At 42.9% G+C, this 144,179-nt stretch overlaps 6 protein-coding genes and 1 long non-coding RNA gene across 14 annotated transcripts; 5 read left to right on the forward strand and 2 right to left on the reverse strand.

Annotated features, from left to right (window-relative positions):
* Positions 1–54,937: 54,937 nt before the first annotated feature.
* On the forward strand, positions 54,938–56,893 carry LOC139570209 (gamma-crystallin M2-like). The gene is made up of 3 exons (XM_071391880.1): positions 54,938–55,040; positions 55,893–56,135; positions 56,567–56,893. Exons 1-3 carry the CDS (start codon positions 55,032–55,034, stop codon positions 56,840–56,842), a joined length of 528 nt encoding a protein of 175 aa, XP_071247981.1. The 5' UTR covers positions 54,938–55,031; the 3' UTR covers positions 56,843–56,893.
* A 1,053-nt stretch (positions 56,894–57,946) lies between these two features.
* Positions 57,947–63,235, forward strand: LOC139570207 (gamma-crystallin M2-like). Of its 2 annotated transcripts, none has more exons than XM_071391879.1 (3): positions 57,947–58,030; positions 62,041–62,283; positions 62,613–63,235. In XM_071391879.1, exons 1-3 carry the CDS (start codon positions 58,022–58,024, stop codon positions 62,886–62,888), a joined length of 528 nt encoding a protein of 175 aa, XP_071247980.1. In that variant the 5' UTR covers positions 57,947–58,021; the 3' UTR covers positions 62,889–63,235. The 2 variants fall into 2 exon arrangements, with proteins under 2 accessions (XP_071247980.1, XP_071247979.1); XM_071391878.1 differs by lacking the exon at positions 57,947–58,030 and adding an exon at positions 58,087–58,313.
* A 1,588-nt stretch (positions 63,236–64,823) lies between these two features.
* LOC139570206 (delta-1-pyrroline-5-carboxylate synthase-like) lies at positions 64,824–78,119 on the reverse strand. 3 transcript variants are annotated; one of them, XM_071391876.1, is made up of 18 exons: positions 77,978–78,119; positions 77,661–77,785; positions 76,191–76,342; positions 75,871–76,020; positions 75,608–75,712; positions 75,344–75,502; positions 74,667–74,757; positions 73,982–74,106; positions 72,923–73,067; positions 72,053–72,126; positions 71,577–71,676; positions 71,111–71,331; positions 69,283–69,420; positions 68,749–68,944; positions 68,182–68,303; positions 66,988–67,174; positions 66,284–66,379; positions 64,824–66,197 (listed from the first exon to the last, which is right to left on the reverse strand). In XM_071391876.1, exons 2-18 carry the CDS (start codon positions 77,758–77,760, stop codon positions 65,992–65,994), a joined length of 2,367 nt encoding a protein of 788 aa, XP_071247977.1. In that variant the 5' UTR covers positions 77,761–77,785; positions 77,978–78,119; the 3' UTR covers positions 64,824–65,991. The 3 variants fall into 3 exon arrangements, with proteins under 3 accessions (XP_071247977.1, XP_071247978.1, XP_071247976.1); XM_071391877.1 differs by having other exon boundaries at positions 75,350–75,502; positions 77,970–78,118; XM_071391875.1 differs by having other exon boundaries at positions 77,970–78,118.
* Positions 78,120–78,570: 451 nt separating this feature from the next.
* Positions 78,571–86,356, reverse strand: LOC139570210 (uncharacterized). 3 transcript variants are annotated; one of them, XR_011674029.1, is made up of 5 exons: positions 81,221–86,356; positions 80,692–80,777; positions 79,446–79,586; positions 79,279–79,359; positions 78,571–79,143 (listed from the first exon to the last, which is right to left on the reverse strand). It is a non-coding gene; the product is annotated as an uncharacterized lncRNA (long non-coding RNA). The 3 variants fall into 3 exon arrangements; XR_011674030.1 differs by lacking the exon at positions 79,446–79,586 and having other exon boundaries at positions 85,770–86,356; XR_011674028.1 differs by lacking the exon at positions 79,446–79,586.
* A 1,738-nt stretch (positions 86,357–88,094) lies between these two features.
* Positions 88,095–100,261, forward strand: LOC139570211 (progranulin-like). 3 transcript variants are annotated; one of them, XM_071391884.1, is made up of 17 exons: positions 88,095–88,249; positions 88,446–88,505; positions 89,356–89,496; positions 89,645–89,782; positions 89,982–90,095; positions 91,942–92,077; positions 92,477–92,589; positions 93,121–93,250; positions 94,626–94,717; positions 94,854–95,013; positions 95,208–95,305; positions 95,569–95,820; positions 96,129–96,365; positions 96,678–96,947; positions 97,700–97,933; positions 98,046–98,303; positions 98,682–100,261. In XM_071391884.1, the coding sequence occupies exons 2-17, from the start codon at positions 88,503–88,505 to the stop codon at positions 98,829–98,831; spliced, it is 2,526 nt and encodes an 841-aa protein (XP_071247985.1). In that variant the 5' UTR covers positions 88,095–88,249; positions 88,446–88,502; the 3' UTR covers positions 98,832–100,261. The 3 variants fall into 3 exon arrangements, with proteins under 3 accessions (XP_071247985.1, XP_071247982.1, XP_071247984.1); XM_071391881.1 differs by having other exon boundaries at positions 88,100–88,249; positions 88,480–88,505; XM_071391883.1 differs by having other exon boundaries at positions 88,100–88,249; positions 88,480–88,505; positions 92,480–92,589.
* Positions 100,262–102,240: 1,979 nt separating this feature from the next.
* Positions 102,241–109,058, forward strand: LOC139570212 (mitogen-activated protein kinase kinase kinase 14). The gene is made up of 13 exons (XM_071391885.1): positions 102,241–102,356; positions 103,493–103,765; positions 104,409–104,484; positions 104,737–105,691; positions 105,799–105,933; positions 106,097–106,355; positions 106,643–106,747; positions 106,851–107,017; positions 107,145–107,295; positions 107,472–107,993; positions 108,107–108,343; positions 108,437–108,537; positions 108,634–109,058. Exons 2-13 carry the CDS (start codon positions 103,522–103,524, stop codon positions 108,796–108,798), a joined length of 3,117 nt encoding a protein of 1,038 aa, XP_071247986.1. The 5' UTR covers positions 102,241–102,356; positions 103,493–103,521; the 3' UTR covers positions 108,799–109,058.
* Positions 109,059–109,403: 345 nt separating this feature from the next.
* On the forward strand, positions 109,404–114,346 carry LOC139570213 (ADP-ribosylation factor 1-like). Its single transcript, XM_071391886.1, has 5 exons — positions 109,404–109,517; positions 111,806–111,963; positions 112,069–112,179; positions 112,306–112,430; positions 112,646–114,346. Exons 2-5 carry the CDS (start codon positions 111,816–111,818, stop codon positions 112,805–112,807), a joined length of 546 nt encoding a protein of 181 aa, XP_071247987.1. The 5' UTR covers positions 109,404–109,517; positions 111,806–111,815; the 3' UTR covers positions 112,808–114,346.
* The last annotated feature ends 29,833 nt before the right edge of the window (positions 114,347–144,179 follow it).

Genomic DNA, 144,179 nt, shown 5'->3' on the forward strand with positions numbered 1-144,179 from the left:
CCGGGATAACCACCGAACGTTAGAATGGTACAGAAGTACCTCGAATTCAGAGCCCATTTCTTTACACAGCTCACTGAAGATGCGGTGCCTCAGAGCACTAGTTCGCACATAGTTCACGCATTCCACTACAATTTTTAATACTTCTGCCAGTTTTGGAGGCAAGGTTTTTGTTGCCAACGCATGCCTGTGCAGAATACAATGCGTAACAATGATGTGTGGCGCATCGGTTTTCACTAGCGCACCAAAACCAGACTTTCTTCCCAGCATGACTGGAGCTCCGTCCGAACAAACTGCAGAAACCATATCCCACGAAAGATTGTTGTCTTTGAAGAAGTCATCCACAAGTTTCTTCACATCGGCTGCCTTAGTTGTTGTTGTAAGAGGCTTACAAAATAAAAAATCTTCCTTTATCACGTCGTCTTTCACATAGCGCACGAATACAGCAAGCTGGCTTAGATTGGAAACGTCTGTGGTCTCGTCGAGTTGAAGGCTGAATTTTGCCGGGCTTGAAATCAGATCTGCAACTACTTGAGCCAAGATGTCTTTGCTCATGTCCTCTATTCTGTCGCTGATGGTGTCATTTGAAAGAGGAATTTGGGATAACTTAACTTCAGCCTCTTTTCCCAGCATGATATTCGCTATCTTCAACACAGCTGGTTTTATGAGTGTTTCACCAATGGTGTGTGGTTTGCCCTGCTTTGCGATCAGGTAAGCAACTTCGTACGATGCTGTGAGGATCGGTTTGTTAATGGGTACAAAGCCGAGAACAGGCAGAGTAGCCTTTTCATCGAATCTGGCTCTCTTCACCTTGAATTCAGCGAGCGTTGTGTTCTTGTATTTTCCATCTCTATGCAGCTTAAGGAAGTGTTCTCTTAGTTTTGCCGGTGCTAGACTAGAATTGCTCAACTTGGCATTGCAAATCATGCAGTTAGGGCATTGACTCCCATCACGTTCCGTTATACATGTGAATCCATATTGTACATATTCGTCCGACCACTTTCTTTTTTTGCTCGACATAGCAAGTATGAAGGGATTAAAATATTAAGAAAGAAATCACAAGACGTACCATCACGACAGTCACAAGTCGACTACTGAGCGCACCAAATTCCCTGCAGCACAGATAGGCCAAGCGATGTAGCGTGATCACCTGCAGCCAATAATGGCCAAGCGGGGAGTGTCATTACGAATCATATGAGTCGGATGTGTGTCTTGACCTCCGCCGAACCCCTGAGACTGACTCACCGAACCCCTGGGGTTCGATCGAACCCAGGTTAAGAACCACTGGTTTAGTTGTTCAGCACTCTTATGGCTTGGGGGTAGAAGCTGTTAAGGAGCATTTTGGTCCTAGACTTGATGCTCCGGTACCGCTTGCCGTGCGGTAGCAGAGAGAACAGTCTATGACTTGGGTGACTGGAGTCTTTGACAATTGTTTGGGCCTTCCTCTGACACCACCTAGTATATAGGTCCTGAATGTCAGGAACCTTGGCCCCAGTGATGTACTGGGCCGTACGCACTACCCTCTGTAGCACCTTCCGGTCAGATGCCAAGCAGTTGCCATAGTAGGCGGTAATGAAACCAGTCAGGATGCTCTCGATGGTGCAGCTGTATAGCTTTTTGAGGATCTGGGGACCCATGCCAAATCTTTTTTGTCTCCTGAGGGGGAAAAAGTGTTGTCGTGCCCTCTTCACAACTGTCTTGGTGTGTTTGGACCATGATAGTTTGTTGGTAAATGTGGACACCAAAGAACTTGAAACTCTCGACCCGCTCTACTTCAATTTTTATTTTGTTTGACCTTTATTTAACTAGGCGATGTTAATGGGGGCTTGCACAGCCCTCCTTTTCCTATAGTCCACAATCAGCTCCTTTGTCTTGCTCACATTGAGAGAGAGGTTGTTGTCCTGGCACCACACTGCCAGGTCTATGACCTTCTCCCTATAGACTGTCTCATCGTTGTCGGTGATCAGGCCTACCACTGTTGTGTCATCAGCAAACTTAATGATGGAGTCGTGCATGACCAAGTAGTCGTGGGTGAACAGGGAGTACAAGAGGGAACTAAGCACGCACCCCTGAGGGACCCCAGTGTTGAGGATCAGTGTGGCAGTATTGTTGCCTACACTTACCACCTGGGGGCGGCCCTTAAGGAAGTCCAGGATCCAGTTGCAGAGGGATGTGTTTAGTCCCTAGCTTAGTGATGAGCTTTGAGGGCACTAAGGTGTTGAACGCTGGGCTGTAGTTAATGAACAGCATTCTCACATCGGTGTTCCTTTTGTCCAGGGGGGAAAGGGCAGTGGGGAGTGAGATTGAGATTGCATCATCTGTGGATCTGTTGGGGCGGTATGCAAATTGGAGTGGGTCTAGGGTTTCTGGCATGATGGTGTTGATGTGAGTCATGACCAGCCTTCTAAGCACTTCTTGGCTAGCGATGTGAGTGCCACGGGGCCGGTAATCATTTATGCAGGTTACCTTCACTATCTTGGGCACAGTGACTATGGTGGTCTGTTTGAAACATGTAGGTATTACAGACTCGGCCAGGGAGAGGTTGAAAATGTCACTGAAGACACTTGCCAGTTGGTCCGTGCATGCTTCAAGTACATGTCCTGGTAATCCATCTGGCCCCGCAGCTTTGTGAATGTTGACCTGATTAAAGGTCTTTCTCACATCGGCTACGGTGAGCGTGATCACACAGTCGTCCGGAACAGCTGGTGCTCTCATGCATGCTTCAGTGTTGCTTGCCTCAAAGCGAGCAAAAATGGCATTTCGCTCGGTAGGCTCGTGTCACTGGGCAGCTCGTGGCTGGGTTTCCCTTTGTAGTCCATAATTGTTTGCAAGCCCTGCCACATCCGACGAGCGTCAGAGCCGGTGTAGTAGGATTCAATCTTAGTCCTGTATTGACGCTTTGCCTGTTTGATGGTTTGTCTGAGGGCGTAGCGGGATTTTTTTAGAAGCGTCTGGATTAGTGTCCCGCTCCATGAAAGCGGAAAATCTAGCGTTTAGCTCGGTGCGAATATTGCCTGTAATCCATGGCTTCTGGTTGGTAAATTTACGTACGGTCTCTGTTGGGACGATGTTGTCGATGCACTTATTGATGAAGCCGGTGAATATGACTTATAAATGCCTCATGAGATTAGTTAAACTGTCACACTCCATGAGAACCCAAAATATAAGCTTGTTTTTCTTCAATTTTTGTAAACATTTATTTTACTAAGCAAGTCATAAGAGCAAATTCTTATATACAATGACGGCCTACACCAGCCAAATCCGGATGCCGCTGGGCCAATTGTGCACCGCCCTATGGGACTCTCAATCACGGCCGGTTGTGATACAGCCTGGATTTGAACCAGGGTGTCTGTAGTGACGCCTCTAGTACTCCTGAGGTGCTGACTTGCTGCAACCTCGACAACTACTGTGATTATTATTATTTGACCATGCTGGTCATTTATGAACATTTGAACATCTTGGCCATGTTCTGTTATAATCTCCACCCGGCACAGCCAGAAGAGGACTGGCCACCCCTCATAGCCTGGTTCCTCTCTAGGTTTCTTCCTAGGTTTTGGCCTTTATAGGGAGTTTTTCCTAGCCACCGTGCTTCTACACCTGCATTGCTTGCTGTTTGGGGTTTTAGGCTGGGTTTCTGTACAGCACTTTGAGATATCAGCTGATGTAAGAAGGGCTATATAAATACATTTGATTTGATTTGATTTAGTACTGAGATGCAGTGCCTTAGACCGCTGTGCCACTTGGGAGGCAATATATGCTGTATACAATAAATGCACTGATCTACCAGGCACTGTTGTACAGTAACCACTGCCATTATCATTCATTACAAATCAGTCTCAGCAAAGTCAACTCCGTGCTATTGGAATTCCACTTGAAAAAGACATTCCATATCTCCCTAGGGTCCCCAACAAACACAGTGAGGCAACAGCCAGCAATAGCCTCGAAATTCCCTTGAACAAACTTGGCTAAACTGCTCTGTTTTACCCCCCCGCAGTTATTTTCTAAAGTAAAAACAAAACTGCTCCCCGATGGCGCTCTCCTAACAGCATTGTTAACTCTAATAACAGATTACAGAGTTAATTGCCTGGATCATTATAGAATTAGAGTCAGATTTATATGGATAAAGTGTTTGGCGCGTAAATTAACATTTGTTTGTGTTGGGCAGCCTTGGAAACGAAACATGCATACATTGTGTGGTACAATTGTATTCTCATGGAGGAGAGACCACATACACTCATGCATTTTACCACTTTCACATAAACAAGGCTACTGGTATTTCACTGGTGATTGTAGTCCATGTCAATGGATAAAGGTTGTTCACTGACAGTGCAGAGAGATTCTCTCATTTGTCTCCATGCCATTTGAAACAGGCCACTGTACTGTATATCTAAAGTACCCGTCAAAAGTTTGGACACACCTACTCATTCAAGGGTTTTTCTTTATTTTTACTATTTTCTACATTGTATAATAATAGTGAAGACATAAAAACTATGAAATAACACATATGGAACCACGCAGTAAGAAAAAGTGTTAAACAAACAAAAAATGTATATTTGAGATTCTTCGAAGTAGCCACCCTTTGCCTTGATGACAGCTTTGCACACTCTTGGCATTCTCTCAACCAGTTTCATGAGGTAGTCAAGTGCAGCTGCAAAAACCATCAAGCACTATGATGAAACTGGCTCTCGTGAGGACCGCCACAGGAAAGGAAGACTCAAAGTTACCTTTGCTGCAGAGGATAAGTTCATTAGAGTTAAAGTAACAGGCACATCTCAACATCAACTGTTCAGAGGAGACTGTGTGAATCAGGCCTTCATGGTCTAATTGCTGCAAAGAAACCACTACTAAAGGACACCAGTAATAAGAAGAGACTTGCTTGGGCCAAGAAACATGGACATTAGACCGGTGTCCTTTTTTAGATTTTTGGTTCCAACCGTCGTGTCTTTGTGAGACGCAGAGTAGGTGATCTCCGCATGTGTGGTTCCCACCGTGAAGCATGGAGGAAGAGGTGTGATGGTGTGGGGTGCTTTGCTGGTTACACTGTCTGTGATTTATTTAGAATTCAAGGCACACTTAACCAGCATGGCTACCACAGCATTCTGCAGCGATACACCATCCCATCTGGTTTGAGCTTAGTGGAAGTATCATTTGTTTTTCAACAGGACAATGACCCAACACACCTCCAGGCTGTGTAAGGGCTATTCGACCAAAAAGGAGGGTGATGGAGCGTTGCATCAGATGACCTGGCCTCCACAATCACCTGACCAATTGAGATGGTTTGGGATGAGTTTTACTGCAGAGTGAAGGAAAAGCAGCCAACGAGTGCTCATCATATGTGGGAACTCCTTCAAGACTGTTGGAAAAGCCTTCAAGGTGAAGCTGGTTGAGAGAATGCCAAAGGTGTGCAAAGCCGTCATCAAGGCAAAGGGTGGCTACTTTGAAGAATCTAAAATATACATTTGTTTAACACTTTTTTGGTTGCTACATGATTCCATATGTGTAATTACATAGTTTTGATGTCTTCACTATTATTCTACAATGTAGAAAATAGCAAAAATAATGAAAAACCCTTGAATGAGTAGGTGTGTCCAAACTTTTGACTGGTACTGTATGTTGATAGGCATGGTTTTGTTGGTAGCAGCCAGGGGAATAAATTCAGTGACTGTTTGTTGTTTGTTTCTAGACTTCAATACACTCCCCAACCTGTTTACCTGACCTTGGGGGGGGGGGGGGGGACCAGGACCAGAGATGGAGAAAGACAGAAGTCAAACCATTTCAAGCTGCTGAAGGTAAAGATGTGTAGCTACTACATTTTAAATGTAAGTCATTTAGCAGACACTGTTATTCAGAGCCACTTACTATTAGTGCATTCATCTTAAAGATAGCTGGGGTTGGTCGTCGGAGGCGCCGTAACAGTTCTTTCTTACGCAATTTAGACGCTTACAAATGAGCCTTCTTGTTTTTCTTCAATGTATGATCTCAAATAAGAATAAGAAGAAAATAGGTATTTTCTGTCACATGGCTTTACTAACAGCTTTACTAACAGCCAACCTTAGTGTTGCTATGACTCTTACCACCACCGGGCCCACCTTAAAAGTGAAAACATTCGTTTTCAAAGTCTCCTCCATGGAGAACAATACTCTGGAAAGGTAATGGCGCCACTGGAACAGGTTGCGGTACACAGTATTTCCCATATTTTGTCCGTGCGAGTGGTGGAGATTTATGGTGAGTTAAGACACTGAAGGAGAGAGAGGTTCTTGCACAGAGAGAGTAGGGCTTCAAAGCTTTGCCCACTGGCTGTGTCTTGTGATATTTATTTATTGAGATGATTTTGCCAGAAACCCACTGGCCTCCCCATGCCCTTCCACTCTTTGATATGCTGCTTCATTCTTAGCTCAGTGTCCTCCGAGAAAGAGGGGTCAGGGGTCGCCAAAGAGATCTCCTGAGTAAAACATGGCTCACACACTTACACACAGGGATACACACACACACAGCCCAGACGATGCACCGGGAGAGAGCAGGACGAGGGGAAATCAGGAATTGATTGATGTTTAAGGGCCAATGATATGTTTCCTCTACCATGTTGAGGCCTGCACCTCACACCTAAATAACAGATTAGCGCCTTGAAACCATTACCATACATACTCAATTAGATCAGGACTGTGTGTGTCATACTGGAACTAACTCAGTGCTAAAACCCCTAGTCTCTGGGTGGGGTCTATTCCATAGTGAAGCTCAGTTGAACTTTGTGTGGCGAGGGGGACTCTCTGGATGGGGTCTATCCCATAGTGAAGCTCAGTTTAACTTTGTGTGGCGAGGGGGACTCTCTGGATGGGGTCTATCCCATAGTGAAGCTCAGTTTAACTTTGTGTGGCGAGGGGGACTCTCTGGACGGGGCCTATCCCATAGTGAAGCTCAGTTGAACTTTGTGTGGCGAGGGGGACTCTCTGGATGGGGTCTATCCCATAGTGAAGCTCAGTTTAACTTTGTGTGGCGAGGGGGACTCTCTGGACGGGGCCTATCCCATAGTGAAGCTCAGTTGAACTTTGTGTGGCGAGGGGGACTCTCTGGATGGGGCCTATCCCATAGTGAAGCTCAGTTTAACTTTGTGTGGAGAGGGGGGCTCTCTGGATGGGGCCTATCCCATAGTGAAGCTCAGTTTAACTTTGTGTGGCGAGGGGGACTCTCTGGATGGGGCCTATCCCATAGTGAAGCTCAGTTTAACTTTGTGTGGTGAGGGGGACAAAAACACCCACAGGCCTGATTCGTCACATTAAAACCTCCAAACATAAAAACATTTGACACCTAAATATCGAGGTGTCATGACACACACGCACACGCACACTCACACGCAAACACACACACAAGTCCTAATCAAAAACAATGGCCAGTGAGTTGATGATATCACCCAGCTCGGGCCCACCCGGCACCTGGCTGATCGTCACAAAGTGCTTAACATGACACAATCAAATCAAAGTTCATTGGTCGCGGACACTGTTTGCAGATGTTATAGGGGGTTTAGCCTCAATTCGTTGGGGCATGGACTCTACAAGATGTCGAAAGCATTCCACAGGGATCCTGGCCCATGTTGACTCCAAAGCTTCCCACAGTTGTGTCAAGTTGGCTAGATGTCCTTTAGGTGGTGGACCATTCCTGATACACACGGGAAACTGTTGAGAGTGAAAAACCCAGCAGCGTTGCAGTTCTTGACACACAAACTGGTGCGCCTGGCACCAACTACCATACCCCGTTCAAATACACTTAAATATTTTGTCTTGCCCATTCACTCTCTGAATGGCACACCTACACAATCCATGTCTCAGTTGTTTCAAGGCTTAAAAATCCTTCTTTAACCTGTCTCCTCCCCTCCATCTACACTGACATCCATAAGGGATTATAGCTTTTACCTGCATTCACCTGGTCAGTTTATTTCATGGAAAGAGCGGGTGTTCCTAATGTTTTGTAGACTCAGTGTACATATGAAGTGGGTAAAACAGTATGTAAACATTATTCAAGTGACCAGTGTTCAATGACTATATACATAGGGCAGCAGTCTCTAAGGTGCACGGTAGAGTACCTGATGGTAACATGCTAATGACAGTGGCTGAGGTTCTGGCTTGGAGATAGAAGCTGATGAGTTCACTATAAATATATTCCCACATCCCATCCCAAATCGACCCCAAATCAACCCCAGGGGCTGGGGCCTTCTGGTTCCCATTAGGTAACATCATGACTTTATTAGGGGGTTCAGTGTAACACAGCCAGTCTAGGGCCAGGGATGGACCAGGTGTGTTGTGTTTATAGGCACTATAACTTCCCAGTGTACTGACCTTTTCATAGAAACCACAATATGTAGAGTGGGGTATTTTAAACCATGTCTTCCCTTGGCAACTATTTAAGTAGCCTATACTACACTAAACAAAAATATAAACACAACATGTAAAGTGTTGGTCCCATGTTTCATGAGCTGAAGTAAAAGATCCCAGAAATGTTCCATATGAACAAAAAGCGTATTTCTCAGAAATGTTTGTTAGTGAGCATTTCTCGTTTGCCAAGATAATCTTTGGAATTGTTACATGTTGCGTTTATATTTTTGTTAAGTATATATTATGCACGTGGTATATTGTACGGGATCAGGTAAGATCGAACCCTGTCACATATTTTATTCAGACAAAGCATCCCCTTCTAGTTATAAAGTCAATTTTTATGCATCATTTTCATTATTTACCTCACATCCCTATGGGCACAGATGTCAATTTAACGTTTATTCCACATTGGTTCAACGCAATTTAATTGAAATGATGTGGAAACAACGTTGATTCAACCAGTGGGATATTTGATGTTTTCTTCTCATAAAAAGTAATTTTACAATAAAATGTCAAGGCTGAATGGAGACTTTCATAACTACATTTGACATTTCCAGGCAATTTGAGTTGTTCTGTATTGGAGCTCTGTGCAAATTGGGGACCACTTCAGTTCATGCTCATTAATGAGAGCTAATATAAGTGGCCTCATATCCTCAAACAAACCTCTACAGTCTAGACTCTGTGGTAAAAAAAATAAAAAATACATCGAAGTCCATGCATGCTGATAAAATGTCCTTTTTGGCAGTTGCTAACTCTGAGAAAGTGGTCTCCACCAATGGGACCCATGTCGGAATAGTCCACAGAGGATTGGATGGGGGGAGGGTCGGGTCGGGAAAGGGGTGTTACTCACTGCACCACAAACCATCATTTGAACCACACGGGACCCCTCGCTCATCATTTTTTTGCGTGACAGATCTCCAACATAATGCATTGTCAAATCCTTCTTTATATGGCGAGTGTGACACAACGGACACACACTCTCCATATTCAGATTTTCTCTGCCTCATAAACCAACACGGCGCTACATTCCGCTCGCCCATCAATCAACTCGTCGCCCCCTCCTCACCTGTCAAACCATTTGAATATAAGGTGGCGCTCGGGTGGCTTCTGCAAATAAGCCGGGGGGAGAATGAGGTCTCACCAACCATTTACATGTGTTAGGGGCTTTAATTTTGATTGAGGAATATGCATACCTCCTGCACCAAAGTATGGGACAGCTTTTTTTCTCCCCTCACCCGGAACTCGTTCAGAGTGACCACAGAAAATAGGAAGTGAGATGAATTTGAGACATTTCCTTGAAAATTGTTTTTTTCCTAAGCTTCGAAGCCATCTGTTCCATTTGCAGTGTGTGTCCTTGTAAAAATGTCTGTGAAGAAAAGTTTGAGAACCTTCAGAGAAATTTCCAAAGAAATGTCTAATGACACCACCATACACACCCCATAAGCAATTCATTTATCTGTGCTTCTGTATTAAATTAGCTCTCTTAGTAAAATCTATAATCTATACCGCAAACTCAAGACATAGAACCAATTTAACAGACACCTAACGGCCTGCCACTTTGTCTGTCATGGCCAGCGCCCCCCAGATAATGATGAATAGTGAGGACGGGGGGAGGATGGCCAGAAGAGAGCCGTGCCGTGTGGTCTACCATATGCATTAAATTCAAAAGGAGACTGGTGCACCAAAAACAAACTCCCACTGATCAATTGTAAGCAAAAAGGAGGGAGGGAGGGAAGAACGTCAGGGTCTGTTTGGCATATGTGATCAGCACATTGGCCAAATGATGTCATCCATCAGAACGGACATCGCAATTTGCCCGCTATTTCCTCATCAATCAAACTTGAGGGTTTGTACGGAGGGTAGGGAGGTGTGTGTGTGTGAGAGAGAGGGAACGGGAGAGAGACAAATGGACGGAGAGACACCAATAAGCTCCAAACTTCGGGAACATCAGCGTGGCCTAAGAAGCATAGCGCAGCAATGCGCTCAGTTAAAGGAGGCCTGTATACCTTGGGCTTTGGAGTCAGTTTGGTACCTAGTATCCTCACTTACCAGGTCTATAGTTTTCAGCGTTGGTACTGTCGATTGGTGTGTGTTTGGTACATATTTTGATTTTTTTGTTGAATTCTGTTTTACTATGTTTGACATGGAATTTTGGAAAAAATCTGTTGCAAAGTATACATAATCTTTGACATTAGCATGTGGTTTTGACTTTTGCCAGGTCATACTGTCAAATAGAATGGGTTCTTAATAACTTAACTAATGTGAAATTCATTGGAGTTGGTTAAAAGGGTTTATTAGTGTATAGAGCAACTATAGAGCAACTAAGTACAGGCTATACTCATTTTATAGTCCGAGTGTGACGTGCATTTGTCTGTTTGCAGAGTGGTTGATGTAAAACCCATTTAGACTCATCTAGGCTGAGTGAGTGGCTGGGTGGTCATATCCATAAGAACGATTTATCTGTATATTGGATAAGGATTTTAGGGGGCTGTGGGTTAACAAACAACTCTCTTGTTTTGTGCAAAGATGTCCCACTGAGCATTTACACACCTTAAATGCACGGTCAATCATCTCTATAGAAAAAAAGACGTACAAATGTAATGCATTGATAAAGGACAGTCATAAAGAAATGCTTTTCATTTAGTGTACTACAGTACTTTACTCATGATGCTTGTTTTGGCAGTATTTAAAGGGATACATTTGGACATACTACAGTTAGATTTACTTCAAGGTTTTTTTTTTGGCCTGATTTTCATATAGGAAGGTGTTTGACATTTATGAAGAATAAAAGGAGAGATAGCTGAAGTGAGGAGAGTCAAACAGGATGGGAGGATGAGAGCGAGGATAAGGGAAGCAAGTGAAATGTAAAAGGAATTGTGAAATGAAAGGTTAAGGGAGTAACAAGCAGACACACACACACACATTGTCATTCAACCTCAGCTATAGTGAGTCCTGGCATCCACTCGGGCTGGGAGCGGTTCTAAGAAGGGTTCTGTGTGCCAGTTCTACCACAACACCCCAGTGGGTCTGCGTTCCATCTCCCATCTGCTTCCCTGCTCATAATCTAGCTCCGAGGCAGCCACCTTCCCCAACATGACTCACACACAGAAACACAGTTTCATCTATGTGCTGATGACGCAGTTCTAGACGTGTGTGAAGCCCACACACACAGTGGGGTTTATAGCTTTACCTTCCTTTTTTTGACTGATAGAGAGGAGGTAAGGGAAGCGCTGTCCTCTGGAGAGAGAGGCGCCTTAAATCAGTGGTACAACTTTGCACTTTTGTGTATGTGCTTCTGTTTTTCAACGCCAAACCCACTACTGGTGTGCGTGGCCAAAGAGCTCTATTTTCATGTCATCTGACCGTAGCATCGGTTCCAATCCAAGTGCCAACGGCGTTTATCAAACTCCAGGGAGTGCTATGGTCAGATGACATGAAAATAGAGCTCTTTGGCCACGCACACCAGTGCTGGGTTTGGCGTTGAAAAACAGAAAAGTACCTCAATACCTACGGTAAATTATAGTGGTGGATCTTTGATGTTATGGAGCTATTTTGCTTCCACTGGTGCTGGGGCTCTTACTAAGGTCAACAGCATCATGAACTTTACCCAGAACCAGGACATTTTAGCCCAAAACCGGGTTGCCTCTGCCAGGAGGCTGACACTTGGCCGCAAGTGGATCTTCCAGCAAGACAATAACCCCAAGCACACATCAAAATCCACAATCCATCTCAGTCTCCGGACATGAACCCCATTGAAAACCTGTGGTTTGAATTGAAGAGGGCAGTTCATAAGAGCAGACGAAGGATATCAAGGATCTGGAAGGATTCTGTATGGAGGAATGGTCTCAGATCCCTCCCAACGTGTTCTCCAATCTCATAAAACATGTTAGAAAAATGCTCAGTGTCGTTATCCTTGCAAGGGGAGGGTCCTAGAGTACTGAAAACAGGGGCGCCAATAATTCACCCCTATCTTTGAGAGCTTTTTTTATTACTTGTTAAATGAAATCTCTTTCTCTGACCAATTGTGTTATTATTTTGAGCATACAACATAGCTCAGTATTTTTATTGTTAATTTTATACAGTCTTTTTTGCTCATCTTTATCAAAGGTGCCAATACTTATGGACCAGTCTGTAGATCCTTCTCAAGGAACATCAGAGGAACGTCAACACTTAAAAGGCATACAAACAGGGGGGAGTGAAGAGTGAAGAAAAAGAAGAGGCAGATAGATATACGTCTCTCCTGTCAAAGAGCAGACGTGGTGATGAAAATGCTGCTATGCTTGCTGCCACAGCCTCCCGGTGACACAAAAAGAGACAATTGAGTTGTCTGCTCCATGAGGTCAGAGGTCAAACTCATCCTGTCAGGATGACATAGGCGGCGAGCGGCGGGGTGGAGTCAGGGGGTGAGACCTGTTGTTTCGCCGAGCTATGATGGAGTGTGACGCTCGCCGTTGAGCTATGAGGGAAATCAGTGGTGACACGAGGAGACTCGGGGTGGCCGCGTAATTCTGTCACCAGCTGACAACCCGACAGACGCACAGCCCTGAGCGAAAGAGGGAAAGAGAGTGAAGACGGGGAAGGGATAGTGAGAGTTTAAGATGGTGGAAGTAGGTACAAGACAATAGAGCAAGCTGGTGGGAGGATGAGTGTGTGAATAGCTGAGAGGCGTGTGGTCAAAAAGAGTCTCGCTGTATCCAAGGATTCAAGACGCTGAGAATGTTTGTAAATTCAAATCAAATCAAATGTTATTAGTCACATGTGTCCCAATACAACAGGTGTAAACCTTACAGTAAAATGCTTACTTACAAACCCCTGACCAACAATGCAATACAAATGAGAATAAGAAACAAAAGTAACAAGTAATTAAAGAGCAGCAGTAAAATAACAATAGCGAGACTATATACAGGGGGGTACCGGTACAGAGTCAATGTGCGGGGACACCGGTTAGTTGAGGTAATATGTACATGAGTTATTAAAGTGACTATGCATAGTTGATAGCAATAGAGAGTACCAGCGGTGTAAAAAAGGTTGGGAATGCAAATAGTCTGGGTAGCCATTTGATTAGAAGTTCAGTCTAATGGCTTGGGGGTAGAAGCTGTTTAGAAGCTTCTTGGACCTAGACTTGGTGCTGCGGTACCGCTTGCCGTGCGGTAGCAGAGAGAACAGTCTATTACTAGGGTGGCTGGAGTCTTTGACAATTTATAGGGCCTTCCTCTGGCACCGCCTAGATTAGAGGTCCTGGATGGCAGGAAGCTTTGGCCCAGTGATGTACTGGGCCGTACGCACTCCCATCGTTTTGTGTTTATACGAGTGTATCGGAGGACTTCTTGGCCTTGAGAATTACATCTGGAAACCTTCATGGAAGCTTTCATGATGAATCAATACAATATTGTTGACATGTAGGCAGTATGACTATGATATTGCATCAATTTTTTCTGGCAAGTCAGTTAAGAACAAATTCTTATTTTCAATGACAGCCTAGGAACAGTGGGTTAACTGCCTTGTTCAGGGGCAGAACGACAGACTTTTACCTTGTCAGCTCAGGGATTTGATCTTGACAACCTTTCGATTACTAGTCCAACACTCTAACCACTAGGCTACCTGCCGCCCCAATGGCTGTGGATCAGCCATTTGCAATTCTGCTTGTACATATTTTTCCATTCCTACAAATCTTAAATACTAGTAGTAGTAAATATATATTTTTCATATCAGGTACACTGTTACTGTCCCTGAGACTTTCATTTATACTACAACACAGTTACAGATAATTGCTTTATTCATCCACGCCCAAGCACCGAACCATCACAGCTAAGCAATACAGTCAAACAATTATTTTGATTTATGAAGAGAAATGACCTTACACTGTTTTCATGTGTTTTCTTTCTATAGTTTATCCGTACAAACCTCACCCAAGCCCATTTTCATGGCCAACAAACATGGTGTGTGTGTGTGTCTGTCTGCCTCCTCTCCCTAGTCACTTTATGTTTGCTTATTCATATCTTTGTTTTGGGCGCTCTTTTTGCCTTTTGATATTTGTCAATATGGGCTTGACCTCAACAGACAAACCCTCCTCTCTGATGTTCAACCGGCAATAGCCTTGAAAACAGACCTTTAAATTAAACGAGGGAGAACACAGATTGTTGTATAATTCATCCGGCCCCCCGCAGAGAATCCTCTGTGCCGTCGTGTTACTGTCTAGATTAGAATTTCCTTTTGTTGCCAGTGCTTGTATGATACACAATGTGGATCCTGCCAGGGCCCAGTAAATTACCTCTTTAAACATTAATTTGCCTTAACCAAGAAGAGAGGAGGGAGAGAGGAAAAAACTTGATTTTATATACACTGAATAAGTTAATAAAAAGGGGTTTTCCCCATGCACATGTTTTCCCCCTTCTTCTCTACATACTTTCATCATTCAGATGAAAATCCCCCCACAAAATAGAGAGGGGGAAAAAAACTACAGAAAGAGACTGAGAATGTGTGCGTGTGCAGAAGTACAACAACAACAAAAAAGAGAGGGAGAGGAGTGGAACGAATTGGAGGTAGGGGGATGAGAGAGGGAGAGCGAGAGAAAGAGAGAGAAACAGCGAGATGAGCTCTTGGAATGATGCGCCTCATAGGCCTCGCTCGTGCCTCCCAAAATATCCAGCCCTGAAAATGTAAAAGCCAGGCAGCGACGGACGCCATTCCCCAGAGAGGCTCCACTGGTATCATTAGCGAGGGAAACGGCGGGCTCAAGTGGCGTACAAACTTCAGCAAAACGTCAAGAGAGAGAAACGCACATGCAGAGCAGCTCTTTTTCTCCCCTTCTCCCTTTTTTTTCGCTCTCCATCTCTCTTTTTCGACTTCTTTTTGGTGTGTTCAGACTCACACTCTCAACCAAATTAATATTTCTGAAAATAAAAGCCAGGACAACTTTAAACCAGTGAAAAGAGAGGAGAGAAGAAAGGAAAAGAGAGAGGGAAGGAAAGAGCGATTGGGTTGGGTTTGTGTCTTTGCTGTGAAGTCGAATCCCTCTCTTCCTGCTCCTTTTGAGATCTGCGGTTTCCGTCGTCTATACCTCTCTGACTCATCTCCACACGATGGATAGGCCTAATAATGAAAGCAAAGCAGATTGGCCAACTCATTAGGGTGTCAGGACAGCTCATGAAAATTAGGAAATTAGGAAACGTATACCGCAGCAGTTGTATCCGAGATTTACATACAGTTTGTCTCTTAAGCAACATTCTGAGCCGACCTTCATCTATGTGGTATGGATTGATTGTATGATGAGTTACAAAACATTACACACGCACGCACGCACGCACGCAAACACGCACGCACACACACACACGCACACGCACACGCACACGCACACACACACACATCAAGTTTAAACACTATACAATTATAATATCTCATAAAACTGAAAGTTTAGACATTCTACAATCCATCAATAAAGTCTCACAAAAACCAGCTGTGTCAGAACGTGACCCTGTTACAAGGCAGGGATGGGTTAAACGCACAACGTGACCCTGTTACAAGGCAGGGATGGGTTAAACGCACAACGTGACCCTGTTACAAGGCAGGGATGGGTTAAACGCACAACGTGACCCTGTTACAAGGCAGGGATGGGTTAAACGCACAACGTGACCCTGTTACAAGGCAGGGATGGGTTAAACGCACAACGTGACCCTGTTACAAGGCAGGGATGGGTTAAACGCACAACGTGACCCTGTTACAAGGCAGGGATGGGTTAAACGCACAACGTGACCCTGTTACAAGGCAGGAATGGGTTAAGCGCACAACGTGACCCTGTTACAAGGCAGAGATTGTCACGGATCCCTCCGGAACTTTCATTACGCACACCTGGACCCTATTCCCAGTAATTAGTGATTGTATAAGTGTGCCCTTGGTTTACCAGTGTTCTGTCGATTATTGTTCCCATGTCCGTTGGTGGTGTGAGTACCTATGCGTTGGTGCAGCTGTTATGCTGCGTGCTATTTATTTTGTGTATTACGGGTATCGTCCCATGTCGTTCAGCGAGGTTTACCCTCGCTCTTTTGTTTGGGTACAGCCCAGTGTTTTTGTATACGTGTTTGTTTTGGGTGTATTAAAAAACCCTATTTTGTATTCCTGCGCCTGTCTCCAAAATCCTTTATACCAGCGTGACAGCGATGGGTTAAACAATGCAGTGCAATCAAGAGCAATCCAGCACAGCCTCAGATGATTGGTTTCAAACTGGAGCCAAATATGGTCTTTCTCCATGGTACAGTCTGTCAGAGCCATAATTACAAGTTAGAGTTAAATAAACAAACAGCTGTAGTCCGGCCGCCCCTTCAGAAGCTATTTGGTTTGTGTTGTCTGAAGATTCTGCTGCCCGCTGGCACAGTTCTGGAAGGCATAGGAGAACAAACACACTGTAAACACACTGACTCAGCTCACATCCATTCATTCATACATGTATAGTATAGCTACTACTATGCAAGCAGTCATCATATGTACTAATGATATATCTCATAAATAGATCAACATAGATATACAAACACAGACTCAGACATATTACGACTGTACATATCATTTCAGTTGTATATAGACACATTCTATAGACCTGAAAGACATGGCTATAATTGGTTGGGCCCGGTTTCTAAAAAAGGGCGGAAATGCTGAAATAAATACACAATCTCTCGACCAAACTAACAATTTACCCTTCTTTTTTTATAGGGCACTTCAAAAGATTCGGTGAGCCTCTGGGCTAACCAATGGTACTGAGTGGTGCTAAACTTGGATTGTGTCAGTTTTTTTTTCCCCACTCCCATTTTAGAACAGAGGGAACAAGAGAAGGAAGGAAGAGAAAAAAGAGAGGGAGAAAGGAGTGCTCTGTGATCAGGGAATTCAGTCCAATAGAATAGAGCATTGTTGCCACCTCAACAAAAAAACATGTTTGTGGCCTTCCACTACAAGCCCAGACAAGATATTGAACACTGTCTTCCTCTCTGAAAAGAATGCAGTTCATATGTTTAAATGAAATCAAAGTTTATTGGTCGGTTATATTTACACTGTTTGGGGTCCAATCTCAGCCCTACAACCATAGGAAATACTGTTAGACCCAATGGGCATCACTCAAAAGGTCACAACTCACTATTTGATTGGTGTCATTCAACCGGCTTTATTAGCTATAGTTAATAATGCACTGATCACGTTAACTTTGTCATGTTATTGGTTTGTGCTAGAATATAGTGTGGGAAGCCAATCCATTAGATAAGCCCAACAGTAATAGGTATCGGTATCAAAGGGAAGAGTTAAACTGTGGCTGCTTGGATATGCTCTCCGCTGTTTATTGTTTAAAGTGGAGCTTTATGCACAGGAGGTGATACCAACACACTAACACTCCCTTTCAACACAAGTGGGGCCGCATGACATCAAATGTGTATATTAACTAACCTCTCCACAAACCAAGGTGATTCATCTTCAGTGCTGTGTGTTTGGGTGTGTGCGCATGTGGGTTTCAGAAAGTGATTTTATGTAGCCTAAGAACAAAACCGAAGTGAATAAGTCCACACTATTTTTAACTCAGTGCTCCTTAGATGTGATATTTTCCTAGTGACTTTTCTCCCTTACCTGAATTTGCATTCAAATGTCATTTTCTCACCCATTTTTGTAGTCTAGAACTACAGACTTACAGAAGATAAAGACAATGATATTCTTAAATAAAATACCACACACATCAAAGAGTCATGTTCGAAAAACAAAGAATTCCGTGCCTCCTCAAGAACTGAACAGATAAGTAGGCTAGGCCTCCACGACTCAAAGTGATTTCCTGATGTGGCTAAAAACTTTCCAATTACACGATGACAGCTAACCATAGATTCGTGAAGACTAGCAGCCGAACCTTTTGGCTTCTAAAAACAGAAAGACCCAAATCAAAGTCCCCCTTCAACTCAATCACTCTCGCTGCGCCTCAAAAACACTAATATTCACTTTCCTCCCTCCTTTCCTCCCTCCTTTTTTTTTTATCCTTGTGTGAAACATTCTATTTCCTTTGAATGTGCTGTTTAAATGATTAGCACGCCACCTCCGCGGAGACGGCGGGCGATGGTGCGAGGAGGGAGGAGGGAGGAGAGAAGGGAGAGCGCGTCTCCCGCTGCGCGCGCCGGAATGCATGAGCTCAGGCCGGTCACTGAGATGGAGCGCGATTACCACACATCAATGCATCCTCCCTCCCCGCTCTCAACTTTATTGTACACCTGTCTTTACCTCTGTCCCCTTCCCTTAATTACGGCAACTTTGGGTCATTTTTTCGTTAACCTGGGTAGGCCTAGAAGCAGTACAGTCTCCATGGAGACTATTTCCCATGCAGCGTACATGGGGACATTAGGGGTTGCAGATACTGAAGAATTAGGTTTTTCTTAGTGGTTTCTTCGTGGTTACTAAGAAACCGGACACAGTAAGGGACTATGACAACATTTGAACAATTCTGAATAAACAGGCTACTTGAAGGACAGCATTGGATGTTGATCAAATCCTACCAGATCCTAGCAAAGGATGAAATAGCCACACTTCCCCAATCGAAATAAGTAAACTTCAGAATGCTTCAATGTTAATACCTGGAATGGTTCACTTTCGATATTTACCTTAAACTGCATAGCCCGACTTCCGTGTGACCTTCATTCCATTCAGCAACATCCAATGCATCCAAGGAATGGAAGTTATTATGGAAAAAAGGTTTTATGTCCTTTGAGATATTGCATGATCACAAAACAAGATGTGTATAATGATGTAGTGCTATATATTGTGCGTTGCTCTGTCTTGGGCACAGTCCCATACCAACTCATTGCATTGCATTAAACGAGCTTAAATTCTCTCTCCATCATTCAATGAATTAGGCTCTGATGCAGTCATCTCCCCCCAATTGATCAGACCGTATGCTTGCCTTTGCTGCAAACATCGGCCTACACTCCCATAGTCTATTGAATTCTATAAGAGCTAAGTTATTTCACATAGCCTATAGCGAGCATCAATAATAGCTCAAAATGATATTCTATAGGGAGAAAGACCCTGAAGAGGCGCAGAAGGCGCACAACAAAGTACATTATCTAAATAACGTTAGGAATTGCAACAGAAAATACTATATAACACATATAGGCTAGCGCTAAAACAATATAATAAGTATTCATTGAGGAAATAGCCTACAGAAAGCAGTTTGAGGTGTTTCGGGATTGGGCAAATTCCGTGAAAAATAACACACAGTCAATCTGGCTATCCTATTTCCTATGCTCTCAAAATGCACAAAATAAATTACCATTTTGATAATAAAACCAATATATGGGCTACTGAAAACCACAATAGCCTAATAACAATTGCCTAATAACAATAGGCTAGCCTATTAACGATAATAATATTAACATGCCATTAGAGAGCATTAAACATTGTATTATGTTAGTATGAGTATGGAAACCTTCTTGATGAGAAGCTATTTAAAAAGCTATTTTTAGGCCATGAAGTCATAAAATCCATGCAGGCCCCACTAAAGGCAAACCTAAATCCATCCTCTCTAAACTCTACCATGTGCTGCAATGATTTGCGAATGCATCATTAATAAATCATCTTAATAAACATATTTACTGCACGGAAAGTATTGGTCAAATGTCTAGGCCTACACTATCATATTTCTTACTGTTAGCCAGGATATTCGATTTCACAAACATGTAGTCCCTAATAATAAACCTTTAAAAAGTGCTTTAAGATTAAAAACATATTTTTTTAAATGCGCCTGTCCTTAGCGTCAATAGTCTAATAACGTGCAGGCCTAAATTGTATAGCCTACGTTCAAAAGTTAACAATGAATCACCATGCCTATTGGCATAGTTTTTGTAGATGTCTTGAGACACAGGCAAACAAAGTAATCAATCGTCTCTTGTGATAGAGCTCTGGTGCTGATGCGGGTTCAACGTGTGCATGTCCCTTGTACTCTACCGCCACCCGGTGGTCATAAGGGAGAAACCACTTCTTCTCCAAGGAAGCTCCGTTGTCTGTTGTTACACATTACACATGAGAGGATGCCTCAGTTCTTATCCTATATCAAATGTGATGATTGTATTTTATAGATTCATCCCATCGGCCCAGAAGGCAAAAATGTGTCTCTTCACATCATTCTCTGTCTCCTCTTCTCCCTTTGTCCAACCTTGACTCAGGGGTAGACGTAACATAGTAGATGTAAATCCAGGACACTCCAATTAGTATGATAAGTTACTTTACGTATGGTATGTATTAATTTGTGGATGTCCACCATCCATTTTGCATGATGTTACGAATTACAATTTGTATGATACATTACAAATTGCAATTAGTACCATATGTTGCGAATTTGAAACACGTAGGATATGTCACTACTGTGATTATTATTATTTGACCATGCTGGTCATTTATGAACATTTGAACATCTTGGCCATGTTCTGTTATAATCTCCACCCGGCACAGCCATAAGAGGACTGGCCACCCCTCATAGCCTGGTTCCTCTCTAGGTTTCTTCCTAGGTTTTGGCCTTTCTAGGGAGTTTTTCCTAGCCACCGTGCTTCTACACCTGCATTGCTTGCTGTTTGGGGTTTTAGGCTGGGTTTCTGTACAGCACTTTGAGATATCAGCTGATGTAAGAAGGGCTATATAAATACATTTGATTTGATTTTGATTTGATGTTATGGATCCCAATTTGTTGTGGCTAAGTGGCTAACGCTAATGTTAGCTAGGCTAGGGGTTAAGGATTAAGGTTAGGGTTAAGGTAAGGAGTTAGGCTAAAGGGTTAAGGTTAGGGTTAGAGTTAGGGGAAAGGTTAGCTAACATGCTAAGTAGTTGCAAAGTAGCTACAAAGTAGTAAGTAGTGCAAAGTTTCTAATTAGCTAAAATGCTAGTTGTCCGTGATGAGATTCTAACACCCCAAACCTTTGGGTTGCTAGACATTCGTGTTATACGCCCACGCATCCACCCTCCTACTTCAGTTTTTGCCTTAAATTACCTTCTGTATTTTGAACCATACCAAACGTAAGATATCATATTACAGTAATTTGAGTGTCTCCGATTTACATTTACTATGTTACATCTAGTCTATGAGACCAGGCTGCTTTGTCAGTTGCCTGACAGTGAAACCTCTTAATAATGACTCAAATAATTAACTTTCTTACAAGTAGGACATAATACAATGGAGAAAAAGAAAAATGAACTCCATGTCTGTTTATGCACCACTTCATCATTAAAGTAAAGGCAATGGGAGCCCAATGGGATAATCTACATAATTGAATAGAGCAACTGAGTTATGCTGAGGTAAAGCTGCGGTTTTTCTGTCTGGCGACTCCTGAGAGTCCATTCTTCTCTCTGTACTAACGTCATCATTAGACCCCATTTCACCTGCACTATACATAGAGTAAGCTCATTACTGACAGAAATCTCTTTATTAATGTCCCCCCATTTTCCCGGTTCCCTTCTAATCTTGGTTGGCACAAATTATTCCATTTCAATTTCACAGAAAAAAAATCTGGAGGTAAAATGAAGAACACAGCTAAGGGACATGGCCACAGTATGTACGGCGATAGGCATGCCAAAAGAAAGAATGAAATAAATAAAAGGGCTTTCTTCCTGGTGATATTTATGCCAACAGCTGTCACAGGCAATGCTCTGTGTGAGCATGCATCGTCTGTGTGCGTTACGACATGTGTGTGTGTGAATATATATTCATGTTGTACGTGTGTGCGTTTTCATCATGTGTACTGCCCAGCCTCCTCATTTCCTGCTATTTATTCCACGCCATTGTGATTAGTGATGACAGGTGTAGCCTCTTCACCCCACATCGCTCATATCAGTGTATAAACCTGTATCCTGTCTGTCAGAGTGCTTTTTGGTCCCTCACCACCACCATGAATCACGCCGTGCAGTGCATGTTGGAGACATAGGCAGAAACATATATATCTGTGCAGTTGGATGGTCTTTTCTGTTGTTCAGTTGACTCTCCCTGGGTATACCCTGAGGACTAAGCGCATTGTTTCATGAGGAGAGAGAGAGAGAGAGAGAACATCTCACCTCCCTCATCTCTGACAAAGTACAGGTAGAGCACAGTGGAAATAAGCAAACCTGGAGAGAGAGAAAGTAGAATGAGGAATAACACAATAGAAACCCCGAGAGGAGGAGGAGATTGGAAAATGTGTTTTTATCACCCTCCGTACAGTGTTCATTTGATTTATCACACTTCGTCAAGCCCAGGTGCCGATTTGCAGTGTGGACCTTGAAAAGGACAAGGTCAGTTGAAAAAAATTGGGACTACTCAAACATCCGAAAAAGTAATTACCCGGAAATGAAAAAGAAAATAGTAAAGATTCCTTCATCCAAAGGAAATGTGGAAATTACAATTACAGAGAAAGAGAGGACAGAGGGATAACATCATACATTTGACGTCTGTAAATTTTTAGCCTTATACGTAATCCAAATTCTATCAAAAACCGAGAAGCAAAATGTCCTCCTTGAAAGTAATATCAGAATACCAGAACGCTGAGACTCTTATGGTGCAAGCTCCCTAAAGGCATAGACTGGATAAGACATAGACTGGATAAGACATAGACTGGATAAGACATAGACTGGATAAGGCAGAGACTGGATAAGACATAGACTGGATAAGACATAGACTGGATAAGGCAGAGACTGGATAAGGCAGAGACTGGATAAGGCAGAGACTGGATAAGACATACACTGGATAAGACATACACTGGATTGGGTGTATTAGTGCTTATAAATTGAAAGTCACATCTTGCTGAACAGCCTATTCTCATTTCAATATGCTTATCATTTTGATCCACGGTGCCCCCTCACCAAACAGCTACAACCTAGGCTATAGCCCGTGGGCCTCTACCTGCTCTTATCAACTTCTAGTTACTATGTACTGTATACCTCCCACCTGCTAACACTCTTCAGTCCACATTAGATCTCAATGCTCTCTGAAGCCATGTAAAACCTAGCTGGGGAACGCCTCCATACAAGAGTACGGAGTTGAGCGTTCTTCAGCCATCTAAAACCGGACTAGGGTCTACAGTACTATCCCCAGTCTAGACCCTCTCAAAACAAGGTTCGGTCTATGTGCTGTCCAAATCGTCTAAAACCCAGACCTGGTCTAGCCCCTCAGTCTCCAAAAAGCCAGAGAAGGTCCACTTTCCCTCCAAAACCATCCCAAAGACAGATTTGGTTTGCTGGCTCTGTCTCCCTCTCTATACATCTCCCTGGTAGAAAGTCTCTGTGTTGCTGGTCTGATTGGCTGACTGGCTCAGCTCAGTGCACAGAGATATGATCTTTCTATTTGGCCAGCGGCAGGGCTGCTCTCTATCCCCGGTTACCTCTGGAGGGGTTTTATCTGGCCTGCTGATAGGAATGTTTTCCTTGCCCGACTCCCTCAGTTACTATTAATAATGGGAGTCAAGGCTGCGTGCCCCTTCACCGGCAGTCTGGCGAGACCAACGCTACTCTCGTAAACAAGATTGGGTCGTTTACTTTTACGTTTCCTCTGTGTGTGTGTGTGTGTGTGTGTGTGTGTGTGTGTGTGTGTGTGTGTGTGTGTGTGTGTGTGTGTGTGTGTGTGTGTGTGTGTGTGTGTGTGTGTGTGTGTGTGTGTGTGTGTGTGTGTGTGTGTGTGTGTGTGTGTGTGTGTGTGTGTGTGTGTGTGTGTGTGTGTGTGTGTGGCTGTTACTTACACAGTACCTTCTATCTCCAATATCACGGACAAAAAAGCTAAATATTCTCAAGCTATTCTATATTCCTTGTTGTGTAAACACAAGAAAAGTCAAAGTGTTTTATGATAAGTGTCTCCATAACTCCACTTGGCCCTCAAGAGTTTAGCAGCCATGTTGCTAGTGACTGACGTCTTCAGATCCATCTAAGCCTGCAGGACAGCGGGTGCATACCTAGCATTTCCCAAAGCATACAATGGCCAAGACGTCATTGTCATCTGCGTCTAGCATGATTCTGTGACTGGGCCGTGTGGTGTAAGCTTTCTCCCCCCCCCCCCCCCCCCTGTTGCATCGCTGCCGACACATCTGCTGTTGGATAGCTGCCAGGTAAACTTAATACTTGAAAACTTTGTGGCATAAAAATATGCGCTGGGGTCTATAAAAGCGGCACTAAATACTGTATCTGACAGACAAAACTCTTTGCCGATGCTGGGGGTAGTACGGCAAAGAGTACGCAGCTATAAGTCATAGATCCCTGTCAGAATTTGGCCAGGCGAGAACATTCTACATGGTTCTTCATTCATAGCGTGGTGGGAAAGGCTTGAGCTCTCTGCATGGCTGAAACATCTGTAAGCAGTTGCAGAGAGGGGAGCCCAGAGGAAAACATTTGCCTAACAGAATACTAATTCTTTCAGGCACTCGTGTCAGCACTTTGTAAATAAACAGGCACATATGTTATGTTTTTTTTCAAGGCAGGTCTGGGAGAGCCATTTTGCTATGGCAATCTGCTGTATCGACACATGGTCTTTTTGAGTGACATTACAACACTCTATCTCCCTTTTTCTGCCTCCCTCTCTAACCTCGCCAACTCCCCTTAATCACTCACTCTCTCTCCCTCTAGTGCCCCCGTCTCCTCTCTTCTCCCTCATGTCTTTGTATCAGGTCTTCGGTCTTCCCCATTCCAGCCCTCTGCCCTTCAAGCATCTGTTCCTGTGTCTTTCCCTCAGTATCGTACCCCTTTTCCATTTCGTTTTTTGGCACTGTTTCCAGACACGGTGTTTAACCTGTGCTAAATGGGCACACTTGTTACAAAACTGCTAGCATTATCAAAAAAACAAGCCTGATTTGAACATGTTAACCATTTACCACAGTGGGCTAAATCAGGGTCACACAGAGTGATTCTTGGTAGTCTTCCACAAATCTAATTTGAAACAAAAGTATACACCTCACACACACATGGATATGAGCTTTAAAAAAAGAAGACACCTGTTCCATGTCAGATATAGAGTTGAAATGTATTTCATTTTGAGTTTGCATCCCGATATTACACTTCATATACATCACAGAAGACTGAAATATAAATTTAAAAAAACTTTGACATAAAAACACCAGAATTTTGGCATTTAAAAAATGAACAATGTTAATTAATGATGAAATTATGAATAATATTAACATACCACCCATGAGTCCAGTAGAGGGCGATATGGTCATTTGACTGCAGGAAAGGGGTCTACACAATAATATGATCAGCCTAGATGCTGGTACAGTTTGACATATATACTGCCAGACATTTTATCTGAATTCAACCAGATGTGAAATACAGCCCCATCCCTCCCAACGCTTTCCTGTCACCTAACAACAACTTTTTTTTTTTACAATGAATAAACATGTATGTTCACTTGCCTATAAAGTCAACAACCTCCCTCTGAGCTACACTTTACAAGCGTAAAGGAGCACAAGAAGTCTTCAGTGGCTAAGAACCTCAGCCCTCTAGCACCTCCCTCTTTAACTCACGACAAAGGGCTTTTTTCTGCAATGAGTATCTGTGCACCCGTCTTCAGGATAGCTGTACTAGATTTATAAGCTTGTACGACACCACTACCCCTCTATTTTTCCAAAAACCCATGCTTCTTATTTTGCATCTTGCTTTGGGGAATTATTCTCGCTGGAATGCTGCAGTGTATAATACAATAATGGGAGTTGGTACAGGAATGTGCCTTCATCCCACCCTTGTTGTAGCACATTTTATGGTGCCTGATGGAGTCCAAAGGGCATTACAATAAACTGAAATGAACCAAAGAGGATTTCCCTTAAATCACAGGTAACTAGAGCAATTGTCTTAATTCATCTACATGTAATTCATGCCAAAAGAAAAATGACATACAGTAGACCCTGGTTGATATTCCTTGAAATAAAGTGATAATACTGAACATATGTAACACTGGACATACACAGTGGCATCTACTGTGAGGCACAAACCCAACACCCAAGCTGTTTACTTATAGTATGCCACGACAGGGGCCCAGTGAGGTCATACGTTTATTAAGACTGAAAATTGACATATGCAGTGATATTTGTACTTTGACAGACAAAGGATGCATAATTCAGTGGGTTTTAACTGGACCCGTCTTTCAGAAGGGAGAGTAACTCTGTCTCCACGTCACTTCTGGAGGCTGACATCTCTTTCACAGTGGTGTGATGGGGAGGAAGAGAAAGCAGTGCCATGCATACAGGTGAACCCACCAATAGGAAGGCAGCCCTCTCATGAATAAACGATTGCGACATGCGGCAATAATTTGCATCTGTGTAAAAAGTGACACATCAGCGCTTTTGTCTACAGTCTATTTAGGGGTGTTTTTTTTTTACATTGTTATTTTATTATTTAATAAAATAAAATGGCTTTCATTAACAGTGGCATTATAAAAGGTGTCGACTGCGCTGCTCTGACTTGTCAAGCCGATCACAGTCTGTTATCTGCTCATTTTTTTATTACTGTAAATCTCTGCAGCGTACATCATAACAAATGCTGAAACAGGTTTGTCCTTGCCTTATCTGGGGTACTAATTTTTGAGGTTATTATGCAAATCAATACTGTTTTCAAACATGAAAGCTGACACGCTGTTTTTGATCTGCATCGGTTATCAATAGCTAAAGCCTGGCTCGGCAGGTGTCATGTCAATAACGACCCGATCGATATGCGCTAGTCTGAGGGGGATTGAAACAGCAGGACTTGTGTAGGGGACTTTTTTGTATGAAGATTCTGAGGTGCCCTGCATTCAAAGCCAAATCTCATCATTAACTGGGCTTTGCAAATGCACTACGCCACTGAAATGCCACTCACACTACACAGGCTGATGTCATGTCTCAGCAAGGCAAATTCTTTTAGCTTTTTTATTGTTTTATTGTCATTATGTTCCTAGGAAAGTTCTAGTTAGGGCCTTTCCCAAGAGTGATGAACAGAAACAGACACAGAAGAAATGAAGCGCAGGCTTTCTCTCTGCTTTCTCACTTCAACAATTGCATGTCATCAACTTGAAAACAGTATGTTTCTAATGCCTGGGGCATGTTAATGAGAGAATCAAAGTATCTAAACATTTCATGAAAACACCGGAAAAGGCATTTTACATATCCCATTTAAATGTGTAATTTATTCCTTTTTCCTTTACTACGACGCAATCTCTGGTTTTCTCTGATGATTTATTTATTCATCCATTTATTTGAAAATTCTTTCTCCGGCTCTCTGGCACCTGACCCTTGCTCCATCAGCCTTCTCTTCTTGCAGAGATAGAGGATGAACGCTCCCTTATTAAGAGTGAAGGATTGTGGGTCAGAGACAGAGTTTGCAGAGGGCACTGTGAAAACGCTGCGGGGCGATTTGAACAATGCAGAAGTGTTCACCAGGCAATCACACTGCGATAGTGCTCATTTCTTGGGGTGATGAATGCTTATGAATGTTAAGGAGGGTTGTTACAAAGGGCTCCAAAATTACCCTGGAATCAAACATTGACCTTGTTGTGGTACTGGACCTTATTCAGAAGATGAGCATTATCTGCTTGACTTTTTCCTTTTGCTCTCCTTTGAGAGGCCTTAATACCAATGCTGTTACTAGGGGCATAGGCACGGGTGGGGATGGGTGGGCCCAGGCCCACTCAATCATATTGAGCAATTATTATCATTTTATATATTTATTTAATGCTCTACTTGTCAGTGTTCCAAACTGAACATTTTGGCTCGTGGGGTGGAGGAGATATTAGTGGGCTATACTCAGCCCTGTCTCAGGGTAGTAAGTTGGTGGTTTGTTGATTTCCCTCTAGTGGTGTGGGGGCCGTGCTTTGGCAAATTGGGTGGGGTTATATACTGCCTGGTTGGCCCTGTCCGGGGGTATCGTTGGACAGGGCCACAGTGTCCCCCGACCCCCCCTGTCTCAGCCTCCAGTATCTATGCTGCAATAGTCTATGTGTCCCGGGGGGCTAGGGTCAGTCTGTTATATCTGGAGTATTTCTCCTGTCTTATCTGGTGTCCTGTGTGAATTTAAGTATGCTCCATCTAATTCTCTCTTTCTCCTTCTCTCCCTCCCCTCCCGGAGGACCTGAGCCCTAGGACCGTGCTTCAGGATTACCTGGCCCGATGACCCCTACTGCTCCAGTTTCAACTGTTCTGCCTGCGGCTATGGAACCCTGACCTGTTCACCGGACATACTACCTTGTCCCGGACCTGCTGTTTCCGACTCTCTCTCTCTCTCTCTCTCTCTCTCTCTCTCTCTCTCTCTCTCTCTCTCTCTCTCTCTCTCTCTCTCTCTCTCTCTCTCTCTCTCTCTCTCTCTCTCTCTCTCTCTCTCACACCTGCTGTCTCAACCTCTGAATGCTCAGCTATGAAAATCCAACTGACATTTACTCCTGAGGTACTGACCTGTTGCACCCTCTACAACCACCGTGATTATTATTTGACCCTGCTGGTCGTCTATGAACGTTTGGACATCTTGAATAACATCTGGCCTTAATGGCCATGTACTCTTATAATCTACACCAGGCACAGCCAGAAGAGGACTGTTCGCCCCTCAGAGCCTGGTAACTCTCTAGGTTTCTTCCTAGGCTCCTGCCTTTCTAAGGAGTTTTTCCTAGCCATCGTGGTTCTACATCTGCATTGCTTGCTGTTTGCGGTTTTAGGCTGGGTTTCTGTATAAGCACTTTGTGACATCTGCTGATGTAAAAAGGGCTTTATGAATAAATTAGATTTGAACATTATTTGTCTTTTTACCTAAACACAGTACTTGACTTGAGTACCGGTGCTGAAATGTTATTCTGCTTGAGTTCCTGCACCTCCTATAGAATATTATCTCAAAAGTATTGAGGAGTTCCTGCACATAAATATTTTACCTTAATTTAACTATGCAAGTCAGTTAAGAACAAATTCTTATTTTCAATGACAGCCTAGGAACAGTGGGTTAACTGTCTGTTCAGGAGCAGAATGACAGATTTGTATCTTGTCAGCTCAGGGATTTGAACTTGCAACCTTTTGGTTACTAGTCCAACGCTCTAACCACTAGGCTACCCTTCCACCCCAAATATAAACAGTACCGGCACCCAAAATGAGTACTGGCACAAATTTCAGTCCAAGTCAAGCACTGGCCTAAACATGCATACACCATCAGATAGAAGTCATAGCGAGCAGTAGGGAGGGGGTGGGAAAGGCATATATATATATATATATATATATATATTGATAATAATAATAGTAATAATAGTAATACATTATTCTCAAGGACAACTTACATTAAAATTATGCCTAAAATCTAGTGCTGAACCTATGTAATGAAGTTGAATTATGCTTGATTATTTACCAGGAAAAACAATAAAACAAATTGTAAAAAAAGAACAATCAGCTTCTCAATTTAATGGGCTTATCAAAATAATGGGCGGGTTCTGGCACGTGTCACTCCGCACTTATACCATGTGCAGTAAACAGTAGCTATTGTTGTGTAGGCTAGGCTACACTGTGTAGGCTATTCACCATTAGCTAGCTAGCTAGCTATGACTCACTAGCCAACTTGGCTAACAAAAACAAGTAAAAGGGCCAAACAAAGCTCACTGTTAAAAAAAATTATTCGTTATTTGATATCACTGATTCCACGATGAAGGGCCTCCAGTCCCCACTATATCAATCACTGATTGCATAGATCTAATCAAGGGCCTTAAAGGGATACTTCAGGATTTTGGCAACAAAGCCCTTTATCTACTTCCCCAGAGTCAAATTAACTTGTGTATACCATTTTTATGTCTCTGCGTGCAGTTTGAAGGAAGACCGTTTTTTTTACATTCAAAGACAATTCTAAAGATGATTCCGATAAAATCATTAAGCTTACAGATGATTTGCTGGTCCAAAATAAAGGACGCAGAACTAACTATTTTTGTACAGCAGCTTAAACAAAAGGTACAAGAGGGTTGGTCGCTCAGTCAATCAAGGTGGCAACTTTTATTATTAGCCTATTCGCTAATAATGCGATAGGTGAACTAGATTCAACTGCCCTGCATGTCGGGTAGGCGAAGTGTTTTAAACCTTTTTATTTGTCCGAAGATACAAACTCCGCCCAGAGAGCTAGATCAAGTGTACCTGTAGGCATAGCGCTGGCCAATCGGATAGCTTAGATCACCATGTCTACAGCAGCTTCTGCTACACAGCAAAGTTCATAGTGACAGTAGAGCAGGCTACTGTAAGATTTCAAAACCATGCTTAGAGAGAGATTGTCAAAGAATACAGCCTAAGGGGACAATGTTTTTATTTGACACCTTTAGAAATCCTGAAACACGCTTCTCCACTTCGAGTCGCACTCTCTCCCTCCCTCCTTCCGCTGACACTGACCATCAGTAAAAAAAAAAAAAGAAGATATATTTACATTTATGCTCTGATGTGCCTCACAAGTAGTCGGCTACAATGACTGACCTATTACCAGTGTTATCATACAGCCTAGCTTCTTATTATATATGAAAATAGGCAAATGCATGAAACAATATTTCCAGTCAATGTAAATAGCCTATCATTTTTAGGAAGTACATTTTATTGGAAATAGAACTTTGCCCGGTGCTTCTCCACCCATGTACTACAGTTAGGCCCTATAGGGTATTGGTCATTTAACTGAAATCACATAAAACATTGCAGGCACACTTGATCTCCTGCGCCCAGCAGAGAATAGCACTCGGCTTGCAATTTGACTCAGACAGTGATCTGGACTAAGAAAAGGTCGGTGACCACTGTTCTAGTCTATGTAGACTATGACCTATTACCATATGTATTAGCATACCATTAGGTCTCCTTTGATGATGTTTAATATGCAGCGTGTATCCTAATGCAAACCTGATCTACTTTGATTGGCCTCCATGCCAGTGATCAACACTAGAAAAGCCTTATTGGACCCCCCCTTCAGGCCAATGATGTTTCTTTTGAAAGTCAACATTCTACATTAATTCTGCCAAAAAGTTATACTTTGAAAAAACACTCAAGGGGTACTTTTTGAGAGTTTGGCAAGGATAGGTGTTTTGGAAACTGCAGAATCTGCTCTTTCTGATACTACACAGACATCAAAAGTCTAACCTGCTTGTGACTGTAGGAGGATTTGCAAAAGTCTCTTTTTGGCACTCTGATTAGTTTCCCTGCTTCTGTGTCAATTCCAAACTGCGCTGTTCATCAAATTCTTCACACACTTTTACCATTGATAATATTGTTACCCATCAGACTATTTTCAATTTTGTCTTTAGGCTAAATCTATTATTATATGTGTGAAATGTCTTTTTAAATGTAGTTTAGTTGTAGTTTTGATGGGCCATCATCAGCTGCACAGGCCTACGCTCTTAAAATAGCTTATAACACACATTCTGTTCCTGACATTAAGATTCTAACAACCACAGTGTGGTTGATAGACATATTTACGAAAAGTCAAGGAGAAGCGGGGAGGGGGACATGACTTTAAAATTGCAGAGTAAATAAACAAATTAATTTGTTTTGAGTCAATATGAGCCTCTCTTGTGATTATTACTGTCATTTCAGGGCATTATGTTCTAATCCCATAGTCTATTAACTAAGCTATAGACCTATAGTTTATTATGTGTAGGTCTATGTGAGTCGCATGTTAAATGCAAGAGTCATGTATTTATGTAGGCCTACACGACTGTTTGGTCTGTAATGTGAATTTTTTGTTAAACAAATACTGTAAAATCACCAGGAATTCAGCTAAACATTTATTTCATTTTGCAAATCTGTTCCCATTCCCACAAATAAAAAAAGAGATGTGATCATGTCTCAATGTAATCAAGGTATGAAATTATTTTTATTTTCAAATACAATCTCTGCTTGTAAACTATATCCCCATACGCCATACAGTGAACATATAATTTATAATCATCTTATGGTTTTATATGGCAGAAGACTATCACACTAAGTCTACAGTGCATTCAGAAAGTATTCAGACCCTTACCCTTTTTCCATATTTTGTTACGTTACAGCCTTATTAAAAAATGGATAAAATAAAACAATTCTCCATCTATCTACGCACAACACCCCATAATGACAAAGCAAAAACAGGTTTTTATTTGCACGTTTATTAAAAATAAAAAACAGAAATACCTTATTTACATAATTATTCAGACCCTTGAGACCATGCGACTCGAAATTGAGCTCAGGTGCATCCTGTTTCCATTGATCATCCTTGAGATGGTTCTACAACTTGATTGGAGTCCACCTGTGGTAAATTCAATTGATTGGACATCAAAACAAATCAAATCAAATGTATTTATATAGCCCTTCTTACATCAGCTGATATCTCAAAGAAACCCAGCCTAAAACCCCAAACAGCAAGCAATGCAGGTGTAGAAGCACAGTGGCTAGGAAAAACTCCCTAGAAAGGCCAAAACCTAGGAAGAAACCTAGAGAGGAACCAGGCTATGAGGGGTGGCCAGTCCTCTTCTGGCTGTGCCGGGTGGAGATTATAACAGAACATGGCCAAGATGTTCAAATGTTCATAAATTACCAGCATGGTCAAATAATAATAATCACAGTAGTTGTCGAGGGTGCAACAAGTCAGCACCTCAGGAGTAAATGTCAGTTGGCTTTTCATAGCCGATCATTAAGAGTATCTCTACCGCTCCTGCTGTCTCTAGAGAGTTGAAAACAGCAGGTCTGGGACAGGTAGCATGTCCGGTGAACAGGTCAGGGTTCCATAGCCGCAGGCAGAACAGTTGAAACTGGAGCAGCAGCACGGCCAGGTGGACTGGGGACAGCAAGGAGTCATCATGCCAGGTAGTCCTGAGGCATGGTCCTAGGGCTCAGGTCCTCCGAGAGAGAGAAAGAAAGAGAGAAAGAGAGAATTAGAGAGAGCATACTTAAATTCACACAGGACACCGGATAAGACAGGAGAAGTACTCCAGATATAACAGACTGACCCTAGCCCCCGACACATAAACTACTGCAGCATAAATACTGGAGGCTGAGACAGGAGGGGTCAGGAGACACTGTGGTCCCATCTGATGATACCCCCGGACAGGGCCAAACAGGCAGGATATAACCCCACCCACTTTGCCAAAGCACAGCCCCCACACCACTAGAGGGATATCTTCAACCACCAACTTACCATCCTGAGACAAGGCCGAGTATAGCCCACAAAGATCTCCGCCACGGCACAACCCAAGGGGGGGCGCCAACCCAGACAGGAAGATCACGTCAGTAACTCAACCCACTCAAGTGACGCACCCCTCCTAGGGACGGCATGGACATGATTTGGAAAGGCACACACCTGTCTTTATAAGGTCCCACAGTTGACAGTGCATGTCAAATCAAATCAAAGTTTATTTGTCACATGCGCAGAATACAACAGGTGTAGTAGACCTTACAGTGAAATGCTTACTTACAGGCCCTAACCAACAGTGCAATTTTTAAGTAAAAAAATAGGTATTAGGTGAACAATAGATAAGTAAAGAAATAAAAACCACAGTAAAAAGACTGTGAAAATAACAGTAGCGAGGTTATATACAGTCGCGAGGCTATATACAGGCACCGGTTAGTTGCGCTAATTGACACAATATGTACATGAATGTATAGTTAAAGTGACTATGCATAGATGATTATCAGAGAGTAGCAGCAGCGTAAAAGAGGGGTTGGGGGGACACACAATGCCAATAGTCCGGGTAGCCATTTGATTCAGGAGTCCTATGGCTTGGGGGCAAAAGCTGTTGAGAATCCTTTTGGTCCTAGACTTGGCGCTCCGGTACCGCTTGCCATGCGATAGCAGAGAGAACAGTCTATGACTGGGGTGGCTGGGGTCTTTGACAATTTTTAGGGCCTTCCTCTGACACCGCCTGGTGTAGAGGTCCTGGATGGCAGGCAGCATAGCCCCGGTGATGTACTGGGCCGTACGGACTACCCTCTGTAGTGCCTTGCAGTCGGAGGCCGAGCAGTTGCCGTAACAGCCAGTGTTGCAACCAATCAGGATGCTCTCGATGTTACAGCTGTAGAACCTTTTGAGGATCTGAGGACCCGTGCCAAATCTTTTTAGTTTCCTGAGGGGGAATAGGCTTTGTCGTGCCCTCTTCACGACTGTCTTGGTGTGTTTGGACCATTCTAGTTTGTTGGTGATGTGGACACCAAGGAACTTCAAGCTCTCAACTTGCTTCACTACAGCCCCGTCGATGAGAATGGGGGTGTGCTCGGTCCTCCTTTTCCTGTAGTCCACAATCATCTCCTTTGTCTTGATTACGTTGAGGGACAGGTTGTTATTCTGGCACCACCCGGCCAGGTCTCTGACCTCCTCCCTATAGGCTGTCTCGTCGTTGTCAGTTATCAGACCTACCACTGTTGTGTCATCTGCCAACTTAATGATGGTGTGGAGTTGTGCCTGGCCACGCAGTCGTGGGTGAACAGGGAGTACAGGAGGGGACTGAGCACTCACCCCTGAGGGGCTCCAGTTTGAGGATCAGCGTGGCGGATGTTTTGCTACCTATGCTCACCACCTGTGGGCGGCCCTTAAGGAAGTCCTGGATCCAGTTGCAGAGGGAGGTGTTTATTCCTAGGATCCTTAGCTTAGTGATGAGCTTTGAGGGCACTATGGTGTTGAACGCTGAGCTGTAGTCAATGAATAGCATTCTCACGTAGGTGTTCCTTTTGTCCAGGTGGGAAAGGGCAGTGTGGGGTGCAATAGAGATTGCATCATCTGTGCATCTGTTTGGGCGGTATGCAAACTGGAGTGGGGCCAGGGTTTTTGGGATAATGGTGTTAATGTGAGCCATTACCAGACTTTCAAAGCACTTCATGGGTACGGACGTGAGTGCTACGGGTCTGTAGTCATTTAGGCAGGTTACCTTAGTGTTCTTGGGCACAGGGACTATGGTGGTCTGCTTGAAACATGTTGGTATTACAGACTCAATCAGGGACAGGTTGAAAATATCAGTGAAGATACTTGCCAGTTGGTCAGCACATGCCCGGAGCACACGTCCTGGTAATCTGTCTGTGAATGTTGACCTGTTTAAAGGTCTTACTCACGTCGGAACAACTGACGCTCTCATGCGTGCCTCAGTGTTGCTTGCCTCGAAGCGAGCATAGATGTGATTTAGCTCGTCTGGTAGGCTCGTGTCACTGGGCAGCTTGTGGCTGTGCTTCCCTTTGTAGTCTGTAATAGTTTGCAGGCCCTGCCACATAAGTCGGAGCTCGTCTTATGTGCAAAAACCAAGCCATGGGGTCAAAGGAATTGTCCATAGAGCTCCGAGACAGGATTGTGTCGAGGCACAGAACAGGGGAAGGGTACCAAAACATTTCTGCAGCATTGAAGGTCCCCAAGAACACAATGACCTCCATCATTCTTAAATGGAAGAAGTTTGGAACCACCAAGACTCTTTCTAGAGCTGGCCACCTGGCCAAAATGAGCAATCGGGGGAGAAGGGCCTTGGTCAGGGAGGTAATCAAGAACCCAATGGTCACTCTGACAAAGCTCCAGAGTTCCTCTGTGGAGATGGGAGAACCTCCAAAATGACAACCGTCTCTGCAGCACTCCACCAATCAGGCCTTTATGGGTGGAGTGGCCAGACGGAAGCCATTCCTTAGTAAAATGCACAACATCCCGCTTGGAGTTTGCCAAAAGGCATCTAAAGGACTCTCAGACCATGAGAAACAAGATTCTCTGGTCTGATGAAACCAAGATTGAACTCTTTGGCCTGACGACAAAGCGCCACGTCTGGAGGAAGCCTGGCACCATCCCTACGGTGAAGCTTGGTGGTGGCAGCATCATGCTGTGGAGATGTTTTTCTGCGGCAGGCCCTGGGAGACTAGTCAGGATCAAGGGAAAGATGAACGAAGCAAGTACAGAGGGATCCATGATGAAAACCTGCTCCAGAGTGCTCAGGAACTCAGACTGGGTCAAAGGTTTCCCTTCTAACAGGACAACAACCCTAAGCACACAGCCAAAACAACGTAGGAGTGTCTTTGGGACAAGTCTCTGAATGTCTTTGAGTTGCTCAGCCAGGGCCCGGACAGCAAACAAAGATTGAAATGCAGGAATGCACCAAAGACCTTGGTGCTGGTCATCATTAGAAAGGGATTTAGTGACATAGAACTGTAACAGCAGACCGCCGGGTGAGTTCACACTCATCTAGTCCACATGCCCTGTCTACTATAAGTCCAATGTGCTTAATAACACTATGTGTGCCTTCACCAAGTGGCTGAAATAATCAAAATAACGGAGTTGGCCCATCTTTAAAATCTACTTGAGCAGGTCAGCTTCTTTTCCAACAATATCAGCATCCCTTCAGATACTGTTCTACTACTGAGGTTTGAAAGTTGGGAAAACACAAGACTACGGCAAGAAGAAGACAAAAACTTTTCTGTGAACTCAACCAAACACAGATCCAAGGAGTTCAGCTCTTTCTCAAAGTGTGGAATAACTGTTGAAACAGGTATAACTGTGGAAGTGTTGGCGTGCTTCCTCCGTGTTCTGGTCCCTAAAATCAACCTCCGCCTCTGTCTCCATCTCACAAGTCTTTCCATGTGCGCAACTTTGGTTTTAGAAGTGGGGAGGATATAATTATATATATTTTTAATCCAGTCGGATAAACACTCCAAACAGCCTACCCGACCGCTCAGAAGCATCCGCATGGTTCTATGGCACACCGTTGCCTCATTTTGTATCACATTACAATCATAAAACTGGGGGCGACAAAAAATGCAATTTCAGTATGTGGGATGGACATGTCCCGTCCCCCGTCCCCCCGTCCCCCATTCCCCCCGTCCCCCCATCCCCAGTAAAAGTTACGCCCCTGAGTCTTTCAGACAACCTTGGTGGGATTTTTTGACAAAGCACGCCGCCCGCCTCTCAAGGTGCACTCGAGAGCCAGTGAGAAGATGGGAGAAGAAAAACAGCTCTAATTATGCAAGAACAAGCGACTTTGTGGAAGATAAAGTTGGGTGACACATGGGTAACATCGAGGGACACCGTCACTTTGGGGGGGTTTTCAACGTGGGAAGCACAAATGGATGTTTGTGCTAAGTTATCGCCGCTAATTGGTACAAACTTAATAAATGCAGGGTGTTGTGTGGCGACAGATGCTTTGTGCAATGTGGCAGATTTCAGTGGCTGTGCGTCTCTCTCCTTCCTCGGCACATCAAGAAGGAGAGAACATTTGGCAGGTCACGGAATTATGTGAGGAGAAGGGGAAGGCCGAGAAGAGTAAAAAATGAAAACAGTTGTGTGTTTATTAGTGTGTTAATTTATGTGTGAGTGAGTGAGTGTGCATAAATGTGTATATGTGTGTGTGTGTGTTAGCTCTTGAGCGCTTGTCTGTTTGTTTGGGCCATTCTCTTTTGTTTGGGGTTTCTTGCCTCGCCAGCTCTCTGGCTCGCAATTAGCGTGCAGCCCTCAGGGACCTAATTAACCAGTTCAATGAATCAAGGATTTTCATAAAAATCCCATACAAGTCACCCTGACATTTGTCAGCCAGTCAGGAGGTGTGTGTGTGTGTGTGTGTGTGTGTGTGTGTGTGTGTGTGTGTGTGTGTGTGTGTGTGTGTGTGTGTGTGTGTGTGTGTGTGTGTGTGTGTGTGTGTGTGTGTGGGTGTGGGTGTGGGTGTGGGTGTGGGTGTGGGTGTGGGTGTGGGTGTGGGTGTGTGTGTGTGTGAGTGTGTGTGTGTGCAGAGAAAGATGATTAGCTTGTTTGCTTATCCCCCAGGTGGCTGAGGCAATGGCAGGGACTGGGGCGGGGGGGACAACGGTGTGTGTGTGTGTGTGTGTGTGTGTGTGTGTGTGTGTGTGTGTGTGTGTGTGTGTGTGTGTGTGTGTGTGTGTGTGTGTGTGTGTGTGTGTGTGTGTGTGTTTGTGTGTGTGTGTGTGTGTGTGTGTGTAAGAGCGTCTAGAGAGAGGAAGAGAGGGCTTACTCCCAGAGCTGGACCCCACAGCAGAGGAGGGCTACCGTGACCTTTTATTGAGCGGCCGATCGATAACGTGTGAGCGGTCATCCCTTTGAGTTGCAGCCTATACCCGGGCCAGAAGTAACAGGGGGGCTGGAGGGGGCAAGGAGTCCTTGGGGGGCAGGGAGGGTCATTAACTGTCTCAGGTCATTGACTCATTATGATGTCTTCCTTTAGGTTTAAGAGGGAGCGGCTGTGGGGAAGCATTTGTGCCCCCCCCCCCCCCCCCCCCATTGGCTACCACAGAACGAGACCTTTCTTTTGTCTGTCTGTGCAAGCATCTTTGGTTTGTCATCACACTCGATGACGAAGGAGCTAAACACCCTGGCTATTTTCACATTAGAATCTCAGACATATTGAATCTTTCTGGTCCTACGCTGAATGGGGGATGTATTTTTTTCTATGGCTGGCTGTAACATATATTCCCTTGTGGGCATGATGGGACAGAAGCACTTGTTTAATTTGTAGCATAATCTCCAAATGGTGACATTACAGGATCTTCTTGTCACCGCAAAGTGCCACATTGATGGATCTGACTGTGTACCAGTGTTCATTAAACACACACCAAACAGCCTCCATTACAGCCTGCTCTCTGTTCTACAGTAGAGAAGGCTCGCCATTCCCTACTATCAAATGCTCTTTAAGCATATGTGTGGGGCTTGAAAAGTGTTTTCTTTCTGAAATGCCAGTTAGAAGTCAATCACTGGATATCAAAGCGCCCGGGTAGAGTACAAGAAAAGCTAACAATACAACATCATGGCTGTGAATTCAGACTGCTTTTCATATTGGCCACCGTGGGCTGATTCTACACTGTGCTTTAAGCGGGTCACTATCTGTCTGTACATATTACATTAAGGAATATGATTATAGTTGGGGTCAAATTAGGATGAATTTGCTGTCCTAAATGTGTAGCAAAAGCCCAGAGATGAAGATTTGAAAGACTTGGCTGACCCCAGCAGCCCACAGTGCTTGTATGTCTGGCTTGGTCATACTTGACTGGGAGATAAGAAGTGATCATATTTACCCGTTTCATTTCGACACACTGATCTTCTGAGAAAAGCCCACGCGGGTCGATTCTTTCTCTAATGCAGCATAATGCATGTTGATGGACAAAATGTTTAAATTGTGTTTGCAAATAGCCCAACGTACAATTTCAAGATTGCGTGAGTTAAAATATGTAACGCTAGGTTCGATCTATTTCTCAATAGACATGGTCCAAAGATACCCCAGTGGAACGATGATATGAGGTATGGAGAGAGGGAACAACTCAAAGACTGATTCAAAGACGGACAGATGGATGGAGAAGGAGAGAAATAAGAAGGACCATGTTTGTTGTTCCCAGTCAGGTTTGACTGAGGCCTGGCCTTTTCTAGGGTGACTCTGCACTACACACACTACACGCACTACAAGCCCCCCTGAGAAAACTCAGAAAAACCCAACTGCCTCCGCTTTGAAGCAAAAGGGGTTATTGTGTAAATATTCTGCGCAAGTGTTTGTGCGTCTTAATCTTCCGTTGGGTGATCTTTGGAAAGGAGGAACGCCCGGGTGCCAATGTTCAGAAGAGCCCCCGGTTGGAGAAAGACAGAGAGAGAGAAAGAGGGAGAGAGAGAGAGAGGGTCTCTGTACTTGCGAGAGCGCTGGGAGCTAAAGTTCACTACGGGGGCGTAAGTGTGTCAAGAAGAACGCTTTTCCCCACCATCCGCAAGCCCGGGGCCCTCTCGAAAACATTAAAAAGCATAAACAGTCAATACTGAATGTAACTCGGAGTGAGAGAGAGTGTGAAAAAGAGCGAGAAGTACGAGGAACGCAAAGGTTTTTCAAGTGTTACACAACAGAGTGAGATCAGACAGAGAGGTAGAAGCTTGGCTGTAGTGTATGGTTGGTTGTGATCCTTTCTGATGGGGGGGGGGGGGGGGGCTTCCAAGTGAATCATTCATTTCGGGTGGCGGGGGTGGGTACCAGGGGAGGAGGGAAAGGGATCAAGGAAATCCACACCTGGTGCAAGACAGGGGTCAGAGTAGTCCCAGACAAAAAGGACAGGAAGAGTTGTTCAGAATCCTTCTGTTTAGAAAGAGGCAATATCTCTATCACCCAGTGCACTCATCCAAACAAGAGCACATGAAATATGGAAGCACATATAGTGATAGAGGAGCGCACTGAAAGCCGCCTTTCATGCCGATAAGAGCAAAAACACTGCCGATGATAAAATATCAAAACGTACACATTTGAGACTTCTCGTTTGAGATGTGAAGGTTTGTTGATCTGTAGCGCATTGTTCTTACTCATAACCGGTCTGTCTGGGAGGGATAAGAGTCTTTCACTCACTCAGTCTCCCTTTTCCACTCCCTCTCACTCTCTCTCACAAGATTTTCAAATGATTTCTCCCAAACACTCGACACCTGGCTGACTTTAGAGTCTGTGATAAGTGGAAGTTGGCATGTCTCTCTCTTGCTGTCTTTTTTAATCAAATCTTCAGTCGCACCTCACATGATGTACAAGCCCGCATTCAGACGAACTCTCTCTATTGACAGGGTAGATAGAAAGAGTTACAGGCAGAGTGATAGTAGGAAATTGGCTGTGTGTGTGTGTGTGTGTGTGTGTGTGTGTGTGTGTGTGTGTGTGTGTGTGTGTGTGTGTGTGTGTGTGTGTGTGTGTGTGTGTGTGTGTGTGTGTGTGTGTGTGTGTGTGTGTGTGTGTGTGTGTGTGTGTGTGTGTGTGTGTGTGTGTGTGTGTGTGTGTGTGTGCGTGCGTCAGACCTGGGTTCAAATACATGTATAATTGAGAATTTGTTATTTAAATACTTTTTTTCTGTGTATTTGAGCACAAAACAAGTACTTATATTTGAGTATTTATTTGTATAAAACAAATAGTTCACCAAATTCTATTTGAGTATTTATTTGTATAAAACAAATAGTTCACCAAATTCTATTTGAAAGTATTTTAAAATACCTACTTCAAATAATATTCTTGAATACCTGGGTTAAATGCATGGGAGTTTCAAATACTTTCCAAGTGTATTTCGAAATACATTACAATATTCAACTACTTGTTTTTTCAAATAAAGGTTATCTGAATAATTGTTTTGAAATGTATTGAAATGTAATTGAAATACAGTACCTGAAATAATATTTCAACCCAGGTCTGGTGTGTGTGTTTGTACAAAAAACTGCATACCAAAAAACTGTTGATTCAGTTCGCTTCTATTAGGTTACATACAAATGTGGCTTAAAAAACAACAGTCAGTCTATATTGCTACAGCCTAATATTGCTCATATTGAGGGTGCACTTGAGTATCTTTTTCTCAAAGTTCTCTCCACAATCCTTGAAACATATCGAATCAGAGCAACCTTTTCTCAAATAATTGCGCCGGTTGTATACAATACTAGGCAACAACATATCATATTTATACAGCACATTTTAGACATGGAATGTAATGCAATGTGCTTCACAGGAGAAAAAACAAACACAAAAAAAACTATGAAAATAAAACTGAAATATTTACTAAACCCTGCATTTATAAATAAGCACATCCTGTAACCTCCCGATTCAAGGTTCCCAATCCTTTATAGAGTTTTAAAAGCAATCGGTATCTCATGTTTTCTTCAACAAATAATGCCTTCTAAGACCAAGGACGCTGAGAGAATATCTTCCTCTCTTTCTGGGCAAACAAAAGTTGCTTCCATACAGTGTATTTGCACAATTTTTCTGCCAGCACAGGTCCCAGACTCCATCGTTTGGAGGAGGGAACTATATCAGTGAGAATTTGACTTCCACTCCCTGGAATAGGCCGTTTCCTTTTGTTGTCAAACAGAATGACTAAACATGCTCATTCACATGATCCCATGGTAGAGCGTTATTAATTTATTATTTTGGAGTTATCTGTGCTTTCACACACACGCCTGCCTAGATGAATGACAATTGTTACATTTTGTTTGAATATGGCAGATATGAATAATGTAAGAGAGACTGGCGGCTTTGTTGCGTCCCCGTAGCTCTCGCTCTCCTCCAAGATAATATACAGTAAATAATGTCCAGTAGGTCTAATTGTACGACTATATAGAAAGGATATGGGGGAAATGACCCTCTGAGAATATAAGCATTAAGCTCCAATACGGAATAGTTGAGTTGAATCGTCAGGCCTCTGGTGAAAACTACGTCACTTCAATGTTCTTGCAACACTGGGACACGGTTAGGACGGAGAGAGTCACCTGCCACCCTTTGACACTGGAAAGTGGGTCACTTCATTCCGTCAGGATTCAGCTCTGATGTTAGCGATGAGGTCTCAGAAGACTGGTTTAAGAGAAAAAATATGAAATAAATAAAAATAAAAGAAGTAAATAAAACAGGGATGGCAGCGCAGTATCTGATGTTGATCGGTGTGGTGAAGAGCTGCCTTTGATAGGCTTGAGGAGAGTGACAGGATGTTTTTCCCCAAGTGCTACTCCTCGAGACGGGTAGCATTAAAAAAAAAACAGTCAACGCTGACTGATTGGTCTGAAAAGACTGTCAAATGTCAAGGAGTTATCAAACGGCAGACATGTTTTCTTTAGGAAAGATGCCGGGAGAAGGAAAAGCATTACCTTTCAGTGGGGGAGTGGAAGTCACTCTTCCTCCATCAAGTGCAGTCCTCTAGAATAGATTAGTAAAAACATTCCTTTTTTACCAGGCTTACACTTTCACCTCAAAAATTGAAATCTACGGCTGTTGACGTAAGCTGTTGAGATGATTCAGTTGAGATGATTAAAGCCATGTGGACAAAAATTCCCCACAAGGCATGCTTCTAAATTATAAAAGAAACTTGACTGCTTGGACTTGCTGCCTGGCAAAAACAATTATTTGTTTGGGGAGTAAATCATGAATTTCACCACAAAAAAAAAAGAAATGTTTTTTTGGAAGGAATACCAAAAACAGACATTTTACTTAAATTGCCAAGTAAGAGTAAGTTCTCAGGAAGTTGTCAGACTATTCAAAAACAGCCGTTTACATATTGTACGTTGTACCACTGGCAATGAGGGGTCTTACTGTAGTTATGCTGTCCCTGGATTGAGCCCAGACAGCCCCTCCTCTCCTCACAGAGTCCTCCTCAGCACTGATGGGGCTCAAGGCCCCCCCTGTCATCTCTGACACCTCAAAGTAGCTCCCACATTATGTTTACATGTACATCCATTCCCCATGATGTCTGTAAAGAGGCTCTGTGTCTTCATCTGCCTGGACCGGCTGACAGGGACAACTTGTTCACCACTAAATCCCCAGCAAACGCCTGATTTAATTCTCAGGGCTGATGTTGGTTGGACTCCCCTCACAGTACAGAACACGTGTAAAGCGTGGGGAGATGGGATGACGTGGCTCAGCTTGACAAGATCAGCAGCACTGGCAAGACTTGATGCAGAAGCAATCATCCAGTCCTTAGCTAGCATTATTCATGCCATACAACCTACCCACTCCACTATTTAATTCAAACATCTCCCCAACCAATAAACATTTATGTGTCTACGCCCACTCGTCACAAACGCATACACTATCTAATCTGCCACAATAGCGCGTTCTATTTATGGCTAATGTCCAATTCGCTATGAAATGTTCATTAGAAAAGGTATTTTAAAGTGTACATGGAAGTGATCACGTCTGGTTTAAATTGAATATTATGTCATGTTTTTATTATGAGAATGCCAGTTACATTTGTATAATTTGCCAGTTTTGGTTGCTACACGTGGCCACCCTTGTTGGTATGTTCCAGGGAGTGTCCTCTGGTATGAGCCTGATTTAGGTGAGCAATGTAAATAGATATGGACACTTCTGCACCTGAACCTTCTGCCTCCTGCTGAATCTCTGCCCTTACAAAATTACAACGCATGGCTGTCTTTGGTTGACTTTCTCTATCTTTTTGAAGACAAGTATATATTGAGCAATCAAGTTATGCTTGTTGTTGTGGCTCTCAATTCAATTGTCCAATAATACGAAAATAAAGACCATTGATTGATTATTTCTTGGCATGGGTAAAGTGTCCATCATCATGTTCCTTGAAACTAGCCTTTTATTTCTGTTTCCTAGTAACAGCTTTACATCCACAGCCCTTATCAAAGTATTCAGCAGTCGCTCATTCAGAACAAGGCCATCGAGGCTTTAGCTCATATCTACAAAACGAGGTGACTCACTGGGCACGGATGTCATTTCAACGTCTAGTTCTGATTTACATTTTGTTGAGTTGTCAACTAACATGAAATTAACTGAAATCCAAAATAATTTCACCATGTCATTGGATTTAGGTAAACATTTGGGTGAAAAAAATATGAAACTCCCTTAACATTGAATATTTTTTTGCAAATCCAATCCGTTTTCCACTTAAATATCTCCCATTCCTATAAGCAACTCTTGCTGAGATCCGTTTGTGTCCTGGTGAGAGAGCTTCTGAGCAGTATACCATCAAACCAATACTAGATGAACAAAGGGGGAAAATATCAAATGTATTCCTTAGTCTGCCTGCCTGCCTGCCTTAAGTTTAATCTAATTTGGTCTTTATTGAGCAATGTGTAAGAGCTGTTTTGTTTTATTCAGGCCTATGTGTGTTTTTTCCACCTCTGCTTTTTCCTTTGTTGCTTTTCCCTCAGCTGCCTCTGACAAAGACAGCTAGCCTGCCAAGCCTGGTGCTGCTCTGGGACAAACCTGTCAATCACTCCTGACAACATGTATGTTAAAAATTCAAATGTGACTCAAAGCCGGTGCGTGACAGCCGAGCCTTTGAAAGTGGCTGCAGCGCTCGGCGACAGCCAGAGGAGTAGGAGTAGAAAACAAACTAAGAAAACAACACTGCGGTGAGTTAAAGAGAGAGAGAGAGAGAGAGAGAGAGTTATAAGCATAAGAGGAGGAATGTGGGTCTTGATGGGAATTGGCATTGGATTCTCTCTCGTTGTCGCGTTGCTTTTCTAATTTAGTTGAATGTCCCTAGTGAGTGAGTGGAGTGGTGGGTCTTCCAGGGATTGTGTTGAGGACCTCTATCCGCTGTCGGGATGGGAAGCGCTACTCTAAACTCCTCTGAGACCTCTCTCTCGCATGATATAGTCAGGCTTCTCACGCATCTCACTACCATATCCACCGACACAAAACAACTGCACACACAAATGTTAATAGCAAACTGCTTGATTCCATCTAGCCGTCTTAAGGCACAACAATTGATTCCCACCTGAAAACACATGCAAATATCAATTGAATGTGCCTCCTTTTTAGGGGGATGTACAGAAAACGCTATACAAGAGAACAGAGATGTGCATTTTCAATACATCATAAGGGAACATGGAAGACTTCATTCAGATTCATCATGCGGTCCTAAATGTCTATCGCCCTGTAGCACTCACTTCTGTTGTCACGTTCTGACCTTAGTTCCTTTTTTATGTCTTTATTTTAGTTTGGTCAGAGCGTGAGTTGGGGTGGGCATTCTATGTTGTTTTTCTATGTTTTGTTCTATGGTTATATTTCTATGTGTTTGGCTTAGTATGGTTCCCAATCAGAGGCAGGTGTCAGTCGTTGTCTCTGATTGGGAGCCATATTTAGGTAGCCTGTTTTCCTTTGTGTTTTGTGGGTGGTTGTTTTCCTGTGTCTGTGGTTTCACCATACGGGACTGTTTCGTTTTCGTTTTGTATATTTCACGTTGTTATTTTTGTATTCTTAGTGTCCAGTTATTAAATTGAATATGGACACTTACCACGCTGCGCATTGGTCCTCTTCTTCCACCCACGACAAGCGTTACATCAGTCATCACGGAGTGCTTTGAGAGGCTAGTTAATGATCATATCATCTCCACCTTACCCAACACCCTAGACCCACTACAATTTGCATACTGCCCCAACAGATCCACGGATTACGCAATCGCCATATCCCATCTGGACAAGAGGAATAGCTTTGATCTGATCTTCATCTAAGTCACAACAAGAGACAAACATAGTGTGCTTAAACTAATAACACACACATTATTGTATTTTTCTTGTCTATATTGAATACATAATTTAAACATTCACAGTGTAGGTTGGAAAAAGTATGTGAACCCCTAGGCTAATGACTTCTCCAAAAGCTTATTGGAGTCAGGAGTCAGCTAACCTGGAGTCCAATCAATGAGACAAGATTGGAGATGTTGGTTAGAGCTGCCTTGCCCTTTAAAAAACACTCACAAAATTTGAGTTTGCTATTCACAAGAAGCATTGCCTGATGTGAACCTTGCCTCGAACAAAAGAGATCTCAGATTAAGAATGGTTGACTAGCATAAAGCTGGAAAGGTTTACAAAAGTATCTCTAAAAGCCTTGATGTTCATCAGTCAACAGTAAGACAAATTGTCTATAAATGGAGAAAGTTCAGCACTGTTGCTACTCTCCCTAGGAGTGGCCGTCCTGCAAAGATGACTGCAAGAGCACAGCGCAGAATGCTCAGTGAGGTTAAGAAGAATCCTAGAGTGTCAGCTAAAGACTTACAGAAATCTCTGGAACATGCTAACATCTCTGATGACGAGTCTACGATCCGTAAAACACTAAACAAGAATGGTGTTCATGGGAGGACACCACGGAAGAAGCCACTGCTGTCCATAAAAAACATTGCTGCACGTCTGAAGTTTGCAAAAGTGCACCTGGATGTTCCACAGCGCTACTGGCAAAATATTCTGTGGACAGATGAAACTACAGTTGAGTTGTTTGGAAGGAACACACACAGCACACCAACATCAAAACCTCATCCTAACTGTAAAGTATGGTGGAGGGAGCATCATTTTTTGGGACTGCTTTGCTGCCTCAGGGCCTGGACAGCTTGCTATCATCAACGGAAAAATTAATTTGCAATTTTATCAAGACATTTTTCAGGAGAGTGTTAGGCTATCTGTCCGCCAATTGAAGCTCAACAGAAGTTGGGTGATGCAACAGGACAACGACCCAAAACACAAAAGTAAATCAACAACAGAATGGCTTCAACAGAATATAATACACCTTCTGGAGTGGCCCAGTCAGAGTCCTGACCTCAACTCGATTGAGATGCTGTGGCATGACCTCAAGAGAGCAGTTCACACCAGACATCCCAAGAATATTGCTGAACTTAAACAGTTTTGTGAAGAGGAATGGTCAAAAATTCCTCCTGACAACTGTGCAGGTCTGATCCGCAACTACAGAAAACATTTGATTGAGGTTATTGCTGCCAAAGGAGGGTCAACCAGTTATTAAATCCAAGGGTTCACATACTTTCCCCACACTGCACTGTGAATGTTTACACGTTGTGTTTAATAAAGACATGAAGACGTATAATTGTTTGTGTGTTATTAGTTTAAGCAGACTGTGATTGTCTATTGTTGTGACCTAGATGAAGATCAAATCAAATTTTATGACCAATTTATGCAGAAATCCAGGTATTTCCAAAGGGTTCACATACTTTTTCTTGCCACTGTATGTGTACGCAACCAATAACATTTTATTTCATTTGAGTGAGGTAGTAGAGTATACTAGCTACCCAGCTATTCCACATTTTAAAAAATGACTGAAAGCATATGGCACACAGTTTATATGGCATGCTATGAGGACAGATAGACTGGTTTGAGGACATACTTTTGAATGATCAATTGGTCACACTTGTGCTTTTGAGAGAACAAAGCTAAATGAATGGAGTGAATGGTCAACAGAACAAAAGGCCTGGACAGAGCCCCTCCCAATGGGAGAACTGGCATCTCTGCAGTCCTGCAGGTATTCCACTCATCTCTCAGTCAGCATCCACATCCACTGAGCTACAAACTGGTACAAAGCCAACTGCCCATTGTTGTGTGTGTGTGTGTGTGTGTGTGTGTGTGTGTGTGTGTGTGTGTGTGTGTGTGTGTGTGTGTGTGTGTGTGTGTGTGTGTGTGTGTGTGTGTGTGTGTGTGTGTGTGTGTGTGTGTGTGTGTGTGTGTGTGTGTGTGTGTGTGTGTGTGTGTGTGTCACAATGGTATGTCAATGTATGTCATATGCCATAGATAAACTCACTCTCGTGGCAGCCTGTTTGACATCAGCAGTACATGTATGTTTGTTATATTCTGGGTGACCGGTCACCTCTCTCTCAGTGGCTGCTTAAAACGACTTGGTGCCACCTCCACTGAGCAAAACCCTGTGTCTGCACACACTGATAGGATTCAGTGCAGAGAGAGGGACCACAGATCCAATAAACACAGATCTGTGCTGTGTGCCCCTGCATCTCCCCCTCAGCAAATATACATCTGTGACTGTGTACCAAAGTCTCACTCTCTCTCAATAAACCGCCTCAGAGATACAGCATAAAGGCAGGAGACAGATTATCTGAGAAAGGCCTATGTTTTGGGTTCTAGTGCCCTCTTGTGGTAAAGAGTCACCGTTCTAACACGTTGGATCCACAGACATACAACAAAGCATTAGTCTTGATAACACATAGATCCCAAATGGATAATGTCATTGAATTCTATCTACAAGGAGCAATAAAAAGTTGACCAAAGGACTTCATTGTTTTCAACTCATAAAAGAGCAGGTTGCATACAGATGCAGTCGGTAGTGTTTTTACTTAGTGCTGAGTACTGATTGAAACACGTGGTCTGGCTCATCCTTCATGTTCACAAAAAAAGATAAATCCCTAAAATCAATGTTATTACAGTATTCACTCGTCCATATAAACGGTTTCTGCTCGACAAATGATAGGAAAAAAAGCAATGAGAGAAAGTGATGCCACATCACATGGACTTTGAATTAATTAATTGGAGTCTATTCAAATTCAAGAGATTGAATAAATCTCATTAGTGGGAGGGCAGTAGGGTCATGGCAAGAAGCGATCCAGCTTGTCAAATTAACGTCAAAAGTTTTTTTTATACATTTTAGGTAACCCTAACCTTTTTCCTAATCTTAATCTAATTATCCTAACCTGCTACGTTAATTATCCTAATCTGCTACGTTACTTCTCCTAACCTGCTACGAAAAGTCCCATCTGACAAAAACTGTATCCGTCTAGTAAAAAAAAACGGTCATCAGCAATGTAAGAGAACCATCATTATGAAATCCACCTCTATTAAAATTTATTGTAGCCTATCCTACATATTCAATTTTCCTCTTAATATAAGACAACAAAAACATTCGAAATGTTTATGGTGCTTTAAGAGAAAAAGTCTTCATCCAAAAGTGCCATAACCTGTGCAATCAGACAACATTAGGCTACATTATCGAAACATAAATATCATATTTTGACAGGGCCTATGAAACATATTACTAAATAAATGATAGTAAATTAGCCTATTTGTCTAAAATAATAGAGTTAATTAAAAAGAAACAGGTTTATAATAATAAAACCAAAAATTAAGTCTGTTTGCAACGTTTTTAAGTTGACCTCTTATCAAAGCATGACACCTATAGGCCTATAATTATGCTACTATTAGGCTATGCCTATAACGTAGCCAGACTACATTTACTATACTAATATTAGATATAATACAATACAACACAATTCAGTACAATAGTTTATCTGTTCAGATCACTATGCTACCTGAACTCAAACCTGTGTTCGCAAAAGTAAAAAAAAAAGGTCTCTCTCTTGGGTTCTGACTATTAAAAACGCTTCTGAAATGATAGCCTCGCTGTAATTAGAACATTTTGAGATAAAAGATTCGTCAGACGAGTAAATCTGGTGTAGTATTTCAGGCTTTTGTTTTTGACGGTTTCTATGAGGAAGAGATCTGAGACTGTTGTTTATAGCACATCCTCGTAAGCACCCGAGTGAGTCTGGACGCAGAATATGCGCACTGTTAATATGCTCTCTATCGTGTATTATTAATGCGGTACACGGGACGGGATTTCAAACACACTTTCTAAAATAATGTATCAAGGTGGCATGCAGATGTAGCCTACTAAAAAGACAACCCTATGCTCTTGCGAAAATTTAACTTGTTTTCCACTCCCGGATGCACCAATATTATTTATTTCTCGCACATGTTAAAATGTGTTTACCTCCATTCAATTCTAGTAACCTATTACTAGAATTCCGTTGTGAGTAACTTTTATATAATGGAAAGCATTTTCCTTTAATTTCTAATATCCTAGAATCGTTTTCTTGTGACATTGCACGTTATTTCCCTCCTCTCTTTGTCTAGCTGCTGGTTATGCTACTCAACTTCTTTGTAACGGATAGCCTAATTTATTAGGCCTGGGCTACTGTATTCAAAGTAAACAATTAATAATAATTCAAATGAAAATTTAAACTAAATTGAAAGAAGAATTGTCACGTGGTATTTTCCGCACATATGGGTCTGTTGGAAATCAGAACATGGGTCCGAAATTAACTATAAATAAAGTCCAAGCTATAGGCCTAAATGACAAACACTAACGCTTGGTTGGCTTATGGATTTTTATCAAGGTAATGTGGATATTCCTTTGAGGCTTTTCAGAATTTGAGCCCAAAATACACCCTTGCGTATTACCAATGTGATCAAAATCAGTCTAATATGGATGTTTCCTCTTAACCGTGCGTGTGTGTGTGCATGTGTGGCCTATGGGGGAGGGGGAGACACCTCAAAGCTATGATTATCTTGAGTGGCTTGGCCCAGTATTGTTACCTGCTGGGACAGCGGCACAGCCCCTCTAAATAAATTGCAAGTGGCCTTGGGCAATAAGGGCCCTCCTTTGATCAGCCACACTAGCAAACGACAAAAATGTGCAGTCAGTCAATCAAACTCACAAGCCTTCACACAACAATGGGGCCGACCTTGGTTTCTTTTTTTTATTTTAAATTCATGTATTTCATTAGCCTATCACAATACGTCTGCTGGTTGGTCGGGCGCGACGCGATCAATAATTGATAGCAAGCGCAACGGCTGATTTCCCGCCTCTCCTTTGGCGCGCTTGTCACTTACTGTTGTCAGAACACATTTGCTTTGATGACACATTTGAGGAAGTAAGAAATGGCATCACATGTGATTATAAATTTACGGATTGGTGAAAGTTAGAGCTCCTTCAAACTGAATTTCCCGTTTGTTCAGGGGCCTCAATTGAAGTCATTTACCGGGCTCTAAATGCACAAGCACGGCTGAGGTGAGGTGTAGCCTATCCTTGTAAGAGGAGATATGAAGAGGATTTGAACTTTTTTTTGTCATGTGTCAGTAAACAGAATACATTGTTTAAAAGGTGCGTGGATCACAGGGTGAAAAGTTGCTCTTTATACTGAAAGCTTTGGGGCATGGGAGACATAGAGTTTAAAGATGGTGAAACACTTTGAGACCAAGATCCATTTCGGATCTAGGCTACTCCCACATGTGAAATTGATGTGAATGTTTGGATAAGAAGAAGTGGGTTTACTATTTAGTAAGTTTAGTTTATGGTGCAAGGTTCAGGCTATGTGTTTAGATTGTGGACTATGGTCTTTTCAAGTAGGCTAAATAGCAGGGTTATTTAATGAAAAATGAAAAATGCCTATAGGCTGAATGAAGCATAGGCCTAAACTTAACCCCTGAAAAAGCATATTGGCTAAAATGTCCACCTGTGTGTTGTCTGCTGCATTCCTTGTGGGAGGGTGAGGGATTTGTACAAAATTCTCAGGTGAGAAAAGTTTTAAGCAAAGTCACAAATGAGGGATAAACAACATGTATGAACGGCTTAAAATAAATGACAGCTGCATCCATTTCCCCCCCCCCCCCCCTCCATCTCCTCCTCCGTTCTGTTCTTCCAGTACCATTTCCTCTTTTAATTATCCCCAAGCAAAAAGATGGAGCACATCAGACGCTTCGCGGTAAATCCCAGCCCTGGCACGAGCTCATAGCAGTTCCCGCGTCTGCGTCTGGCAAACCCGATATAGAGCGCGCGCTGGCAGCGACAGAGAGAGAGGCCGCCTGGAGATTTTTAATGGAAGAATGGGGAGGATGATCTCTGTGCAAAACAGGTATTCACTCTATTCACGTGAGAGGCTTTGGCGAGCACAGAGCGATCACGTCGCGTTTTCAACACCAGATTAGCCAATTCTGAAGAGAAGCCTCCATCGAATGAATATATATATATATAAACCCCTTGTTTACACCCCAGAAGAGTCAGCAAGATAGTGTTCTTTAAATGACTGCTTATAATGGGCGACATTGGAGGCCTACTTGGTCCTATCTCTGCCTGCAATATTTTGGGGATATATTGTGATGGTTTTTGACAGTGAGTTTAAAGACATGGTTTGGAATTTGAAGCCATTTTCAGTTTTAGTGCAATTCAATGTCTCTTTGTTTTGACTGAAATCTGTTTTCAGGATGTTATAGGCTCAGTTTAATTAGGTAGCCTATCAAATATGTGGTATGGCTCTTTCTTTCCCAAGTGTGTAAAATAACAAAAAGGTTGAGAGTTTCATCATTTCCTATGTGATTAGCCTACACATATTGCAGGATTGGGTAGGTTACTTTCTAAATGTAATAAGTTACCTATTCGAAATTGTAATCAGTACTGTAACTTTTGGATTACAGAAACGTAATCTGATTACTCTCAGTTACTATGACACAGAAAGGTTGAAGAGTATCCAAGAAGCATTTTTTTTCTGGCAAACATCCTTTCTAAATTTAAAAGTGATCCAAGAAGTAATCATCTAGTTTTTCCAAAGTATATGTAATCTGATTACAATATTTTGTCTGGTAACTGTACGTAACTGATTATAGTTATTTTTTTGTAAACAGATTACATGTAACTCCCCTGCACTATGTGTTCCTTGGACGACACAGAGATGGCTGCAATGTACCCCCCCTTTACATTCTCTCTCCCTCGCTCCATCTTTCTCATTCTAAGATGAAGAGTGGAATGCTCCACAGTGGCTGCTTTATTTCTCCTCTGGGGGGGACCAGAGATAACAGGCAGGGGCGTCTGTGATGTTGCTTTCCCTACAGGATGGGAAGGAGATGTCTTGTAACACTGCTAAAGATGATCATTTGAGAGTTCTGAAATAAGGTTCTCCTTTGCAAAACACAGGGGCACACAGATGCTGCGGTCAGATTTAATGAGTGGAAAGGTTGGAAACCATCCCAGAGGGTTAAAATGATGACAACAAAGATGGAGGTTGACTATGCTGTTATGATGAGTTTGATAATAAAGATTCAGAACTAGGGTTTCAGCAAAGAACCTGAGATAATGATGAGAATTATGATGATGATGAGGATGATGATGAGAATTATGATGAGGAGGATGATGATGATGAGGAGGATGATTATGGTGATGATGAGGAGGAGGAGGATTATGGTGATGATGATGATGATGAAGATGATGATAATATTGGTGTTAATGACAACGATGAATATGCAGTCCAAAAGCTTTAGCAAAAAAAATAAGATGAGTGCAACTAGAATGATGAAGAGTCTAACGAAGAGTCTGATGAAGACTGAGTCCTATTATACACTCAAGACCTCAATTTGGTCACATTTTCTACCCCCAAAAAATTCTCACAAGAACCTTTACAGAAGCAGACATCTGATAAATCAGATACAATTACACTGCACAATGTGATAAAAGGATATCAATTATCTACTTATGTCACAGAAAAAGAGAGCTGCTTAAAACATGAAACCTAAAGAAGCCTAGGGGAATTTCAAGGCAACCATTATCAAAAAATGAAAGCTTATCAACTGTTCTTTAACTCTGATAATGAGTCACATTTGGTTAAAAATGTTGCCAGAGTAGCAGGTTTTTGCCCAGGAACAGAATGGCTATTGTGTTTCAGAAAATATAGTCTTTCTACAGACTTGAAGCAGCAAAATGCAGAAGTAGAGAGAGGGCATGGGCTCTTATCCTCATGAAAGGCTAAAGGATGAGACTGAACTTTCTGGCATCAGCTGGGCTTTGGGAACAGAACACACAAGGGCAACTCTTTCTGGCCTTTTCCCTTCCGCTCTGGGGTATGTTTTACAAGCCAAAGCACTATTACTTTTCACATAGACTCAGACACAACTATGCCCTCCCTTTGACACACACACACACACACACACACACACACACACACACACACACACACACACACACACACACACACACACACACACACACACACACACACACACACACACACACACACACACACACACACACACACACACACACAGTTGTCTGTACATGACATCAGAGTAGGTCTGCAGGCTATGGAAGCAAGAAGAGACCAGATCACTCTAGATTACATCAACACAAGGGCTTGATTCAATCAATAACATCAGAATCACTTACACACACACACACAGGTCTACGAACGGAACACAACCACGATTCTGTGACCTGAGATCAGAGAGAGGGAAAATATGAACCCACACTGAAATAAACTATGATAATCCGTTTAACATTTTCATAACTTTTTCATATCAACGTTCAATCATTTTCTTTCACATCAACCCCAAGTATTTGTAGAATATATGGCTTTGTTTCGTTTACTAGAGAGTGCACAAACAGTCTAACCTCCTGCAAACGTAAAAAGCTTGGTTGTTCACACTACATACAGTACCTAAAGGCCTTTTGTGTGATGTTTCAATGGGCGCATCACCGTGTCATGGCTGAACAAGGGTCGGTGTAAAGAAAACAGAACGAGGTAGGCATATCGGGTGGAGGGGGAGGTTTTGTATTTGTATAGGTAAACTCCAGCACTTGCGCGTAAAGAGTAGCCTATGGTTTAAGAGACAATTGGAATGGTCACTGATGTCTGAAAAGGTAACTTCTAGTCACTACAATGTAGACACAGGTCTATTTTACTGTCAGTAGAAGAGTATAAAAAAGGGCCTGAGAGTCTGCTGAGGGCTACGGTGCAGACATCAAGCCCTCCAACCATGGGAAAGGTATGAGCTAACAGGTTTAGCTTACTTGTTCGACGATTGCTGATGTAATTAGGGAGATCACCAAATGCTGTTAGGCTTAAGGTATAGGGAAGGTATTTGGCAAAGTAAGCTAGGCATACAATTTATGAAGCTATGTCAAAGACTTAAGTTGTAAATCTACACTGAGCAAAAATATGAACGCAACATGCAACAATTTCTAAAATTGTAATGAGTTACAGCTCATATAAGGAAAATCTGTCAATTGAAATAAATAAATTAGGCCCTAATCTATGGATTTCACATGACTGGGAATACAGATATGCATCTGTGTTGGTCACAGATACCAAAAAAATAAAAAGTAGGGGCGTGGATCAGAAAATCAGTCAGTATCTGGGGTGACCACCATTTGTCCCATGCAGCGTTACACATCTCATTAGAGTTGATCAGGCTGTTGATTGTGGGAGATATCTGTGGTGTGCAACGACCCTTTACAGACCAAATCAAGCATACATAGGCTTAGGCACAATGCTTCTTAAGCTTGCCATAGTTTCAAATCAAATAGCATTTGTCGAGGGAGCTAGCTTGTCGAGGGACCTAGCTTGAGGGAGCTAGCTTGTCGAGGGAGCTAGCTTGTCGAGGGAACTAGCTTGCTGAGGGAGCTAGCTTGTCGAGGGACCTAGCTTGAGGGAGCTAGCTTGTCGAGGGAGCTAGCTTGCTGAGGGAGCTAGCTTCGCAAGGGAGCTAGCTTGTTGAGGATCAACACTACGTCCATGAGTACGGCTTTCAGTCAAAAGTCATTTTACTATCATCATCGCCGACTCAGTATAAATAACTTTCCACATAACCTATTTTATACATTTCTGTTCTTTGTAGATAATCTTTTACGAAGGCCACAACTTCCAGGGTCGACACTATGAGTGCAACAGTGACTGTGCTGACACGTTCAGACACTTTAACTGCTGTAACTCTATCAGGGTGACCGGCGGTCACTGGGTGGCCTACGAGAAGTCCAACTTCAACGGCTACCAGTACATCCTGAACAAGGGAGAGTACCCTGACTGCCACCACTGGATGGGCTTCAACAACTGCATCCGTTCCTGCCAGATGTTTCCACCCGTAAGTCAGTCAAACTGATGGATAGGGTTACTCCTGCCACACATCAAACGGCACTTTAGAAATCAGCGTCAATCACCAGCCTTTTGATGTCATTTATAGATACAGAGAGGAGTCAAAGCATCAAAGTCCACAAGGAGATCCAGTCATTTTTTAAAGGAATAGGAACGCACCCCAAAGACTTACCTTCTTCATTTTCATTCTATTCATCATCACTCAGTGTTTTTGGCAGTATTATACTTCTGCTTTGAGAGGTTTCTCCTCATTTGACTGAATATCTATTTCTAAAGGAAGCAAGTCTCTGGTATTAATCGACGTGTAGAAATTCTTAGATCGCCCAGTGTATAAAACTCTACTGTGACCTCTGTGATCATTTCGCCCCTAATCACTTCTTGTCCTCCCTATTCCCTCCTTTCTGTCTCTTCTACCAACAGTACAGAGGAGCCTACAGAATGAGAATCTACAACAGGCCTGAGATGTCTGGTCACATGATGGAGTTCATGGACGACTGCCCCAACGTGTATGAGCGTTTCCGCCACCGTGACATCTTTTCCTCCAACGTCATGGAAGGCTACTGGGTGTTCTACGAGCACCCCAACTACAGGGGTCGTCAGTACTTCCTCCGCCCCGGGGAGTACAGGGCCTGCAGCGACTGGGCCTGCAACAACCCCATGGTAGGCTCCTTCAGGAGAATGAGGAGTGGCCTGTAAGCTTCTCACATCTGGACTGTAACAAAGTGATTAAATGTGCTGGTTTTTAAATGTGGCTTCTCTGTGTGATTTTCTTTCCATCTGAAATCAATGGCAAAACAATAGTAAAGCTTTTGTGTAAATAATTAAGTTCCAGCAATTAAGGGAAAGGGAAAGGGGGATACCTAGTCAGTCGTACAACTGAATGCCTTCAACTGAAATGTGTCTTCCGCATTTAAGCCAACCCCTCTGAATTAGAGAGGTGCGGGGGGCTGTCTTAATCGACATCCATGTCTTCGGAGCCCGGGGGCATTAGTGTATGGTTGTTAGACAGGAGAATTGCTGTGTACAGTATGTATACTATACCATAATCAACCCTAAAAGTTGTCTGCACCCTCATTAACGATTTATCCAGCTGTATTTCTGTATTTTGAAAGTTATATATCTTGAAAACTTAATTGCTGACATGCACATTTTTTGGGAGTATATCAACAATGGACTAATGAAAAAATGCAAAAAGATAGTTTTTGGGTGGAGTTTTCCTTTAAGTTGGGCAGGGATGATACCAGTATCGCCATACTCGTTAGTTTCGTGGCAAGGAAAACAGTAAAACAGCCCTAATGTTGGAAACACAAACACACATTTATCTATTTTCCAAGCTATAGCACACAATATTTTACATACAGCAGGTTTTTAAAGGACCAAAGAGTTTGGTCTGCTTCCTGTTTTCATTTTTGCCAAGGAAAAAATATTGCTATACTGGTATGTCACAGCCTTAACATTAAGTATATTATTGATTAACTAACTGATTGAATGAATGAACTGCAAATCAGAAACTCATTGCAACAAGTTCAATTCATTATAAAGCTGTTAAGGATGGCTTAGTATTTTTCTCTCTCTCTGGCAGTCTGTCTATACATTGTTAGCCTCAATGCCAATAAAGGCAGAGGTTGCAACTCTTATTGTGTGACTTTGGAAAGTGCCGTTGTACAGTATTTTCCATAGAGATAGAGAGCTTTTGACAGAGACAAAGAGCTGCTGCTGTGGGCCAGCCCTATAGTTTTCTGTAGCCTGTAGAGCACATTGTGCTGACACGACAAAGCTTTGTGTCACATTTACAAAGGCCTGATCCCTGCAGGGTCTATAAAGAGGTCCAGTACCGCTCACTACCCGGTCCGGTCCGAACTAAACACAGTCACAATGAGCAAGGTAAGCATGAACACACTATGCGTTTCATGGGGAAATACAGGAAAGAGGCTCATTTAACAATTGTCTATGATAAACCGTGATACATCTTTCATATTTGGATTCACTGGATAGTATTATAAATAACTAAATAGCTTGCAATTTACCTAGACATGATTGGCCATTAATGATATTGGAGGGGGATTTTAGGAGATGGTGAATAGAATGTGTTAAAGGCTCAAAGCTAATGTGCAAGTATGAATGGACTGGACGGAGAGGAGGGCAGCACAAATGCATCGTCTCAAAGGTAGGTTCTTTTAGCAACACGGGTGTATTTGTTATCTAAAGCAGGGGCATTGGAGCCTGCTGTTTTTCTATTCTGCCTGATAATTAATTGGACACACCTGGTGTCCCAGGTCTAAATCAGTCCCTGATTAGAGGAGAACAATTACAAAATGCAGTGGAACTGGCTTCGAGCTCGAGTTGAGTTTGAGGGATCTAAAGGATTGTATTATTAAACAGACTAAATAAAAGTCCCCCACAAGTTTTTCCTTTTTTGTCCACATATGGCGCATGTGCAGGACTTTTATTTTAACATGAGGTAAGCAGAGAGGAAGTAGGTCTACAACAGACTCATGTTTGAAAAGTCTGTTTAATAATACGATCCTTTAGATATTTTGTCTCAAATTCACTCTGTATTGGCCTAGGCCTACTACTCATCCATGACCCATCATCCTCTTCACTGCCTCAGCATACGACACCTTCTGTTCTACTCTCACCCTGGCAACCTCAACCTGTCTCTCTCGTACCGGGCACTTCTGATCCCCAGCAACATGGGCACACTCACAATTGACACAACACAGTTTTTCCCAACGATACAACACATTCCTTTGTCCCATGCCCTAAAGCAGGTATTCCCAAACTGGGGTATGCGCAATGCCGTCGGGGGTACGCCAAATATAAATGTGATTCACATTCTTCACATTTTCAAACAGTACGTTTATATTTTCCAACGGGGCTATACTTTGGGTGAGTTTTTTTTCTCGCCTGAGTATCCTCGTTTCACTGCCAAAAATAAAATTAAACCATCTAGTGTTCAGCAAAATAACAACACAATGTCAAATACAGGTAGCCTAGTCAAATAATTAACATCCAATCACATTAACCGTTACTCTCTCACGGGAATTCCATTAACGGTTCTGTATGTAGCCAAATGTAGCTGCTGCTCATTCCGTTTGCTCGAAAATTGATAAATGGTTTTAAAATGTAAGGCCCGTGTCCATGGAGACAATACTACCAGCAGTACTACACTTGCACCTGTCGACGACACAAGTTGTTCTGCTTCCACGAGTACATCCAATGTTAGCATCAGTAATTCTACATTTGTTTTTAGCCCAGCTAGCATGGACACTGACAGATGTGAATCTGATGCATCCAAAGAGCTACTGCCCCGTTACCCGGGAAAGCACCGAACAACAGACAGGGACGTTGGACCATCGAAGAGGCGCAAATATGATGAGAACTACATTGATTTGGGGTTCACTTATATTGGGAGCAGTGCCTTTCCTCAGCCACAGTGTGTTATATGTGCAAAAGTACTATCTCACAACTCGATGAAACCTTTACTCTTGCGCAGACATTTAGAAACAAAACATGCCAATTTGAAAAATAAGCCACAGGAGTTTTTTGAGCGAGAATTAAGACGACTTTCGAGTAGTGAGCAACAGATACCATTAATAAGAAGGGGCTAGATCGTCTTATATGGTGAGCTACCGAGTGGCTAGGACAGACAAGCCCCATACTATTGTGGAGGACTTAATTCTTCCTGTTGCCGCGGATATGGCTGGGACAATGCTGGGGGAAAAGGCCCAAAAAACTTTACAGAAAATGCCTTCATCAAACAACACTTGACGCATCAGTGACATGGCAGGAGATGTTTTGAAACAATTACTGATTCGCATGCAAGCCAGTGAATTATATGCGTTACAGCTGGATGAGTCAACAGACGTGGCGGGCCTGGCACAGCTACTGGTATATGTCCATTACGTTTGTGGGGGGTCTGTGAAGGAAGACATCCTCTTCTGCAAACCACTGGAAACCAGGACAGCAGGAGAGGATATTTTTAAAGTACTGGACAATTTTTGTGACATCAAATGGACTTTGGTGGTCAAGATGTGTTGGTATCTGTACTGATGGCGCAAAAGCCATGACAGGGAGACATAGTGGAGTGGTAACACGCGTGCAAGCAGTTGCTCCAGACGCCACTTGGGTACACTGCAGCATCCACTGAGAGGCTCTTGCTGCCAAGGGAATGCCTGACAGCTAGAAAGACGTTTTGGACACTACAGTCAAAATGGTTAACTTTGTTAAAGCAAGGCCCCTGAACTCTCGTGTATTTTCTGCACTATGCAATGATATGGGCAGCGACCATGTAACTCTTTTACAACGTACAGAAGTGTGCTGGTTATCATGGGGCAAAGTATTGACACATTTTTTTAAATTGAGAGACAAGCTTAAAGTTTTCTTTACTGACCATCATTTTCACTTGTCTGACCTCTTGCACGATGATGAGTTTCTCACACGACTGGCCTATCTGGGTGATGTTTTTTCTCGCCTGAGTGATCTGAATCTAGGATTACAGGGACTCTCTGCAACTATATTCAATGTGCGGGACACAATTGAGGCTATGATTAAGAAGTTGGAGCTCTTCTCTGTATGCATTAACAAGGACAACACACAGGTCTTTCCATTATTGTATGATTTTTTGTGTGCAAATGAACTCAAGCTTACGGACAATGTAAAATGTGATATAGCGAAGCACTTGAGTGAGTTGGGTGCGCAATTATGCAGGTACTTTCCCGAATCAGATGACACAAATAACTGGATTCGTTATTCCTTTCATGCCCTGCCTCCAGTCCACTTACCGATATCTGAACAAGAGAGCCTCATCAAAATTGCAACAAGCGGTTATGTGAAAATGTAATTTAATCAGAAGCCACTGCCAGGTTTCTGGATTAGGCTGCGCTCAGAGTATCCTGCCTTGGCAAATCGCGTTGTTAAGACACTGATGCCCTTTGCAACCACGTACCTATGTGAGAGTGGATTCTCGGCCCTCACTAGCATGAAAACTAAATACAGGCACACACTGTGTGTGGGAAATGATTTAAGACTGAGACTCTCTCCAATACAACCCAACATTGCAGAGTTATGTGCATCCTTTCAAGCACACCCTTCTCATTAACCTGTGGTGAGTTATTCACAATTTTCCATCAACAAATAAAGTGTTATATGTAAGATGGCTAAATAAAGAGCAAAAGGATTGATTATTATTAATATTTGTGCCCTGGTCCTACAAGAGCTCTTTGTCACTTCCCATGAGCTGGGTTGTGACAAAAACTCACACTCATTCTTATGTTTAATAATTGTATCGTATAGTGTGTGTGTGGCCGGCTTACAATGATGGCAAAAAACAACATTTGAGAGTGCGCTGACCCTGGTGCTAGAAGGGGTATGCAGCTGGAGGTTGAATATTTGAAGGGGTACGGAACTATAAAAGGTTTAAGAACCACTGCCCTAACGGATGTGCATGTACCTCAGTGTGGTTTTTGGGATGTGAAAATGAGCAGTGGATCATTTCTTATTGGTCTGATAACACTCTCTTCTTCGACACATGTACTAAAAGTATATACTATAGGTAGGCTTGGCCTATTTCAATTCCACATCATACATGGTGTACGTTGGATTGCAGTTCCTGATAATGAAAATGTAATTCTGTTTTTTCTGGTTATTTACATTTTTCAGAAGACAGCCAAAACATTTCCCCAATATCTGTGTTATCATGTGTGCACCCACCCTTAGCGGTGTTGCCAACAACAGGATGCATCTGGCTTTCAGGGATACAGTTAATTCAACCTAGCTTCCTTTTCCGCTGGAAACCGGGTGTGGAAACTCTGCTCGGGTGTTTCTTTTACGTCTGCTACGTTAGCTTATCGTGTGTATCATTTTGATTGGAACTTTCCATCTCTCTTTTCTAGATTATATTCTACGAGGACAAGAACTTCCAGGGCCGCCACTATGAGTGCAGCAGCGACTGTGCTGAGATGCACAACCACTTCAGCCGCTGTAACTCCATAAAGGTGGACAGTGGCTGTTGGGTGGCCTATGAGAAACCCAACTACACTGGCTACCAGTACATGCTGAACAAGGGCGAGTACCCCGACTACCAGCGCTGGGCTGGCTTCAACGACTGCATCCGCTCCTGCCGTATGGTGCCCCCTGTGAGTGTACCACATCGTGTGCCCTCAGTCCCACATTGTTTTCAGTCCCTTGAGCTGAGGGCCTCAGTGTCTACTGTTTTTTTCTTTCTTGGCATTTATTGTAATTACTTGGCTAGACTCTTACTGACATTTGGCTGAGGCTATAACAAATAGATTCACAAATGCCACCCAACACCTTTTTTTTAACACTGCCAATTTCTTCTTCACAAATGTCATGGTTCAAGTTATATTTCATTCTCATTATAGTACACTTACATTAACGTCTATATACTGTCTGTGTATCATTTAATATATCCATTGTCCATTTTGTCTGTCTTCTTCTTTCCCAGTATCGAGGAAACTACAGGATGAAGATCTACGAGCGCTCTGACTTCAGGGGTCAGAACATGGAGATGATGGAGGACTGCCCCGACCTGCACGAGAGCTTCCACAGCCGCGACATCTCCTCCGCCAACGTCATGGAGGGTTACTGGATTCTCCACGAGCACCCCCACTACAGGGGTCGTCAGTACTTCCTTCGCCCCGGCGAGTACAGGAGGCACAGCGAGTGGGGAAGCTCCAGCCCCACCATCGGCTCCCTGAGACGTGTCACCGAGACCCCCTGAAGGTCAACCGAGACCCCCCCCTTCCTCCCCTAATGCAGCCCAATTCTAAATTCTGTATTGAAGCCCTACCCTCTATTGCTAGCACTGTTTGACTGTTGTGTATCTACTGTGGTCATCTGACCCTGAAATCACATGAATGTGATTGGGGGTTTTGTTCCATTTGGTGTTGGGTCTTCGCTGCTTTGCTTAGACTGGGAAAGTAGACCTCGGTGCTCAGGCGATGCTCGTATGGTAACGGTGATGGTCTCTCTAGCTTTGGTTGTTACAGAGCAAAATGATGTGCTTTGCCAGTCCCCAACCCCCTGTCCTATAGGAACCAAAATAAATAAAAAGTTGATAAAAGTCAACCAAGGAGCCTTTTGTTTTTATTAACTACTGTCATTATCAAAATAGGTTACATAGTCTTGTTTTGCCTACTTTTATTAAAGTTCATTATTTGGCATTTTAAACATAAGCCATGGAGTTGGATAGCCATAGAGGCATACACATCAAGGTCCAACTCTGCAGACTGTTGTGACATCATCATCATCATCCCCCGATACACAAAGCAAAATGAACACGGAAACATTATTATTTGAAGCCGGTAATTAAAGAACAAAAAAAGGGTATCTGAGGATGGGCATGTAGGAGTCTTTATGAGATCACATGGTGCAGAGCAGGGGCTTTGGGTCCATGAAAGAAGCCCGTATTAGACCCACATCACAGGGCTAGCGCCAACTCAAAGGGGAAGAGTCAAAGTGTCCTGGTACTAGCCCCGAGCATCAAGCTCTCTCAGAACAAAAAAACTAAACCAAGTCTGCTTCCCTGCTCATGCATTTTTCAGCAGCCAGTGTGATAAGGAACCCTTTCAGAAATAAACATCAATTATTGAAATTGTTAATTAGACGCCCATAATTGGTGAAGATACACATGAATAAATAACTTTGACAATTAATTATTGATAAAAAAAATTGAAGCCCAGCTGGGAACACTTTTGAGTCTCTTTAGATCAAACAAAACAAGAAATATAAGTTTTGGCCTTGAGTAATGTTCAATTAAAGAACTGTCGACTTTGCTGTAAAGGTCCAGTGACATGCCCTGCGTCCTCTGATATATGTGGACTCCAATCCCCACGGTCGTCAGTGCGTCAACAGGGTGAAACATGGGATCTGGCTATGCCTAAACGGGGAAACGTTCGACAAAAGATTCACAGGGTGCTTGGCGTCTGTCGTAAATGGAAGGTAATGCAGGGAGTCCTGACATGATTCAAATCTAGATTCAAATCTAGTATCAACCATGTACGTTATGTTTGTGTGTCTCGGTATGTTTACCTCTACTACTAGGCCGGCCAAAGCTGCATGATCCCTCATCAATAGACTATTCTAGAACTGCAAAATATCCATGTATCAGACTCTCTACCTCTGCAAGTCATTAATACAATACTTTCCATTACAAATATCAAGCTCCTTCCATAGAAGTACCAAAGCAGTGAGATCTGACAAGATCCTGTCTTTTCTTCATTTATTCTTCATCAACGAACCCTTTGGACTTGTGATGGAGGGCTGATTGAAGGGTAAGTAGTGCGTTTTGGACCATGAATTCTTTAGCTGAGAGTAGTAGAACCACAGGAGAGCATACTCTGTGATTCCATTATTAGTCTCAGTTCTCTCCCTCTTTCTTTTCATTTCTGATAGCTGGATAATTAAACCTCTGTAGTATTGTTTTCCATCTTCCATGCCCCACTTACGGAAAAGTCTTATTCCCAGATGAGAACCATTAAAAAGTCCCTTTTTTGACGTCTGTTTTCAGATCAGTATTCCTTCTTTGGTGCTAATTTGTTATTTGTGTTAGTAGAAAGAGTGGTGGTAGGACAGAGACGAACATACATGTAAAGTCATTGGCATTCTTGAGTTATTTATCTCCTAATCAAAAGGACCAAAGAAAATGAAAATCCCATTGTTATTCAACAAAAACTTTTATTCTACAATATGGTCTAAAAATTACCAAAAAAAACAGAACTGATCTGTAGTGTTGACATCAGATATAAAGCTCATAAGCTGGAATGTAACAGCAGCACTGTATCTTAAGGCAGTAGTCCCCTGAAGGAGACGGAAAGCAGCTCTTGTATCTGACAGAGGCTCTGGGCACTGTAAAGTCGACATAAATAGACAGTGTAAAAAAAAGCAAAAGCAGGAGAATAAAGCATTTGCATTCAAAAGGACATAAAAAGTTGAGGAAAAGAGGGAAATACAAAAAAATGATGTGCTTTCTTATATAATCAAATCTAACTTGAATGCTTATGAATAAGATTGGGTCAATAAATGTTTTATTCATCCATATCTATGATAAAACACATTTAAGGTTATTAAATATTGTTTATCCAATGGTTCATCACTGCTCATTTAACTGCATATAAATAAGGATTGTGTTGGTAGAACTGCAAACGATGCAGTATAAATGTTAATAGCAATTCATACAATTTGTGGCCTTGAGGCCCTACAATTCAAGCCCAATTTAAATGACACATCAGTAACTTTCCTAACTTAGGTTGAGCTTTAAACCTAGCATCAACACTGTTTGGTTGTGCATTCATATCACTTCTGATATCCCTAAATGTAACGTGAGTATCCTGTACAAGACCAAACCAATACTTTGAAGGTAAGAGTCTCATCTGATAGAGCACAGCACAACAGACCAATCAACAGGAACTAAAACCAAGAGGGGAGCCTCTTGATAGAGATAATAACACGGATGTAAACTAGCTTAAGCAAAAATTCCCTTTAAGTGTGGGTCCTGGAGAGCATATTTACCAAACTCATCACTACTGCGCATAAGATCTAGACCAATTAATGTCTAAACCAATGGTGTGAGACCTTCTACAGTCTAACAGGGTCAATGTAACCAATCATGAGTTGATTCACTGAATACTGAGTGAGGTAATCACTGCAATAAAACTTTTGAGAGCTGATGTAGAATTAATGTAAACTCTGATCCAATGAACGTAAACTCTGATCCAGACCGAATGAATAAGACAATGGGATTGTTTCTTTGGTACCAGGGGAAATCTTTTCTCTCGTGAAGTGGTTAAGTGTGTTTAGGTGTGTCTCTAGTTGGAGGTCCTCTGTCATTCCTCACTCTGGGCAGCTATCTGTCTGGGCTGTGGCTGTGTGACTGGCATATTCTCGTGGAGGTACTTCATGGTGCCCTGTTCAGAGAAGTCTGCAGCCGTGTGGCCGTCTCCTCTCAGGACCCACTTAGTGGTGAGGAGACCCTCCAGGCCCACGGGGCCCCGGGCATGGATACGAGCTGTACTGATGCCCACCTCAGCACCTAGAGGAAGGAGGGAGACAGAATAAGTGAGTGAGTAGGGTAGTTGAACAGTAAGTGAGGTGATAAAGTAAATAATGAATGCATACCCAGTCCGAAGCGGTATCCATCTGCGAATCGCGAACTGGCGTTCCAGAACACACAAGCACTGTCCAGCTGCTGCAGGAACCGCTCCGCTGTGTCCTCTGTAAGAATCATCATCATCATCACAACAACTACCATCATTGTCACCATCATTAAACATCAACATCTCTCTTCAGCTATATACAGTATATTTCTTCTATTACACAAAAAGGATAATTCAATGTAGTTCTACGTGTTGTACAATCTGTGGCCACTAGATGGTAGAACTGAGGCAGAAATGCTCTGTCTGCAGGGAACCTACTAAAAAAAAAACATCTATAACCCAACCTTTATTGGATATTGTCAGTAAAGTACTCAATCAAAATGAATTATCAAACTTGAGGGGACATTAACATTTAAGATGACGATAAATCATATCACTAAAAATAAATTAATAACACTCTTCCCTTAGCAAAACCTGTTCTACATTCAAATCAGTTCTGTCCCCTTCAAAGTAGTCTCATAGGGAGGTTGTACACTGAGCCAAAAAGTGCTGTCATCACTTTGAGAAAGAAGTGGCAGGGAGATTGAAGGACAGGTCTCTCTTGAAAGAGAGATTTGGTCTCTCTCACCCAGACTAATCTGGGTGAATCAACGGGATAAAACATTTTTAAAAAGAAGAGGAAAAACAGAAACTTCTCACAACAATTACATAGACAGACAGCCCTACCGTTTTCAGTAACAATGACGTCGGTGTGTGAGCTGCCATATCTGTGGATATGGTGTATAGCTTCCTGCATACTGTCCACCACCTCGATGCAGCACTCCAGATCCCCGTACTCTGTTCTCAGAGACTTGACCTCTGATGGGCTGAAGGTCAGGTAGGAGGCAAACCTGGGGCCAGCGTGAATCTTCACCTAGAGGGGTCACACATGGGAGGGGGGTCATCATTACATAAAACGAACGGTCAATTAATCAATCAAATCGGGGAGTTAAGATTGACTGAATGCTAAACTGGCTGAGTCAGACAACTTGCTTGGATCTAGGGTTACAAAGGGAGGGTATATTACCGGTAACTTTCAAAGTTTACCAGTAAACTACTGGAATTTTTGAAACATTAAAGGATTTGATGGAATTTTCCTAACATGTAAAATATATCAACTAATAAAATAAGATGATTAAATTTTTTTTTATTTTTTAAATAGAATAACATAGCTGTTAAACATTATCCTAAATATAACCCATCAACTTAGTGAATACCGTTTGTGTTTAATATGAGGGTTTCAGCATGGAAAGTTCTTTATATTTTAACACACATGTATTTATTTTACTATGTCAATATGTCTTTGTTGGTAATGTTTTTACGCCAAACTGGTGGCAGTTGTGAAAAAAAGACAGTAGTTGGAAGAGTTGCAGAAATAATTCCAAATGATGTCATTGTTGATTAGATATACATTTTTTTACAGGAACATTTTTTTTATTTGAAAGTTGAAGTATAAATGACCAAAGTTTCCATAGAGTGCCATAGATTGATCTGCTATTGTGAAACACAACCTAACTTTTAGTGATACTTGGTAGTCTGTCTTCTTATTATGATTATCATCAACTGCATAGTAAGCTGTTAATGTTCATTTTTGTGAATTTGGTTTTAGGAGCATAAATCAACAATAATGAGACATGATTCATGTGGTTAATCAACACGTGTAAACCCATCCACCCCAACCCCAGGGAAAGAAAAGGAATATTTGATAATAAGTTGTAGTAAAATGTAACAAACCAAACAACCAGTCAGTTAGTCATTATCTTATTTAACCAAGCCTTTGAGTGTTTTCAACCTGTATTTTAGTTGTAGAAAAGGAGGATAATATCACTTTATGTCAGTGTGTCTATACCTGTGTATTTGTTTGTGTGTGTGTGGTCTTACCTGTTCGGTGCGGAGCATGTCTATGATCTGGTCAAACAGAGGAGTCCTGAGTATGTCCCTGTGAACCAACAGTGTTTCCATAGCATTGCAGGCCGCAGGATAGTCACATTTAGAGTCTCTGACTGGAGAGAGAAAATGTCAATCAATCACTTCCTTCTCCTTCATTGGTAGTAAACCAACCATTCAATTATGTGGGCGTGTCTGTGTCAGACCTGGATTCAAATACCAGTTAAAAGGTATTTCAATTACATTACATTAAGTATTTAGATATTTTTTCTTAGAAAATACATCAGGTAGTTGAATATTTGGAAAAGTATTGGCATTTATTTGAAAATACAGACAAGTATATTTTCAAATACAAATATTTAAATACTCCCATACATTTGAACCAGGTCTGTTTAGTCATAGGGATATTTGAAATACTTCAAAGAGGTAGCTGATTTGGCTACTTTATTTGAAAATACTGAAATACACAGAAAATACGTTTTTAAAATACAAATAATTAAATAAGCACTTATTCGAACCCAGGTCTGGCCTATGTGCGCCGGTGTGTGTTGTCCAACTGACCGATCTTGATGACCTTGTCGATGGCGGCCTCCGAGTCGATGTAGACGTGGCAGATGCCTTCACTGTGGCCCAGAACTGGGATGCCCTTGGCTGCGTTCTGAATGTTCCTGACCAGCTGGGATGAGCCTCGCGGGATGATCAGGTCTATCATCTCATCTAGTCTACACAGGTCCTCCACCTCCTCACGGGTACTCACCTGGAACACACATAGAATATGTACACACAGTTACACACACAAAATGTGTATACATTCCAATTACTATCAACAGATTGTCATATCCGGACTCAAAATAAACCCCTACAGTATTCTAGGATTTATTTTGTATTTTTCTATGAGGGAAATTCCCTGTGCTACATTGTAATCACTCACCTTAGTAAATGAGGAATGAAAGGATGCTTTTGCATGGTGTCTGACTGCATTTACTACCGGCAGAGTAACACAGAATTACTCCGATTTCAGCATTAAAATTATGTTATTTAAATAACTTCCATGCTGTTTTTCTTAAATGGGATGTTTTTCCAGCTGAGACTTACCAGCTGTACAGCCTCTCTGACCCAGTGGATATCCAGTGCTTCCTGGGTCAACTCATGTAAGATGCGGTTGGTGTTGGCTGCTTCCTTGCCCCCCTTCGCCAGCAGAGCATTGCCGCTGGCTATGGCTAGAGCTGATACCTACACGCAAATGAGAGCAATAGCCTTTTAGCCACAGAATTACAGTCACAGTCAAAAGTTTGGACATACCTACTCATTCAAGGGTTTTTCTTTATTTGTACTATTTTCTACATTGTAGAATAACAGCGAAGACATCAAAACTATGAAATAACACATATGGAATCATGTAGTAACCCAAAAAGTGTTAAATATATCAAAATGTATTTTATATTTGAGATTCTTCAAAGTAGCCACCCGTTGCCTTGTTGACAGCTTTGCACACACTTGGCATTCTCTCAACCAGCTTCATGAGGTAGTCACCTGGAATACAATTCAATTATCAGGTGTGCATTGTTAAAAGTTCATTTGTGGAATTTCTTTCCTTCTTAATGCGTTTGAGCCAATCAGTTGTTTTGTGACAAGGTAGGGGTGGTATACAGAAGATAGCCCTATTTGGTAAAAGACCAAGTCCATATTATGGCAAGAACAGCTCAAATAAGCAAAGTGAAACAACAGTCCAACATTACTTTAAGACATGAAGGTCAGTCAATCTGAAAAATGTAAAGAACTATAAACGTTTCTTCAAGTGCAGTCGCAAAAACCATCAAGCGCTATGATGAAACTGTCTCTCATGAGGACCGCCACAGGACAGGAAGACTCAGAGTTACCTCTGCTGCAGACGATAAATTCATTAGAGTTACCAGCCTCATACCTTGCAGGCCAAATAAATGCTTCAAGGAGTTCAAGTAACAGACATCTCAACATCAACTGTTCAGAGGAGACTGTGTGAATCAGGCCTTCGTGGTCAAATTGCTGCAAAGAAACCATTACTAAAGGACACCATTAAGAAGAAGAGACTTACTTGGGCCAAGAAACACAAGCAATGGACATTAGACCGGTGGAAATCTGTCCTTTGGTCTGATGAGTCCAAATTTGAGATTTTTGGATCCAACCGCCATGTCTTTATGAGACGCAGAGTAGGTGAACGGATGATCTCTGCATGTGTGGTTCCCACCGTGAAACATGGAGAAGGTGTGATGGTGACCAGCATGACTACCACAGCATTCTGCAGCGATATGCCACCCCATCTGGTTTGCGCTTAATGGGACTATCATTTGTTTTTCAACAGGACAATGACCCAACACACCTCCAGGCTGTGTAAGAACTATTTGACCAAAAAGGAGAGTGATGGAGTGGTGCATCAGATGACCTGGCCTCCACAATCACATGACCTCAACCCAATTGAGATGGTTTGGGATGAGTTGGACCGCAGAGTGAAGAAAAAGCAGCCAACACGTGCTCAGCATATTTAGGAACTCCTTCAAGACTGTTGGAAAAGCATTTCAGGTGAACCTGGTTGAGAGAATGCCAAGAGTGTGCAAAGCTGTCAATAAGGCAAAGGGTGGCTACTTTGAAGAATTTAAAATCTATTTTGATTTGTTTAACACTTTTTTTGCTCACTACATGATTCCATGTGTTATTTCATAGTTTTGATATCTTCACTATTATTCTACAATGTAGAAAATAGCAAAAATAAAGAAAAACCCTTGAATGAGTAGGTGTGTCCAAACTTTGACTGGTACTGTACATATAGCATGACCCCCAGGACAAACACCCATCTTACCAAAAAAATATCAGCAGTGCACAAATAGAACCCCAAACTCTCACACACACAGACGAGCCCAAACACACAGAAACACACACAAATTACCTGTGGCAAGCAGTCGGGGCGGGCCTCGAAGATGACTAGCAGTACTCCTATGGGCACAGTGATCTGCTCCAGCTCTAAGTTGTGAGCTACTCTGGTCCTACGCAGCACTCTGCCCACGCTGTCCTGAGAGGCCAGGGCTATCTGTCTCAGGCCTATAGCTAGGCTATTCAGCTTGGCCGGGGACAGGCTCAGACGGTTCAACAAGGCTGACGACAACTGACCTGATAGGGGACGGAGAACACAAAAGAATCCAATACAGTAGAAAACACCGGACGATCACTTTGACTACTCAGTTAGCGCAGCTCGTATATACAGAACGTTTAAATGCAACCACACCCTCAAATGATCCACATCCTCACATAGTCACACAATGGGATGTTGTTAAGTACATGTCCCTACAAGTATGAGCTGGTTTGACAAATACCATGAACCAATTCAGAGAGATAGACAAGATAGGAATAGTTACCTGCATTGACTGCTAGGTCCATGTCCATCTTGTTAGCAGCAAGGATCTCCTCCTTCTTCTCAACCAGCAGGTCTGCCAGGTGACAGATGATCTCACCTCTCTGGGGTGGAGACAATTCAATAAGATTAAACAAACCGCAGTAAGAATAGTGCTACTGACACGCCTGGGATCAGGTATACTGTATACTGTAGAACTGTGTATGAGGGTCTGACTGTATACTGTAGAACTGTGTATGAGGGTCTGACTGTATACTGTAGAACTGTGTATGAGTGTCTGACTGTATACTGTAGAACTGTGTATGAGGGTCTGACTGTATACTGTAGAACTGTGTATGAGGGTCTGACTGTATACTGTAGAACTGTGTATGAGGGTCTGACTGTATACTGTAGAACTGTGTATGAGGGTCTGACTGTATACTGTAGAACTGTGTATGAGGGTCTGACTGTATACTGTAGAACTGTGTATGAGGGTCTGACCTGGTCTGGGTGAAGGGCTGCCAGGGTCCTGCCAGAGTTCCGGGCCATCTCAGTCTGCTGCTCCACGGTGGGGCCTGGAGATAGACACTACAGTGATGAGCACAGGCAACACAAACCAACAACAAAAGGGACCATCGGACAACATCGGCATGCATCATCGTAACCATAGTCACGTGTAGCCATAGTCTGGATAATGTCGTGCTAGCCGAAACGACTAGAACGGTCGGCTGGATTCCAGAGGAGCGGCTACATTTTGATTGGATGTTACATTTCAAGAACCCTCCCAGCACATGCCCATAGAAGGGCAGCACGTGTGTTATGTTCGTCACTGTTTTCCGAGTCGATGAAGGCAATGCAACTCTTCTGCTTGATCCCTCAACAGACATTACCCCATGTCTACTTACAGGATATGGTAAATGTTTAGAGTATCAAGTGTGGCCGACTGTCTGCCATTTATTGAAATTAAAAGCCGTCACAAACCCGGCATAAATCAACATATTTCGATGGGGTTTTCATCTGCGATTTCCCAGCCATCTTCACACACTTTTGAGCTCCACTCAAGCAAGGAATTTGATTGGTTTGACGTGTTGCGAGGCGTCACTGGTTTCCACCCCTTTGTAGCTACTTTCTGCCATAGACTTCACCAGGCTTTACCGATGACCATAATTATCATCATCATTTAGAATTACAAACGTCTTCTTCATCATAAGAACCACTCATCATATACTCATAAGAAATACTCATCATTGTGATCCCCACCATAATTATCACCATTATCATTATGCTCATTGTTGTCATGGTGATCATCATCAATCTAATAACCTTCATCATCAGCGTCTGTCACACAGAGAAGACCCGGGGTGAACTCACCGGCAGGTTTGACCTCGGAGAAGAAGGTGCCCACTTTCTTGCCCTCCACGATGTCAGTGATGACGTGGCCTGTCACCTTGGGGTGGGTGCCGTTGGCAATGACTACCGACGTGCCCCCCTGTAGGGCCCACAGGGCAGCCTTTACCTGGAGGTAGAGGGGGGGGACACTTAGACAATTTTCTATTCCCCACTTGTTTCTCAAGTAAAGATTTGGCCCCTAATGTAAAGACTTGCTTAACAGTGGGTTGAAGCTAAAGCTCAGTCTGACACACATTGAGTTCAGAAGACTTTCTTAAAACCTTATTACAGACATGTAGACCTAGACACTCTGTAGTCCTCCACTCTTACATGTTTTGATCGACACACTTTCCTATTCTAATCTTCACGTAACTGCAAAATAATGGTAAAACTTTAGTAAATGATGGATACAAAGTATATTGAACAGGTGCTTCCATAAAGGTGTGATTCCTGGGTTAATTAAGCAATTGACATCCCATCATGCTTAGGGTCATGTATTAAAATGCTGGGCAAGCCACTATTTTGGCTACCAGGGCTATGCCCCCATAGGATGACAATGCCCCCATCCACAGGCCATGAGTGGTCACTGAATGGTTGATGAGCATGAAAACGATGTAAACCATACATCATGACCGTCTAAGTCACCAGATCTCAACCCAATTGAACACTTGTGGGAGATTCAGGAGCAGCGCCTGAGGCAGTCATCAACAAAACAGCCATCAACAAAATATAAAATTATGGAATTATGGAATTATTATGGAACTTGTAGAATCTATGCTAAGGTGCTTGAAGCTGTTCTGGCGGCTCGTGGTGGCCCAACGCCCTACTAAGACACTTTATGTTGGTGTTTCCTTTATTTATAAGGCTACGTATGTTTGCGCACATGGAATTCAGTGATTTATGTTTACTATAGGTTAATGAGGCAATACAAATATGATGTGACTAAAATGAAAGGGTATTTAGTTGACTAAAATCGCCCAATATTTTCGTCATTTTGAGAATAACTAGACTAAATCTAAACACTGACATCTGTGTACATACCTTGGCCTCCATGCCTCCTATCCCCACCCTGGATTTTGTGCCGTAGGTGATCGACAGCTGGTCACCAGGGTAGAAGATGTCAATGAGTTTGGCGTCATCCGTTCCAGGAGGGCTGTCGTACAGTCCTACGAGAGATGGGAGGTAACTATGGTTACGTGATTGTTTACTTGCACAAAGATTACCTTCCAGTCCAATCCATCAGTGATATTTCCAAATACAACCAGGGTTGTGTTTAATTAGGGCAAGCAACGGAAAACGTTTTAAAACGTTTTGCAATGGAAAATGTGTGTTTCTTATTGTACAAGTCCAGGTGGTCACTTCCTGTTTCAGTCTGTTTTCTTCCATTTCGGTGTCTGATAAACACAACCCAAAAGACCTGTAGTTCTCCCTCTTACATGAATGCTCCCATATGAGCGTGTGTGGTTTTGACCCAGAGTGCTGGCAGATGGTGTGCTGCCTAACGGCAGGTAGCCTAGTGGTTAGAGCGTTGGGCCTGTAACCAAAAGGTTGCTAGATCGAATCCCCAAACTGATAAGGTAAAAATCTGTTGTTCTGCCTCTGAACACGGCAGTTAACCCACTGTTCCTAGGCCGTCATTGTAAATAAGAATTTGTTCTTAACTGACTTGCCTAGTTAAATAAAATGTTAAAAAAACAAAATATGTGTTGCTGTGTTAGCAGCGTACCTTCTACGTCAGAGAGAGCGATGAGCAGGTCTGCCTTCATCTCCACGGCCAGACGTGCCGCCAGGCTGTCATTGTCCTTTATACTGATGACCTGCAGGGGCGGGAAAAAAGGAGTTAGTCTCACAGCAAGAATTTATTGGGTCAAGGGTCAATGACCAGACTGTTTCTGATGTTTGTTATCAGTTGAAATTGAGGTCAGTGTATAAGAAAATACATAATTGAAATCGAAGCATTTCATGATACGTTATCGTTGATATTAGCTTGTCTACTGTGTGGGTTAGCAAAGCCACTGATACTACAATGTTTAGTCGTTTATTACTATTAGTAGTGCGTTTTCAGCAGCAGAAGAACTTGTTAGTTCCACCTGGGCTTGAGAAAGGAGTATAGAAGCGTGCTTCTACCTCCATTAGTCACCCCCAGACAGCCACACTTCTAGGCCCAGTCCGCCACCAACCAGAAAGGAACTAAAGCAATGCATGCACCCCTCCCATCTCCTCTAGCCTTCCCTGCATGCACATCCTTTGGGGGGAAAGGAGGGGTAGCGGGAAGGTAGAGCGAGGCGAGGTGGTGAAACATAATAGCTGTATGCTAGTATGCTAGCAGCTAACACTACTCTGCTATACACACCTCTCGCCCCTGTCCTTCCCCCTCCAGTCCCCCCTGTGCCCTTTACCCACATTTACCCCCTGGAGGTCGCTGTTGGGCTCGGGCGGGGGCACCACGGCATCGTTGGTGTTGATAATGGGTACGATGTTCATGCGGAGCAGCTCCTGCAGCGTGCTGTTCAGGTTCCGCCGCTTCTGGTCATCATGGAAGTCCAGGTTGGTGACCAGGACCTGGGATTACATCAGAGCAAATCCTGTTTCGATAAAACTTTATTGAGAGGTAATTGTGCTGGGTAACACAGTGTGAATTCAAATACATAGAGATAGCGTAGGTACCTGTGCAGTGCATGTGCTGTACTGGGTGAACATGGCCTCATACAGGGCCATCAGACCACTCTGTCCGGCTGCCGCACAGGCCCGCGCCTCCAGAACTGGCACTGACTGAAACCGACAGAGAAAGATTGAGAGAGGGAGGAATGTTTTGAGTTGATTTTATAATAAGTGATTTCACCATATATTTTTTTGCAGGTTGTATAAGACCTGGACTCATCATGTCTTTGAGCTGGTAAGGTTCTATAAGAACTGGACTGTTGTCTCACCATGTCTTTGATCTGGTTCTGTCCAGAGTGAAGAGCCTGTCTGACACTCTGGGACAGCAGGATCTCATGCCTCAGTCTCTGCTTGCCGAAGGCCACCGCTCCGCTGGTGACGATCATCATCTCTCTCCCCTGGTTCTGTAGCATGGCCACCTGCAACACAACACAAAAAACTTTCTACCTCAGTGAGCCACATCTAAAGCCTTTTAAGTATTCTTGCAACAATGAATAAACTACAATAAGCAGACAGTTGTTAAAACACAAGCTTCAAGACATCTTGTGTGGAGGTCTTGTTATCCCGTCAGCCTTAAGACCTTCCTCACCTGCTCTACTACAGAGGCCAGCCTGCCCAGCGCCAGGCCGCACTCATCCCCCCGGGTGACCACGGCGCTGCCCAGCTTGACCACAATCCTCTTGGCCTTGCGGAGCTCCCCGCGGTGGGCGAAGGAGTTACTGTTGGCACGCGCCAGGGACACTGTGAGAAAGAATACACGGTTTGGTGCTTTATAGTGTCAGTCTGAAGTGGAGCCGGGCGATATGGACAAAAATCTATATTGCGCTAAATTACCTTAATTGATGCGCTAACGATAAATAGAACGATGCATTTATAACATGAATGTGCACCACAGTTGTTTTTCATTATCCTTAAAACCACTACTACTAGTTTGATAGTTAATAATTGATAGCCATCAATTATCCCATCAACAATCACACAGCAAACGTATTACATTTTCAAACTTCACATTTCTCTAGTATAGGCTACTTATCGCAAAGGACGACATCAGCAAAATGCCTACGATAAATGATTGGTATGGTCGTTGTTGATCATTTCTGGTTTATCGTCCAGGCTCTAGTCGGAAGCCCTGTTCAAATGCTTTATACATGTATATTCCTCCCTCCCTTACTTGGATGAAATACGAATTAAAGCAGGGCCTAAATGGAGGAAGGAAGATATAAGATAACAGATCAGCTTTATGAACATTTCACGTATGCATACATTGTGCTGTGCACACACACCATGTTAGCTTGAGACAATGTTCATAAACACTGTGCCTAACCAGCACACAACAGTACATCTCCTACCAGTAAGTGTGTGTGCTGGGTTCTGTTTTGGTCCATCACTGATTATATAAAGTGTTAGGCTAAGAGCAGCCAGGAACCCCCTTCGCCCCCTTCCTAAATTCCCTGGTATCCATGGAGATGGAAAATGACAGGGTGCAAACTGCCACATCAGCATGGCAACCGCCAAAGCCAGCGCTGACTGCACACATCTCTCCACTAAAGAGCAGCCAACCGCGTGAGAGAGATAGGGAGAGAGGGAGATAGAAACAGAGATAGGGAGAGAGGGAAATAGAAACAGAGATGGGGAAAGAAAAAGACTGGGGTGCAGGGGTGAGGGGGTAATAACAGAAGCAGAGAGATAGATTAAAATGGACAGAAAGGGATAGGCCTCCATTATCTTAAAGCTATCAATCCCATGTTAAGAGTGGCCCGGGAGGATAAACAAGTATACACAAGTATGCAAAGTATGCAAGATGATATCATTGAATGATCGGGACTTGATCAATTTAGGGAACTAGGCTATCCTTCTTGCTTGGGGAAATTATCATGTTATTACTAAAAACTCAAGCTACTGAAATCATTGAAATTGTAATCACTGGAACAATAGCCTATTATTTTCAACATTTATCCTACATAGACATCTATACATCTCTTCAATTACTGGCGCACGTAGGCCTATATTATGTGTGCGGGTATGTGAATGTATGCATATGTTTGCCACTCCCACTTGCCTTGTGTCAGTGCTTTGGCTAGACGAGGGAAGATGGTGGTGCGTTGAGTCCTGGGGCTCAGGGGGAGCCCGGCACAAAGAGACAGCCTCTGTAGCAGCATAGTCAACTTTCAGCCGCTACAACAGCTAGAGAGGAGAGAGAGAGATACATTAAATCACTGTCAAATCGTCAATGTTCTATCTCTCTTTTAATTTCTTGAACTTGCAGAATCACAGCTAAACACTTCAAAAAAGTCACAGAAGTTAGTATTCCACGTTTTATTGAATGACATAGTCTTTCTGCATTTGGATAAAGGAAAGAAAAACTCACGGTGATACCTGCTTAGCATCCAAGTCCTGTTTATGTCTGTTATCCAGCCACGTCTATCAAGCCCATCTCCTTTGAAATGAGCTACTGTCCAACCTTTTTATTCAACATTCCAGACAGTATACACAACACCTGCCCTCAACCAATGGCAGAGTCGAAGCCGGCCTAAATCACAGAAACTCCTCCCCCTCATGTGCTTATATGGGGTAGCTGATGAAACTGTCGCTGCTCCTTGCAGGGTCACTTATTACGTGCCCTTTCTTGATTAAAAAAAAAGTTTCTAATGTGATCACACAGGCACAGTTTAACCTCTGAAAGTTTAAGCAGTGAGGGGGTTCTACTACACTCTAAAACGTTAAGGTTCCTGGAGGTATCCTTTAAGGGTTCTTCAAATTGAAACTGTGGGGGAACCCCTAAAAGTTATTAGGAGAACTCTTGAAAAAGGTTATTGAAGAACCTTTTGTGGGAAACCCTATAAGTTCTTTGAAGAACCCCTTACAATGGTTCCTCGAATAACCTTTTGGGGTTCATTTTTTAAAACTCCCTGTCCACCCTCCCTCCATTATGAAAAAATATTGTAATAATAATAACAATATTGACAATATTGATTTAAATAATTCATTGTTTATTTAGTGGCACCACAAATGTGAATTAATATTTACAAAACAAGCAAAACACATTACAAAATTGCAACATTTCTGCAGACATGTCAGACCATAATAAATAATACATTTACTTTGTATAGTGCTTTTCATTACATTTTATTTTCAATAAAGTAATGTACAATAAAAACAACATACATGAAAAATGAATCATAGGTAAACTAACAATATTGTAGACTTGATGCTAAATACAGATTTTTTAGCTTTAATGTGTGTGTCCAACAACCACTTAGTTATGTTAGGAAGTTTGCCATCTTTATGACTGGCCCTGGTAACTTCACCCCAACTTCTCTTATCCCCAGAACACAGTAACTTAAGAACATAAGTATTTTTCTGACATTTTTGGGAAATTTAACGGAAAATAAAAAAATACAGCCATAACAGAGCCCCAAGTCCCATGGGGAGGTCCTCTAGGGCATGGAAGTTCTCCCCAGCAAAGGCCAGCGTGATTTCACTCTCATGGTGAAATGGATTTCCGCCGATGTGCAGTAAGTGGGAGTGGGAAGTGGTGAAATCTGTGTCAACAACAGTAAGAAAAGATGAATACACATACAATCAACAAAGAACATAACAAATGTTCAGCTGTTGTTTTATATAAGCATGAACACCTATTGTTTATGAAGAAACAGTTAATTTGTGCATAAGCATACCTTGTCACAGACAATAAAGGCCACTCGGGTCCTCATTGAAGAGGTAGGGCAAGAGCAGGATTGATGCTGTGGTCCCGAGTCCTAGTAAAGGAAAGCAATGATCTTACTACACTTGCTAATTTTATTACAAAATACATTAGAGAAATGGAAGGAATAAGAGCAAATACCTCTTCTGTATTGTACTTCAGGGACTGTCAAAATAGCAGGATGATGTCCTCACCCATGCCTCGCCTCTCTACCTACGCTAGTCCTTGAATTATCTTTTTGTCTATATCCATTCCATGGACTTGATTCATTTCTGAGAAGATCTGAAAAGATCATTTGCACACATTTGTATGCTAATAGATTTCAGTTTGTATTGACTGCTATGTAGGTTAAATGTACACTTCAAATGCTGCATTTAACCTACCAGAGTGATGGCTTTAACAGTGACCTTTCTATTGAATTTCAAAGATGGTGGTAAAAAACACTGGTTGGTTTCTTCATTGTATTTTCTTCTACCAGATCTTTTGTGTTATATTCTCCTACATTCAATTCACATTTCCACAAACTTCAAAGCGTTTCCTTTCAAATGGTACCAATAATATGCATATTCATGCTTCAGGGCCTGAGCTACAGGCAATTAGATTTGGGTATGTAATTTAGGTGAAAATTTAAAAAAAGGACCTATCCCTAATAAAGAAACATAAACATCTTTTTTAGAAACATTTTGTAATGTTTAAGAAAATAATGATAATATACAAATATTATCACACAATAACAGAAAAACATCACATAAAGTTAAGTTTGTTAACAAACATTAAATAAGAAATACAAATTCAGATCTTTGCATAGTGAGATATACAATTACAATAAATCAAATAAAAAAAGACAATAAATAACATAAACAAATATTGGAAAGCTGCAACAGCTCGACTGAACATTTAGTCCACTTTTTATGGAAAGTTTTCCAGGTGATACCGTCGCCTGGAACTCAAGCCTAACCTAGTCCTGACAGGCCACGCAGATATAATTGTCACGCCCTGAACTGTTTCACCCGTCCCTGTGATTGTCTTAACCCCCTCCAGGTGTCGCTTATTTTCTCCAGCGTATTTATCCCTGTGTTTCCTGTCTCTCTGTGCCAGTTCGTCATGTATGTTTAGTCAAGTCAACCAGCGTGGTTTTCCCCGTACTCCTTTTCTATTCTCTTTTGCTAGTCCTCCCGGTTTTGACCCCTGCCTGACTCTGGACTACTTTTCCGCCTGCCTGATCATCCTGCCTGCCCTGACCTTGATTCTGCCTACCCTTCAGTCCCTATTGGACTCTGAACTGGTTTTGACCTTTTGCCTGTACACGACCATTCTCTTGCCTACCCCTTTGGATTAATAAACATTGTAAGACTTCAACCATCTGCCTCCTGTGTCTGCGTCTCACCTTGTGTCATGATAATAATCCTCTATTGATGGGATGGTTTTCATACAGGACTGGTGGAACCATCATGGGCAGCGGTCACAACCAACCTGAAATGTATGATGAAAATTGTTAATATATTTAAAACATTAAATACATTTTCTTGAATTACAATTATTTCATTATCAGACAGGGCGGATGATACTACCTCTACAAATATTACTGCTTATACAAATTCGTACTCCTAAAAATTCCTTTAGAAGTGAGCAAGCAATTACCCTCATTACTGTCCACCTCCCCACAGAAGTGGCACAGTTGGCTCAGGTCATCCCGCAAAACATAATGTCACGTAGTCTATATCTTTACATATATTTTTCTGAGCAAACAGGGAACAGGGAACCAGGGAATAGTATAGGTTTCTTGTAACATAATTATTTAAATACATGTGTTTTAGTGGCCATCTAGTCAGAAGTTGGATCAAAGATAACCTTGAAAGATCCATATAAATGTTTGTTTTTTTCTACAAATATATTAAATTAGAAGTTGAATATACCAGTGTTTTGGAGGAGAGTGACTGCTATTTCTTCTCTCATGATGTTAACATCTTTGTCCGTATTTGAAAAGACTATCGACGACTCCTTCAGAACACATTCAGCAAACTGGGGAAAAAATTTGATGGGCATTTCAGTTTTCCCCAACAAAATGATGTTACACTTAAGATTCTAATTCGCAGGTATACAACGACACAGCTATAATATAATTTGACAGTTCTGTTTTGCCTTTTAGTCAGTATACTTTCAGTAGGTTAATTGTACATTACTTATACTCTCATACTTTCTTTCAAGGCAAAGACCCCAAAAGAAGTAGCATCTTGTTGGCATGGGTGAGGAAGGGTACCACATGCCCATCTGGAGATATTACACCCCTTCTCTCTCAGGAATGATCTGAACATAAACTAAGGGAAAAAAAGAAACGTCCTCTCACTGTCAACTGCGTTTATTTTCATCAAACTTAACATGTGTAAATATTTGTATGAACACAATATTCAACAATTTGTTGAATGTGACTAACAGAAATTGAATAATGTGTCCCTGAACAAAGGGGGGGAGGGTCAATATCAAAAGTAACAGTCAGTATCTGGTGTGGCCACCAGCTGCATTAAGTACTGCAGTGCATCTCCTCCTCATGGACTGCATCAGATTTGCCAGTTATTGCTGTCAGATGTTAGCCCACTCTTCCACCAAGGCACCTGCAAGTTCCCGGACATTTCTGGGGGAAATGGCCCAAGCCCTCACCCTCCGATCCAACAGGTCCCAGATGTGCTCAATGGAATTGAGATCCGGGCTCTTCACTGTCCATGGCAGAACACTGACATTCCTGCCTTGCAGGAAATTTACGCACCAAACGAGCAGTATGGCTGGTGGCATTGTCATGGTGGAGGGACATGTCAGGATGAGCCTGCAGGAAGGGTACCACATGAGGGAGGAGGATGTCTTCCCTGTAACGCACAGCGTTGAGATTGCCTGCAATGACAACAAGGTCAGTCCGATGAGACACACCGCCCCAGACCATGACGGACCCTCCACCTCCAAATCGATCCCGCTCCAGAGTACAGGCCTCGGTGTAACGCTCATTCCTTCGACAATAAACGCGAATCCGACCATCACCCCTGCTGAGACAAAACTGCGACTCGTCAGTGAAGAGCACTTTTTGCCAGTCCTGTCTGGTCCAGCGACGGTGGGTTTGTGCCCATAGGCGACGTTGTTGCCGGTGATGTCTGGTGAGGACCTGCCTTACAACAGGCCTACAAGCCTCAGTGCAGCCTCTCTCAGCCTATTGCGGACAGTCTAAGCACTGATGGAGGGATTGTGCGTTCCTGGTGTAACTCGGGCAGTTGTTGTTGCCATCCTGTACCTGTTCCGCAGGTGTGATGTTCAGATGTACCGATCCTGTGCAGGTGTTGTTACACATGGTCTGCCACTGTGAGGATGATCAGCTGTCCGTCCTGTCTCCCTGTAGCCCTGTCTTAGGCGTCTCACAGTACAAAAATGGCAATTTATTGCCTTGGCCACATCTGCAGTCCTCAAGCCTCCTTGCAGCATGCCTAAGGCACGTTCACACAGATGAGCAGGGACCCTGGGCATCTTTCTTTTGGTGTTTTTCAGAGTCAGTAGAAAGGCTTCTTTAGTGTCCTAAGTTTTCATAACTGTGACCTTAATTGTCTACCGTCTGTAAGCTGTTAGTGTTTAAACAACCATTCCACAGGTGCATGTTGATTAATTGTTTATGGTTCATTGAACAAGCATGGGAAACCGTGTTTAAACCCTTTACAATGAAGATCTGTGAAGTTATTAGGATTTTAACGAATTATCTTTGAAAGACAGGGTCATGAAAAAGGGGCGTTTCTTTTTTTGCTGAGTTTATATGTTATTAATAAAAGTACCGCATTTTGAAACACTTTATTGATTACAATATAGAGATTAATAACTGAGGGGAATCTGAGAATGCAGGGATTCCAGCAGGGTGTGAGTTGAAGTCAAATCTGGAGCTGACAAGGGCTGGAATGTAAATGACATGTGATCATCTGGGATTATCTAACATCTGAGAATGGGCAGGCATTCCCTCGGATGAAGAGCATCTCCGTGTTGCTGATTATGTGCTGTCATCCAGGTGGAAATGTCACCTGCATATCTGATGTAGGAAAAGAGATAAGAGATAAATTGAGTGTCCTGTGAATATGTTTATGTATGTGTACTGTACATGTGTGTGTATGTGTATGTGTATCTTGGTATATATATATTTTATTTTAATTTCTATTATTATTATCATTATTGTGTTTTGTGGTTGAGGGGTGGGGAGAGGTTGATGGGGATGGTAGTGCTGGGGGTGTCCTATTGAGTGCGAAGGGACCTATTGGGGGAGGGATTCTTCATGGAGGCACATTCAGTCATAGTTTTGTTTGTTATATTATTATGCATTTATAAAAAAAAATCTTATTTGGTTTCTAATATTATAACAGTTTACTGTGATTATGGATATGCACTCATGTTGACTTATATATTTGAACTTTCTTTTTCGCCCAGAGTACACATTTTTGATTTATTACTGTTAATATTATTGTTATTATTACTAATGTACCTACATTCTTAAAAACGAAATCAGAAAAAGTCTAAAAGAATGTAGGAAAAGCCATAAGAGGGAAAAGCACAATGGGATGGGGGATTGAGGAATGGGTAGAGAGAACAGTAGAGGGCTCTGAAAACTATTATTGCTGAAATAACTACTTCCTTTTGTGATTAGAGTCTAATACCTCCTGTGGCACACATCAGAGGACATGATAGGTCACCAAAAATGATTCTGAAGTATGCCAGGCCTTGCAATTCCAAGATAGAAAATTGCGTTTTACGAAATCCCCCCCCCCCTTCTAATTTCCTTAATTTTGTGGCTAGAGTCAAAAACTTTATGTGGCACACACTACTGGTCAACGTGAAATATCAAAATTATTCAGAAGTGTGCCAGGCCTTGCAGTCCCAAGATAGAAGTGGGGGGAATTTCAGCAGGCAAAAAAATAGCCTTGCCTAAACCCCCCCTCCTTCTAATTTCCTTAATTGTGTGGTCATATACTTTCTGTGGCAGACATCAGAGTCAAATACTTTCTATAGAACAAAATGCACGTCAGGATAGGCAACCGAAATTAATAATTAATGTATGTGTGTTATATTAAACATAGAGAAGGGAGTAAAATGTAGGCAAGCTATAAACATTTCAGAACAACTACTAGTCGAATAAGACATGGGCGAGATGACGAATTCTGGCAAAGAGATTTATTTATAGACTAACACACTTGAAACAAATAACCAAACCGAAAACTGCAGACATTACTAGCGATCAAACCAAAATAAAAAATCTAATGAAACGCAGCCTAACTTGATCAGAAATCTCAACTAGCAAGCAAGTCGCAGCAATGAAGTCGCAGCAATGAAGATTTGAGTGCGTGCGTGTTCAAGCAAGTTGCAGCAATGACAAATTGAGTGAGTGCGCGTTAACGCGAGGGGGGATTCTGGCAGGGGGGAGCTTTTCGGCACAACACCGGCTTTCGAATATTTACGCAAATTCTTCTGAACTATAGCTATAGTAACGTTATGGAAGCTATTCACAGAAGACCATAATTATCTTTGTTATTCATTAGTATTTAATATTATTATATCAATTATTTCAATACATATTCAGAGCCAAACATCAACCCAACTTTCCTTTTTAACTGTTGTCACATTCAAACTTGGCACGAGCGTTTTCAGGTGCAATTGTGAATTTCCCGGAAGAACTCCATTAACAATGGGGGTTCCTCGATTAACCCCAACTCCTAAGAAGCTCTTTGAAGAACCTTTTGGGGCTGTTTTTCATTGCCAAGAACCCTAAAGTTCTTCGGGGATCTTTGAGGATCTTAGAAGAACTCCAGTTGAACCCCTAATTTTTAGAGTGTAAGCTAACATATTTAATTATTTTAAGATGGTTATACCATGGATCATTTAGCTATTTGATTTTGAATTGTAGGACTCCTTTAGGTATATACATTTTTTGGGATAATTTTTAAATTTAGCCCATAGAAACGCATTGAATAACACATTCATAAATGGCAACAAAAAAAAGACAGTCAAAATGAAAAAGGTTTTGAAGTGTCTGTCTTATATCTAGGACATATAAGAACACTCATGGTCTAAACATATAGATTCAATGGTTGTAAAGATGGGTAGAGGTCTGTCTGTAATAAAGAGATGCTCTGATTTTTTCACCCCACAATCCAAAAAGCAAGTTCTGAGAGGCTCTAGTTTTGTCTTATCTTGATTATTATCCAGTCGTGTGGTCGAGTGCTGCAAGGAAAGACCTAGTTAAGCTGCAGCTGGCCCAGAACAGAGCGGCATGTCTTGCTCTTCATTGTAATCAGAGGGCTGATATACATACTATGCATGCCAGTCTCTCTTGGCTAAGAGTTGAGGAGAGACTAACTGCATCACTTCTTCTTTTTATAAGAAACATTCATGTGTTGAAAATCCCAAATTGTTTGCAATCAACATACACACAGCTCTGACACACACACTTACCCCACCAGACATGCCACCAGGGGTCTTTTCACAGTCCACAAATTCAAGAAAGCCTACAGTATTATATAGAGCCATTGTTGCATGGAACTCCGCTCCATCTCATATTGCTCAAATAAACAGCAAACCTATTTTCAAAAAACAGATAAAGCAACACCTCACGGCACAACACCTCTCCCCTAATTGACCTAGATAGTTTGTGTGCAGTGGTATAAAGTACTACTTAAGTCGTTTTTTGCGGTATCTGTACTTTAACTATTTATATTTTTCACAACGTTTACTTTAACTTCACTACATTGCACCTTGCACTCCTTGTAAACAACGTCACTTTTAGAAACTTTGGCAAAGGGTCACGTCTCTGTGCCGGCAGTTAGCTACTGTACCTAGCCAGCTAGCTATTGGCTAGACAGGTGGCTACAGGTGCGTTCACTCACCACCTGAATTCGTAACAAATTCTTGCAAACTCCGCCTGCCTCAACACACACACGTTACGCTCAGTGGTTTATTTTATTGAAATGCGAGCTGTTAGAAGCTTTTTAAAACTATTTTGGGTGTTCTCGATTCTCTTTCTGCCAGTAAGGGGGGAGGACTTCGATAGCGGAGCGGAAACGGAAGTAACGAACCATACACCTAACCAGTGATTGGTCAGAAATCAGCTGTAGGCAAAGACTGGGCGCGTTCCAGGTCATTTTTTAATATGCAGATGACACAGCTGTTGTGGATTTGCTTCTCCACCCAGACCAAGTCTCTCTTCAAGGTTTTGACAGAGAAATTGCAAAATTCGTCTAGTGGCGCGTAGATAACTTTCTTGAAATAAACGCCCGTCTCTCTTCAAGGTTTTGACAGAGAAATTGCAAAATTCGTCCAGTGGCGCGTAGATAACTTTCTTGAAATAACCGCTGACATAACAAAAGAGATGGAAATGGATTTCAGAAGGAACAACACCACTAACCCCTACGAAGATCAATAGGGAATCAGTCATTAGAGTGACCACATATAAGTAGCTGGGAATCTAAATAGACAATAAACTGAAATTCAATGACTGTGCCTTTGCAAAGATAAAGAAATTGCAACAGAGAATGTTTTTTTAATGTCGACCGCCACATCTTACAAATGTTCTATAAATCTGTGCTGTAGAGTGTGCTGTCCTTTGGTCTGATTTGCGTGTTTGGAAACATGCGAGTGCAAGACCTAGTCAAGCTTCAGCACTTGATTAAGACGACTGGAAGGATAATTAGCATAGATCAAGAATCAGCCACCAACCTGTACACAAAACTCATCCTCCTAAAACTTAAAAGCATTTTACAGGACAGTACTCATCCCCTGCACTCAAAATTCAGTCACAGCAGCAGGCAGACAAGGGGAAAGAGACCTTTTCAAAAGAAAATTAAAACAGATAGATATGGGGACTCTTTTATTTCAACAGCCATTAGGCTGTATAATACATCGTCTGTTGGTCCCTCGAGTATACACCATAATGCACGTTCACTTTAAGTGTATAGCTGTGGCACTTTGATTGGATTCTGTTGTGTAGTTTCTGTGTTTTCATGTTTTATGTGCTGTCTTTTTGAGCACATAACCCAATGAATTTCCCCCTGGTGGAATAATAAAATTGATCTGAATCTGTGGTTGCTGGCACGTATAGGGTTGAATCACCAGCATTCCTTGACACACAGGCTTTGTTTAATGCCAGTGGCAGGTCATTGGTAAATAGAAAAGAGTAGAGGGCCAAGAGAGCTGTCCTGCGATACACCACATTTGACATGTTTAACATTAGAGAAGCTTCCATAAAATAAAACCTTCTGTTTTCTATTATATAGATAGCTCTGAATCCATGATATGACAGAGGTTAAAAAGTCATAACACATTAAATCTGTAGAATGTCGGCCCAGTTCCATCTCGCTCCAAACTCTCCCACTGCCAGTCACTGGGCTTCCTCTCCTCACTATATTTGGTGGGGAATGGACATCCCAAACTGATGCTTCAGATTTATACATGTGGTGAAACGTGTATCTTCGTTCTATCTGTGTTATTCCTGTACCAATCTGGTACGGTTTAATCAACGCTTGGTTAGTTACAGTATTGACAAATATATTTAACAATAATGTATTATATTGATGTAGTTCCTTACTGAGAAGTCAGTTCTACAGGTTCTCCAACTTTGAGAGAAAAATATGACAGTTAATGGGCGGTTCCGATGCTTAGACGTTGCTGACGCCTAACAGATCTTACAACGCCTGGATAGGTATTTTAACTATCAGCTAACCACATCATATGTTGTAGCCATTTGTCAGTTGGTTGTTGCGTCGCCTCGCTCCCCAGTAGGGCGACTGATAACGATTTGGAACCAGGCCCATGGTCACACGGTGCGCGTATCTTGTTTTCAGAAAAAAGCCGAAGTCACCCCAGACCGCATAATACTCCAACGTCGCTTCGAATGAATGATAATTTAACAAGTTTGAACTTGTACATCGCACACGAAGGTAGATGACACATTTCATACATTTTGTCGGGCGTCACGCCTGACCAATTTAATTTTCTTAACTTGCTAGCTAATATGCTACTAGCCACTGCCAGCTATCTAACGTTCGCTAGCGACAACTGTCAGCTCTGTCATTCATTGTTGTTGTGATCGTCTGATAATGGCGTACTGTTGCTCTTGTTTTCTTTCATCTTTAGAAGGCTAACTTATATGACGATATTCCCTCATAAGCCCTCTTCTCAGACTCTCTGGCAATGGTAAGAGATTCCCCTCCAACACTGTTGAGACTAAATTAAAAGCATTGTAGTAGTAGTATTAAAATCAAGTGTTTTATTAGTCACATGCGCTGAATACAACTGGTGTAGACCTTAAAGTGAAATGCATACTTACGAGCCCCTAACCAACAATTAAGTTTAAATGAAAAATAAATAAGAAGAAATAAAATTAACAAGTAATTAAATAGCAGCAGTAAAATAACAATAGCGAGACTATATACAGGGGGGGGGGTACCGTGCGGGGGGCACCGGTTAGTCGAGGTAATATGTCATATGTGTGATTGCTTGGTTAAATGAGGTTACTGCAGGACATATTGGCGGTCCAGCAGACCCCGCTTTGAACACCATAGTATTAAATAAGCATTATAGCTTAGTTAGTTAGCAAGCTACAGTACTTATTTGGAATGAGTTGGATGTGCTAAAAGTCCATTCTGATAACATTTTAGCAATCATGTTTCTCGAAATGGCTGACTAGGCTACAGTGAGTGAGTGAAGTAGTCCATTTCAGGTTCATAAGTCCCCAGATGACATACTAGCTATTGCGGTTTTGTGTAGATAAAGACTTAAAGATTGTAGTTTAAATGTTCTAGTGTGATCCAGCACACACAAATATTTGCCTGGAAAGGACATGAACCTCAGAGCAAATGTATGGAGTTAAGCACAGACTTCTGCATTCCTAATGTGGGTGAACCCATTAGGTTTACAGCTGAAACATTGATCACCCTGTGCACAACGTTATTCACCACCACCCACCTATTGACATAGCATCATCAAACAAATGAAGAAATATGTCTCAAGCACACAGTCTTAGGTTTTCTTAATCTCTCCTCAGACTGTGCAGATAGGGGTGGCGTGTCTGGCTCTGCTAGGCCTGACCTCAGCCCTGATTTGTCCCGATGGTGGGATGTGTGCAGAGGGGAACACCTGCTGCAAGACGCCCAGCGGGGGATATGGCTGCTGTCCACTACCGAATGTAAGTGACTAGTCTCTGGTCTAAAGTTTGTGTATGTGATTGCTTGATTAAATGAGGTTACTGCAGGACATATTGATGGTCCAGCAGACCCCGCTTTGAATCGTACCCATAGTGTGAAACATGACGCTGTTTTGAATCCCGTCTCCAGGCTCAGTGCTGCTCGGACCACCTGCATTGCTGTTATGAGGGGACAGTGTGTGATTTAGTGCACTCCAAGTGCCTTAATAAAACCGTCTCTCTGCCGTGGGTCAGAAGAGTTCCTGCCAAACGCCTAATCGGCCCTCTGGTAAAGGGAATACAACGATATCCATATATCTGTGTATTTCTGTCTATTATAATCTATTGTGTCTGTTTTGTTTAATATAGATTAGATGTGTTCATTTTATCAAGCCTATTCATTCATGGTAATTCACTTTGTTGCCTGAATAAATGTAACGCATGTTTCAAACTCATTCATTGATATGCGTTGCCTGTCACTCCTTTAGATGCTGGAGGGAGTGAAGGCAGTCATTTGTCCCGACGGCGAGGCCGAGTGTCCAGACGACACTACCTGCTGTGAACTCCCAGGCGGTTCCTGGGGCTGCTGTCCCCTGGCCAAGGTACGTTACATACTTTTCCATAAGGCCTATTCCATATTTGGAAGTCCTCATTGGGTGACATTCCGAGAGTATAAAATTGCATTGATCAAAAATCTGTAGGTTAATAATACCATAGTGTTTTGTATATTTTAGTGCTGTCAAAATGAGGCCCCTTGCATTTAACTGCTGCCTCAGGACCATTCTTTCTTCCTGTGGTCGTACAATATTCACCTGGAACAACCACTGTAATGTGTGGAAACAATGTTTCAGTTGATTCTGCAACCGTCAACACTGCGCACTAAAATACCCGAGGGACCTTTATTGAAATAATTGATTCATCTGCACATTCTAAGTTCCTCTGGTCTTCTTGAGCATGATAATAAAATGGTAAGCTTGGCTTCAGCTATTAACAGAGTAAGCCTTTGTTTAGAAAGTGACTTGACCTGACTACTAGGCAGCAGATTAGACATAGTTAATGAAGCTAGTCCCAGTGACGGCTGGAGGGGTTTTTCACTAAGCAGAATGAAGGACCTGGCTAGAATACGCGAAAATTGAATATGTTTTTAAAAACTTTTTCTATAGTATTTGCAAAAGCGGGCACACTGACCCTTGCCTTGTGAAATAATCCCTTGGTCTCTGAATTTTGATGGTAAATATTTGATTGTAATGGTTAACACTCCAGAACGGGGGAAAAATGCTACTTCGGCCTAGGATATTAATACTTTGAAAACGTGCTTGTGCCAGTTGGCAAGTGTATTTGAGTTGACTTGGGTGTGCATATACACAGAGATGGGCAGTCGGCCTATTTCTTTTAGCTACATGTATTTGAAATATTTATTTTAATTAATTTTGAGTATTTAGTCATATGTATTTGAAAGTCTTGAAAAACAAATCACCATGGTATCTGGAACAAGATGCTTCAGAGAATGGTATTTTGTATTTCAAAATACTTTTCTACCATTTTATTTAGAATTTTTATATAGCGGTTCACAGTTTTGTGACCCTATGTCAACTCGCCCCCACGTTTCTGAGGCAGGGCGCCCTGGAATGGGTTCGCTCAGAGAGAGGGGCCCAAGCCCTGGATCACTTTTTGAGGATGTTCCAGTGTTTCAATACAATGGGTTTGATGTGACCGGCACATAGCCCCACATTTGGGTATGGAGTACAGACTATTTTGTTCTTGTTTCAATTAGTGCCAGTGAATGGGCTTTGACTTTCAGTCTCTCTAGCACGGGTATTTGTCTGTTCAATGACACTCTTATCATACACGCGCTGCAGGAACCTGGTGCGCATATCATTAGCTTTGTGCTCGAAATCTATGTCTTTACTACAGTTATGTAGGCATCTTAGGAATTGACCCACCGTTATGTTCCGCTTAAGGAGTACCGGATGGTTACTGGTTGCGTGGTAAAGTGTATTCCTACTCTACCATCTCCCGCAAGCCGCAAACTCCAACTTGTTTTCTTTATTTTTGTGAATTGTAAGATCCAAGAAGTCTATTTTCTACCGACTTCTCTCTGCTGTAAATTTGAGATTGAGGTCAGACAAGTTAATATAAGAAATTAAGGAGAGCATCAGTACCGCTCCATACCAGTAGGATGTCGTCTATGTATTTTTTCTGAAGAGCGACGTTCTGAAAATATGGGTTAAATTAAGGCCTCCTTCCAGTGTACCATAATACATTCGCATAGTGAATGCAGCTCACATTGTTGTACCCCGAATCTGTTGGTGGAAACTGCTTGCATATTGGAAGTAATTTGATGTGAGGGCAAGCTCTTCTTTTTGTCATTGATAAGCTCCTTTCCTTTGTTTGCTGAAGCGTGAATGCCCACCTGAACGCATTCTAAACCTTGTCTTCTCTCTCAAGGCGGTGTGCTGTGAGGACAAGATGCACTGCTGTCCAGAGGGCACCAAATGTGACCTAGCCCACTCCAAGTGTGTGTCGCCCACCCTGGACACGTTCCCTATGAGGGAGAAAGTGCCTGCAAGGAAGAGGCAGACAGGTACTACCTAGGATAGGATAAAGTAATACTCCTACCCCCCCCTCCCCCTTAAAAGAGTTAGATGCACTATTGTAAAGTGGTTGTTCCACTGGATATCATAAGGTGAATGCACCAATTTGTAAGTCGCTCTGGATAAGAGCGTCTGCTAAATGACTTAAATGTAAATGTAAATGTAGGTACTGAAGGGACAGACAGAAATAAACTGCAAGATTATCAGGAAGTTGTTGTTGAATTATGTTCCAGGGTTGTGTTCATTAGGGCACACAAAGGAAAACTTAAAAAATAAATTCCCTTTTTTGTTTATTAATTGGAAAAGTCCCTAGTCCCTTCCTTTTTCAGTCTGTTTTCTTCAATTTGGTGCCTAATGAACACAACACAGTTCTCTTCCTGGTGTCTCAGTAGCTGTGGTTGGACAAGCAGTGACCTGCCCAGGTGGTAAGAGCCAGTGCCCAGACGGAACCACATGTTGCCTACTGGCCAGTGGAGACTTTGGCTGCTGCCCCTACCCTGAGGTGAGTGGAGCTGGGGCTGGTGCTGGGTCATTTAAGCAATAAGGCACGAGGAGGTGTGGTATATGGCTAATATACCACAGCTAAGGGTTGTTCTTAGCACGACGCAACGCTGAGTGTCTGGATTACAGCCCTTAGCCGTGGTATATTGGCCAAATACCACAAACCCCCAAAGTGCTGTAATGCTAGTATAAACTGGTTACCAATGTAATCAGAGCAGTAAAAATAAATGTTTTGTCATACCCGTTGTATATGGTCTGATATACCACGGCTGTCAGCCAATCGATTTCAGGGCTCAAACCACCTAGTTTTTAATACAGAGTAGATCCTGGGTCACACAATCTTAAGCCATTTTGTTCAGCTGTGTGTTGCACAATGTGTGTTACACACAGGCGGATGTGTAGTAACTGTCAGTCACATATGTCTTAGCCTAAGAAAAAGTGTTTCAATGTGAGGAAAGTGTAGCTAAAGGGAGATGTAGAGATTGAACATTTCAAAACTGATATACTGTCTTAAATCATGTGTTCTGTACAGGGTGTGTGCTGTACTGACAAACTCCACTGTTGCCCTGGCAACACAACCTGTGACCTGGAGCATGAGATGTGCACTTCCCCCAATACACGGACTCCATTGGCCAAGAAGATCCCTGCAATCCCCAACGATGGTGAGGCACCAACCACTTCTCACCCTAATCCCTGGCTACTGGGATGTTACTAATTGAGTTTGTAGTGTAAGCGTGTAACTTTCCAGTGGAATGAGGGGTTACAGTGGATTCTGAAAATATTCAGACCCCTTCACTTTTTCCACATTTTGTTACGTTACAGCATTCTAAAATTGATTAAATATAATTAAAAAATCCTCGTCAATCTACACACAATACCCCATAATGAAAAGGCGAAAACAGGTTTAAATTTTTTGGGCAAATTTAATACAAATTACAAAAAGAAATACGTTATTTACATAATTATTCAGACCCTTTGTTATGAGACTCGAAATTGAGCTCAGGGGCATCCTGTTTCCATTGATCATCCTTGATGTTTCTACAACTTGATTGAAGTCCACCTGTGCTAAATTCAATTGATTGGACATGATTTTGAAAGGCACACACCTGTCTGTATAAGGTCTCACAGTTGACAGTGCATGTCAGAGCAAAAACAAGGCCATGAGGGTGAAGGAATTGTCCGTAAAGCTCCGAGACAGGATTGTGTCGAGGCACAGATCTGGGGAAGGGTACCAAAACATTTATGCAGCGTTGATGGTCCCCAAGAACACCGTGGCATCATTTTTAAAAGGAAGAAGTTTGGAACCACCAAGACTCTTCCTAGAGCTGGCCGCCCGGCCAAACTGAGCAATCGGGAGAACGGCCTTGGTGTGGGAGGTGACCAAGAACCCGATAGTCACTCTGACAGAGCTCCAGAGTTCCTCTGTGGAGATGGGAGAACCTTCCAAAAGGACAGCCATCTCCGCAGCACTCCACCAATCAGCCTTTATGGTAAAGTGGCCGGACGGAAGCCACTCCTAAGTAAAAGGCACATGACAGCCCGGTTGGAGTTTGCCAAAAGACATCTAAAGGACGCAGACCATGAGAAACAAGATTCTCTGGACTGATGAAACCAAAATTGAACTCTTTGGCCTGAAAGCCAAGCGTCACGTCTGGAGGAAACCTGGCACCATCCCTACGGTGAAGCATGGTGGTGGCAGCATCATGATGTGGGGATGTTTTTCAGCGCCAGGGACTGGGAGACTAGTCAGGATCGAGGGAAAGATGAACGGAGCAAAGCACAGCGATATCCTCGCTGAAAACCTGCTCCAGAGCTCTCATGACCTCAGACTGGGGCGAAGGTTCACCTTCCAACAGGACAACGATTTCTACAGGCTGTAACGTAACACAATGTGGAAAAGTGAAGGGGTCTGAATACTTTCTCGAATGCACTGTATGTGGTCCTTTTTGAATTCTGTGCTCTTGTAAGAAAATATCACAATTATTTTGAGTTTCTGTTGTTATACAATATTTTTTTAAATGTGCATCTTTCTTTTAGTGGATTGCCCAGACAAGTTGTCATTGTGTCCTGACGACACCACTTGTTGCCTGAAGGGGAATGGGAGCTATGGCTGCTGCCCTATGCCCAGTGTGAGTACTATGCTCTGAGCCCAGTGACTCACCACCATAATCAGCTGCAAGGAAATGCGTCAGCTGTTGTAGAATTTAGCTGGAAGAAGTAGGATTATTTTAGTTTAGCCAGATTGCTCTTTCTCTTTCTCCGCAGGCTGTGTGCTGTTCAGATCACCTCCACTGCTGTCCAGAGGGCACTACCTGTGACCTGGGACAGGGCACCTGTGTGTCTAAACACGACCAAACCCCCATGGCTGTCAAAATCCCCGCCACATTGACCACTTCATCCCTACAGAGCAGAGGCCCGAGACAAAGTTAGACATCAAACATTAGCACATGATGTTAACATCAATTTGCAACCGACTATCCAAGTCGGGCTATTCAAGATAGACGACTGCATAGTGACCAATGGAATGAAAGTTTATATTTGGGCAGATCTGTTGCTATTCTGCATCTCGCCAGAGGTGTCAAATCCATACGTTAACATGTGAAGGTCTGTGTCCTCCAGTCAATGCTGTGCCCTGCAACGACTCTGTGGCCTGTGCCGATGGGAGTACGTGCTGTAAATCACTAGATGGAGAATGGGTCTGCTGCCCCCTGCCCAAGGTACTGTATGTGTGTGTGAGAGAGTCAGTCAGTCAAAATTCCTATCACACTTGACAGTACAGCTCAGCCCTTGAGACTCACGTGATTATGAAATCTTGCGTAATTCCCTTTATTCATGTTGCCAAGTGTTGCCTTTTCTTTTACGGTCGGTGGGGTTAAATTTGTCTTGCAGCGTTAAAGATATGCAAACAGAAACGCTATATAAACTGTGGACTCTTCTGCACCAGCGAACCCCACACTGATTCCTTTGAGCTCCCCCATAGGCTGTGTGTTGTGATGACCATCTCCACTGCTGCCCCCACGGGACCATCTGTAACCTGGCAGAGAGTACGTGTGATGACCCCTCCTCGGGCTCTGCCCTGGTTCCCATGCTGGACAAGGTGCCTGCCTTCAGCTATGTGTCGGAGGAGGAGCCGCTGCCCAACAGCAAATGTGACGAGTCCACATCGTGCCCGGGCCAATCCACGTGCTGCAAGACCACCACGGGAAACTGGGCCTGCTGCCCCCTGCCCAATGTACGGCCATTTCCACATATACCCCCATTGACTTGTTCCTTGCTAAGTTAAGGGTCTAACCTTTAGGCAACTTTACCTAAGGTTGAATCTGATTTGAATGATGTCGATGTTAAATTCTACTCTGGAAGTAACTAGACATGAAATTCAATTTCTCGACTAATTGAAAACCACAACTGTCCCTGTACATGAGTAGTCTTTTATTCCAGTCATCTCAGTAAGTCATTTAATTAAATTTGAGGCAAATAAGCATCACGTTTTAGCCTAACTTATCTCAGTAATAACAAGCCTGTGCGTTCTGTGTCCTTCAGGCGATGTGTTGCAACGACCACCTCCACTGCTGCCCCCACGGCACCGTGTGTAACCTGGAGGCCAGTACCTGTGATGATCCCTCAGGCTTCACCATGCCGTGGGTCACCAAGGTGCCAGCCCTCCCCACCCAGACACCACTGGCCACTGAGAAGTGTGACGAACAGACCATGTGCCCCAGGGGCACCACCTGCTGCAGGCAGAACTCGGGACAGTCGGCATGCTGTCCTCTACCTCATGTGAGTTTAACTTTCTCCCATTCAATGACTCCCTTCATAGAGACTGAGATGAATTGAAGAGTTGTGTATAATTCTGGAGAAACATTGTTTTTCGACTTCAGGCCCAGGGTGTGTGTTACAGAAGCGTCCTAAGCTGACATATCTTATGTTTTCTCACTTTAAGACACTAGATACTGTAGATCAGGGCCAATATTCATAGTGTCTCAACATGCCTACTCTTTATGAATACCGGCGCAGATTTGTTGTGGTTACAAAACAAGGTGCTCTTAACTAGAAGTTCCGCATTGAAATAATGTTATTGTTGCCCCTTAGGCGGTGTGCTGCGACGACCACGAGCACTGCTGCCCTAAAGGCTACACGTGTAACGTGGCCGAACAGACCTGTGACAAGCCCGGGCTCCTCAGCCGGCCCTGGGTCCCCAAGCTGCCAGGCCTGCCACTGCACAGAGGGCTTCCCCAGGCCAGTGCCCCCTCCGTCCACCCAGCCAAGAACATGTGTGACCCTCACACCAGCTGCCCCAAAGATACCACCTGCTGCTTCATGAAAAAGACTGGCAAGTGGGGGTGCTGCCCCTTACCCAAGGTAAGGAGTTTGCCACAGGTAAAGGATCCATAGTAACCTCAGCAACATTTCAAAATACGATTATTTATGATGAACAAGGCAATTGGAAGTTGTCACTATTTTACATAACAGAAAATTACCACATGTTGAAATTATGAAAATAGTATTTCGGGTTACTCACTCATCTTTACTCCTTGTGGAGCGTACGGCCCAATTCAAAAAATTCTCAGACTCCAGTCACCCAAGTCATGACCTGTTTTCTCTGCTTCCGCACGGCAAGTGGTACCGGAGCGCCAAGTCTAGGACCAAAATGCTCCTTAACAGCTTTTACCCCCAAGCCATAAGACTGCTGAACAATTAATCAAATGGTCACTGGACTATTTACATTGCCCCCCAACATTTGTTTTTACACTGCTGCTACTCACTGTTTATTATCTATGCATAGTCACTTCAGCCCTACCTACACGTACAAATTACCTCGACTAACCTGTACCCCCGCACATTGACTCGGTACCGCTACCCCCTATAAATAGCCTCGTTGTTATTTTGTTACTTTTTATAATTTTTTACTTTAGTTTATTTGGTAAATATTTTCTTAACTCTTTCTTGAACTGCACTGTTGGTTACGGGCTTGTAAGTAAGCATTTCATGGTAAGGTCTACACTTGTATTCGGCACACGTGACAAAGTTTGAATTGAAATGACGTGGTGAAATGGTGATTATACGGTAGTAATCTCTGTATGACCTCAGTGTAAGGTTCTCCTCCTCCCCAGGCGGTGTGCTGTACCGACGGAGACCACTGCTGCCCCAGCGGCTACAGCTGTGACGACCAAAAGACCTGCTGCACTAAGGGCCGCCTGACCATCCCCTGGTACCGCAAGGAGAAGGCCCTGACTGTGGGAGCCATGTTGAAAGATGTCAAGTGTGACAACAATAGCAGCTGTGCCTCTGGGACCACCTGCTGCAAGCTGCCCACAGGAGAATGGGGCTGCTGTCCTCTGGTCAAGGTGCGTCTCCATTGACTTTCTGTGATAATGGGTTGGATTTATATAGTACACACACTTTGTCTAATTGGGACACTTTCCTTCTCTCTTTCTCTTTATTTCCCTCTATCCGCAGGCTGTTTGCTGTACAGACCATGAGCACTGCTGCCCACAGGGCTACAGCTGCAACATGCAGACTGGGACCTGTGAGAAACCGGTAGAGGGTGTTCTCCCCCATATGATTCCCCAGACAAAGGTGGCAGAGTCCCAGCAGAGAGCAGCGGAGACGGGGCTAGATGTGAAGTGTGACGGTGCTGGAGAGTACAGCTGTCCCAAACTGCAGACATGCTGCAAGACCTCCCCCACAGAATGGGCCTGCTGCCCCGAATCAAAGGTAGCGACACGGCGTCTTTGAAAATTAACTTGACATATGTAACTTTGGATTTTGACCGTAAGTGCCATTCAACTTTTTATACAACGTTCTGCCCATTTAGGCGGTAACATGCCCGTCAATTCTAGTGAATAGGCCGCGCATACGTTCCAATATGTGGCCGGTAAATGCATAAAAAAACAACATGCTTACATGGCCCTGTCACTTCCATTGATTGTTAGCTTGTTGTGGCTAAAGTTTGCTGACGTTTGTGGAGGTTGTTTAAAGAGAACCTAACCATGGATTACAGTTTCTCCTGACCCATAGACTACTTTCAGGGTGAGGAACCATCTAACATCAAGTTGAAAAATCTACTCCTTTAAACTTGCTTTCTCTTCACAGGCAGTATGCTGCGCAGATGCCAAGCACTGCTGCCCCATGGGATACACATGTCACCTAGGGCAGGGAGGCTGCTCCCAGCAGGCTGAGTTGACCTGGGATATTTTCTTCACTCACAACAAAAAGAGAGACTTTGTTCCTTTTGGACTCTGAGCCAATCAGAATGCATTGATCTGGTCTCTGTGCCAATCAGGAGCAGCACTGATCTGATGTTCCGCCCTCCAGCACACTTACTAACCTACAGAACATGCCATAAGAGGAACATGACCTTATGGACAAGGGACTGAAGATTTAGTATTTTTCTATCTATTTTTTCCCCCTTTTTTTTTCGTGATTTTATTTGGTTTTCAATTGGGGTAGAACCAGGAAGTAGAAATGTTTGAAAATTCAGCATCTCTACCCAACGTCCATCCAGAAGTGTTTTAAGATTTTTATGCAGCTAGCTTCTCCGTTTATCCTTAATGTCTTTTAGATTTACGTTTAGTTACTACTGCCCCATATCATGCCATTTTCTCTATGCAAATGAGAAACATGAATGTATTATAGCCTCTTGTTGGAACTATCACTCTAAGCCTGCTTTGAGACGTATCAAAAATTAATTTGTATACCAAACTCTTAAGAACACAGCTACATAGTATAAGAAAGCTGATTTTCATGTTTTGTTGATGCAGGGCACAACCTAGCATTAGTAAGTGACTGTCAGTATCGCCTGGAAGTACTTATATAGCCATTGATCAGCCGACAGTGTTAATGTAATTGAAAATTTTTCTCGATTTTATGTATGTTTTGGCTGCTGGTTCTTTACTTTCTGTGAAGTGAGGATCGAGATGGATGGTCCAACCTCTGACAGTTTTCTGAATGCTGTCACTCAAACCCGTCAAGTCATAGACATTTTCTTAAATGTGTAATTTCTATTTATCTATATACATCTTTATAATCATATAGTTGGAATACATTACAATCATATGCATACAATGTATTTAAAGCAAAATGTTTTTAATCAGTCATTTTATCTTGATGTCATAATACTTATTGTTGATCACTATTGTGATCAATACAAATGATCATAAATAACCTTATTTAAACAGGATTGTGCCCATAGAGATCTTATTAAACGATTCTAATTCCTAATTCTATGGTTGGGCCTTTTTTGATTTTCAGTATAAGAATTACTGGTAAACCCCAGTTAAATTATTTCCTCATGAAATTTGTGGTGCTTTTACAAAAGTGACAGACTTCCCTATTTCATAGTACGTCTAGTTCATAGGAAGTATGTATGATTGTTTTGCACAATGTTAGTTGATATCAAAATGTACACAAATCTACACCAAACACTCTGTTATTTCTTTTAATAAAAAGAATTAATTCCTTTTAAAAGATTTTATCTCTTTGAAGAGAGGGTGAATTTGTGTCCCTGATAAGTGTATGCAAACTGAGGTGAAATATATTTTTTAAATATATATCGTTTACGTTTGAAAAACAACCATTTTGGGTGTATTTGTGGCATTGTAGGGCGGCGCACATTTGGCACAGCGTCGTCCGGGTTTGGCTGTCATTATAAATAAAAATGTGTTCTTAACTGACATGCCTAGTTTTATTTTTTTATTATTGTGATTTTGTACTATATATAACTCCATTGGGGACTAGTCCTTTTCCAGTCATTCATGTGTGAATGGATTATCTGACATACTTTACATTTGTGTGCTTGAATTTAGACATAAGTCATATTTCCTGAGCTGTACTGTAGGACAATTGCATTTTAGTCCTTTAGCAGATGCTTTTATCCAGAGCGACTTACATGAGCAATTAGGGTTAAGTGCCTTGCTCAAGGGCACATCAAACGATTTTTCACCTAGTCAGCTCAGGGATTTTAAACATCGACCTTTCACTACTGGCCCAACGCACTTAACCGCTAGGCTACCTGACGCCCCAATAATAAGCAATGTGTGAGTCATATTTTTGCCTGAACCTTGGAGTGTATGGTTCATAGAGATTCCCAAGGAAAGGACACCTCACTTCCTATGCACTTCTCCCCTCTCCCTTTACACAGAGGTCTGTATATAATGACAAGATGCTCATGTCTCCGCTCTAACAATGGGAATCGTCCCGAAGACGGAAAGGCAGGTGACAAGCTTAGGTCCAAAATAAGCCCATAGAAACGCATTATGTTTATTTGCTTTCCCCCTTATCCTTTTCCCCCTTAGAAGTTGTTATGACGACCAATGAAAACAAGAGGTGTGAGTAGCAAGCAGAGGCATGAAGAGAGTAACAGAAGCCTTGACCCTGCCCTGGCACATCACAGCTGGTGAGATGTGTCCCAGTTACCAGTGGACACAGCCAGGCTTGGCTCTGGTGCTCTCTGCTGGCAGCTAAGAGCCATGGACTAATCAGCCTCAGTGGAGGGCACGGGTAGAGAGAACGAGGTTTAACTCCAATGAGGCACGTCCGCACTATAATGCTCTGGCCCATGGCCCCTTTGGCTTTTTACAACCCTTTGTTGTATTTGCCCAATGGACACGATTGTAAAAGGGCCACAAGTCCAAGGTTTCCAGTCATTTCAATTCATGATTGAAGAATACGGTTCATACATTTTGTACCGTAATTAGATAAAGTACAACTGTACCACTTTGTCATGAATGGTTAGAAACAGAATTGAATTTGAGCACCACTCTGAGACGGAGTTCTGATAATGGAACTTTTCCAAGTCTATGTATAGATAGATCCCAGGGCACTCGACCAGTACACGGATGAAACTCGCTGACCTGCCTATGTGTACTCCTGCTGAGTGCCTCACCATTGGTTTGTCCCTTTGCCATTCAGATGTTTCCAGGGAAAATGTCTCATGGGTGGTATGTGTTTTTTGCTGACACCCCCTCCTCTGGCATGTTGCTAATTCCCATGGGAATGTTCAAATTCTGCCGATCTGAATTTGGGACAGGGCAGCACACAGGTGTTGAATGGGAAGTATTACTGAACCGGTGCCAACTACCAGACTTGTATGAAAAATTTGACTTGACTTTAACCAGTGTCACTTTGATTAAATATGTTACTAAATTGCACTTTTCTTTGTCAATCTGTCTCAATACTGATTTTCTACCTTCATTGAGTTACACTTCTTTGCACTTGTGGTTCTTCCCTTTATTTTGTTGCTTATTTATCGACGTTATATCCATGTTATACCTATGTATTTGATTCTCTAGGACTGCCATAGCTATTAATACAAACTTGAACGTATGTTTGAAGGTGATTGTACAAAAGAATGAGATGAGGACAGAGACTGGGAGCACAGTTTCATGAGGGGAGGCGGATGTATGTGTTTGTTTATTTAATTAACAATGACTACATCGTTAGTCAAAAGACACATTGAAAGGGGAAAAAATGGATAGACTCAAGACAGTACCCGAGTCTAGATACAGTAACAGTAATGTGTGCCGGGGGTCGGGGGTGAAAGTTGTCTCATAACTCTCACATATGGCCCACCAATCAGCACGGCCTGTCAGCAGAAAGCCGGTGGGTTACACTTGGAGACAGCACATACAGACATACACAGACACCCACACACATTGACAACAGAAGCAAGTAGCTTAGTCCAACTGGCTGAAGTACTCTGTCTGTCTCTACTACTACTAATACAAAGATAACTTCTCACAGAAAAGGAGCAACTGTTTCACCTTTACGGTATGTTGGATTACTACCTATTGATGTTTTATTGTCATTCAAACCAATGTATTATCTTGGTATTAATGTTTTATTTCTACTAGGGCTAGGAAGGGGATGTGAGTGTAGGTGAAGGCAGACAAGGAAGTAATGGGAAAGATGGGCCATTATTTTCCCTTAGGTGAACAAAAAACTTAGATATAAAGGTTCTCATACAGTAAGATTTGAGGGCTGAGGGTGTTAGTTGAATGCCAACTTAACGGGGAATGGGAAATTTACAGTGGTGCATGTTCAAGAATCAGGATTGCGATCTAAAATTCCTACAACTTTGCAGTGGAACCACACACACACATAACAATGAACAAAGATGTAATGAAGAACTTTTAGAAATACTACTTATTATTGTTTCCCAAAACATGGACTAAGAAACATAGGAATCACTTGAACTAAGTTAAGTTAGTGGATAAGTTAGTGCAAGTTGCAAATGCAGTTATGAGAGGACAAGGACACATAACCTGTGTAGCGTTGTCTGTGTGTAAGTTGACAAAGGATTGTTTTGATCCCCGGCCTTCCCTGTCAATATGGTGGGCGCTAAGAAAGAGAGACTTTGACAGCTGAGCAGCCCAGTGGAAGGCATGCAACTAGTTCAGAGCATGCTGAAACTCTGCGTGCTATTTATACATGTTCGCCTGGATCACTAGCCATCTCAGTTCATTCACACCGACCATAACAAATGCCATCACATTAATATACCTGCCAAATGCATAGCTAACGTCAGCATATCCGCACAGTGAATAAGCCTTTTGAGTTATGTACATTTCCCCTCCCTTAGGGGTCAAGAACTATCTTATGACATGTTGAGAATTATTTTGCCGTCTATTAATAGACAATTTGGTTAATTTACATAATGCTTCTTGTTCGGTATCCCTTTGCATTTCCTAGAGCTCTTCAAATAAAATTCTACTACTAACTACCACATAGCCTTAGCTCTTGAGCATCAGTGCTTATTGCCACAAAGATCTCCTTGAAGAAGACCTTGAGGAGAGGGTTTGTCACCATTCTCACTATTCCCGAAAGTAAACTTACCCCATTTCTCTCCAGTAGCATGTTAGCACTCATTTGACTTTTTATTTATCATGTCTTTGATTTGATCTCAGTTTCTCTAAGGGTGCCAAGTGCAAGAGGAATGGCCATACCCAGGATGTTCAACTCAAACACGCCATTCATTGATGTGAAGGGGGCGTCACTGCTGTTCTCTTTGGGGAAGGAAAACATCATGGAGGGTGAAGAGAACAAGGACCCGTTGGTGCCGACCGTCCTTCCTACCCTGAGCCTGGTGATGGAGCAGGGCACTGCCAAGCAGGTGGGCACAGGGGGGCATGATGACAGGGACCAAGTCCCATGTGTCTCCATCATCGCCCAGGCAGAGGGTAAGCCAGTAACTAATGGAGAACTCTTCTTTTACAAAGTGCATAGTAGTTACACAGTGACACTTTTTTCATAAATATTTTGGATGAATGAGCCAATTGTAAGCTGGGGATGATTTGGTCACCATGATGGTATGAAGGCCATATTTTGAATTTAGCCAGGACACTGGGGTTAACACCCCTACTCTTACAATAAGTGCCATGGGATATGTTAGTGACCACAGAGAGTCAGCACCCGTTTAACGTCGCATCCTAAAGAGGGCACCCTACACAGGGTAAAGTTCCCAATCACTGCCCTGGGGCATTGGGATATTATTTTTAGACCAGCGGAAAGAGTGCCTCCTACTGGCCCTCCAACACCACTTCCATCTGCATCTGGTCTCCACTCCAGGGACCAACCCTGCTTAGCTCCTGAGGCATGCCAGCAGTGGGATGTAGGGTTGTATGCTGCTAAATGGCTAAGTAGCACTGAAATAGTTTTGCATCTGCATGCAGCCAGGAGGAGGGATAGGGGTTACATTCTAGAAAATTGTTTCTTCTCTTCTGGCCTTATTTGCCCTATTTTTTTTAGGGCAGAAAGGAGGAATAACAAGCCCATGTCATTTAGTGAGACATCTTTGATCCAGAGTAAATCTGTGTGTCCCAGGTGAAGGCTCCCAAGAGTTCAGCCCTACGAGCACAGAATGTGTCTACTCCAGATCTCATCTGCTCAAAAGCCACAGGTACTTACCAGAGCATGACCATCTTTAATCTCAAATTTTAAATTGAATTGGGACTAGAAAACTGTACTGCAGTTAGATGGAGTTTGCACTGTATCCTTAACAAGGCACAATAAATTGTTCGTAATAAAGTTAGTACATTTTAGGCTCATTACAATTAGCTGTTCATTTCCCCAAAAAATTTATTCAGGGGTTACATGCCCCCAGACGCCCCTAGCAGTCTCGTCAACTCACTCGATGTCACTTAATTTGCAGGTCCATAGCCAAGAAAGCTACAACCGAGAGTGATACTGACGAAGAGAACTATGTGGGTACTACCCGCACAGTCCCACACCACCACATTCGAAGGAAGCTTCGGCAAAAGCCTCAGGAAGGAAGACAGAGGGAGGAAGGACAAGAGCCACCAGTCATCCAAGGTTTATGGGTGCAGGAGATCGACTGGTCTAAATCAACCAACAAGGACATGAGCTGGGCCTCAGAGGTAAACCAACTTCCTGTGGACCTCCCCAAACACACAGACTCTATCTGGGTACCTCATAGCCGCGGAGGCTGCATTTTGGAGGGTTTGTTTGAACTTGTATCCCACTGCAGCTTGGAAGGTGTGTCAAAATGTGCAGATGGCCTGTCAGACACATACGAACTCATAGGTGTGTCCGACTTTTCTAGTGAAATAGGAGTGTCTGAGTCTCTATCCAGTCTGAAGAGTATATCTGATTCTGAATCCATTCGTACTCGTGAGAGCGAGTCAGACGCCTCTTCTAGTTTTGGGGATGGGGGTCTGTCGGACTCAGTCTGCAGCCTGGTGGACGTGTCGGACTGTCTCTCCAGTGTGATGTGCGTGTCGGACAACGTCCTGGCGCCAGAGAGTGTGTCCGACTCTAACTCGTCTTGCAGTCTGATGGGCGTGTCTGACTCGGACTCCACCTGTAGCCGAGGATGGGAATCCGGATCCTCCTCCAGTGTGGAGAGTACGTCCAACTCCTTTTGCAGTCTGGTGGGTGTGTCTAACATCCCAGGGGATGTGTCTGGATTGTTGTGTAGCGTCGGGGGAGTGTCTAGCTCTGAGACAATGTTGGAGGAACTACGCAGCAGAGTTACCCAGAAGCATCAGCGATTCGTCTCACCTTTTTTCAAAGCACTGGTCAAAGATGTCTCGGATGAGATGAAAGAGGCCACCGCACAGATCAACGAAGGCCTCATATTCCACAAGGTAGGAATCCTGTTAATTTATTTCCTCATCAATATTCCGTATCCTTGTTTTATAAAGAATGCTTGAATAACCAGAATGTGCATGTATGTGTACTGTGTATCTTTCAGCAACTCCAGCCCAATATGTTTGAATACAGGGAGGGAAAGGAATACCACATTCTATACCACATTCAGAATGGATCGTATGGTGATGTGTTCAGTGTTCAGGACAGAAGTACCGGGTTCGAGTGTGCTGCCAAAAAAGTATGTCCCAAATACAACAGAGTTGTCTTATGATCCTATACATTATAAGCAGCAGTTTCAAAGTTGAATTCCCTCTGTAGAACAATAGGCCCAAACATTTCACTTCATGCAAGCGCCTAGTAAACCTGGTCCATAATAAAATAATTTGTTTTACTCATTCCAGATCCCACTGAGTCATTTCAACTGTGAGGAGGTGAGCACGTGGAGTGCTTTGAACTCCCCTGGCGTTGTGAAGCTCTTTGGGGCTGTGAGGGAGGGTCCATACGTCACACTCTTCATGGACCTGAAGACAAGTTGTTTGGCCCAGCTACTGAGGGAGAGGGGAAGTTTACCAGAGGAACTGGCCTTGCGCTACCTCTGTCAGCTCCTGGGAGCATTGGAACACCTGCATCACAGACACGTCCTGCATCTGGATGTTAAAGGCATGTTAACAACCCCTTTTGCCCTAGACACGTGTAAGATCTGAAAGAATAGCATAGGTACATTTGAGTGTAGTTTACTAGAGTGATACTTTGTAAAGCAAAGTTATTTGTGGTTGTTGCACTCCCTCTAGTGTCAGAAGATAAGAAAGCACATCCTGTAGTTTCAGGATGCACAGTACTGTTATGTCTGGCAGAAAGCAGTTCCCTATACGTCTCTAACTCCTTATTCCTCAGATAGCCTTCTAATTGTACATTTTGTTTACCCTTTTCTTATTTTCTTGTTGCAGCTGACAATGTGTTGCTGTCTGAGGATGGGAGGGACACGTTCCTCTGTGACTTTGGTCTCTCTGAGACGCTGGACCCAAATGGACAGAGCACCAAAGCCTTTAGACGTCAGTGTACATGTGTGAATACAATGAAAACTCTTTGAGTTAGTATTCAATGGGATAAACAAAAACAAAACGATGCCCACACAACTATTTCCTAACATTTCAGAATCTGGGTGGCCCGCTGGCACAGAGACCCACATGGCGCCCGAGGTGGCACGAGGGGACCTCCGCTGTGCCAAGGCAGACGTGTGGAGTAGCTGCTGCATGCTACTGCACATGCTCAACGGATGCCACCCCTGGATCCGCTACTACAACCACCCGCTGTGCTTCAAGGTAAAAAACAACCTGTGTTATCCAGCATCAGTCCTTGCTGCAAAAAAAACCAACCCATGTTATCCAGGATCAGAGAAAAGTCCTTGCTGCAAACATGTAATTTAAAATATTTCCTTTCACTGGTCAGATTGTCAATGAGCCACCACCTCTGAGGGAGGTGCCCCCCAGCTGTAACCCCTACACTGCCGAGGTCTTGAGAGCTGGACTACAGAAGGACCCCGACAGTAGAGCCTCGGCCACAGCGCTAAGGCAGATGACCACCAAGGCCCTGAGAGCAGGTAATCTATCTATGATTTGACAAACTTGAATTAGCTATTTACAAGTGTGTATCTATGGCCGGAATTCAATCATTGTGATTGTTGTGAAGATGTTCCCTCAGTACATGGGTGTTTGTGTGTGAGATGGAGTGAGTGTATGTTTTAGAATAATGAGAGCGCCCCTTTTTTCTCTTCAGTGGGAGGACTTTGTCACAGTTCTGGTCAAGGTGATTGTCAGAAACTGGTGAACAGCAAGGCTGGGAATCATAACAGACCCTACATTCCCTCTGCCCCTGCAAAGCCAGCAGCCACACAGTCAGCACCCAAAATGCATTGGGTGAGCTCATGGAGAGCGTTGGCCGCTGGCGCGGACAGTAGTGATTCTGAGGAGGGCGGATCGAAATTGGAGAGAGATTCTGAATCAGTGACATATTCTCTGGAGGATAGGGACTGGGATTCTTATCAAAATTCCTTGGAGGAGAGCCATGTGCTGGAAGATTGGGAATCTGAGACAGATTCCGAGGTGGATATTTACTTGGGGGAGGATGGAGATCTGGAGAGGAAAAGTGACTGGGAATATGAAGGCGATTGGGAGGAAGAGGAGTCTTCCACAGAACTTTACCAAGCTCTCCACACCCACTTCCCCGTCCTGCGGAAAGGCCAGCCGGAGATTGACCAATCCTGGGGGTCAGAGCCTGAATTGGAATACTTAAGAGATGGTGAGTTAAGCGGCTACTGCTGCACAGACAGTCAGGCTTTATGCACATCTAAAAAGATGCAGTGCGGTGTATATTCTTGAGACAGGAAAGTAAGGCGATTTGTCTTTCTCCAGGTGTTACCGAGGGCATTTTGGCACAGACCCCCTCCCCTGAGCCAAGGGACCACCCTCCCTCCTGTATGAGCAGCACTGGTTCATCCCAGAAGGATGATACAGACAAAGATTCTGATTGCTCGTCTGATGACCTCAGCTCTGGAGTCTTCTCCTACAACAGCCAGACAGATGGACAGAGCTTCAACTTGGAATGGTTGGTGGTATCCACCAACCAGCCACCATCTTACTGCTTTGAAGGTGAGAAAATGCTCTGGGTAGACTTGCCTGTAAGCATTAGGGAAGGGTATAATTGTTGATAAACTCACTGTTCTCTGTGCATTGCTGGTCTAGGCGTTGAGATATGGATTGAAAACATTGGCGGTGAGTGTTTGAGGATCCGTGAACGGCATCAGGTCAAAGTGGGTCATGTTGCCATAGGGATAAGCGAGCAGGTAAGAGATCACTGTAGATCTGAGTAAGGTTGAACATATCATTAGCCTGTCTAATTGATGTACAGATAACATGAGAGTGTGCTGTGTCTCATTTAGATCACAGTGAAGGCCTTCAGTCTGGAGACTCTGGACAGGAAGCCCGTGTCCTTCCAACAGGAAATCCAGGAGTCAGGCTTGTGGCTTTGCTGTATTCCTTCCCCAGACTGTTGTCCACGATGGAGCTGGAGGATCAAAGAGGGAAAGCTTGAGATTCGGGAATGAGACAACTTTGAAGGTGTATACATGCAGCTATTTTCTAAATTGAGACTCAGGCACAACATTTTCACATTGTGATGATTTTTCTCTCTCTGTAATTATTAGCCTATAATAGTAGGTTTCTAGCTACTCATTAGAATAGATGGGTGTGTCTCTCAACAATTCTACCTTTTATCAGTGTGATGATGCGTAGGCCTACAATGTATGTTTTTTTTTTTTAAACAATCCACCATGTTGAGAATAAATGAATCACGTGAACAAGTCAACCAACATCTGGTTTATTGAGTTGGAGTAGTTCTGAAAAGCTTGTGTTAAAACAAAATTCAATCAACAAGCTCTGTGGGCTTGGGATAGAAGATACCCTGATCACCTCACTGAAGAGTCAGTGCACAATGAGTTGAATCACAGAATATTCTGCTACTGACTGCATTGATCCGAATCTATTATCTGCCAATTGCATTGATAGCTTGCGTTGCATTAATAATGTGATTCAAAAGTAATTGGCTAAAATGTGTACGTTCACTTCCTCGTTGTCTAAAATCATATCGGCCACGTGATTGGATGAAATTGTATTACAGGCGGGGTCTTCAAATACAATAGGTGATATGATTGGATAAGATTAACAGTGGGAAGTGCCTGTCCACACACCGGTGTCTACTGAGTTGCGTAAACGCCATTTTGGAGTGACTGAAAGAGAAGCAAGATCGAGAAGCAGTCTTTCTAAGGTGAATATATCATACATCACGTATGTTTAACATATTATAATGTATGTTCGAGTGAACTAGAATCTGACAAAAACGCTCAGTTTTCCCGTTGTCTGTTCTTCAAATGACGTCACAATTTCCTCTACATCTGCATATATATGGCTAGCTAGTGATGCTAAGTTAGCGAACACAGTCTCTTCCTTCAGGCTGACTAGTTTTGTCATAAGATGAGTAGCAAATGCGTGTAAAACGATATGTTCGGTAAACGTTTTAAATGCCTGAGATCCCCAGTTTGTTCGTTAACTTAACTAGCTAGTTAATAAGATAGCATGATGCTAAGCATCCGCCCAAGCTAGTTAGCTAACCAGTTAGAGCTTTTTCTTTTAGCTTTAATGTTATATAATTACCTAGTTAACGTTAGTTTAAGGAATGTTGTCGGCCCTCAAGTTCACTATCCACCGGGTACGCCTGTTGCCAATTAAATTCGGATATTTATTTTGTTAGTGAAATTGTATGATAGTTTCTAGATCCTGATGGGAAATATTCAGGCTTGCTTAGTTAGCCTTGCCTCGGTTAAGAAAGGCCTAGCTAACTGGAACGTAGATTCATTCACAATTGCACAGTGTTTAGAAACTAGGACTTAGGAGCAAGCACCAAATTGGCTAAATAAATACTATATTATGTTGATGATTTTTGTCACAGAACACCAGCTACCGAAATCATAAACATGACAGGCTAAAAGCAGCTAGCTGTGGCGAGTCAGCTGACGTCAGGATCGCATTCGTTGTCATTTAAGTCGTTTCTGACGTGTTAAAGGAACGGAATGCATTCACAGCCATACAACTAACTAACTATAGCAGTATGCTGACGTAGGCTGTTGGGTTTGGGGAATATATTGGTGGCTTGGAGTTAATTCCTGCAAATGTATGTCCCCTTGAATGTACATACTAACAGGGTTCGTACGGCCCGGAAAAGTTTTGGATGATTAAATCCGGAAGTTCAGGAAAAGTCATGGAAATTCATTTGAATTTCTGTTAACGTAATTTATTTAGGCACAGTTAAACGTCAACATATCAGCCAGGATCGGAATGACAGTTTTAGCACGTCTGTGTTTGCGTAACCTGCAATTGTGCGAGACGAGTGGGACATTACTCAAAGGAGAGAGACAGTCGGACATTCCAGCAGCAGGTAGGCCCATATATAGCTTATAAAATATGATAGCGAACAGACTAACTAGGTAGTCCGTTCAAAATGTATATATTGTACCCTGTAGTTAACTGTGTTGCTTTTATTAGCATGTGGTGTGGCGCAGCGGTCTTAAGGCACTGCATCTCAGTGCTAGAGGCGTCACTACAGACCCTGGTTCGATTACAGGCCGTATCACAACCGGTCGTGATTGGGAGTCCCATAGGGCTGCGCACAATTGACCCAGCGTCGTACAGGTTAGCGTTTGGCGAGGTAGTCCGTCATTGTAAATAATAATTTGTTAACTCGTTTACCTAGTTAAATAAATAAAAAGGTTTGTTTTCATTATGTCATGTCCCCCAAAACACCAACACTCGCTAAACTTTGCCATTTTATTAGTTGAGATTCGGTTCAATCGTGATGAATCGAATATGAATCAAAATAATTATTTGAATCGTGGATTGCAAAATAGACTAAGATAAATGACTTAACTAAAATGTACATTTCCTGAAGAAAGTTTGTGGGCATGCTTCAGCTGAATAAAAATATTTGTAGCTTACAATAGCCATTTGATCTTTGATATATTAAATTAATGAATTATTTACAAAGGCATTTGGTTGTAATGTTGCAATATATTTTACGTCGAGGGTGGGCAACCATCCTCCAGGAGAGCGAATGGGTGCACAGGCTTTTATTCCAGTCCCCCTCTAACAAACCACATTTTTAGGAATTAGCTGCTCAACCGGACCTTGATTAACTGTGTCTGTGTTTTGAGCAGAGCTGTAATCAAAAGCCTGCACACCCAGTAGGTCTCCAGACTGAAGGTTGACCATGTGATTTATACAGTTGCCTAACAGGTATTCTACTTGGTGGGGTTTAAGTGTCTTGCACAAAGACAGGAGATGATACGTGGTATCAGAGAGCAGCCTCCCAGTGTCAATACCACTCCCAGTGTCAATACCGTCTACTTACGTAGACGCCACTTACGTTTGTTTGGTCATGGAAATTTGGTGAAAAGTCATGAAATTCAATTTGTCAAAATGTGTATGAACCCCGTAGAAATCTAAACGTGTACCATTACTGATTTTATTTAATTTTTTACCTTGCATTCCTCTTTCTCTCAGATAAGTGACCATGGGGAATATGTTTGGAAGCCTGTTCAAGGGCCTATTTGGCAAGAAGGAGATGAGGATTCTCATGGTTGGACTCGATGCGGCTGGGAAAACGACTATCCTGTACAAACTCAAACTAGGAGAGATTGTTACCACCATTCCAACAATTGGTAAGGACACTTTTCCTTGAATGCATTAGCCTATCACAATTTTCTTCTTCCAAATTAGGCTACCTATGGAATATGTGCCTCTATCATTCTGTGTCCTTTGTCCAGGTTTTAATGTAGAAACGGTAGAATACAAGAACATCAGCTTCACAGTGTGGGACGTTGGCGGTCAAGACAAAATCAGGCCGCTGTGGCGCCACTACTTCCAGAACACTCAAGGTAAGATTCAAAGGAGCTTTGAGGATCGTTGGCAATGGTGGTCCATAGATGGTGCCATCGTTACAAGAATCAGAGTTGCTTATCGGAGAACCAGTGTCATATTGTCATCGATGTACTTCTTTGCAGGGCTTATCTTTGTGGTGGACAGCAACGACCGGGAGCGAGTGAACGAGGCGAGGGAGGAGTTGCAGAGAATGCTCGCGGAGGACGAGCTGAGAGATGCGGTGCTGCTCGTTTTTGCAAACAAACAGGTGCGCATGGGTACTCAAATCTGAATTCTGACTGCCTTGACTCCTTGTAGTGCTCTTTTATCCTGCTAAAAATTGTGAGTGGACCATACTCATTGACCATGCATACTTAATAATTTTTTGAATTGCCAACTCCTTGCACTATTACTGGGCTTGAGTAAGATATTGCACAGTGTGATAGACAGAGGATGAATAATTTGAACATGGTTGTTTCTTAGGACCTTCCCAATGCAATGAATGCTGCAGAGATCACAGACAAACTGGGGCTCCACGCCCTCCGCCAGCGCAGCTGGTACATCCAGGCCACTTGTGCTACCAGCGGGGACGGCCTCTACGAGGGCCTTGACTGGCTCTCCAACCAGCTCAAGAACCAGAAATGATCCATTCCACCATTTTAGTTTTCCCTCTGTCTAACACGATGGCAGCACCGGTTCCAAGCCCCTTGCCCCCTGAAACTCCTCCCTCCCAGTCTTTCTCCAAAAACCTCATCCTCCACCTCTCTTTTTCTGTATCGAACCTTACTCCTGGGGCTGTAACCTGTGCTGCTTGTGTGTGTACTGTGTGTTTAGTCAGGTGAGCGCGTGCGTTGTGTGGGTGTGAAGTGTCTAGCTGGGATTAGGAGTAACCCTGGCGTGCCTTTAACACACCTGCTGTGGAAATAGTGGTCTGGCTCCTCGAGCGCCATCCCACCCAGCCCCACTCTGTCATGCACGATCCCCTCCTCCCCACGCCACGCATGGTTTTCACAAGGCAAATAAAGAGCAATGGTGTAAACGGTCCTCCTCTCTCTCCTTGGTAGATATATAACTTTATTTGTACTACCAGTGTTGAGATTGTAAAATAGGATGTGCATTTTGAAACCTTACCTAGCCCCACCTGTGATAAAACTGCATTGTAACCTGTATCAGGTTGAAGTAAATGGAAAAAGATCTCGTTCCACCGTTGGACATTCTTTGCGTTATTTGAAAACCATGCTTTTTCTTTTTGTAAAATTATATTACCAACACCTGTAATGGTTTTCCAGCGAACACTACCTTTTCCCTGCGAGAAAGAGATAAACCATGAAAGACAACCTAATAACCATAAGGAAATATTCAAATGTTAAAATGAGCTTTTGAATTTAAAAACTAATGTTACATGAATTCCTCTTGGTCATTTTTCGAATTGTGAAAACTTGACATTTTGACTGAATGAATTGAAAGCAAATGTTGTCCTAATGGTAAAAGTTGTTCCTTCGTTTTCATCTTATGTCACCTATTTATTCAACTGGGCATTTCAATACATGGTTGATTTGATGTGCTGCATTGGGCTGGTCTACGGTGGACATTCAGAAGCGTCAAACTTTATTCCTAGAAATGTTACATGTCTTTTTCTCTAGTTCTAGCATTTATCTTTGTACAACTGCTAAACCAAATGCAATTGAGCAGTATGACAAATCTTGTATATTAAATGTAGTGTCCCCTCAAGGGTGCCAACACTCTACATTTTTGTTTTCTACCTGGAAATGTTCACAATATTATTCTTGTCTCAGAGGTTGGCAGGACCTCAGCATGCTGTACCCCAGCTGCTTGCTAATTTCCTGGATGTGATGAAGGAAAAGCACCAAATAATACGAATGCTCTTAACTGTAACGCTATGGCTAATGAAGGAAATAAGCCTAGGTCAAGGGTATGAGTGCCAACATTGGCTACATTTAGCAACTTTGTACTACATACATGAGTTACCAACACAAGCTATTGGTACTAGTACCTTTATTGTCAGATCTGTAAGGACTACAGGGGGCATGGGCTGGAGGGGGCTACCTGGTCATAGGGATGTTATGCTGACACGTCTGTTAAGAATGATTGAATATCTGTACGTTTTTCCCGCTACTTTTTCTGTGGGGTTTTCCTGAACATATTAAACGATTGATCCTAAAATCTGGTGTGGCCACTGAGATCTATGTGAACAAACAAGGGTATAATTTAGCCGCTCAGGAACATTTATGGATAGCTTCTCATGCACAAACTGTCATGCTATTGTCGTGCCATTCCATTTAGAGTAAGGTATCATACTACACTGAACAAAAATATAAATGCAACAATTTCAACGATTCTACGGAGTTATAGTTCATATAAGGAAATCAGTCAATTGAAATACATTCATTAGGCCCTCTATGAATTTTGCATGACTGGGAATACAGATATGCATCTCTTGGTCACAGATACCTTTTTAAAAAAGGTAGGAGCGTGGATCAGAAAACCAGTTAGTATCTGGTGTGACCATGACACATCTCAGAGTTGATCAGGCTGTTGATTGTAGCCTGTTGTACACCTCGATCCAGAGCATCCCAAGAATGCGCCATGGGTAACATGTCTAGTGAGTATGCGGGCCATGGAAGAACTGGTACATTTACAGCTTACAGGAATTTTGTACCAATCCTTGCGACATGGGGCCATGTATTATCATGCTGAAACATGAGGTGATGGCGGCAGATGAATGATGCGATAATGGGCCTCACGATCTCGTCACGGTATCTCTGCATTCATATTGCGATAGATAAATTGCAATTGTGTTCGTTGTCCTTAGCTTATGTCTGCCCATCCCATAACCCCACCGCCACCATGGGGCATTCTTTTCACAACGTTGACATCAGCAAACCGCTCGCTCACACAACGCCATGTACACTGCCATCTGCCCGGTACAGCTGAAACCCGGAGCTTGCCTGAGACGGTTTCTGACAGTTTGTGTAGAATTTCCTTAGCTGTCCGGGTGGCTGGTCTCAGACGATCCTGCAGGTGAAGAAGCTAGATGTTGAGGTCTTGGGCTGGCGTGGTTACACGTGGTCTGCGGTTGTGAGCCCGGTTGAAGGTACTGGCGAACTCTCTAAAATGACGTTGGAGGTGGCTTATGGTAGAGAAATGAACATTAAATTATCTGGCAACAGCTCTGGTGGACATTCCTGCAGTCAGCATGACAAATGCACGCTCCCTCAACACGTGAGACGTGGCATTGTGTTGTGTGACAAAACGGCACATTTTTGTGGCCTTTTATTGTCCCCAGCACAAGGTGCACCTGTGAAATGATCATGCTGTTTAATCAGCTTCTTGATATGCCACACCTGTTAGGTGGGTGGATTATCTTGACAAAGGAGAAATGATCACTAATGGGGATGTCAACAAATTTGTGCACTGGGTCTTCGGAGTGCACAACTTAAGAATCATTGTGGCATTTCAAAATACACCAGAAAGCATGATGGAGTATTTACTACGTGCACATGATAAAAGAAAGGAACGAGGTGGGTAGCTAACTGTGTCATTGTATCAAAGTATTTCTAAACTAAAAATCAGGTTTGGTTTCAATACTTAAAGAATGGCAGGTCCAGGTAGTCAGAAAAACAGATGGGTGTTGATTAAATTTTGATTGCAGTTTTTTTAATCCTTTAAGCGCTGAGTGGTTTTTAGCGGAGTGGTTGGAAAGGATGTGGAGCCGCTCCATGAGCAATGACCGCTCAGCTCCGCTCACATACTCTGCTACTGACCTTCAAAACTAATACATCTATATTAATACAGACAGTGATGGATGGTGTCACAATGTTATGGAGTTTGTCTGTGCTACTGTACCCCAAGTAAAGATACTGTAGATATTGGAGAAAAAATAAGTGTTTTTATGTGTATCAAAATGTGTGTTGCACTCTTATATGTTGTGAGTGAGTGTTGTCATGCCACGGAGCATATATGGCATTGTGACAGTCTGTTGCCTAGCATTAAATGCACACAAGCATACTCATGGGCCTCTGCCAATCAAATTAACCCCTGCCAGTCACACAGTCAATAACATTATTAATCCATAATATCCCCCCTGGAGAAACCACGTTTCCCATCCAGTTTTTATGCGAGTCAAGTCATTCCACCTATACAAATAAAAAAATCAGGACAAGTGTGTTGGTAACACGAAAGTGTCGGCACAATGTTATAAAAGTCGACAGACAATCTGTTCGTTCGACATGGTGGAGTACTTTTTGTGTCGGTAAAATTAATTATGCGAGAAATTGAGGTGGAAAAGATTACTTGCGCAATTGTTGATGTATAACCATCATTTCGAGGTAAATTTGCAGTCACACAATGCTATGTTGTGTGGTCCTCCCACTGCGACTTGGAAAAGCATGCACCGTTTAGGCTACGCAATCTCGAAAGTGCACAGTGATGAGCTTGATGCGCCTTTCCAATAAAATCGAGGGTCTTAATTTGTATGCTTGGGACATGATGATCCGTGTTTAGCTGCCAATTAACAAATAAAAATGATATTGCGCCTATCCATCTAATTTTATAACCACAATTGTCTAGTGTCCACTTTATCAGATAAATGTTGTCTAAAGACCATACGCGAAAATCTGATTGGGCAAATTTGCCATTTATCGCAAAAGTTTTTTTTTTATTCGACACATGAAAACAAAACCACAAAATTGTTTGTGCCAAACGTAATCACGCACAGCCTTTTATCAGCAACAAAGTCAGTCTGATGGAAACACAATTCCAATTATTTAGCACATTTTATAACATTTGCATGAAAGTCTTTCCAAATTGGATGGTAATTTAGCTATTGTTATCAATATGACACCCAATCAAATGAATTCAGAACAATATCCCTGAAGACTGCACAGCCAATCACATTATAATAACAATATCATGGAGGCTTGACTGAATAGAGCCCTTGAATTTAAACGTGTGTCACTTTTTAGAGGTGAAAGAGAGCCGATTGGGGATTGAGAGGAGCTGCATATCTCTGGAAAGGGATTGGGCATAGAGGAACAAAGGAGGACAGTTCCAAGCTTTTCATTCTGGAAATTTTGCTAAACAAAATAACAGAAAATGGAACAAGTGAGTCGCAAATGAGGCCTGGATACAATGTATAAAAATATCAAAGGAAAACGTTATTTTTTTTCTCACACAATATAACCAATAAATTACACAATACATTTCCATTAAAATAGTTTCTCTTTTTAGGATAAAGTCTATTTATGAAGGCTACAAAAACATGTGACATGACTCAATATCAGAACATGACTCAGTGACTGCTGAGCCAGTGGCAAGTGTAAAACGTGTGTCAATTGCTATTGAGTCATGGCCTTTGTGTAAATCATGTCAGCTACCTGCTTCTGTGGATGATGAGGGGCTGGGAGCGGCGAACGGGGGGTGCTGGCCACAAGAGGTGCCAAGGTGAGCGTGGAGCTACCCAGCAGATCATCCTCCCCACCAGAGTTCTCTTGTCTGTCGAAGACCTCCGTCCTTTGCCCTTGGTCCTCCATTAAATGACCTGGCTCAGTAAAATAATGAAGGAAAGAAAGAGTCTTAGTAATCACATGCAGTATTTTAAATACATAAGGAGTTCAGTCAGATTTGTGACTAAAAATATAATTTTACGTCAGCGTTACAGCCAATGGGCCATGTGCCTAAAAAACAAGGAAACAAGTATTTCCATAGTACATGGCACATTTCACAACGTGTATTATTGATGTCCTAACACTTTCTTGTTTAGTTTCGGTGTCATGACACAGTACCGGTCACAGAACCAACCGCTGGGAATGGAAACATCACACCTGCTACCAACTCCATGGAATCCTCAACCACAATGCTGGTACAACAAGCACCCCCAGAAATGTGCAATCATTCATAAAAGGGCTCTCTCAGTCATAGTACTCTATTGTGTTCCAACCAATTGACAAGCTATATCCTTTGCTTAGTGTTGCTATGCAGGATATATGGCTTGCAATGATCAGAAGAATGCTGGCAGGCTGCAAGCATTTCGAAAGGGACAAATTGCCTGGATCAGGCAGGCAGACTAGACAAGGAGGCAGAGTTATGGGGTTCCCATTAAGTGGATACAAAGAGCCATTGTATGGACAATATTTCCCATGTGTATCTGTTGGAAAAGCATTCCCGTGTGAAGCAGGTTGAGATAATGCTAAGAGTGTGCAAAGCTGAAGAATTTAAAATATAAAATGCATTTTGATTTGTTTAGCACTTTTTGGGTTACTACATGATTTCATGTGTGTTATTTCATAGTTTGTCTTCACTATTATTCTACAATGTAGAAAATAGTAAAAATAAAGTGAATGAGTAGGTGTGTCCAAACTTTGACTTGTACTGCACATATATATATATATATTTTATTCAAAATTTTCAGGGGGTGCTGCAGCACCCTCAGCACCCCTACTTCCTGCAGCTATGCACCTCGCCCCACTCCGCTCCAGCAAGTTTTTGAAAACAGCACAGAAATGACCTTTGATCTCCATAGATATTGTCTGTTTAGATTGCCCTTTGCCTACTGCAAACATCAGGGAATTTATTTTCAACCTTTCACTGAACTATTTTTGCTGACCGGGTGAATTTAGCGGATATTGATATATTGCTCTGAAAGAATTTGCAAACTTCTGTCACGTTCCTGACCTGTTTTCTGTTTAGTTTTGTGTGTTAGTTGGTCAGGACGTGAGTTTGGGTGGGCATTCTATGTTATCTGTTTCTATGTTGGTTTAGGGTTGCCTGGTATGGCTCTCAATTGGAGGCAGGTGTTTGGCGTTCCTCTAATTGAGAGTCATATTTAGGTAGGCTGTTCACAGTGTTTGTTTGTGGGTGATTGTCTCCTGTGATGTCTTCGTCGTTGTCGATGTTATTCACTTACGGGGCTGTTTGGCTGTTCGTGTGTTTTGATGTAACGTTCCTGTCCGTGAGTTAACATTTAGTGATGTGAGTTTATGTTCAGGTTTCGTTCTACGTCGTTTTGTTATTTTGTAAGTTTGTTAAAGTGTTTGTTTTTCGTATTGCCATTCTTCATCAGTTTTCGTTTATAAATAAAAAGATGGCTTATTTCCCGCAAACCGCATTTTGGTCTGAAGATCCTTCTCTCCTCACCTCATCCGAGGATGAGGAGAGCGACAGCCGTTACAGAATCACCCACCAACAAAATGTGACCAAGCGGTATGGGAATGCTCGACGGAGCAACAAGGATTTCTGGACTTGGGAGGAGATCCTGTCTGGTAGAGGACCCTGGGCGCAAACTGGAGAATATCGCTGCTCTCGTGAGAAGAGTGAGGCAGCCACAGCCCAGGAGCGGTGGTTTAAGGAGGCAGCTAGGAGACGTGGATGGAAGCCGGAGATTCAAGCTCGAAACCGGAATTATGAGGGGACACGTCTTGCACGGAAGCCCGAAAAGCCCGTGAGTAACTCCCAAAAAATTTCTTGGGGGGGGGGCTAAAGGGTAGTGGGCCAAGGGCAGGTAGGAGACCTGCGCCCACTTCCCAGGCTAACCGTGGAGAGCGGGAGTACGGGCAGACACCGTGTTACGCAGTAGAGCGCACGGTGTCTCCTGTACGTGTGCATAGCCCAGTGCGGGTTATTCCACCTCCCCGCACTGGTAGGGCTAGATTGGGCATTGAGCCGGATGTCATGAAGCCGGTCCTACATATCTGGCCACCAGTGCGTCTCCTCGGGCCGGTTTACATGGCACCTGCCTTACGCATGGTTTCCCCGGTTCGCCTACACAGCCCGGTGCGGGTTATTCCACCTCCTCGTACTGGGCGGGCGACCGGGAGCATTCAACCAGGTAAGGTTGGGCAGGCTCAATGCTCAAGAGAGCCAGTACGCCTGCACGGTCCGGTATTTCCGGCGCCACCTCCCCGCCCCAGCCTAGTACCTACAGTGCCTACATTACGCACTAGGCTACCAGTGCATTTCCAGAGCCCTGTTCCTCCTCCACGCACTCTCCCTATAGTGCGTGTATCCAGTTCAGTGCCTCCAGTTCCGGCCCCACGCACTAAGCCACCTGTGCGTCTCCTAAGTCCTGTACACACTGTCACTTCTCCCCCTACTAATCCTGATGTGCTTGTCCTCAGCCCGGTGTCACCAGTACCGGTACCACGCATCAGGGATAGAGTAGGCTTTGAGAATACAGTGTGCCCTGTCCCTGCTCCCCGCACTAGTATGAAGGTGCGTGTCCTTAGCCCGGTGCCTCCAGTTCCGGCACCACGCACCAGGTCTACAGTGCGTATTATCCGGCCAGAGCCATCCGTCTCCCCAGCGCCATCTGAGCCATCCGTCTCACCAGCGCCATCTGAGCCATCCGTCTCCCCAGCGCCATCTGAGCCATCCGTCTCCCCAGCGCCATCTGAGCCATCCGTCTGCCAGGAGCCTGCAAAGCCGCCCGTCTGCCATGAGCCTGCAAAGCCGCCCGTCTGCCATGAGCCTACAGAGCCATCCGCCAGACAGGAGCCGCTAGAGCCGTCAGCCAGACAGGAGCCGCTAGAGCCGCCCGCCAGACAGGATCTGCCAGAGCCGCCAACCAGACAGGATCTGCCAGAGCCGCCAACCAGACAGGATCTGCCAGAGCCGCCAACCAGACAGGATCTGCCAGAGCCGCCAATCAGACAGGATCTGCCAGAGCCGCCAGCGAGCCATGAGCAGCCAGAGCCGTCAGCGAGCCATGAGCAGCCAGAGCCGTCAGCGAGCCATGAGCAGCCAGAGCCGTCAGCGAGCCATGAGCAGCCAGAGCCGTCAGAGAGCCATGAGCAGCCAGAGCCGTCAGAGAGCCATGAGCAGCCAGAGCCGTCAGAGAGCCATGAGCAGCCAGAGCCATCAGAGAGCCATGAGCAGCCAGAGCCATCAGAGAGCCATGAGCAGCCAGAGCCATCAGAGAGCCATGAGCAGCCAGAGCCATCAGCCTGCCATGAGCGTCCAGAGCCGTCAGCCTGCCATGAGCGTCCAGAGCCGTCAGCCTGCCATGAGCGTCCAGAGCCGTCAGCCTGCCATGAGCGTCCAGAGCCGTCAGCCTGCCATGAGCGTCCAGAGCCGTCAGCCTGCCATGAGCGTCCAGAGCCGTCAAGCTGCCATGAGCGTCCAGAGCCGTCAGCCTGCCATGAGCGCCCAGAGCCGTCAGTCAGCCATGAGCTGTCCCTCAGCCAGAAGCGGCTAGTAATTCAGAACTGCCCCTCAGTCCAGAGCTGTCTCTCTGTCCGGAGCTGCCCTTCAGTCCGGAGTTGCCCCTCTATCCTGAGCTACCTCTTTATCCTGAGCTACCTCTCTCTCCTAAGCTATCCCTCTGTCCTGAGCTATCCCTATGTCCTGAGCTACCTTGTCCCAGAGCTGTCCTTGATTCTGGTGTTGCCCCTAAATTTAGGTGGGGTTATTTGGAGGGTGGTCATTGTGGGGAGGCTACGGAAGCGGGGATTGAATATGGTGGGGTGGGAACCACGCCCGGAGCCTAAGCCACCACCGTGGTCAGATGCCCACCCAGACCCTCCCCTGGACTTTTTGGTGATGCGTTCGGAGTACGCATCTTGAGGGGGGGGTTATGTCACGTTCCTGACCTGTTTTCTGTTTAGTTTTGTGTGTTAGTTGGTCAGGACGTGAGTTTGGGTGGGCATTCTATGTTATCTGTTTCTATGTTGGTTTAGGGTTGCCTGGTATGGCTCTCAATTGGAGGCAGGTGTTTGGCGTTCCTCTAATTGAGAGTCATATTTAGGTAGGGCGTTCTCACTGTTTGTTTGTGGGTGATTGTCTCCTGTGATGTCTTCGTCGTTGTCGATGTTATTCACTTACGGGGCTGTTTGGCTGTTCGTGTGTTTTGATGTAACGTTCCTGTCCGTGAGTTAACATTTAGTGATGTGAGTTTATGTTCAGGTTTCGTTCTACGTCGTTTTGTTATTTTGTAAGTTTGTTAAAGTGTTTGTTTTTCGTATTGCCATTCTTCATCAGTTTTCGTTTATAAATAAAAAGATGGCTTATTTCCCGCAAACCGCATTTTGGTCTGAAGATCCTTCTCTCCTCACCTCATCCGAGGATGAGGAGAGCGACAGCCGTTACAACTTCCCCCACGAGGCTCCAAGCATTTATCCATTACCTGGCCTGTTGTTGTCCCTTACGGAACGAGTCTGTGTTTTTTTGTGCTGATTAACAGGTGAAGTTTTCAATCAGGTTTTGGAGTAGGCTGAGGAGATAGGCTGAGACAGTGTGTCGGGGGTGTCTCAATTCATCAATCGGCCTCAATTTAGCCTGTACCTGGATCTCCTCTTCGGCCTTGGGAGCCCAGGCTAGGCTGTGTTCCAGTCCCATCAGACCTGTCTGGAAGGAGGTAGATGGAGGGACAGAGGAAGGTAGAGAGATTGGGAATAAGAGGGGGAAAGAGAGAGTGAACCAGATCAGATCAAGGGGAGGGTAAAGTGTCAAGGGAGATAAATAAAGTATTATTTTGTCTGTCACTATAAAATCTGTTAACTGACTCTTGGCAGCAGATACCCAGGCTCTCACCCTGGCAGTATCTTCTCTCGTCAACTGTTGACCTTGTCTCGAGTTGAGTTCTACATCCCTCATGGTCCTTGTTCCGCACCAACTGGCCTGCCTTATTAAAAACTGAAATTAGACTGTTGCCCTTTGCCTTCCTCCTCAGGAACATTCATATTCAACAATAATATATTTGAACAGAATGTCAACTTTCTGCACTTCCCCTTTTCTCACTCAGTAACTTCTCATATCACTCAGTAACTTTACACACACCAAGTTTCTCTTGACCCTTCCTTGACCCCTAACATATACATTCCTTATGCATATAAAATAATCAATAAGCTCTAGTATGGTAACAATAAGTATATTTCAAGCTAGTAATATACTCTGCTACTCAATGTAGTAATTTACTCTGCTGCTCAATGTAGTAAGGTACTCTGCTACTCAATGTAGTAATGTACTGTGCTACTCAATGTAGTAATGTACTGTGTTACTCAATGTAGTAATGTACTCTGCTACTCAATGTAGTAAGGTACTCTGCTACTCAATGTAGTAAGGTACTCTGCTACTCACTGTAGTAAGGTACTCTGCTACTCAATGTAGTATGGTACTCTGCTACTCAATGTAGTATGGTACTCTGCTACTCAATGTAGTATGGTACTCTGCTACTCAATGTAGTATGGCACTCTGCTACTCAATGTAGTAAGGTACTCTGCTACTCAATGTAGTATGGTACTCTGCTACTCAATGTAGTATGGTACTCTGCTACTCAATGTAGTAATGTACTCTGCTACTCAATGTAGTATGGCACTCTGATACTCAATGTAGTATGGCACTCTGCTACTCAATGTAGTATGGCACTCTGCTACTCAATGTAGTATGGCACTCTGCTACTCAATGTAGTATGGCACTCTGCTACTCAATGTAGTATGGTACTCTGCTACTCAATGTAGTAAGGTACTCTGCTACTCAATGTAGTAATGTACTGTGCTACTCAATGTAGTATGGTACTCTGCTACTCAATGTAGTAAGGCACTCTGCTACTCAATGTAGTAAGGTACTCTGCTACTCACTGTAGTAATGTACTCTGCTACTCAATGTAGTATGGTACTCTGCTACTCAATGTAGTAAGGTACTCTGCTACTCAATGTAGTATGGCACTCTGCTACTCAATGTAGTAAGGCACTCTGCTACTCACTGTAGTAATGTACTCTGCTACTCAATGTAGTATGGTACTCTGCTACTCAATGTAGTAAGGTACTCTGCTACTCACTGTAGTAATGTACTCTGCTACTCAATGTAGTATGGTACTCTGCTACTCAATGTAGTAAGGTACTCTGCTACTCAATGTAGTATGGCACTCTGCTACTCAATGTAGTAAGGTACTCTGCTACTCAATGTAGTAAGGTACTCTGCTACTCAATGTAGTAATGTACTCTGCTACTCAATGTAGTATGGCACTCTGCTACTCAATGTAGTAAGGCACTCTGCTACTCAATGTAGTAATGTACTCTGCTACTCAATGTAGTATGGCACTCTGCTACTCAATGTAGTAAGGCACTCTGCTACTCAATGTAGTATGGCACTCTGCTACTCAATGTAGTAAGGCACTCTGCTACTCAATGTAGTAAGGTACTCTGCTACTCAATGTAGTATGGTACTCTGATACTCAATGTAGTATGGCACTCTGATACTCAATGTAGTAAGGCACTCTGCTACTCAATGTAGTAAGGTACTCTGCTACTCAATGTAGTATGACACTCTGATACTCAATGTAGTAAGGCACTCTGATACTCAATGTAGTAAGGTACTCTGCTACTCAATGTAGTATGGTACTCTGATACTCAATGTAGTATGGCACTCTGCTACTCAATGTAGTATGGCACTCTGCTACTCAATGTAGTAAGGCACTCTGCTACTCAATGTAGTAAGGTACTCTGCTACTCAATGTAGTATGGTACTCTGATACTCAATGTAGTATGGCACTCTGCTACTCAATGTAGTAATGTACTGTGCTACTCAATGTAGTATGGTACTCTGCTACTCAATGTAGTAAGGCACTCTGCTACTCAATGTAGTAAGGTACTCTGCTACTCAATGTAGTAAGGCACTCTGCTACTCAATGTAGTAATGTACTCTGCTACTCAATGTAGTATGGTACTCTGCTACTCAATGTAGTATGGTACTCTGCTACTCAATGTAGTAAGGCACTCTGCTACTCAATGTAGTAAGGTACTCTGCTACTCAATGTAGTAAGGCACTCTGCTACTCAATGTAGTAATGTACTCTGCTACTCAATGTAGTATGGTACTCTGCTACTCAATGTAGTATGGTACTCTGCTACTCAATGTAGTAAGGCACTCTGCTACTCAATGTAGTAATGTACTCTGCTACTCAATGTAGTAAGGCACTCTGCTACTCAATGTAGTATGGTACTCTGCTACTCAATGTAGTAAGGCACTCTGCTACTCAATGTAGTAATGTACTGTGCTACTCAATGTAGTATGGTACTCTGCTACTCAATGTAGTAAGATACTCTGCTACTCAATGTAGTAAGGTACTCTGCTACTCAATGTAGTAAGGTACTCTGCTACTCAATGTAGTAATGTACTCTGCTACTCAATGTAGTAATGTACTGTGTTACTCAATGGAGTAATGTACTGTGTTACTCAATGTAGTAATGTACTGTGCTACTCAATGTAGTATGGTACTCTGCTACTCAATGTAGTAAGATACTCTGCTACTCAATGTAGTAAGATACTCTGCTACTCAATGTAGTAAGGTACTCTGCTACTCAATGTAGTAAGGTACTCTGCTACTCAATGTAGTATGGTACTCTGCTACTCAATGTAGTAAGATACTCTGCTACTCAATGTAGTAAGGCACTCTGCTACTCAATGTAGTAAGGTACTCTGCTACTCAATGTAGTAAGGTACTCTGCTACTCAATGTAGTAAGGTACTCTGCTACTCAATGTAGTAAGGTACTCTGCTACTCAATGTAGTAAGGTACTCTGCTACTCAATGTAGTAAGGCACTCTGCTACTCAATGTAGTAAGGTACTCTGCTACTCAATGTAGTATGGTACTCTGCTACTCAATGTAATAAGGTACTCTGCTACTCAATGTAGTAAGGTACTCTGCTACTCAATGTAGTAAGATACTCTGCTACTCAATGTAGTAAGGCACTCTGCTACTCAATGTAGTAAGGTACTCTGCTACTCAATGTAATATCTATCTCCGTCTGGTTCTCTGTCTAGCAGATCAAGGTGTTTGGTGAGTACGGTCACAGTCATACCCTGTGGGTGTCACCCAGGGACACTGCCTGGGATGTGTGCCATATGTTGGTGCAGACGGCCCACTGCAGTGAACAGGAGGACTGGGCTCTGATCGAGCAACATCTAGCCCTGGGCTTGAGTATGAACACACACACACACACACGTCACACACACTCCGAACCAAACACACACAGATGCCATACATGCACATACACATACACACGCACGTACGCACGTACGCACGCACGCACGCACGCACACACACACACACTGTCTGTTACACACACACACTGTCCAAACATTGCTACTTTTTATGACTGGCCCAGCAGATGCCAGTCATAAAAAAAGTCTAGATGAGATGAGAAGAAATTGGATTATGGTGTCCATATAAGGACAGCCTCAGACCCATAAGGAGTTGCTGTCAGACTCACTCTGCTTGAGAAAGCCTGCATAGCCAGTAGCTTTCCAGGAAAAGGGTTGGCCACCCCTATCCTACACTATGTGAAGTATTTCTCTGGGTTTTTTCCCCAAGAGTGAGTTCTGGAGGACCACTAGGTGGTGTTGGAGGTGCGGGCTGCCTGGCCCCCAAAAGACACTGTACATCAGTGAGTGACTCACAAGGCTCCTGTCTCTTGTCATTGTGTGCTTGTAAACAAACACACATGACTGGGGAGAACCGGTAAGCTTCATCATAAAAAATTATGTGACAGATAAAATGAAGAATGTAATCTTCTTTATCTGTTGAGGTATTGCACAAGTTGACTGCAGGTGCAGTATTTACTTAAAAAGTAGCTACAAATATTCAAATGTCTTAAAAAACAATCCCGTGGCTATTTCCAAATACCCCGATATACGGTATAACGCCCAAGCCTAACATATACCCACCCACACACGCATGCACATACAATCACATTGTATTTTCTGATCTGTTTCTCTGTTTATTGGCATGGTGTGACATGTCTTTGCATGTACATGCAGTAAGCAAAATAAACATTTGTCAGGTTTTTAAAAAATTGCTTTGATTTGCCTGATGGCTTGCCTCAACCCCTTGAAACCCTCCATTTTGGCCCTATAGAGACCTTGTGTTATCTAAATAACCCTTTGGTTTACAGCTGTTGATTCACTGTAGCTTCCTCTTCCTGTTAAAGCCATTTTCCCCCCGAGCACATGATCTCAGACAGTGCTGATGACACCAAGGGAATGACCTCAGCAGAGCTCATCCAGGGAAACGGCCTACTGCCCTGGTATAGCTTCTCCTTTACAGTGTATTCTAGGTTTCACTCTAGATGAGAATAAACCATTACCACTGTGGGTAGCTGAGCGTTGGACCAGTAACTGAAAGCGGGTTAGAATCCCCTAGCCAACGCGGTGAAAAATCTGTTGATGTGCTCTTGAGAAAGTCACTTTACCCTAATTGCTCCTGTAAGTCGATCTTGATAAGAGTGTTTGCTAAATGACTACAATGCACAATTTGCTAAATTACTTCGACAGAAAGTCCCATTGAAAGTAATTGACAAGCAATTTAATGCACATTGATTTAGTTATATTCATATCAAATCAATGGTATGTAGATATTTATAGTATATTGTGTTGTTATGCTCCATCGACGGATAGCCTTGTCTTACTTAGGATGGGCGCAGTTAATCAAATATCCAAACTGATGTTAATATTTTTTATTTTTTTCAAATAATTTTTTTGATTATTGTTATTATGAACAAAACAAATACCAAAACAGAAATATACAAACAAGAGTACATAAACCTAACAGACAGGGATATTACATATCGAGATCAATTTTCATTTGGTCAAAAAGTTTTATGGTGCGTATTGCTTTTTTGCTTTTACATTTACTGATAACTTTTCTGATAATATTTCAATTCTATCTTAAATAATGTAAAGAGAGGTTTGTTCTTTTCCCACTTCATTTTATGGATAAATAATCTTCCATGAAAGATAAACAAATGAACAATGAAAGTTAAATCAGGGTCCATATCATTTGGATCAAAATAAAACGTAATATCAGAGGCTTTCAAATGAACATTTTAACAATTGTTTATTTTCAAATAGTCTTCTAACTCACTCCAAAATCTTCTGACATAAGAACAGTCTCAAAATATATGGTCAAGAGTTTCAGAGTCACAACCACAAAATACACATTTGTTATCAATAGCTATTAGGAATCTGTGTATAATAAAGGTCTTTAGAGGGTAGATTCTATGAATGAGTTTGTATGATAATTCTTTCACCTTATTAGGTATACAATATTTGCCAGATAACAATGAGACTTTGTTCCAGTTCACTTGTCCTAGGGCTGCATTCCAGTACATTTTAGCAGAGGGAATAGTAACATCTTGACATGGTTTTCTTATATGCATGTTATTGCATTTATAGTTTAAAATGTAAATTCCTTCTAGCTGTATTGAGGCTACAAAATCCTCAACAGTTGCACTTGTAGTAGTGTTATATTCTCCTAAAAGAAGAATAGCACCTTTAGGGACAGCTCTAACAACTATTTGAAACTCCTCAGGGTTGAATGTAACATTGTGTGTTCTCATGAATTCTGAATAATCATATAGTTGTCTATCATTATTCAATAATTGTTTAACCCAGATAATGCTGTTGTCAAACCAGTTCTGGAAAAACAAAGACTTGTTTTTGTATTTTATGTATTATTTATTCCAGATTTTATATCTATGTGGGGGGAAATTATGCTTGTACATGAGGTTCCAAGTTAGACGTACTTAGTTAGTTAGTTAGCAAGCTTAATAGGGATCTTACCCACATCAAAGTTGTATTTGAGTAAGAATTCTAGACCACCAATCTGTTGGAATATTAAATTAGGGATTATATTCCAAAAGCAATCCCTATTTATTAAATAGTTTTGCATCCATTTGATTTCAAAGATTATATTAGAGGTATTAAAATCCGGAGCATTCAACCCTCCCTCACTTTGGGTGCTACATATTACAGCTTTTCTTAAATAATGAGGTTTATTTCTCCATATGAAGTTAAATAATTTAGTATCAACCATTTTAGTTACTGACAGAGGAACATCCACGGCAAGGGAGGTATAAACTAATCTGGACAGACCTTCAGATTTTGACAAAAGTACACGTCCAGATAAAGAAAGATCTCTTTTCCAATTTTCTCTACAATAGGAGAGAAAATTGATCTTTGCTAACTTTAATACCAATATATGTGATCACATCCTTTACAGGGATATTACATACTGAGTTTAAGTCACATCTTTTCAACGCAAATAATTCACATTTCCTAATATTCAGAGATAAATCAGACACATGTGAGAAGGCATTAATACACTCAATAGCTTTCCTGACTTCATTATGATCTTAAAAAAAAAAAGTGTGGTGTCGTCAGCCAATTGTGAACATTTGATCACTTTATCTTGTATCTGAATACCCCTAAAGCTATCCTTATTGATATGAAGTGCCATAAATCCTCTTAAGGATCCGCCCTTTTTTTTTCAATTTTCACCTACAATTACATACCCAAATCTAACTGCCTGTAGCTCAGGCCCTGAAGCAAGGATATGCATATTCTTGGTAACATTTGAAAAGAAACACTTTGAAGTTTGTGGAAATGTGAAAGGAATGTAGGAGAATATAACACAATAGATCTGGTAAAAGATAATACAAAGAAATAAACAAACGTTATTTTGTATAATCTTTGAAATGCAAGAGAAAGGCCATAATGTATTATTCCAGCCCAGGTGCAATTTAGATTTTGGCCACTAGATCGCAGCAGTGTATTTTCAAAGTGTTGGACTGATCCAATGAACCATTGCATTTCTGTTCAAGATTTTGTCTCAAGACTGCCCAAATGTGCCTAATTTGTTTATTAATATCTTTCATGTTCAAAATTGTGCACTCTCCTCAAACAATATCATGGTATTCTTTCACTGTAATAGCTACTGTAAATTGGACAGTGCAGTTAGATTAAAAATAATTTAAGCTTTCTGCCAATATCAGTAAGAGCATTGAAGATGGGTCGTGGCTGGGTCTTCCAGCATGACAACGACCCGAAACACACAGCCAGGGCAACTAAGCAGTGGCTCCGTAAGAAGCATCTCAAGGTCCTGGAGTGGCCTAGCCAGTCTCCAGACCTGAACCCAATAGAAAATCTCTGGAGGGAGCTGAAAGTCCGTATTGCCCAGCGACAGCCCCGAAACCTGAAGGATCTGGAGAAGGTCTGTTTGGAGGAGTGGGCCAAAATCCCTGCTGCAGTGTGTGCAAACCTGGTCAAGAACTACAGGAAACGTATGATCTCTAATTGCAAACAAAGGTTTCTGTACCAAATATTAAGTTCTGCTTTTCTGATGTATCAAATACATATGTCATGCAATAAAATGCAAATTAATTACTTAAAAATCATACAATGTGATTTTCAGGATTTTTGTTTTAGATTCCGTCTCTCACAGTTAAAGTGTACCTATGATAAAAATTACAGACCTCTACATGCTTTGTAAGTAGGAAAACCTGCAAAATCGGCAGTGTATCAAATACTTGTTCTCCCCACTGTATATACTTACCATGGTACTACAGTCAGCTGCACTTCATATGTAGCCGAGCAGATGAAGTGGGATATTTCTAATCAATGGAAAATGGAATTAAAATGATGGAATTATGTTACTTTAATGAGAAGGAGTAGGCTACAATGATCAACCAAGGTAGGCTGTTGTTTAATCTGAATGGAGTTGTTGTAGAAAAGAAGGGGGATAGCACAATCTACACCCAGAAAGTGCCACGTCATGACAATGGCTATATACAGGAAGTACCAGTACCAAGTCGATGTGCAGGGGTACAGAAGAATAACATGGCTATATACAGGGAGTACCAGTACCATGTCGATGTGCAGGGGAACGGAAGAATAACATGGCTATATACAGGAAGTACCAGTACCAAGTCGATGTGCAGGGGTACGGAAGAATAACATGGCTATATACAGGGAGTACCAGTACCAAGTCGATGTGCAGGGGTACGGGGTAATTACATGGCTATATACAGGAAGTACCAGTACCAAGTCGATGTGCAGGGGAACGGGGTAATAACATTGCTATATACAGGGAGTACCAGTACCAAGTCGATGTGCAGGGGTACGGAAGAATAACATGGCTATATACAGGGAGTACCAGTGCGGAGTCGATGTGCAGGGGTACGGAGGAATAACATGGCTATATACAGGGAGTACCAGTACCAAGTCGATGTGCAGGGGTACGGGGGAATAACATTGCTATATACAGGGAGTACCAGTGCGGAGTCGATGTGCAGGGGTACGGAAGAATAACATGGCTATACACAGGTAGTACCAGTACCAAGTCGATGTGCAGGGGTACGGGGTAATAACATGGATATATACAGGAAGTACCAGTACCAAGTCGATGTGCAGGGGTACGGGGTAATAACATGGCTATATACAGGAAGTACCAGTACCAAGTCGATGTGCAGGGGTACGGGGTAATAACATTGCTATATACAGGGAGTACCAGTACTAAGTCGATGTGAAGGGGAATGGGAGAATTGAGCTATCTATGTACGTATAAGTAGGGGTAAAGTGACTAGATAACAGGATAGATAATAGACCGTATCAGCATCATATGTGGTGATGGTGAAAGTGTGTGAGTGAGCGTGCGTAGCGTCAGTATGCATGTGTGCTGTGTGTTGTGTGTGTGTGTTTGTGTGCAAGTGTGTGTGTGTGTGCATAGAGTCAGTGCAAGAGAGTTATTGCAAAGAAGGGTCAAGGCAGGTAGTCCGGGTAGCCATTTGATGATATACTGTATTTAGCAGTCTTATGGCTTGGGGGTAGAAGCTGTTCAGGGTCCTGTTGGTTCCAGACTTGGTGCACTGGTACCGCTTACCGTGCGGTAGCAGAGAGAACAGTCTATGGCTTGGGTGGCTGGAATCTCTGACAATTTTTTGGGCCTTCCTCTGACACCACCTTGTATAGAGGTCCTGGATGTCAGGGAGCTCTGCCCCAGTGATGTACTGGGCCATACTCACCCCCCCTCTGTAGCGCCTTGTGGTCGCGTGCCTTGCAAGTTGCCGTACCAAGCGGTGATGCAGCCAGTCAAGATGCTTTCAACGATGCAGCTGTAGAACTTTTTGGGGGTCTGATGGCCCATGCCAAATCTTTTCAGCCCACTGAAGGGGAAGAGGCGCTGTCGCACCCTCTTTACAACTCTTTTCAACTGTGTGGGTGTGTGTGGACCATGTTAATTCCTTAGTGATGTAGACGCTAAGGACCTTGATGATCTCGACCCACTCCACTACAGCCCCATCGATGTGGATGGGTTGTGCTCGCCCCTTCGTTTCCTGTAGTCCACAATCAGCTCCTTTGTCTTGCTGACGACTAGAGAGAGGTTGTTGTCCTGGCACCACACTGCCAGGTCTCTGACCTCCTCTCTATATTAAAAAATATGCTACCTCATCGTCATCAGTGATCAGTCCTACCACTGTTGTGTCATCAGCAAACTTGATGATGGTGTTGGAGTCGTGCCTGGCCGTGCAGGCATGAGTGAACAGGGAGTACAGGAGGGGACTGAGCACGCACCCCTGAGGGGCCCCCGTGTTGAGGATCAGTGTGGCGGATGTATTGTTACCTACCCTTACCACCTGGGGGCGGCCCGTTAGGAAGTCCAGGATCCAGTTGCAGAGGGAGGTGTTTAGTCCCAGGGTCCTTAGCTTAGTGATGAGCTTTGAGGGCACTATGGTGTTGAACGCTGAGCTGTAGTCAATGAATAGCATTCTCACATAGGTGTTCCTTTTGTCCAGGTGTGAAATGGCAGTGTGGAGTGCAATAGAGATTGCATCATCTGTTGATCTGTTGGTGTGATATGCAAATTTGAGTGGGTCTAGAATTTCTGGGATAATGGTGTTGATGTGACCCATGACCAGCCTTTCAAAGCATTTCATGGCTACAGACGTGAGTGCTACGGGTCGGTAGTCATTTAGCCAGGTTACCTTAGTATTCTTGGGCACAGGGACTATGGTGGTCTGCTTGAAACATGTTGGTATTACAGACTCAGACAGGGAGAGATTGAAAATGTCAGTGAAGACACTTGCCTTGTGAATGTTGACCTGTTTAAAGGTCTTACTCACATCGGCATCCGGAACAGCTGATGATCTCATGCATGTTTCAGTGTTACTTTCCTCAAAGCGAGCATATTTAGCTCGTCTGGTAGGCCCGTGTCCCTGGGCAGCTCTCGGCTGTGCTTCCCTTTGTAGTCTGTAATAGTTTGCAAGCCCTGCCACATCCGACGAGCGTCGGAGCCGGTGTAGTATGATTCGATCTTAGTCCTGTATTGACGCTTTTCCTGTTTGATGGTTCGTCGGAGGGCATAGTGGGATTTCTTATAAGCTTCCGGGTTAGAGTCCCGCTTCTTGAAAGCGGCAGCTCTACCCTTTAGCTCAATGCGAATGTTGCCTGGAATCCATGGCTTGTTTCAAACTCGTTTCTCTGTGTAGTGTGAGGAGGACGGTAGGAAGTACTACACCATGGACGATGGCCTCACCCTCTTCGTTGACCTTCTGCAGCTGGGGGAGTTCCACCAGATCAACAAATGCATCCTCCCCATCTGCCTCAAACACCCCTGTGTCTGTGTCGCCCTCTGACCACTGGGCTAGGGACACCCCATATGACCACTGGGCTAGGGACACCCCATATGACCACTGGACTAGGGACAACCCATCTGACCACTGGGCTAGGGACACCCCATATGACCACTGGGCTAGGGACACCCTATATGACCACTGGGCTAGGGACACCCCATATGACCACTGGGCTAGGGACACCCTATATGACCACTGGGCTAGGGACACCCCATATGACCACTGGGCTAGGGACACCCTATATGACCATTGGGCTAGAGACACCCCATATGACCACTGAGCTAGGGACACCCCTGACCACGGGGTCACTGTCACCCCATACTGTATGACCACTGGGCCACCAGAGCCATACAGTAGACTATGAGCTTTGCGTTAATCCTGCATTAGGCTATTGGTGTGAACACATAATGATGCCTGTGGAGCTCAGATTGTGATTAAATCAATGATCCATGCAGTAACTAGTGTGATGGGGGCTAGACATGGGTGGTCTCGGCTATACACCCCTAGCAGTTGCTTTTTATATGATTTATTTTTAAGTGGACCTAACTAATTTGTCGTTTCAGATACCCCCCCCCCTCCCGTTTTGTGTTTTAATTAATTGCTTGCAATCCCTGTGAGGCTAAGTTTAATTAGGCATTGTGCACCGACTTTAGCTGGCACAGCTTTAAGGTCTTTAGAAAGAGCACCGTCATTCGTGCTGTGATTCTGTGCTTTACCGAACGAATTTGACTTGCTTAAGGGCTTGTTCACTCCCTTGTGAAGCAATATCACTGTGGATAGTTGGCTGGATTGCCACAACTGAGCAGATTCTTCCATTTAGAAAGTAACATTGTCATACATACATCCTTAGGGGCTCGGTGATTTGCAGATGAAATTGATGCACAGCAAGAACCTTTCAATGTGTGGGATGTACATTGTGCAAGTTCTTGAGTGCACCACTAGAGAGCCCTCTTCATACACGGGATAGCAGAGCCGAAGATGTGAGAGTTGATTTGTCATTGAGGAATGGATCAGGGCTTTACCCAGCAGGGTACACTGTTTAGAAGGTCGCAGTTGGAAATCAACTGTATGTTATTCACATCAGGAATTATCAAGCCTGTTCTGCGCAATAAATACATTTCTATCCGTAATGTTCTGTAAAATTGCACCATCTTGAATAAGCCCAGGTTTGGGCTCCCGAGTGGCGCAGCGGTCTAAGGCACTGCATCTCAGTGCTAGAGGCGTCACTACAGACCCTGGTTCGATTCCAGGCTGTATCACAACCGGCTGTGATTGGGAGTCCCATAGGGCGGCGCACAATTGGTCCCGTGTCGTCCGGGTTAGGGTTTGGCCAGGGTAAGCCGTCATTGTAAATAAGAATTTGTTCTTAACTGACTTCCCTAGTTAAATAAAGGTTAAATAAAAAATATAAAACATTTGTGAAATACTGTAACTACTCTGAATGCCTTTTGAATTATTTACAATTACGTAAATATATGTATTCTCAATTACTGTTTTATGATTCACTGTGTATTTCACTGTGTATGGCTTTCATACTTGGACACAATACTAAGTGCCATAAATCCATATAACACTTAGCACTCTTAAATGCATATTTTTGCACAATGTTGGTTGAGGGAGATCTATTTTGACATCTTGCTTTTTGTTGTTACCTGAAAAAGAGACCTATGCGGGCTCTTCATTCCTACCCTGCATGTTCATAGTGAGTACTTACATGTATGACATTTCTATCAATGACATCTAAGGCTTTTATCGGAATAAGTGGTTCTAGATATGCAACGTATTATACATCTCAATTTGTTCAACGCACAAGGCCAGTTTCATGTTGTTTTCATTTAATTCAATTGTACTGTGTGATATACAACATGGCAAATGTCCATATCTCTTTCATAACTGCTAAATAAATCATGTATTTACTATATGATTTCTGAAATTGGATCTAATTTGCATTTTCGTACTGTAATCATGGCCATGACCAGATAGAGTTGTCTTATCACTATGGCTACGGTATCTGCGTATAAATAAATATCTCCCCAACATAAAAACAACAAGAATGGACCTCTATGTTACTGATGAATAGCCTACCTATGTACCATTTGACAGTAGAGTGTTAGTTTTGGGTAGGCTATAAAGCTTAAGACTTGATTTCTCTGGTGGTCTACAGAACGGTGTAAGTGTATGTGTGTGTGTGTGTGTGTTTGTGTGTATGGTTAAATAGCTTCGCTAAACCTTCAGATCCATTTGCCAGCCCTGCAGGGGTTGCCACGGCAACAGGTTTCCCCCCATAGTAGGCCTTTAGATGGGCAGGTAAATGGAGAGCTTTAAAGAAGCTGAGGGATCAAATGAGCCTGATAGGCTAGATTCTAATGAATGGCATACAATTAGAAAAATTTGGCAGATATGTTAGAGACCAAGAGAGACATGGACTAATACTGCAACAGTGTCAACAGGGTTAAATATCCTAAACATGTCATAGCGTAAATATTAACTATGGATGACAGGTTGTCATCGTACAAGATCATGTGTTGTCTAATAACCTACATGGGAGGTAAGAAATACATTAATCTATTCACCAATCAAAATATATTAATATACTATCTAACTTGTTATTTCTCATCTATCTCTCTCTCTCTCTCTTACTCTCTCTTTCATTCTCTCTCTGTGTGGTGGTTGTCGCTGGGTCAGTCTAATGAATGTAATGTTACTGAATCTTTCTGAAGCGTTTCCTGGAACCAGATTCATTATTCAGCTGCTGCGCCTAGACGGTGAGAGAGGAACTGCACTAGCTGTCAAAGGGCAGCAATGAATCTGTCACTATACAGTCTCCTCTCTCCCTCCCTCTCTCTCTCCCTTCTCCTCTCACAGTCACCCTTCTCTCCCTCCCTCCTCTCTCTTCCTCCTCTCTTCCTCCTCTCTTTCTCTCCGCCTCTCTCTCCCTTCTCTCTCTCCCTCCTCTCGCTTCCTCCTGTCTCTCCCTCCTCTCTCTCTCCCTCCTCTCTCCCTCCTCCCTCTCTCTCCCTCCTCTCGCTCTCTCCCTCCGCTCTCTCCCTCCTCTCCCTCTCTCCCTCCTCTCCCTCTCTCTCTCCTCTCTCTCTCCCTCCTCTCCCTCTCTCCCTCCTCTCTCTCCCTCCTCTCCCTTTTCTTCCTTCTCCACTTTCCCATTTTTCCTTCTGTTCTCCGTCTGCTCTGCCTCTCCTCTTTGCAGATGTCATCCACCTCTCACTCTGTGAGTAACTCTAGTACTCCATGTCTCCCTTTCTTAATTATACTCTGAAGGAATTCAAGAGTTTTGAACTGCATAGAATTCAGTGGAAACTAAGATGAAGCTTGCAGTAGTTTCCCATCTTGACCTATCTTTTCCTTCTCTCAATAGAAAGCAAGGTGGGCTGAGAAAGAGAATATCCAAGTGAATACAGTACCTCGCTCAAGGGCAAATTGAAGGCCTCACTCCAACCTGGCACAGTGAGTGTCACTCACCCACTTACTACATTCAGGGCCATCTTTAATATATCACCATGTTTTATTAACCAGTCAGCAAACAAACGGCCTGTGGCTCTTTATGACCACACACACATGGGCTATACATTACACAAACATGTTATCTCTTACACGACACACACCCAGGCATAAACCTAGGCACAGACACAGCATATAATTCTTACAAAGCTATATGCAATAGTATCTGTTCAACAAACTAAATTGGACTTTATGGTCAACAGACAGTAGTCTTCATGTTGTGTGCGTTATTTTGTGTCACACAGGATATGATGTAGCCCAGGCCTGACCCTGAAAACACACTGCTACCTTCTCATTAATTCATGGCCTTCCACACTGGATTGAATTACAGCCTACGGTAACCCAGGATTTACTTAGACCATGTCTGTCCTGTGTCCTCTAACACACATGCACACACACACACGACACACACACACACTGCTCATAGATCAACTGGTTTCACTTCGTATCGTAGTTCACGCATACAAAATACTAGACACTAACGCATCCATGGGACTCTCTTTAGTGCTCTTGTCGAGACACATCTTTGTTAGTTTCCATTATTTATATCTACCATCAGTAAGTTTGGTTAGTGTCAAAGACACTAGAAAAAGTACAAGACAACGCCACACACTGTCCCAAATGTCACACCTGCAACCAATGGTTAACATAGTATGAGTTGACAAACATATAGTTGGGATTTTATCTTTGGTTCAAAAACATTTCTCATACATAAAGGTTGCGTTCCCCTGCTCAGACGTTGCATGCTTTAACCAATGGTCGCGTGCCACGTCATTGACTGTGTCATCGACTGACAGATTACATATGATGTGTCTAGCTCTAGCTGATATGTAAAATAACTACCCAGGCATTGTAAGATCTGGCATGCGTCAGCAACGCCTGGGCAGAGGAACGCGTCCAAAGACATGATTACTCTACAAGTCATACATCCTGAATAGTATCCAATGAAATAACATGCCTAGATTAAATGTAGCATCCATGGTCATTTGGACCAGAGATCAAAGCCACAGATTTCTTTTTGGGACACTGTGCCTTTAAGAGGAGTGTGTCGGGGGAGGGGTTTACATTAATAAAACATTAGTTTATTCAGTGGACATGCAAAGACATGGGTAAATGCTCTCCTGCACTGTAGCATGCTGGATTTCACATACACAGACAGACAGACAGACAGACAGACATACAGACAGACAGACAGACAGACAGACAGACAGACAGACAGACAGACAGACAGACAGACAGACAGACAGACAGACAGACAGACAGACAGACAGACAGACAGACAGACAGACAGACAGACAGACAGACAGACAGACAGACAGACAGACACACCCCTGCCAACCCACCACAGAACAGACATACTCACACCAACCCTAAAACACTCTCCCCCGTGCAGTGTGGCTGTACCAGAAAAACTGGACGGAGACAAAAACATGGATGCAGAGAAAACAGAAGAATGAAGAGAGAAGCAGAAGAAGAAAGAAGGAAAAGAAAGACGACTTAATGGAAGAATATATACTATGAGGAGAACAGAAAACAGAGTGAAAGGATACAAAGAAGCAGAGCTGAGATCCAGTACTAACACAGTACAGGACGGTGTAGAAGTGTGACTGTCGTGGTGCAGAATGGGAAATTCTTCATCCCCAGGCATGTCAACTCTATCTCCGTGCATACTGTAGTTACTGCAGGTATTTTTTATTTTTACTTGAGTGCCTTTCTCTCAAATGCTGCGGCTGGAAGTTCTCTTTGATCTTTTGACCTGGGGGATGGATGCTGATTTGGGAATGTATTTTTTGGTATTTTCATGTTCTCGTTGATATGCCAATGTTTGATTGACTGGTTTGAATGAAGTCTTATCAGTGAGTATGTTTTCTCGCCTCCATATGATGGTTATTGATAAATGTCTAAATGCACAATATTGACATGCTGTATTTGAAATATTTTTGCATGTGTGTTGCAGGTAGAATGTCAGGGGCTTGGACTTTCCGTTGTGTTCCTTAAAAATGTTTATTGATATAGTATTATAGTGGTTTGAAGGGGCATTTTACAGGCAAATTGGGACTAAAATATGTTAATGATATTAATGTGATGAGAGACATATAAATATATATATACTGTGTAGAGAGAGAGAGCGAGAGAGATCTGAAGAGGATATGGGATGCACATGCTATGCACATGCTATGCACATGCTATGCTCCATGATATTATCCCCACTGACATTCGATTGTTATTACTGAACTAGATTGTTATTACTGTACATCAAGGTAGCCCTCACTTTATATACACTTTGATATTGATATATAAACTGGAGGCTGGCCTGAGGTACATTTAAGAGTATACACAGTTGACGTCTGAAGTTTACATACACTTAGCTTGGAGTCATTAAAACTAGTTTTTCAACCACTCCACAAAATTCTTGTTAACAAACTACAGTTTTGGCAAGTCGGTTAGGACATCTACTTTGTGCATGACACAAGTAATTTTTCCAACAAATGTTTACAGACAGATTATTTCACTTATAATTCACTGTATCACAATTCCAGTGGGTCAGAAGTTGACATACACTAAGTTGACTGTGCCTTTAAACAGCTTGGAAAATTCCAGAAAATTATGTCATGGCTTTAGAAGCTTCTGATTTGAGTCAATTGGAGGTGTACCTGTGGATGTAGTTCAAGGCCTACCTTCAAACTCAGTGCCTCTTTGCTTGTCATCATGGGAAAATCAAACGAAATCAGCCAAGACCTCAGAAAACAAAATTGTAGACCTCCACAATTCTGGTTCATCCTTGGGAGCAATTTCCAAACAATAGTACGTAAGTATAAACACCATGGGACCACACAGCTGTCATACCGCTCAGGAAGGAGACTTGTTCTGTCTCCTAGAGATGAACGTACTTTGTTTCGAAAAGTGCAAATCAATCCCAGAACAACAACAAAGGACCTTGTGAAGATGCTGGATGAAACAGGTACAAAAGTATTTATATCCACAGTAAAACGAGTCATATATCAACATCACCTGAAAGGCCACTCAGCAAGGAAGAAGCCACTGCTCCAAAACTGCCATAAAAATGCCAGACTACGGTTTGCAACTGCACATGGGGGCAAAGATCATACTTTTTGGAGAAATGTCCTCTGGTCTGATGAAACAAAAATAGAACTGTTTAGCCATAATGACCATCATTATGTTTGGAGGAAAAATGGGGAGGCTTGCAAGCCGAAGAACACCATCCCAACTGTGAAGCACGGGGGTGGCAGCATCATGTTGTGGCGGTGCTTTGCTGCAGGAGGGACTAGTGCACTTCACAAAATAGATGGAATCATGAGGTAGGAAAATTATGTGGATATATTGAAGCAACATCTCAAGACATCAGTCAGGAAGTTAAAGCTTGGTCGCAAATGTGTCTTCCTAATGGACAATGACCCCAAGCATACTTCCAAAGTTGTGGCAAAATGGCTTAAGGACAACAAAGTCAAGGTATTGGAGTGGCCATCACAAAGCCCTGACCTCAATCCAATAGAAAATGTGTGGGCAGAACTGAAAAAGTGTGTGCGAGCAAGGAGGCCTACAAACCTGACTCAGTTACACCAGCTCTGTCAGGAGGAATAGGCCAAAATTCACCCAACTTATTGTGGGAAGCTTAAGGAAGGCTACCCGAAACGTTTGACCCAAGTTAAACAATTTAAAGGCAATGCTACCAAATACTAATTGAGTGTATGTAAACTTCTGACCCACTGGGAATGTGATGAAAGAAATAAAAGCTGAAATAAATCATTCTCTCTACTATTATTCTGCCATTTCACATTCTTAAAATAAAGTGGTGATCGTAACTGACCTAAAACAGGGATGGGATTATTGGATTAAATGTCAGGAATTGTGAAAAACTGATTTTAAATCTATTTGGCTAAGGTGTATGTAAACTTCCAACTTCAACTGTATACGGGCAGTAGTGTATTAGGATTGACATTTTCTGTGCATAAAAATGCATCGCTCCGCACTGTGAGAAAACAAAAAAAATTCCAACGCAGGGAATAAATTCTGAGTTGATATTTTTACTGAATGAACACATTGCCTTGTGTTGTGCCATGAATGGCTGTCATGCGTCGTATGTTTGTATTTAGAGACTTTCTTTGAGCTCTGCAGAGTGAAGGAGGTTTTCTCAGCACTGTGCGTTTTTCTCAGACTTGCCTTAAAAGCCTGAAATCTTCATGTGTAGCGACTGAATGAGTTAAGCTCACTCTTCTCAGTGACACGTGAAAAAGCCTTGAGGGGGGGGAAATACAAACATCAGATACATAGAATGTATGAGTGACTGACTGAGGAAGAAAAGGGATACAGGAAAGAGTCTGTCACACGGAAATAGCAGTCTTTGGAAACGGGGAAACGGAGCTGAACTAAACGGTGGTTTTCAGTCGTCATTTGATCTAGCGTGTTGACAGTGGGCGAGACGGCAGGGGCAAGGAGACACACAGAGATGCAGAGAGCACTGGGAAAGGCATAGAGGCATAAACCTGAAAGAGCTTATTTAAACCAAGTACACAGCAGGTGAGATGACTTTGAGTATTCATTAGGCCAGTCAACTGTAGGAGAGATGAGATTGAATTATAGGCTAGAAAGCCAGTTACTCCTAGTGACCAGGTTTCAAGTAAGATATACTGTAGCCATCAAGTGCGATATAGGGTTCTTTACAATCAGGAGGGACATTTTGACTGGTAAAAAAGGTTCTTAGCTGAATGCCTGGGGATACGACAGTAAAGAATTCCCATACTGATTTACCCCAAATCCATTCCCAAGGTGTAAGCTATAGGGTCAAAAGCTATATGGCCGAAGCTCCAATAATATAAGTCCACTGGAAGGTTAAGCCTATCGCCTATATAGTTCCAGTTCCTTTCTGTACACAGCCATGACATACGGGGCAAGGGGTTATTTTCACACTGGGTGTTCTTAAAGGAGGAAATTGAGCCATGGCTGGTGTTCAGAAATAGGCATCTGTCTTCAGGGTTCCCTCTCCTGCATTTTGTATGTGACAGATGTGGCATTTCCCCACGTTTGTTTGCTCAGCTGCGAGCTTGATGATTTAACTCTGTCTTGAATGAAATCAAACAAACAGAGACTAAAGCCTGATTACTAAATTACATTGTGCGGATGAGTAACTGCTAATTTCTTCATTATACACTCTGTCCCTCTGAAATCCTGATATCTGACGGTGAAGTGAAATGTTTTGTCCTGCACCACAAGCAGACTTAGCATGTATCATTTCAATTCCTTATCTTTTCATGTCTTTAGGCATTGCTTCATTATTGGGTGGCATGGCAGTTAAGAGCATTGGGCCAGTAACTGAAAGGTCGCTGGTTTGAATCCCCAAGCTGACTAGGTAAAAAAAATATGTCAATATGCCCTTGAGCAAGGCACTTAATCCTATTTGCGCCTGTAAGTCGCTCTGAGTAAAAGCGTCCGCTAAATGACTCAAATATAATGGACCAAAACGGATTGACAATGGCAATCTCCCATGAGGAATCTCTCCATGAGGTCAAAAAAAACAAACCTGAAGGTACAGTAGTAGAGAAAGAAAGAGCAAGGGAGTGAGAGAGCAAGAAAGTGCTTGCTGATTAGATTGTGCTGACTTGGGTTTTCACACACACACACACACACACACACACACACACACACACACACACACACACACACACACACACACACACACACACACACACACACACACACACACACACACACACACTGCAGAAGCTCGTTCTTCACCCTGCCCATCCACAACAGTCCCACAGCCTCCAGTGTGATTTTATTGGGATGACAAGTGTGCAGTCCCTCCATATTTCTGCCGCTCCAGCCTGAATCCCACTAAGTCTACACTAATCATCCCAGTTGGGCTGCTCCTTACTGCTCCTTACTGCTCCTTACATCAATGGTAATCTGGTTTTAGCACAATAGGGGATGTCATTACTGCCCACACTTTCTCCTTAAAGCAGAACGTGGGGCCAAATACAGCAGAGCAGCGTTATCTATGGTCTCTATCTACCTTGCTAATGATCTAGTCTGTGAAAATGATGTAGCCTTTGATTGGCATGGTGCTAATGCCTTCTGCCAGTTTGATTACGTTTTAACTGCAGGCTCTATCACTCCCCCACAATCATGATGAACCACAAATTGGATGTGCTGGTGGTGTATTATCAGCTATTCAAAATAATAATCCTCCCAACCACAATAGTGGGTGAGCAAATACCGTTATTGAATCTATTAGCGTTATATTTGAGTCGCAACCGAGACGAACACAATATTCACAGTAAACCAACATCCACCAAAATATGTTCTCATCAACAGTGTGTGAATAGGAAGTAAACATCACTTTCGCAAATATAAACTTACAAACTCTACAGGAATGAATGGAATATCTAAACATCCCCAATTCAACGGACGTGTTCGCATCACCTTGGAGTGGATCAGTGGATGTGTAAACAACAACATGCATGTGTAAATCCCACAGTAGGGTGGGTGTCTAATCGCGTACACCAGATACACAAGACGTTGCAGCACCGACAGCGAGGCGGCCACCGAGTCGCATTGAAAACCAAAAAGAAAAGTGAGAGAGAGAATGATGGATATCGTCGTAGTCATTAATAGAGACAGGAAAAGACAGCTCGCCTCATCCTGTGTTATCAGGCGAAAGGTGGCAGCATGGGAGGATCATTGTGCTGGAGGCTCATGTGTGAGTCTGAGATACAGTGAGAGAAGAGAGAGAGAGAGAAAAGGGAGACTGGCTCATTTGCTGCTTGTCCCTGAAGACAGTGAAAGGATTATACTCTCAGACACACACACACACACACACACACACACACACACACACACACACACACACACACACACACACACACACACACACACACACACACACACACACACACACACACACACACACACACACACACACACACACACACACACACACACACACACACACACACACACACACAGTCTCAGCAGCACAGTCAGAAACCCTGCCCGCCTCCAATCTCCGGCACTGCGCTGTGCACTCCTCCTTCGCTCTTCACTGGCACTCGATACACACACTTA

Source organism: Salvelinus alpinus, chromosome 3 (genome assembly GCF_045679555.1).
Source record: "Salvelinus alpinus chromosome 3, SLU_Salpinus.1, whole genome shotgun sequence".
In the NCBI taxonomy this organism is placed as follows: Eukaryota; Metazoa; Chordata; class Actinopteri; order Salmoniformes; family Salmonidae; genus Salvelinus; species Salvelinus alpinus.

Excerpts from the sequence above, each read along its gene's own strand:
- LOC139570209 (XM_071391880.1), top strand. Across the intron at positions 56,136-56,566 it reads CCTGCCAGATGTTTCCACCC|TACAGAGGAGCCTACAGAAT; the intron begins GTAAGTCAGTCA and ends TTCTACCAACAG.
- LOC139570207 (XM_071391878.1), top strand. The coding sequence starts at position 58,254 with ATGTGCAAGTATGAATGGACTGGACGGAGAGGAGGGCAGCACAAATGC. Across the intron at positions 58,314-62,040 it reads ACAAATGCATCGTCTCAAAG|ATTATATTCTACGAGGACAA; the intron begins GTAGGTTCTTTT and ends TCTCTTTTCTAG. Across the intron at positions 62,284-62,612 it reads CCTGCCGTATGGTGCCCCCT|TATCGAGGAAACTACAGGAT; the intron begins GTGAGTGTACCA and ends CTTCTTTCCCAG.
- LOC139570206 (XM_071391876.1), bottom strand. The coding sequence starts at position 77,760 with ATGCTGCTACAGAGGCTGTCTCTTTGTGCCGGGCTCCCCCTGAGCCCC. Across the intron at positions 75,503-75,607 it reads ACAGCACATGCACTGCACAG|GTCCTGGTCACCAACCTGGA; the intron begins GTACCTACGCTA and ends ATGTAATCCCAG. Across the intron at positions 68,304-68,748 it reads CGACAAGGTCATCAAGATCG|TCAGAGACTCTAAATGTGAC; the intron begins GTCAGTTGGACA and ends TTCTCTCTCCAG.
- LOC139570211 (XM_071391881.1), top strand. The coding sequence starts at position 88,204 with ATGAATGATAATTTAACAAGTTTGAACTTGTACATCGCACACGAAG. Across the intron at positions 92,590-93,120 it reads GCTGCTGCCCCTACCCTGAG|GGTGTGTGCTGTACTGACAA; the intron begins GTGAGTGGAGCT and ends TGTTCTGTACAG. Across the intron at positions 93,251-94,625 it reads CCCTGCAATCCCCAACGATG|TGGATTGCCCAGACAAGTTG; the intron begins GTGAGGCACCAA and ends TCTTTCTTTTAG.
- LOC139570212 (XM_071391885.1), top strand. The coding sequence starts at position 103,522 with ATGGCCATACCCAGGATGTTCAACTCAAACACGCCATTCATTGATGTG. Across the intron at positions 107,018-107,144 it reads ACCACCCGCTGTGCTTCAAG|ATTGTCAATGAGCCACCACC; the intron begins GTAAAAAACAAC and ends TTCACTGGTCAG. Across the intron at positions 107,994-108,106 it reads ATTGGAATACTTAAGAGATG|GTGTTACCGAGGGCATTTTG; the intron begins GTGAGTTAAGCG and ends GTCTTTCTCCAG.
- LOC139570213 (XM_071391886.1), top strand. The coding sequence starts at position 111,816 with ATGGGGAATATGTTTGGAAGCCTGTTCAAGGGCCTATTTGGCAAGAAG. Across the intron at positions 111,964-112,068 it reads TACCACCATTCCAACAATTG|GTTTTAATGTAGAAACGGTA; the intron begins GTAAGGACACTT and ends TCCTTTGTCCAG. Across the intron at positions 112,180-112,305 it reads CTACTTCCAGAACACTCAAG|GGCTTATCTTTGTGGTGGAC; the intron begins GTAAGATTCAAA and ends ACTTCTTTGCAG.